General features: G+C 37.8%; 15 protein-coding genes, 1 long non-coding RNA gene and 2 pseudogenes across 24 annotated transcripts in view; 9 read left to right on the plus strand and 9 right to left on the minus strand.

The window, feature by feature from the left end:
* Window positions 1-2,025: 2,025 nt before the first annotated feature.
* LOC148725355 (uncharacterized) lies at window positions 2,026-3,796 on the minus strand. Its single transcript, XM_088729332.1, has 4 exons — window positions 3,544-3,796; window positions 3,119-3,297; window positions 2,775-2,951; window positions 2,026-2,488 (listed from the first exon to the last, which is right to left on the minus strand). The coding sequence occupies exons 2-4, from the start codon at window positions 3,217-3,219 to the stop codon at window positions 2,473-2,475; spliced, it is 294 nt and encodes a 97-aa protein (XP_088585458.1). The 5' UTR covers window positions 3,220-3,297; window positions 3,544-3,796; the 3' UTR covers window positions 2,026-2,472.
* Window positions 3,797-6,343: 2,547 nt separating this feature from the next.
* LOC148725356 (uncharacterized) lies at window positions 6,344-9,068 on the plus strand. Its single transcript, XR_015990891.1, has 2 exons — window positions 6,344-7,337; window positions 7,664-9,068. It is a non-coding gene; the product is annotated as an uncharacterized LOC148725356 (long non-coding RNA).
* A 4,477-nt stretch (window positions 9,069-13,545) lies between these two features.
* LOC148725357 (pancreatic secretory granule membrane major glycoprotein GP2-like) lies at window positions 13,546-18,194 on the minus strand. 2 transcript variants are annotated; one of them, XM_088731907.1, is made up of 5 exons: window positions 18,084-18,194; window positions 16,177-16,344; window positions 15,766-15,870; window positions 14,689-14,909; window positions 13,546-13,879 (listed from the first exon to the last, which is right to left on the minus strand). In XM_088731907.1, the coding sequence occupies exons 2-5, from the start codon at window positions 16,340-16,342 to the stop codon at window positions 13,736-13,738; spliced, it is 636 nt and encodes a 211-aa protein (XP_088588033.1). In that variant the 5' UTR covers window positions 16,343-16,344; window positions 18,084-18,194; the 3' UTR covers window positions 13,546-13,735. The 2 variants fall into 2 exon arrangements, with proteins under 2 accessions (XP_088588033.1, XP_088588034.1); XM_088731908.1 differs by having other exon boundaries at window positions 16,177-16,347.
* Window positions 18,195-36,049: 17,855 nt separating this feature from the next.
* LOC148725358 (pancreatic secretory granule membrane major glycoprotein GP2-like) lies at window positions 36,050-40,799 on the minus strand. 2 transcript variants are annotated; one of them, XM_088731645.1, is made up of 6 exons: window positions 40,718-40,799; window positions 40,563-40,604; window positions 38,662-38,829; window positions 38,251-38,355; window positions 37,175-37,395; window positions 36,050-36,385 (listed from the first exon to the last, which is right to left on the minus strand). In XM_088731645.1, exons 3-6 carry the CDS (start codon window positions 38,825-38,827, stop codon window positions 36,242-36,244), a joined length of 636 nt encoding a protein of 211 aa, XP_088587771.1. In that variant the 5' UTR covers window positions 38,828-38,829; window positions 40,563-40,604; window positions 40,718-40,799; the 3' UTR covers window positions 36,050-36,241. The 2 variants fall into 2 exon arrangements, with proteins under 2 accessions (XP_088587771.1, XP_088587772.1); XM_088731646.1 differs by having other exon boundaries at window positions 38,662-38,832; window positions 40,718-40,795.
* A 1,212-nt stretch (window positions 40,800-42,011) lies between these two features.
* LOC148725359 (uncharacterized) lies at window positions 42,012-44,713 on the plus strand. The gene is made up of 3 exons (XM_088731483.1): window positions 42,012-42,051; window positions 43,744-43,810; window positions 43,963-44,713. Exons 1-3 carry the CDS (start codon window positions 42,012-42,014, stop codon window positions 44,711-44,713), a joined length of 858 nt encoding a protein of 285 aa, XP_088587609.1.
* A 3,577-nt stretch (window positions 44,714-48,290) lies between these two features.
* On the minus strand, window positions 48,291-54,136 carry LOC148725360 (uncharacterized; annotated as a pseudogene).
* A 672-nt stretch (window positions 54,137-54,808) lies between these two features.
* On the plus strand, window positions 54,809-58,883 carry LOC148725361 (uncharacterized; annotated as a pseudogene). The gene is made up of 2 exons (XR_015990615.1): window positions 54,809-57,025; window positions 57,572-58,883. The product of XR_015990615.1 is annotated as an uncharacterized LOC148725361 (transcript).
* Window positions 58,884-59,322: 439 nt separating this feature from the next.
* On the plus strand, window positions 59,323-65,596 carry LOC111338734 (F-actin-capping protein subunit beta isoforms 1 and 2). Its single transcript, XM_022945251.2, has 11 exons — window positions 59,323-59,475; window positions 59,796-59,885; window positions 60,732-60,853; window positions 61,355-61,468; window positions 61,955-62,034; window positions 62,329-62,387; window positions 62,478-62,540; window positions 62,696-62,749; window positions 63,111-63,176; window positions 63,599-63,675; window positions 64,303-65,596. The coding sequence occupies exons 1-11, from the start codon at window positions 59,473-59,475 to the stop codon at window positions 64,385-64,387; spliced, it is 813 nt and encodes a 270-aa protein (XP_022800986.1). The 5' UTR covers window positions 59,323-59,472; the 3' UTR covers window positions 64,388-65,596.
* A 499-nt stretch (window positions 65,597-66,095) lies between these two features.
* Window positions 66,096-68,583, minus strand: LOC111338738 (phosphatidylinositol N-acetylglucosaminyltransferase subunit P). The gene is made up of 4 exons (XM_022945256.2): window positions 68,445-68,583; window positions 68,178-68,250; window positions 67,342-67,460; window positions 66,096-66,343 (listed from the first exon to the last, which is right to left on the minus strand). Exons 1-4 carry the CDS (start codon window positions 68,524-68,526, stop codon window positions 66,231-66,233), a joined length of 387 nt encoding a protein of 128 aa, XP_022800991.2. The 5' UTR covers window positions 68,527-68,583; the 3' UTR covers window positions 66,096-66,230.
* On the plus strand, window positions 68,565-76,825 carry LOC111338737 (uncharacterized). 2 transcript variants are annotated; one of them, XM_022945254.2, is made up of 10 exons: window positions 68,565-68,676; window positions 68,749-68,792; window positions 69,226-69,291; window positions 69,783-69,913; window positions 70,968-71,130; window positions 72,573-72,647; window positions 72,904-72,945; window positions 73,774-73,878; window positions 75,271-75,357; window positions 76,194-76,825. In XM_022945254.2, the coding sequence occupies exons 1-10, from the start codon at window positions 68,649-68,651 to the stop codon at window positions 76,365-76,367; spliced, it is 915 nt and encodes a 304-aa protein (XP_022800989.2). In that variant the 5' UTR covers window positions 68,565-68,648; the 3' UTR covers window positions 76,368-76,825. The 2 variants fall into 2 exon arrangements, with proteins under 2 accessions (XP_022800989.2, XP_088586411.1); XM_088730285.1 differs by lacking the exon at window positions 69,226-69,291 and having other exon boundaries at window positions 68,629-68,676.
* A 2,537-nt stretch (window positions 76,826-79,362) lies between these two features.
* Window positions 79,363-85,465, plus strand: LOC111338735 (sperm-associated antigen 7 homolog). Its single transcript, XM_022945252.2, has 8 exons — window positions 79,363-79,722; window positions 80,326-80,393; window positions 80,516-80,604; window positions 81,268-81,352; window positions 81,647-81,694; window positions 82,466-82,510; window positions 83,406-83,568; window positions 84,930-85,465. Exons 1-8 carry the CDS (start codon window positions 79,653-79,655, stop codon window positions 85,058-85,060), a joined length of 699 nt encoding a protein of 232 aa, XP_022800987.1. The 5' UTR covers window positions 79,363-79,652; the 3' UTR covers window positions 85,061-85,465.
* Window positions 85,466-87,019: 1,554 nt separating this feature from the next.
* On the minus strand, window positions 87,020-89,053 carry LOC111338746 (uncharacterized). Its single transcript, XM_022945268.2, has one exon. The coding sequence runs from the start codon at window positions 88,684-88,686 to the stop codon at window positions 87,616-87,618; it is 1,071 nt and encodes a 356-aa protein (XP_022801003.2). The 5' UTR covers window positions 88,687-89,053; the 3' UTR covers window positions 87,020-87,615.
* Window positions 89,054-98,518: 9,465 nt separating this feature from the next.
* On the minus strand, window positions 98,519-101,770 carry LOC111338742 (claudin domain-containing protein 2). 2 transcript variants are annotated; one of them, XM_022945263.2, is made up of 3 exons: window positions 101,441-101,770; window positions 98,992-99,132; window positions 98,519-98,874 (listed from the first exon to the last, which is right to left on the minus strand). In XM_022945263.2, the coding sequence occupies exons 1-3, from the start codon at window positions 101,679-101,681 to the stop codon at window positions 98,732-98,734; spliced, it is 525 nt and encodes a 174-aa protein (XP_022800998.2). In that variant the 5' UTR covers window positions 101,682-101,770; the 3' UTR covers window positions 98,519-98,731. The 2 variants fall into 2 exon arrangements, with proteins under 2 accessions (XP_022800998.2, XP_022800999.2); XM_022945264.2 differs by lacking the exon at window positions 101,441-101,770 and adding an exon at window positions 100,810-101,136.
* A 197-nt stretch (window positions 101,771-101,967) lies between these two features.
* LOC111338741 (uncharacterized) lies at window positions 101,968-105,952 on the plus strand. 2 transcript variants are annotated; one of them, XM_022945262.2, is made up of 4 exons: window positions 101,968-102,108; window positions 102,620-102,711; window positions 103,611-103,746; window positions 104,335-105,952. In XM_022945262.2, the coding sequence occupies exons 2-4, from the start codon at window positions 102,640-102,642 to the stop codon at window positions 105,564-105,566; spliced, it is 1,440 nt and encodes a 479-aa protein (XP_022800997.2). In that variant the 5' UTR covers window positions 101,968-102,108; window positions 102,620-102,639; the 3' UTR covers window positions 105,567-105,952. The 2 variants fall into 2 exon arrangements, with proteins under 2 accessions (XP_022800997.2, XP_088586412.1); XM_088730286.1 differs by lacking the exon at window positions 101,968-102,108 and having other exon boundaries at window positions 102,491-102,711.
* Window positions 105,953-107,594: 1,642 nt separating this feature from the next.
* LOC111338740 (77 kDa echinoderm microtubule-associated protein) lies at window positions 107,595-124,277 on the minus strand. The gene is made up of 20 exons (XM_022945261.2): window positions 123,242-124,277; window positions 121,913-122,090; window positions 119,812-119,944; window positions 118,552-118,701; window positions 117,826-117,901; window positions 116,814-116,915; window positions 115,476-115,574; window positions 114,887-115,021; window positions 114,159-114,258; window positions 113,997-114,037; window positions 113,179-113,298; window positions 112,598-112,738; window positions 111,597-111,728; window positions 111,100-111,167; window positions 110,928-111,016; window positions 110,476-110,573; window positions 109,828-109,915; window positions 109,371-109,466; window positions 108,807-108,940; window positions 107,595-108,454 (listed from the first exon to the last, which is right to left on the minus strand). The coding sequence occupies exons 1-20, from the start codon at window positions 124,136-124,138 to the stop codon at window positions 107,747-107,749; spliced, it is 3,585 nt and encodes a 1,194-aa protein (XP_022800996.2). The 5' UTR covers window positions 124,139-124,277; the 3' UTR covers window positions 107,595-107,746.
* A 2,321-nt stretch (window positions 124,278-126,598) lies between these two features.
* LOC111338713 (uncharacterized) lies at window positions 126,599-130,166 on the plus strand. 2 transcript variants are annotated; one of them, XM_022945229.2, is made up of 2 exons: window positions 126,599-126,785; window positions 128,087-130,166. In XM_022945229.2, the coding sequence occupies exon 2, from the start codon at window positions 128,099-128,101 to the stop codon at window positions 129,485-129,487; it is 1,389 nt and encodes a 462-aa protein (XP_022800964.2). In that variant the 5' UTR covers window positions 126,599-126,785; window positions 128,087-128,098; the 3' UTR covers window positions 129,488-130,166. The 2 variants fall into 2 exon arrangements, with proteins under 2 accessions (XP_022800964.2, XP_022800963.2); XM_022945228.2 differs by having other exon boundaries at window positions 128,090-130,166.
* A 2,644-nt stretch (window positions 130,167-132,810) lies between these two features.
* On the minus strand, window positions 132,811-137,284 carry LOC111338733 (cytochrome c oxidase assembly factor SCO1). The gene is made up of 6 exons (XM_022945249.2): window positions 137,074-137,284; window positions 136,447-136,669; window positions 135,472-135,669; window positions 133,801-133,899; window positions 133,572-133,687; window positions 132,811-133,230 (listed from the first exon to the last, which is right to left on the minus strand). Exons 1-6 carry the CDS (start codon window positions 137,170-137,172, stop codon window positions 133,090-133,092), a joined length of 876 nt encoding a protein of 291 aa, XP_022800984.1. The 5' UTR covers window positions 137,173-137,284; the 3' UTR covers window positions 132,811-133,089.
* Window positions 137,285-137,319: 35 nt separating this feature from the next.
* The window catches only part of LOC111338728 (cilia- and flagella-associated protein 74), a 38,259-nt gene continuing 36,471 nt past the window's right edge, over window positions 137,320-139,107 (plus strand). For both annotated transcript variants that reach the window (XM_088730287.1, XM_088730288.1), the window contains exon 1: window positions 137,320-138,030. In XM_088730287.1, coding sequence (XP_088586413.1) covers window positions 137,868-138,030 — 163 coding nt within the window. In that variant the 5' untranslated portion in view covers window positions 137,320-137,867. The remainder of the gene's footprint in view (window positions 138,031-139,107) is intronic.

The raw sequence follows: 139,107 nt of genomic DNA on the forward strand, positions 1-139,107 counted from the left end.
GGTTTCTTCAGCTCTTCAATCTCTCCCTCCATAGTAGTAAGCCGCTCTGTCAATTGTTTGTTCAGCGATCAAGCTGAAAGTAAATTACGACAATGGTCCATGAATCGCTCTAGTGAAGTTACGCTTTAAATGAATGATCAAATAAACGGAAAACTTGTTCTCAATTTTCAAAAACCGCAGAGAAGTGAATTTAAACAACCAATTTGGGCTCAATTTTTCCCCATGTCAACTTTTTCTCTAAATGTGCGCTGTGGTGAAGAATAAAGAAATCTATCCTAAACGCTATTTCCAGTCTTTAAAAAAGATCTTTTCTTCAACTAGAGAAGGTTTTAAGTTTATTAGGTATTCAATAATGAATTTTACCTTTGCATTCTTCTAGTTCTTTCATGCTTTCCTCCTGCTCCGTAACCCTGTGCGATAGCTTCTTGAATCTTCCTCGTCTTTTTCCTCCGACTACAGGTTTTACCTCTTCCATCAGAATAACCAACAACAGGCAAGCCAGACATGCAGTAATTCGTCGGATAGACATTTTTTGCTGTGTAAATAAAGGTGAAAATGTGAAACTTACACGATATTGTCTTCCGCATTCACAACGAAATTGGTTGGGCAGTGGACGGCTGTGTTACGATGTATTCGATTTCCCCGTGTTTTGGGGAGCCCGTACCCAGACCACAATATTTTTTCGGTTTTTCCTCCAGGACAGAGACTGGGGCTAGTAACGTGGCATCCTCTTTAGACTAGTCGGGAAAAAAGAAAAAACAGTAATTGCTTGCAGACGTCAGAAAGTTGTCATCCAAAGTTAATTCTTGCACTTGCGATTGTGGTTGGTGAACAACAGTGTTAATTTTCTCTGAAACATTGCATAAAATACTCTGTATAAGGACCCTTCCTTGGGGCGTATACAGTCAGTATACGCAATTGTATACGGTAAATATAAGGATGTGTAAGGTCCGTATGATGATCAGTATACGTCGGGGTATGCTAAGAAAATACCAGGACAGTATATAAGGGTGGTATAATTCCTTATATCTCCGTATTCATGCCCTTATACATCATGAATACAGTGTGTGGCATGCGATATACTGGTATGTGTACTCGACAGATATACGGGTTCTTATACTTCATGTTGAATTCCTTATATTCATGCCCTTATACATCATGAATATTGTATGTGGCATGCGATATACTGGTATGTATACTCGGCAGATATACGGGTTCTTATACTTCATGTTGAATTCCTTATAGCTAAGGATACAAAGTAGCGTATACATATATCGGAGACGGAGACGACTTAAGGTCGGCACACACGAGGGGACTAGTCCCTGCGACTAGACCGTGCGACTAGTCCCCGCGACAAGTCTTTAAAGGGTTTACACGAGGGGACCGGTAGCAGGGACTAGTCCCTTAAGGTGTTCACACGAGGGCACTCAATTGCACAAGAACATAGGAAAATTAAGAGGCAAAAGATGTTTCTTAGTCTGGGGCGTTACACGTAAACAATGAAAATTTGACAACTTTTCATTGTAGCACTATTAAACATCAACGCAAATGAACTACACTTATTCAGTCGAATTATTCATGTTTTTACGTTCCTTTTTTTTATTTATTTATTTTTAACAGACACAGAGTCAAATAGGGTAAAAATTCCATCAAAACGGCTCCAAGACATCTGTATATGTTTACAAAACTAGAAATAGTTTTTTATTCTTCAGTTGTAGAAATCTAGAATTCAGGGAAAATTCATAGGGACTGCAATGTTTACAAATACCGGAAGTCACGCATCATACTGATCCGTGATTGGCTTATTTACCGTTTAGTCGCAGGGACTGGTCGCACAAACAGTTCACACGAGGGGACAAACATTTGTTTCATGCGACAAGTCCCTGCGACTGGTCGCAGGGACCAAAGTTTGGTCCCTGCGACCACAGAAATGTGTAGTTCACACGAAGGGACTAGTCGCATGAAACTGGTCGCTGGGACTAGTCGCAGGGACTAGTCCCCTCGTGTGTGCCGACCTCTAAAGACGAATGAATTCTGGGAATGTTTACGGAGTACAAGAATTGATATATTTGTGTTTGGATTCATTGCATCCCGGCCGAGCAGGGCATCGACGAAAGGATATCTAAATATTAAAAAAAAAAAACATAAAAATTCATTGAACCTTGGAACCAAGAAAGGAGTATAGAGTGTTGAATTGAGATAAGTGCATTTTATAAATGACACAAATTAAAGAAGCAAGTTTTTATGAGTGAAATTATTTTATTTAAATTTAGCGGCACCATGCGCGTGCATGGTTCTCATCAGGAACTCCAGCAAATTAAAGATTAACAAAAGAAAAAGAAACGAAACTTGAAGGCAATTTTCGAAAAACTTGCGGTGAGCTACACAATCTGTATCTCTTCTTCTGAGCTGCCTTCCTCGTGTCTGTCTTCTTGCTCGTCCCCCGAGTCGTCCGCTTCATCTTGTCCTGAATCATTGTCTCTGTAGACTATACAGAAAAATGTGGTTAGTTCGTTGAAACATGAACAGTTTAATCGAAAGCGTTATTAGTTAGAATGTATAGTAAATCCTCCTCTAGGTTTTGGTCATTTCATGCATCAGTCATATGAATAACTTCCCATTCAACTCCAAAATTTAATTCTAGAATGGAGGCCATGATAACTAAATAACCATTTTTTGCTTTTGATGAAAGATACACATGAATAGGTTCCTTTTCAATATTTTTTATATTAACACCTTTTTCAATAGTTAAATGCATTGAATATTTAATATACATCTGTGCCGCCTCATCCTGTTCTACTTGCTTTAGATGGGCCCTCCACTCGTCATTGAGAGCCCACTTGGGCGTACCAACTGGTGGCTCTTTATCGGCCTCCTCCCCTTCTTTTGAATTCGTTCGCTGCCACCTCTTGTTAACAGAGCTTCCTGCCCTTTGGCTTCTTTCGTCAAGCCTGTAGAAAAAAAATATATAAAATTTCATATAAATTTTTTTTTTACTAGACGGAATTTTTTTTAGCTGCGTGTTCAAAAACCACCCGTACTTATTTTGATCGTTAGCTTTCACGGTCCAGGTGTTTCAACTTCGTATCTTAACTTAAAGAGTGCATGTGAGCATTACTTTCTAGAGAAGTTATTCAGCACGTGACTTCGGTATTTAGGGGGCCTTGAAATCCAGTCCCCTTCCTCTTCACTGTTGTTGACATAATCGTCCGTTGACATGTGCTCCTTGGTAAGTTTAGAATAAGCGAGGGTCTCCTTATTTTCACCCCTGAGGTGACTCTTTCTTCTTTCGTATTTCTATGGGAAAAAAATTGGCCTTTGTACAATTTTATCAGGATAACTTAGTTTAATTTCAGACGGAGCTAGAAGTTATGGAAATTTGATTAAATACACCAGTGAGGTATGCCGTGAAAGATGACCACATTATATCCTACTGTCGATAGGAGGGCTTTTTCAAACAAAAATCTCGTAACAGTCACGCCTGACTCGTTAACGTCGCTCGATTTCCTTGGTCGAACGGATAGCAAAACGGAAAAAACTTACCCTCTCTTTTCTGAGGTTTTTTTCTTCTTCATTTTGACTTCCTCCGTGATCTTTCCTAGAGTGCACATCTGTGGATGTGCTCGTAATAATAATAATAATAATAATAATAATAATAATAATAATAATAAAGTCTTAAATTCTTTATTCCATTATAAGATAAAACTACATATCTTATGTTACAATGAATTCGGAAAAACTACAACAGATATATTTTGGCTGTTTCTGCAGAGAAACAATGAGTTTATTAGTTTTATGGAGACCCTATTTTTAAAAGTGCAGAATATTATTGATCTCTCAAACTTGTTACGGTTTTGCTGGAGATGCATAGGTCAGATGCAATAGGGTGGATGCACGCATTGTAAATCATATGTGCAAGAGAGTTGTGACGCTGGAAATGAGCTGCCCGTGCGTTAACAATCGGACAAGAAAGGATGAAGAGAAGACACTGAAGTACGGACCCCTTCGCTGGGAACTAAGGCAGCAGTTCCCAGGCTACGAGGTGAAGCAATATAACATCATTATGGATGCCCTCGGGGGGTGGTCACGGGAGCTGGATGTCATGATGGGCGAGTTGGTGGGAGGCAGAAGCACAGACGTACTGCGAAAGATGCAGAGGGCAGTGCTCTCGGGCACGCTGAATATTTCCCGGGCTTTCAAGGTGGCAGTTTGAATTCCTGTTAGAAGGAGGACCGTAGACACAATGGAAAAGCTTTTTAGGATTAGTTAATGTACATTTATTTTTTACTCCATGGCTCACAGGTTACGGTTTTCGCCCTGTGCTGCCTGATTAGAATGTAGCATTTAGTTGATTTCTCTGCGACATAATAGTCTTAAATTCTTTATTCCATCATAAGATAAAACTACATATCTTATGTTACAAAGAATTCGGAAAAACTACAACAGATATTTTTTGGCTGTTTCTGCGGAGAAACAATGAGTTTATTAGTTTTATGGAGACCCTATTTTTAAAAGTGCAGAATATTATTGATCTCCCAAACTTGTTACGGTTTTGCTGGAGATACATAGGTCATGATCACTTACTTTCGACCACAGCTCTGGGGAATCCACCATGGCGACAGAGTTCTTGTACAATTAACTGTGTCACCTTCTTGTTGTGAGGATTACTGACCCTGAAGTGACAGGGATAATATTACATTTTGTGAGGTGTAGTTAACCTGGGTTGCAAGTAATCTTGGTCAAATAAGAATGTGAATAGCATTCCCCTTGGGGAGACGATTTAAGGAATCTAGTCTTCCAACCTCTCCCCCTTTTACTTTTGTCCAATTTCTAGAGGCGCTTGCAATTGCTGAAGCCGTATACGGGTTACAAGTAAATTACTGAATGATCTTGAAACTACCTTGAGATAAAATTCTTTTGTACGTGGACACTGTAAACGATGTAATGATCAGACTGATATCATGTTTCCAGTTTATCAGCAAATACTTAATTCTGATCGGGCAATCTAGTTTAGATGCCGTAAGGATGGTTAGAAAGCAACAATATTGGAATTCCTCTTTGCTGGTTATCTAATAACAATTGCAAGTTAATAACCAATGGCTGATTTTGCATTAGAAAAGCTGAGCCAAATAGCGTTAAATTGACCGAGGACGCCAATGCGAGAGTCGAAGGCAATCTCGTTGCCATGTTCCTACCAATAACGTGGCTCCATTTTCTGCCTTTAAAAGCACACACAATCCACAATTCCTCTATTCGCTCCGACTAAGGGCTAATTCTCGAAACGTCAGCTTTTGTAATCGTTACGGTGGCCAATTTACCATTTCAACTTTGTTGATATTTTCAATAGTAGGTTTCACGGTAGCCGACGCCAGCCTGAAAGTGGGGCTAGAATTCTCGGAGGGATTGGCACTAGTAGGGCAAAGCAATCGTATTGTAATAAAATATGCCAACTTTGGCCGCGATTTTCTTTGACAGAAAGTTTTCTCTTTTACAATCAATTGCAATGGAAGATGAAAAATATTGGTTTGAGGATTTTCTCACAATGACATTAAGCTCTCTTCAAGATTATTTAGGGCTTCGAGGGCTTTCAAAGTCAGGTCGTAAAGCTGAACTCGTTGCTCGAGCCTTTCGTGCTTACGAGTTGAATGTACCGATCAAATTCACACAAGAAAAAATATCCGAAGACCTAAAGAAAGAATACCAACGTCGGCTTCTAAAATTTGATGCTCAGGACCCAAACACTATCTCAGCTTATAAATGGGAGGAAAATGTTCAGACGTGGCCCGATTTGGATGAAGGAAAAGTTTTCTCATTCATCCAAAAAAAAAAAAAAACAGTCGAGACCGAACATATCGGCAGGTACAAAGATGAGAAACCATATAGCTACTATGAAAGTGGATTTGTTGGATGTTTGTATTCTTATTGCTTCCCTGACCAGCGGAACAAGATTTTCAATAAAGGCGACGTGACTCCATCCACTAAAATACGTGATCAACCCCACAAATGTTGGATTTTGTTTGATAACAACTCCATTTTGACTACTTGGTGTACATGTGTAGCTGGGACAAGCCTTTGCTGCAACCACATTCTTGCTGTTTTGAATAAAATCAATTCTGCATACAAGAAAGGATATTCAAACCCTGCATGTACTTCTTTACCTGAAGGCTGAGCCGGAAAAGCATGGAAAATTAAATGTTGTACATCGCTTTTCTTGCACAGTTTCTTAGGATTACGCTTATCATTATCGCAAACAGCAACGCAGCAACGATCGTGTCCGCCCATAGAGAAAAGCAACAAGAAAGGTGACGATTGACGACGATCGGTAATTTTATCCTACTAGTGCCAGTCCCTCCGAGAATTCTAGCCCTATTTTCAAGATGGCGTCGGCTACCGTGAAACCTACTATGTGTTTATGACTAAGTAGACTATTATCTGAGATGACTGTAGTTGGACTGGCAGGCCAGGGAAACTAAACAACATTATAATTTGGAAAGTATATTTTTGAAATTTTAAGCTTCTTAATTTTCACAGCAGGCATACCTTTATTAAAATATTTAAAATAAAAGAGAAAAAGAAATTAACAGTAATTAGATAGAATGATATGGAAACTTAGAATCAGTCATACATATGTTGCATTTTTAAACATTTGGTTGTGGTAACTTACTTAATATAGCTCAAATGGATATGCTTCTTCGTAATTTTCCTCATTTCCTTGAATTTCAAAAATAAGTCAGGTGATCCACTAGTCTTCACTCGCTTCCATAATTTTTTCTTTTTTCTAATCAGTTTCATTAGTGTTTTGTGGTAAATTACATGTGCTATAGCAATGCAATGAAAATACTTTGACCACATATGTTCATTATTTGCACTGGTTCAAATTTTTCCCATAAATTTTGATTTCCTTAATTTAAAACTATGAAAAATGATTCAGAACATAGGAAATTAATGGTCAGGGAAACTGTGTGGGAAAATCTGAAACTCAGTACTATTGAGTCTTTGTAATCTTTAGGCTAGGAATGCAGGTTCTTTTTACCCAGAAATAATTTTTCAGATTGGGAAATGTTATATTTGCTACTTTTTTTTCTTACTCATCTATTGGCAAGAGTACCATATAACCCCATACATTAATTATGCATTCAGACTAGAAGATTTTTTTTTAAAGTTTTGTCGTGAAAGACAAAGAAGTGGAATGCATAATTAATGTTTGGGGTTATATGGTACTCTTTCCCATCTATTTATTTGTTTCTTATCAATGTGATTAATTATTTACAGTAGACATGCCACCAGATGACTGCAATTCATCTGAAGAGTCATTGGACACCCTGGAAGACTCATTTGTAAGTCAATCTTTTAATTATTGATAGTTCATTATCAATTTCTTCACACACAGCTACTAAAGTGGGATTTGATACATTTAAAGCCAGATTTTCTTCTGTTATAATGTAATATAAATGGATGAGGGGGTTAGTTTCTGGGGAAACTGTGGTGCTGCATGGTTGGGAATATATGAAAATAATTTGGTTTTATTAAACAAGTTCATAAAGTGTAGTGGTATAAAAAGCTGACATTTTGAATGTTAGCCTTGTGTCGCATAATGTAGGACACTTAATTGGAATTGTTGATGATATGTCCAAACCACACCAATTGCTCCCTTTTTTTGTAGGGAAAAATAGTTGTGATTATGCTAAATTGCATTTTGAACAAATGGTAACGTCAACAGACGATGAGGACATGACAACTGAGAATGAGTCTTTACTTGGAGGGTCTTCACCCATAAGCAGTGCAATTGTGAAGTTGGTAATCATGTTCTTCATCTCTTGGAAAACACTTCGAAATGTATCTGACTCAGCTATCAGCATTTTGTTTGATTTCTTCAAGAAGTTGATCAACCTCTTGGCAACAGTCTCCCAATCAATAATAATTAAGGAAACTGCAATCCTGTTTCCTCATTCTTTGTTCAGGATAAGGAACTGTCTTGGAATAAATAGGGGTGACTTTGAAAAGTTCATTGTGTGTCATAAATGCTCATCAATCTACAAACCTGAGGAATGTGTACGTACACTTACCAATGGGAGGAAGAAAGGAGAACATTGTAAATTTGTAGAATTCCCAAATCACAGGAGCAGAACTCAAAGGAAAGCCTGTGGGGCTTCTCTCTTTAAGAGTGTACCATCAAAAAAGGGGGATGTTATCTTAAAAGCGAAGAGAGTTTTCTGCTATCATTCTGTAAAGAAGACACTTCCAGAGTTTTTGAAGCGACCTGGGTTTGCAGAGAAGTGTGAAGAATACAAAAAGTCACCCCGCAATCCTGATCTCTTAGGGGATGTTTATGATGGATAGATCTGGAAAAACTTCAAGAATGCAGGACACCCTTTTTTCAATGCCCTTAATACTTTTGGAAGTATGCTGAACCTTGACTGGTTTCAGCCATACAAAGATTCCGTTTACAGTGTAGGGGTACTTTATCTCAGTTTTCTAAACTTGCCTCCTGATGAGAGAAACAAAGAAGAAAACATAGCTGTTGTAGGTATCATTCCTGGCCAGCAGGAGCCGGCGCGAGATGTACTATGATCTCAAAACTCAAAATGGAAAAGAGAAAGTCATTGTAGCTGTTTCACTTGATGTTAAATTGCGTCTTTAAAGATATTCTTTTCTACTTTTGGGAACTTTTCACTTCATACCCTGGTCTTAACAAAATTTGCACATGCATGTAGGGCAAGACCTTACTCCTTGGTGACTGACTGTTCAGTATAAATTTTGCAACATCTAAAAAACTTAACCTTTGAGCCCAATAAGTGTTCAGCTTCAACCTTCCCTTCAAAATATCAGTAGCAGTGGCAGTAGACTGTTGGGCTTAAAGGGTTGAAATGTTAAGTTTTTACTTTGTAGGTCTGATAAGTCAATGAGGGAAGGGAACCCTTGTCAAATCATTATAGTGTACAGTTGTACATGCATCTCTCTATGCTTCCATCACCCTATGTCTAATTGCACATTTTCCTTATTGATGGTTGTTTATTGCTAGATGTGCAAGTATTGGGGAAAATAATAAATATTTTTGGTTATCACAAGGCATTTACTCACTTTTGTCTTGTGGTACATGTTTCTCAGGCGAAAGGGGCAACCATATAGAATTCCCAACCTGCCAACTTTCAATAGCCATGCAATTATGGATATTCTCAAATAACTTAACTATAGCCACTCCAAAAATGTCTCAAACTCTCTATATGATACTTCTGCTTACGAGATAAACCGGTACAAATGACCCAAACAACATATAGGAGCCATTTGGCACATAATTAAACAGGCACAAAGGAGTCAAGTAATACAAATGCGTGTCTAGTAATCTAAAGGTAACAAATAACTTATCTGGCTCAAATGATCCAACCAGCATGGATAGCACAAATAACCCAGCCAATGCAAAGTACCTGAATGGTTTAAATAAACCAATAACCCTACCAACAAATATAACCCCAATGGCTGAAATGAATGAAATAACTTGAACAAGAAACCTTGCATTGTGTACGGTCAAGTAAAATTTTCATTACACACAGGGATAAGGACTATTAGTATATACTAAAACAGGGGATAGTGTTGAAGGCGCGCTCTGATTGGCTAGTCAAACTCCGAATATCCTTTGCTATTTACCTCCGAGCAACTCGAGAAAAAGTGGCGTGCCGGTTTGCATCCGTGACAAGCGAATAAATCACTCAAATAACAACGAAGTAGTCCCTGAAAACACAGAGAAAGCGACTAAATTTGGTTTGGCTGTGTTTAAAGGTAATGGTAACCGGGAGTTTATCGATAAAAACCAGTGAAAAAGGATTTGTTTAAAAATGCAAATTAATCTTGCGTAACCTCACTTGTTTACTTGAAAATCAAAGTTCAATGGTATTTTTTACAGAATGGTTTCAAATACAGAAAGAGTTTGCAACGCCATTTGAAGAAATGTCGCCACCAGAGCTAAACAAAATGTCTTCAGAAATTTTATCTGTCAGCGAAAAAACGAGACGGCAGTTTTTACAACAAAAAATCGCTTACCGCGATCCGAGCCGCGTTGAATCGTTACGCGCGGGAAAATGTTGAAATGTTGGAATCGTATGAATTAAAATCAATTTTTGGTGGTGTATATTATCTCACTGTTTTAGTATATACTAATACAACTATTCACCTCAGTGTCGGTGGTTAGCGGTGGATATTTACCGAGCCGCTTCGCGGCTCGGTAAATATCCACCACTAACCACCTCCACTTCGGTGAATAGTTGTTAATTATTTCAAGTATATCCTCAACTATCTAAACTGTTTTATATCAGTAAATTGTTTCGTTTGTCGACAAAAATTGGTAATTAATTGGTTTTTTGGTGATGTCTGTTCGATTCGGGGTGGTGGCTTGGCAGTGTGGGATATCTATTGAGGTTTTATTTAAAAGAAGTTGTTTATATTTTTTATTTATATTTTTGGTTGATAACACGACCCTACAAGCCTCTGGCTTTAAATATTTATCACGTTTAAATAAAGTGTTATTATTATTATTATTATTATTATTATTATTATTATTAACTGAGTGTATACTGCTTCATTATACCACCTTATATTCGACATTTCAAACAACCCAATTTGCAAAATATATTGCCATAGGTAACTTTTGTGGGCTAGAAGATATCATATCATACCAAATATATCCAGTTAAGAGCTTTTTCTAAGTACGTTTAATTAATGTATAATTAACCTTACACTTTGTGTAAGGAAAGTGTAATTTTCAGTACACACATGGATAAGAAAGAGAAATATACTGAACAGTATACAAGCCTTATTCAACAAAATCATTATACATCGGTATATCGTTCCGTATACACAGCGTATAATGCTTCATCACACCTCCTTATATTCGGCATTTAGTATAATTTCAGAGCTGAGCAAAGAGTTTCCAACAATCTGTTTGGTCGAGCGGTTCCTTATATGGCGCTATATAAACCGCTCCACGCGGTTTATATAAAATGTTAAAATAAAATGTTAATAAATGTTACTAAAATGTTATGATTTTAGAAATTTCTCTGTTGTTCAGCTCTGAAATTATACTAAAACAATTATCCGCCTCAGGTTCGGTGAATGTTGTCGAATAATCCCCTCGACCTCGTCTCGGGGATTATTCGACGATATTCACCTCGCCTTTGGCGAATAATTGTTAAATATAATTTATATCACTACAAGTAACTTATGTGGGCTAGAAGATATTATATCATACCAAAAACAGCCAGCTAAGGGCTTTTTTCTAAGTATGTTTAGTTACTTGTATAATTAACTTTACACTTTGTGTAAGGAAATTATAATTTTCAGTACACACATGGATAATGAAGAGAAATATCCTGAACCGTATACAGTCCTTATTCAACAAAATCATTAGACATCAGTATATCGTTCCGTATACACAATGTATAATGCTTCATGGCACCTCCTTATATTCGACATTTCATGCAGTGAAATGTCTATGAAAGAGCGATCAGTCAGCATTCGATAGTGAGCCATTCACTACTAGTGAGCCCTTCAGTTTGGTGAGCCATGCAATGTCGACAGGGCATTCAATTTGGTGAGCAATTTACCAGTGAGCCATTCAATTGCAACGAGGCATTCAATTTGGTGAGCCGTTCAATAGTCGGCCATCCAATTATGACACAATCCATCTGCCATTTGCTTGTGAGACGTGAAAACTATACCCAACTAACTTTTTAGGTTAGTCCGCGTATTTCTTTGAAATGATAAGCAAAAACAAGGAGAGACTTTTCTGATTTTTCAACATAAAGCATCTTAAGAAGTTAGAGTATCAAGGTTGTGTTTTTTTGTAGAAATTCAGAGAGTATCCTCGCTTTTTTTTTAATTCATTGACCTTTAAGGTGCAAAAATTTGGAATTATTCACATTTTTCTTGGTATGGTATGAGTAGATAAGCGCAACAGGTAAATATCAGCCAAACCCTCTTAGATGAAAACCTTGGCCGTCGGGCACTATTGAAACAATAATTCTTCTTTAAAAGGAGCATAACTTTAAACTACAAAGCAATTCCTTAGGAACGATAGAGTAGACAGTTGAGTCAAACCTAATGGTTATTTAAGAATAAAAAACGTATTTGTCAATTTGAAAGGTCTATACCGAATGATCTCTTGAGGCAGAACATTTCTTATCTGTATCGCTATACATTGAGAAATCGCGCGAGTTGTCCGAAATAGGAATGTTTAAAATTCATTTGGCCATCTCACTATCTTATTTTTTCAGTTTTAGAGGAACCGATTATGTCCGAATCAGATCGAAAACACCTTATGGAATGTAGGCTAAAACAGCCAAACCGCACTGCCAACCAACATTACCTAAACTAATCGTTAAATGCTTTGCATTCCAACTGACAAATATGACAGAGCTTTTACTTACTAAGTAGTTGCTGTGCATGGAGATATAGAAGGTATATAAAAAGTCCTGAGTCCCTTTTGCCTCTCTGGACCAAGAAATGCGAACGATTTACGACCGAAAAATATAGTGCGTGCGTATACATATTGGTTACAAAAGTAAAATGCTAGACGTTAGTTTCATACCTGCAGCTGAAATAATCTTATTCAATGTGTAGTATTCAATACTCAAAGGTATTAGACGAGAGATGTTAGAATTAAATGGAATCTGTAGTTTTGCACATCGATTATGGATTACAAGTCAGTTAATAAGAAAAACAGATCGTGAATGACCACACCTCTGGTCCTTGGATAATCGAAGGAATCTTCCAAAGACAAATATTTCCCAGTCTCGATTTAAGCGGAAAACAGTTTTATTTTTTAAGCGGGCGTCAGCCTTATCAAACGTATCACTGTCTTATTGGTTGCTTACAATGTCAAGACTGCAGTAATAGGTTAAAATAAAATAGCATATTTTGCACTTACAATCAAACAATCAGAAATTCGAAATATTTCTCTCGTTTCGCTACGGAGCTTAACAACAACCGAAATAATTACCATTGTCCGACTTCCAACTAGATTTTATAAGAAACTAACTCAAATATCGTCAAAGCCTCACATGCCTTTGTTAGCCTATCAGTTATCTGCTCAGTGATACAGTCCAGTTTGTTTGGAGGTCCATGGTAACGCGTAAGCTGGTAATTCAGTAAAGCAGACACCGTTAGTTCTCACGCGCCTATCAAAAACAAAAAATGTGCCGAAAAAATTACGTTGATAACCTGCACTCATCGCAAAAAGGTATGCATTGGCAAAACGGGAAGACGACTAGGTGCCGAACAGATTCCGAGAACACCTTCGCGACGTAAAAAGGGAATGACAAAGACGCATTAAAACCAGTCAGGGTAGACTCTTTGCGGTGACCAATTTACATTATCGAAATTATAATTACCTATCTACAAGGATAACCATCATCTGTAAAGATGACTGTGAACCCCTTAAAGCCCCAATTCTGAAAAGGCACTTCATTATCCTGTACTGAAACTTGATTTAGTATAGTCGTAATTGCCGAAAACCGTTCTTACGCACTTAGTCCAGACATATACCACCAGTGATGAGTTCTTTAGTTCCCTTTTTATTCATTCAAGTCCACATTACACAAAGAAACTTTGCTACCAGCTAATATTAAGCGTGAAGGCTGATGTCAGTCTACGTTCCCTTTCCCCTGTAAATATTTGGTTTATCTGATGATAAAGTTTAGCCGTAAGCGTGTAATATGCTTCAGTTTTAGCGGCCCATCATCCTCTAATCACTGCCACAATATCGGAGTTGGCAAGCGGGTGGCTTAACCAGTTTGTAGACAAAGAACGAGTCACAGTTTCGTACTTCAATATCAGCCGACCAGTTACAATTGTTGTTCGACCAGTTGAAACAGACTTTTCTGTTTACCTAAACCGAAAAACAATGACCAAAAATTAGAGTTATAAATAGATAAGGAAAAGTATATTCATCACAAATACAGTCATATTAGAATTAAGATTCATGTTATGCTGTGAATAGAGAATGTGTACAAAGGCATAAAGCCTGTGTTCTCACTGGTACGCAACTGTATAAAAGGAATGATTTTGTTTGGCAGCCATTTCGAAAAAGTTCTTATTTGCCTTTGAAGAAGTTGTTTTGTGAATTTTCTTCGGTAGTGCACGACTGATTAAAATGTGTCGCGTGATCGAATGTGCCCAACTAAACCTGGAGATTATCTGATGATATTCCCCACAGTGATGTTTTCCATTTTTCAAACATTGCTTGTAATGAAAGTCTTCCTTTAACAATTTATTTTAGCGGGAAAGCGTTTCGCCGTTGGTTCGATGGAAGTGATAAATTTATTTTTTAATAAAGTGGCTGTGGAAGTCAACAGTCATTTTCGATATGTGATGGTTTTGTTCCGCGCACAGCAAAGAAGAATAAAGAGAAAGAAAGAAGAATAAAGAGAAAGAAAGAAGAATAAAGAGAAAGAAAGAATAAATGCGATCTTTTGGATTAGAAATGTGCAGGTATATTTTTCCTTCGGCATCGTCCGTTATCCGAAGCTGACAGCTTTCCGAAAGCTTCGCCGTCTCCAAAAATACTCGTTTCTCGGGACAAATAATGTCCGCGGACATACATCCGAGAATATGATTTCGCGCCGAACGGAGGCTAATGTTTATTTCCCTAAAAATTTCAGAAAAAAATTGTTCTTGTTAGAAGTGTGAGCAGTGCACCTTTCCTTCGGCAACAGATGGATGTGCTCCATTGAGCCATCCTGGCGCATGTGTGCCACACATGTTTTTATTCGGTGACGACTCTGGCATCTTTGAGCCTGCGGCTCCGGTGAAGCGGTACCACGCACCTTCCACGGGCATGTCGTTGTCACATGCTGCATTGCCTACACCGTAAGTATTCTTTCTGTCAGCGCTGTCCAGGACTTTGTAGCCTTTACACTCTAATTTTGCAAAATGGCAAAAACAAACAAAGATAAAAAATATACACTTTTTAGTTAAAACAGTTAAGAACACTCAGCACGCACTTCAACATAACTGAGGCTTAACATATCCAGGATGAATTTATTTTGTGATTGAAAACATTTTTTGTTTCCTTGTTAAAGGACGGTCGTTTGTAAAATGAAAAGCTTAACTTTTTCCACTTCAATTTAAACCTGGCGAGAAATTTTCTCAAAATTTGCCATTTTATTATAATGTCGTTATGGTTTTACACTTAAGTCCGCGAAATCTGTGACAGGCGAAGACGTTTTTTCAGTTCTGTCGAAAAGACAATTATGTTCGTTAGATGTTTAGACGCATATCAATCATGCTTGGGTGGAGAAAAAGGATACGGAATCCTTAGTAACCGTGAAGTATTAACTAGCATTTTGTTTGTAAGAGATGGAGATACCTTTGCAGGAGTCTGCGATGACTAAATGAAGTGATGGCTCAAAATTGATGAAAATTAAGAGACAATCAGCGAAACCTGTTTTAGGCCAGTGGTTGTTTTGCATAATTTAAGATAGACAAGGAATCCACAACTTCGCGACTTATAAATTTAACATGATAAACCTGACGGTTTGAGGTAGTGACTTAAAATTAAATGTGCTGAAGGGGAACGAAAATTGTTTGGAGTTAACGGGAAGCTTTAGTTATCAAAGGTTCCGCACGAATTACAGGGAGTGACAACAAAATTGTGCTATGAATGACAAAACTCCTGGAGTTCGATTTTAGTTGAAGTTCGCGCGGCATTTGAGTTAGTGAGGGTGCGAGTCACCTTGGACCTTCGTAAGCGTTCGGAAACTACTAGCAATATACCTGCAGCCAGTGGAGGGGGGGTTGTCGGTGGTGGTTTCTTCAGCTCTTCAATCTCTCCCTCCACAGCAGTGAGCCGCTGTTTCAGTTGTTCGATCAGCGAGCAAGCTAAAATTGAATAACGAAAATGGTCTGATAATCGCTTTAGTGAATAAAAGGGCAACTGAAATAACCGCGTACTTTTTCTCAACTTTTAATAGACTGCATAGAGGTCTAACTAAACATCAATTCGAGGCCAACTTTTCCCTAATTAGATTGAAAAGTTTTTTCTTAATTATTCAATTTTATTTCTAAATCCGCGTTGTCGAAAAGAATTGAAGAAATCCATCCCAGTCGCTATTTCTTTAAGAAGATTCTTTCTTCAGCTACAGTAGGAGTTTATATAATTAGGAGTTATTCACTGATGAATTTTACCTTTGCACTCCTTTAGTTCTTCCATGCTTTCCTCCAGCTCCTTCACTCTGTCCGATAGTTTCTTGAATTTTCCTCCTCCTTTCCCTCCAAAGACAGGTTTTGCCTCCTCCATCAGAGTAACCAACAACAGGCAGGCCAGAAATGCAGGAATTCGTCGGTTGGACATTTCTGCTGGGTAAACTATGAGAAAAAGTGCAACATTTACGGTATTATCTTCCGCCCTCACTACAAAATTGGTTGGACGTCTCGGATTATTTTAACGTATATTTACCAATTATATTTTTCATTTCTTGCCCACCTGGGGGTAAAGAATGGGAATATAATTTTAACCCTTGTGAGCTTTTATCCCCTCAACAACCGCAAAGTACATTTTCAGATCGTGCACTTTTCTCTCTGTATTTTTTAGCCCTTTTTTCAAAAAAGGAAGATCCTCACTTTTTTCGTTTTTACTATTGTACCGAAATTGATACTCGTGTACGTGGAGTTAAAATGGAATTATAACAGGTTATTGGGGATTATGTGGGTAAATAAGCCTCTTACAAATAGGAAAATCTTTTTTCCTCGATGATCATCAAGTCAATTTTTTGATGCCATATTGGTACGCGAAGGATTAAATCATTCTGTGGAATGTGTGTGCATGTTGGTATTTTTAAACTGGCACAATTCAAAGCAATGCTGCTGATAGTTCTCCCCGCTTGTTCATCCTCGCAGAGATGAGCAAAACAGTAAATTTTGCATGGTGATTTCATTTTTTAGAATTTATCTCCTTGGTCCAGTTTTGATATTTGGCTTGTCGGAGTTGCATAAAGCGAAGAGTTCACGGTAGGAATTAATAAATAATTGTCCTTTTCTTCATGCTTTATTGTTTATAAGTAGCGTGCTTGTGAGACGTGAAAACCGTTCTTTAGTAATCTTTTAAATAAGAAGTTGTGCTTTGTTGTAATGATGCACAAAAAAAAAGGGAGTGAGGACTATTCTGATGTTTGAGCGTTTGAGCTTAAGGCATTTCAAGGAGAGTATCAAAGTTGTTTTGTGGAAATTCATAGAGCATCCTCGCTTATTTTAATTCATTGGCCTTTCCCTGTCCAAAAAATTGGAATAATATGCATGGCACGGGAGAAAATAATGGGATCAGTTATTTTTTCTCGGAAGGGTATGATTATATTTGCGCAACGGGTGAACATCGATGATAAAAACCTCGAGACTATTAAACAAATTTTTCTTCTTTGATAAGAGAGTAGTTCTGAGCTATATGGGTACTCCCAAGGAACAGTAAAGAGTAAACAGTTGAGTCAAAGCTAATGGTCCCTTATGAACAATAGACTTGTTGATTTAACAGCTCTATTTTATGTTCTTATGAGGCAGAACATTTCTCACCTGTTTCGCTAGACATTGAGAAATCGCTCGAGTTGTCCGAAAAAGAAATATTTAAAACTCATTTGGCCATTTCATTATCTTATTTTTCCAGTTTGAGAGGAACCAATTGCGTGCGAATCAAATCAAAAAACACGTTATGGAATGTACAAGAAAAACGAAAGAGACGAAAAAGACGAAAATTTAAGAATTCGTTGCTTTAATTTCTTTTTTTCAATTGTATACTCTCGAAGTTACTGTGGACTGAAAAAGCCAAAGTGCACTGCAAACTAACAGGACTTAAACTGATCGTTAAGTGCTTTTCAATCGAACTGAAAATAGAAATCCTCCCAAATATTGCAGAGCTCTTAATAACTTACTTCGTAGTTGCTTTACCTGGAGATATAAACGGTGGATAAAATGACCAGATTATTTTGCCTCTATAGAGCAAGAAATGCGAATGATTGACGACTGAAAACATAGTACGTGCGTGCGTACGTGCGTGCGTATAAATACTGGTTACAAAAGTAAAATGCTAGACGTTGATTACCTACCTGAAATGATCTTGGTCAATCTGTAGTGTTCAATACCCAAATCTATCACAAAACGACAGATGAGATGTTAAAATTAAGTAAAATCTATAGTTTTACTCACTGATTATGGATTAAAAGTCTGAGATACAATGAAATATATGAACTTCATATATTTTGTACTGCGGTATTAGATACATATGATGCACGATCCTCGCAGTAGATAGCGCTATTTAAGCAATAGCGAAAATCAGACCTGAAAAAAATCAGGCCTGTACGGGATTCGAACCACTGACCTCTGCGATACTAGTGCAGCACTCTACCAATTCAGCTAACAAGCCAACTGGGAGCAGGCCGTTAAGTTGATTTGTAATAAACCCGTCAAAGCGATAAATGAGATACAATGAAAAATATGAAGTTCATATATATTGTACTGCGGTATTAGATACATATGATGCACGATCCTCGCAGTAGATAGCGCTATTTAAGCAATAGCGAAAATCAGACCTGAAAAAAAAAAATAAAAAATCAGGCCTGTACGGGATTCGAACCACTGACCTCTGCGATACTAGTGCAGCGCTCTACCAACTGAGCAAACAAGCCAACTGGGAGCAGACCGTTAAGTTGATTCGTAATAAACCCGTCAAAGTGATAAATGAGATACAATGAAATATATGAAGTTCATATATTTTGTACTGCGGTATTAGATACATATAATGCACGATCCTCGCAGTAGGTAGCGCTATTTAAGCAATAGCGAAAATCAGACCTGAAAAAAATCAGGCCTGTACGGGATTCGAACCACTGACCTCTGCGATACTGGTGCAGCGCTCTACCAATTGAGCTAACAAGCCAACTGGGAGCAGGCCGTTAAGTTGATTCGTAATAAACCCGTCAAAGTGATAAATGAGATACAATAAAATATATGGAGTTCATATATATTGTACTGCGGTATTAGATACATATGATGCACGATCCTCGCAGTAGATAGCGCTATTTAAGCAATAGCGAAAATCAGCACTAGTATCGCAGAGGTCAGTGGTTCGAATCCCGTACAGGCCTGCTTTTTTTTTTTTTTTTTTTTCTTTTTAGGTCTGATTTTACGAATCAACTTAACGGCCTGCTCCCAGTTGGCTTGTTAGCTCAATTGGTAGAGCGCTGCACCAGTATCGCAGAGGTCAGTGGTTCGAATCCCGTACAGGCCAGATTTTTTTCAGGTCTGATTTTCGCTATTGCTTAAATAGCGCTATCTACCGCGAGGATCGTGCATCATATGATTAAAAGTCTGTTAATTAGAAAAAAAAAAAGATTGTAAATGACAACCTCTGGTCCTTGGCTGATCAAAAAAATCTTTCAAAGACTAATAGCCAGTCTCGAGTAAAGAAAACAGTTTTATTTTGCAAGCAGGCCGGCCGTGAAACGTATCATCGTCTTATTGGTTGCGTATGATGTTAAGATTGCTGTGATAGGATAAAATAAAATAACAAATTTTGTATTTACAACGAAATACATGAAATAAAAACTCAGGAGTGGGTGTCTACAAGAGATTATCAACTTACAAAAAATAACAAACAAAAGAAACTTCCATGTCCTGGAACTCCAACGGCGTATTTTATTAGCAAAACCCTTTATTTTCATACCTACCGTAAATTTCATAACAAATTATGAATATAGTGCTTCGACTGACACAACTGCTCTGGCTATCAAAGCAAGAACATATAAAAACCAACTTGAGTACATTGTCAATAGAAAAAAATCCTTTTCTGAATACGCTGGTTCAACAACAATAATCACAACCAATACGAAAGCAAACCAAAGTCTCAATCATACTTGAAACCCTTTGCAGAGTAATCTTTTTTGTGGTCACATTTGTTAGTACTAAAGGGTCAACATTGTTGTGATTCTGAAGCCTTTGAAACCGACTTCTAACGTACTTCTAAACAAGAGATCAAAATTGAAATGAATATTAAGTAACCCGCGCTTGATCGCAAACTCACAGTCAAATCTATGGGTTAGGAGACTCGCCGTTGCCTCACTTGGAAGGGTTTAAATCCTTAAGCTTGAGAGCTTAGTCGTACTTTGGTACTATACACTTTCCACCTTTGTTTTAACAAAATAGTACCTACCTAGTGATCTGCTGTTCTTATACCAAAAAATTAACTTCTTGCACATCTTTGGGGCAAATTGATTTACCACAGGATGTTAAAACTAACAGACCTAAAGCAATATAGAGCTATTGATATTCAGTGATTGAAGCGTATTGCTACATTAATACAATTTTTAGAAAGAAGGCTAAGACTTTATTCCAGCGAAACAAATTGTGTATAAATCTGACATGGCGGATTAAGAGTCTTATAGAATGGCTGAATAGATAAAAAGGAAAGTGGAATAAACTTAACTCATGAAAAGTTCAATCGCTGCATTTTGTCGAGGTGTAAAAACGCGAGGTGACAACGAACGAAACAAACACGATCTTAAACCACAGTCGCCCTTTGGCGACTTATGAAAGACATGGCAAGCTAAAAGGTGTTTTCCATATTGTAAAAATGGCATCCAAGGCAATTATTTTTCGTACCCAATCTACGTAGACACTCCTTTCAAAAATATCTATGTATATGAGAACGATCCTTCGCAGTAAAATATCTATGGTAAAATGATCAGAATATATGAAAAAAAGACTCTGAGGATGGAGGTTTGTGCAATGTGAGTGTATGAATGTTGTCCATGTGCTATTTCGTAACTATATCGTTTGGCTTGTGTAGCGATGTTTCGGCAGTCGGATTAAGAAATAGGTGCGCAGTCCTGCACCAAACAACTCTAGGGTGGTATTTCCGGCCTTAAGACGTCCACTTCTTGGCTACGAAGCTAGTGCGAGAATTTTGATGGTAATTTGACGTCACAGACTTAAGCGCGGCCATTTCATGGATTGAATAATAGCGAACGTTGAATCGAGGAAAACATGTCTCTAAAATTTTGATTCATGTAGGTTACCTCGACTTAAACAAATTAGTAGCGTAGGTAAATTTGTTGGATCTTCATGAATATTAGCCAGAATGTTCGTCAGATATTAACGCAACAAAGTGAGTGTGACTTTTACGAAATTTGACATATTTCTCTCGTGACGTCACGGAGCTTGACAACTAACGAAAGATTTACCATTGTCGAACTTCCAACGAGATTTTCTCAGAAACTGATACAAATATTGAAAAAGCCTCACACATACACTTTGCTAGCCTATTATCAGCTGCGGGATACAGTCCAGTTTGTTTGGAGGCCGTGGTGACGCGTAAACTGATAGTTCAGTAAAGCGAACACCGTTAGTTTGTATTTATAGTCTCTCACGCGCCTATCAAAACACAAACTGTGAAAATATTTGTTTTTTTCATAATCTATGCTTTATAACCATATAACCCCATACATTAATTATGCATTCAGACTAGAAGATTTTTTTTTAAAGTTTTGTCGTGAAAGACAAAGAAGTGGAAGGCATAATTAATGTTTCGGGTTATATGGTACTCTTTCCCATCTATTTATTTGTTTCTTATCAATGTGATTAATTATTTACAGTAGACATGCCACCAGATGACTGCAATTCATCTGAAGAGTCATTGGACACCGTGGAAGACTCATTTGTAAGTCAGTCTTTTAATCATTGATAGTTCATTATAAATTTCTTCACACACAGCTACTAAAGTGGGATTTGATACATTTAAAGCCAGATTTTCTTCTGTTATGATGTAATATAAATGGATGAGGGGGTTAGTTTCTGAGGAAACTGTGGTGCTGCATGGTTGGGAATATATGAAAATAATTTGGTTTTATTAAAAAAGTTCATAAAGTGTAATGGTATAAAAAGCTGACATTTTGAATGTTAGCCCGGTGTCGCATAATGTAGGACACTTAATTGGAATTGTTAATGACATGTCCAAACCACACCAGTTGCTCCCTTTTTTTGTAGGGAAAAATAGTTGTGATTATGCTAAATTGCATTTTGAACAAATGGTAATGTCAACAGATGATGAGGACATGACAACTGAGAATGAGTCTTTACTCGGAGGATCTTCACCCATAAGCAGTGCAATTGTGAAGTTGGTAATCATGTTCTTCATCTCTTGGAAAACACTTCGAAATGTATCTGACTCAGCTATCAGCATTTTGTTTGATTTCTTCAAAAAGTTGATTAACCTCTTGGCAACAGTCTCCCAATCAATAATAATTAAGGAAACTGCAATCTTGTTTCCGTATTCTTTGTTCAGGATAAGGAACTGTCTTGGGATAAATAGGGATGACTTTAAAAAGTTCATTGTGTGTCATAAATGCTCATCAATCTACAAACCTGAGGAATGTGTACGTACACTTACCAATGGGAGGAAGAAAGGAGAACGTTGTAAATTTGTAGAATTCCCAAATCACAGGAGCAGAACTCAAAGGAAAGCCTGTGGGGCTTCTCTCTTTAAGAGCGTACCATCAAAAAATGGGGATGTTATCTTAAAAGCGAAGAGAGTTTTCTGCTATCATTCTGTAAAGAAGACACTTCCAGAGTTTTTGAAGCGACCTGGGTTTGCAGAGAAGTGTGAAGAATGCAAAAAGTCACCCCGCAATCCTGATCTCTTAGGGGATGTTTATGATGGATGGATCTGGAAAAACTTCAGGAATGCAGAAGGACACCCTTTTTTCAATGCCCTTAATACTTTTGGAAGTATGCTGAACCTTGACTGGTTTCAGCCATACAAAGATTCCGTTTACAGTGTAGGGGTACTTTATCTCAGTTTTCTAAACTTGCCTCCTGATGAGAGAAACAAAGAAGAAAACATAGCTGTTGTAGGTATCATTCCTGGCCCGCAGGAGCCTGCGCGAGATGTACTATGATCTCAAAACTCCAAATGGAAAAGAGAAAGTCATTGTAGCTGTTTCACTTGATGTTAAATTGCGTCTTTAAAGATATTCTTTTCTACTTTTGGGAACTTTTCACTTGATACCCTGGTCTTAACAAAATTTGCACATGCATGTAGGGCAAGACCTTGCTCCTTGGTGACTGACTGTTCAGTATAAATTTTGCAACATCTAAAAAACTTAACCTTTGAGCCCAATAAGTGTTCAGCTTCAACCTTCCCTTCAAAATATCAGTAGCAGTGGCAGTAGACTGTTGGGCTTAAAGGGTTGAAATGTTAAGTTTTTACTTTGTAGGTCTGATAAGTCAATGAGGGAAGGGAACCCTTTTCAAATCATGATAGTGTACAGTTGTACTTGCATCTCTCTATGCTTCCATCACCCTATGTCTAATTGCACATTTTCCTTAATGTTGGTTGTTTATTGTTGGATGTACAAGTATTAGGGAAAATAATAAATATTTTTGGTTATCACAAGGCATTTACTCACTTTTGTCTTGTGCTACATGTTTCTCAGGCGAAAGGGGCAACCATATAGAATTCCCAACCTGCCAACTTTCAATAGCCATGCAATTATGGATATTCTCAAATAACTTAATTATAGCCACTCCAAAAATGTCTCAAACTCTCTATATGATACTTCTGCTTATGAGATAAACCGGTACAAATGACCCAAACAACATATAGGAGCCATTTGGCACAAATAATCAAACAGGCACAAAGGAGTCAAGTAATACAAATGCGTGTCTAGTAATCTAAAGGTAACAAATAACTTATCTGGCTCAAATGATCCAACCAGCATGGATAGCACAAATAACCCAGCCAATGCAAAGTACCTGAATGGTTTAAATAAACCAATAACCCTACCAACAAATATAACCCCAATGGCTGAAATGAATGAAATAACTTGAACAAGAAACCTTGCATTGTGTACGGTCAAGTAAAATTTTCATTACACACAGGGATAAGGACTATTAGTATATACTAAAACAGCGGATAGTGTTGAAGGCGCGCTCTGATTGGCTAGTCAAACTCCGAATATCCTTTGCTATTTACCTCCGAGAAACTCGAGAAAAAGTGGCGTGCCGGTTTGCATTCATGACAAGCGAATAAATCACTCAAATAACAACGAAGTAGTCCCTGAAAACACAGAGAAAGCGACTAAATTTGGTTTGGCTGTGTTTAAAGGTAATGATAACCGGGAGTTTATCGATAAAAACCAGTGAAAAAGGATTTGTTAAAAAATGCAAATTAATCTTGCGTAACCTCACTTGTTTACTTGAAAATCAAAGTTCAATGGTATTTTTTACAGAATGGTTTCAAATACAGAAAGAGTTTGCAACACCATTTGAAGAAATGTGGCCACCAGAGCTAAACAAAATGTCTTCAGAAATTTTATCTGTCAGCGAAAAAACGAGACGGCAGTTTTTACAACAAAAAATCGCTTACCGCGATCCGAGCCGCGTTGGATCGTTACGCGCGGGAAAATGTTGAAATGTTGGAATCGTATGAATTAAAATCAATTTTTGGTGGTGTATATTATCTCACTGTTTTAGTATATACTAATACAACTATTCACCTCAGTGTCGGTGGTTAGCGGTGGATATTTACCGAGCCGCTTCGCGGCTCGGTAAATATCCACCACTAACCACCTCCACTTCGGTGAATAGTTGTTAATTATTTCAAGTATATCCTCAACTATCTAAACTGTTTTATATCAGTAAATTGTTTCGTTTGTCGACAAAAATTGGTAATTAATTGGTTTTTTGTTGATGTGTGTTGGATTTGGGGTGGTGGCTTGGCAGTGTGGGATATCTATTGAGGTTTTATTTAAAAGAAGTTGTTTATATTTTTTATTTATATTTTTGGTTGATAACACGACCCCACAAGCCTCTGGCTTTAAATATTTATCACGTTTAAATAAAGTGTTATTATTATTATTATTATTATTATTATTATTATTATTTACTGAGTGTATACTGCTTCATCATACTACCTTATATTCGACATTTCAAACAACCCAATTTGCAAAATATATTGCCATAGGTAACTTTTGTGGGCTAGAAGATATCATATCATACCAAATATATCCAGTTAAGAGCTTTTTCTAAGTACGTTTAATTAATGTATAATTAACCTTACACTTTGTGTAAGGAAAGTGTAATTTTCAGTACACACATAGATAAGAAAGAGAAATATACTGAACAGTATACAAGCCTTATTCAACGAAATCATTATATATCGTTCGTACACACAGCGTATAATGCTTCATCACACCTCCTTATATTCGGCATTTAGTATAATTTCAGAGCTGAGCAAAGAGTTTCCAACAATCTGTTTGGTCGAGCGGTTCCTTATATGGCGCTATATAAACCGCTCCACGCGGTTTATAAATGTTACTAAAATGTTATGATTTTAGAAATTTCTCTGTTGTTCAGCTCTGAAATTATACTAAAACAATTATTCGCCTCAGGTTCGGTGAATATTGTCGAATAATCCCCTCGACCTCGTCTCGGGGATTACTCGACGATATTCACCTCGCCTTTGGCGAATAATTGTTAAATATGATTTATATCACTACAAGTAACTTATGTGGGCTAGAAGATATTATATGTATATGTGAACGATCCTTCGCAGTAAAGCACTATTTGAGCAATAGTGAAAATCCGACATAGTGCTTTACTGCGAAGGATCGTTCACATATACGTCTCATAACCGCAGTTCATACATATGTTTCATATGTTTGTTGTTGTTTGATTTATCATCTACGGATTTATGTCGAATTAATTTGATGGCCTGCTCCCAGTTGGCTTGTTAGCTCAATTGGTAGAGCGCTGCACTAGTATCGCAGAGGTCAGTGGTTCGAATCCCGTACAGGCCTGAAATTTTTTTTCAGGTCTGATTTTCACTATTGCTCAAATAGTGCTTTACTGCGAAGGATCGTTCACATATACGTCTCATAACCGCAGTTCATACATATGTTTCATATGTTTGTTGTTGTAAGATATTATATCATACCAAAAACAGCCAGCTAAGGGCTTTTTTCTAAGTATGTTTCGTTATTTGTATAATTAACTTTACACTTTGTGTAAGGAAATTATAATTTTCAGTACACACATGGATAATGAAGAGAAATATCCTGAACCGTATACAGTCCTTATTCAACAAAATCATTAGACATCAGTATATCGTTCCGTATACACAATGTATAATGCTTCATGGCACCTCCTTATATTCGACATTTCATGCAGTGAAATGTCCATGAAAGAGCGATCAGTCAGCATTCGATAGTGAGCCATTCACTACTAGTGAGCCCTTCAATTTGGTGAGCCATGCAATGTCGACAGGGCATTCAATTTGGCGAGCAATTCACCAGTGAGACATTCAATTGCAACGAGGCATTCAATTTGGTGAGCCGTTCAATAGTCGGCCATCCAATTATGACACAATCCATCTGCCATTTGCTTGTGAGACGTGAAAACTATACCCAACTAACTTTTTAGGTTAGTCCGCGTATTTCTTTGAAATGATAAGCAAAAACAAGGGAAGACTTTTCTGATTTTTCAACATAGAGCATCTTAAGAAGTTAGAGTATCAAGGTTGTGTTTTTTTGTAGAAATTCAGAGAGTATCCTCGCTTTTTTTTTAATTCATTGACCTTTAAGGTGCAAAAATTTGGAATTATTCACATTTTCCTTGGTATGGTATGAGTAGATAAGCGCAACAGGTAAATATCAGCCAAACCCTCTTAGATGAAAACCTTGGCCGTCGGGCACTATTGAAACAATATTTCTTCTTTAAAAGGAGCATAACTTTAAACTACAAAGCAATTCCTTAGGAACGATAGAGTAGACAGTTGAGTCAAACCTAATGGTTATTTAAGAATAAAAAACGTATTTGTCAATTTGAAAGGTCTATACCGAATGATCTCTTGAGGCAGAACATTTCTTATCTGTATCGCTATACATTGAGAAATCGCTCGAGTTGTCCGAAATAGGAATGTTTAAAATTCATTTGGCCATCTCACTATCTTATTTTTTCAGTTTTAGAGGAACCGATTATGTCCGAATCAGATCGAAAACACGTTATGGAATGTAGGCTAAAACAGCCAAACCGCACTGCCAACCAACATTACCTAAACTAATCGTTAAGTGCTTTGCATTCCAACTGACAAATATGACAGAGCTTTTACTTACTAAGTAGTTGCTGTGCATGGAGATATAGAAGGTGTATAAAAAGTCCTGAGTCCCTCTTGCCTCTCTGGACCAAGAAATGCGAACGATTTACGACCGAAATACATATTGCGTATACGTGCGTATACATATTGGTTACAAAAGTAAAATGCTAGACGTTAATTTCATACCTGCAGCTGAAATAATCTTGTTCAATGTGTTCAACTGGGAGCAGGCCATCAAATTAATTCGACATAAACCCGTAGATGATAAATCAAACAACAACAAACATATGAAACATATGTATGAACTGCGGTTATGAGACGTATATGTGAACGATCCTTCGCAGTAAAGCATTTTGATTTTCACTATTGCTCAAATAGTGCTTTACTGCGAAGGATCGTTCACATATACGTCTCATAACCGCAGTTCATACATATGTTTCATATGTTTGTTGTTGTTTGCTTTATCATCTACGGGTTTATGTCGAATTAATTTGATGGCCTGCTCCCAGTTGGCTTGTTAGCTCAATTGGTAGAGCGCTGCACTAGTATCGCAGAGGTCAGTGGTTCGAATCCCGTACAGGCCTGAAATTTTTTTCAGGTCGGATTTTCACTATTGCTCAAATAGTGCTTTACTGCGAAGGATCGTTCACATATACATATAATATCTTCTAGCCCACATAAGTTACTTGTAGTGATATAAATCATATTTAACAATTATTCGCCAAAGGCGAGGTGAATATCGTCGAGTAATCCCCGAGACGAGGTCGAGGGGATTATTCGACAATATTCACCGAACCTGAGGCGAATAATTGTTTTAGTATAATTTCAGAGCTGAACAACAGAGAAATTTCTAAAATCATAACATTTTAGTAACATTTATAAACCGCGTGGAGCGGTTTATATAGCGCCATATAAGGAACCGCTCGACCAAACAGATTGTTGGAAACTCTTTGCTCAGCTCTGAAATTATACTAAATGCCGAATATAAGGAGGTGTGATGAAGCATTATACGCTGTGTGTACGAACGATATATAATGATTTCGTTGAATAAGGCTTGTATACTGTTCAGTATATTTCTCTTTCTTATCCATGTGTGTACTGAAAATTACACTTTCCTTACACAAAGTGTAAGGTTAATTATACATTAATTAAACGTACTTAGAAAAAGCTCTTAACTGGATATATTTGGTATGATATGATATCTTCTAGCCCACAAAAGTTACCTATGGCAATATATTTTGCAAATTGGGTTGTTTGAAATGTCGAATATAAGGTGGTATGATGAAGCAGTATACACTCAGTAAATAATAATAATAATAATAATAATAATAATAATAATAATAACACTTTATTTAAACGTGATAAATATTTAAAGCCAGAGGCTTGTGGGGTCGTGTTATCAACCAAAAATATAAATAAAAAATATAAACAACTTCTTTTAAATAAAACCTCAATAGATATCCCACACTGCCAAGCCACCACCCCAAATCCAACACACATCAACAAAAAACCAATTAATTACCAATTTTTGTCGACAAACGAAACAATTTACTGATATAAAACAGTTTAGATAGTTGAGGATATACTTGAAATAATTAACAACTATTCACCGAAGTGGAGGTGGTTAGTGGTGGATATTTACCGAGCCGCGAAGCGGCTCGGTAAATATCCACCGCTAACCACCGACACTGAGGTGAATAGTTGTATTAGTATATACTAAAACAGTGAGATAATATACACCACCAAAAATTGATTTTAATTCATACGATTCCAACATTTCAACATTTTCCCGCGCTTAACGATCCAACGCGGCTCGGATCGCGGTAAGCGATTTTTTGTTGTAAAAACTGCCGTCTCGTTTTTTCGCTGACAGATAAAATTTCTGAAGACATTTTGTTTAGCTCTGGTGGCCACATTTCTTCAAATGGTGTTGCAAACTCTTTCTGTATTTGAAACCATTCTGTAAAAAATACCATTGAACTTTGATTTTCAAGTAAACAAGTGAGGTTACGCAAGATTAATTTGCATTTTTTAACAAATCCTTTTTCACTGGTTTTTATCGATAAACTCCCGGTTACCATTACCTTTAAACACAGCCAAACCAAATTTAGTCGCTTTCTCTGTGTTTTCAGGGACTACTTCGTTGTTATTTGAGTGATTTATTCGCTTGTCATGAATGCAAACCGGCACGCCACTTTTTCTCGAGTTGCTCGGAGGTAAATAGCAAAGGATATTCGGAGTTTGACTAGCCAATCAGAGCGCGCCTTCAACACTATCCGCTGTTTTAGTATATACTAATAGTCCTTATCCCTGTGTGTAATGAAAATTTTACTTGACCGTACACAATGCAAGGTTTCTTGTTCAAGTTATTTCATTCATTTCAGCCATTGGGGTTATATTTGTTGGTAGGGTTATTGGTTTATTTAAACCATTCAGGTACTTTGCATTGGCTGGGTTATTTGTGCTATCCATGCTGGTTGGATCATTTGAGCCAGATAAGTTATTTGTTACCTTTAGATTACTAGACACGCATTTGTATTACTTGACTCCTTTGTGCCTGTTTGATTATTTGTGCCAAATGGCTCCTATATGTTGTTTGGGTCATTTGTACCGGTTTATCTCATAAGCAGAAGTATCATATAGAGAGTTTGAGACATTTTTGGAGTGGCTATAATTAAGTTATTTGAGAATATCCATAATTGCCTGGCTATTGAAAGTTGGCAGGTTGGGAATTCTATATGGTTGCCCCTTTCGCCTGAGAAACATGTAGCACAAGACAAAAGTGAGTAAATGCCTTGTGATAACCAAAAATATTTATTATTTTCCCTAATACTTGTACATCCAACAATAAACAACCAACATTAAGGAAAATGTGCAATTAGACATAGGGTGATGGAAGCATAGAGAGATGCAAGTACAACTGTACACTATCATGATTTGAAAAGGGTTCCCTTCCCTCATTGACTTATCAGACCTACAAAGTAAAAACTTAACATTTCAACCCTTTAAGCCCAACAGTCTACTGCCACTGCTACTGATATTTTGAAGGGAAGGTTGAAGCTGAACACTTATTGGGCTCAAAGGTTAAGTTTTTTAGATGTTGCAAAATTTATACTGAACAGTCAGTCACCAAGGAGTAAGGTCTTGCCCTACATGCATGTGCAAATTTTGTTAAGACCAGGGTATCAAGTGAAAAGTTCCCAAAAGTAGAAAAGAATATCTTTAAAGACGCAATTTAACATCAAGTGAAACAGCTACAATGACTTTCTCTTTTCCATTTGGAGTTTTGAGATCATAGTACATCTCGCGCAGGCTCCTGCGGGCCAGGAATGATACCTACAACAGCTATGTTTTCTTCTTTGTTTCTCTCATCAGGAGGCAAGTTTAGAAAACTGAGATAAAGTACCCCTACACTGTAAACGGAATCTTTGTATGGCTGAAACCAGTCAAGGTTCAGCATACTTCCAAAAGTATTAAGGGCATTGAAAAAAGGGTGTCCTTCTGCATTCCTGAAGTTTTTCCAGATCCATCCATCATAAACATCCCCTAAGAGATCAGGATTGCGGGGTGACTTTTTGCATTCTTCACACTTCTCTGCAAACCCAGGTCGCTTCAAAAACTCTGGAAGTGTCTTCTTTACAGAATGATAGCAGAAAACTCTCTTCGCTTTTAAGATAACATCCCCATTTTTTGATGGTACGCTCTTAAAGAGAGAAGCCCCACAGGCTTTCCTTTGAGTTCTGCTCCTGTGATTTGGGAATTCTACAAATTTACAACGTTCTCCTTTCTTCCTCCCATTGGTAAGTGTACGTACACATTCCTCAGGTTTGTAGATTGATGAGCATTTATGACACACAATGAACTTTTTAAAGTCATCCCTATTTATCCCAAGACAGTTCCTTATCCTGAACAAAGAATACGGAAACAAGATTGCAGTTTCCTTAATTATTATTGATTGGGAGACTGTTGCCAAGAGGTTAATCAACTTTTTGAAGAAATCAAACAAAATGCTGATAGCTGAGTCAGATACATTTCGAAGTGTTTTCCAAGAGATGAAGAACATGATTACCAACTTCACAATTGCACTGCTTATGGGTGAAGATCCTCCGAGTAAAGACTCATTCTCAGTTGTCATGTCCTCATCATCTGTTGACATTACCATTTGTTCAAAATGCAATTTAGCATAATCACAACTATTTTTCCCTACAAAAAAAGGGAGCAACTGGTGTGGTTTGGACATGTCATTAACAATTCCAATTAAGTGTCCTACATTATGCGACACCGGGCTAACATTCAAAATGTCAGCTTTTTATACCATTACACTTTATGAACTTTTTTAATAAAACCAAATTATTTTCATATATTCCCAACCATGCAGCACCACAGTTTCCTCAGAAACTAACCCCCTCATCCATTTATATTACATCATAACAGAAGAAAATCTGGCTTTAAATGTATCAAATCCCACTTTAGTAGCTGTGTGTGAAGAAATTTATAATGAACTATCAATGATTAAAAGACTGACTTACAAATGAGTCTTCCACGGTGTCCAATGACTCTTCAGATGAATTGCAGTCATCTGGTGGCATGTCTACTGTAAATAATTAATCACATTGATAAGAAACAAATAAATAGATGGGAAAGAGTACCATATAACCCGAAACATTAATTATGCCTTCCACTTCTTTGTCTTTCACGACAAAACTTTAAAAAAAAATCTTCTAGTCTGAATGCATAATTAATGTATGGGGTTATATGGTTATAAAGCATAGATTATGAAAAAAACAAATATTTTCACAGTTTGTGTTTTGATAGGCGCGTGAGAGACTATAAATACAAACTAATGGTGTTCGCTTTACTGAACTATCAGTTTACGCGTCACCACGGCCTCCAAACAAACTGGACTGTATCCCGCAGCTGATAATAGGCTAGCAAAGTGTATGTGTGAGGCTTTTTCAATATTTGTATCAGTTTCTGAGAAAATCTCGTTGGAAGTTCGACAATGGTAAATCTTTCGTTAGTTGTCAAGCTCCGTGACGTCACGAGAGAAATATGTCAAATTTCGTAAAAGTCACACTCACTTTGTTGCGTTAATATCTGACGAACATTCTGGCTAATATTCATGAAGATCCAACAAATTTACCTACGCTACTAATTTGTTTAAGTCGAGGTAACCTACATGAATCAAAATTTTAGAGACATGTTTTCCTCGATTCAACGTTCGCTATTATTCAATCCATGAAATGGCCGCGCTTAAGTCTGTGACGTCAAATTACCATCAAAATTCTCGCACTAGCTTCGTAGCCAAGAAGTGGACGTCTTAAGGCCGGAAATACCACCCTAGAGTTGTTTGGTGCAGGACTGCGCACCTATTTCTTAATCCGACTGCCGAAACATCGCTACACAAGCCAAACGATATAGTTACGAAATAGCACATGGACAACATTCATACACTCACATTGCACAAACCTCCATCCTCAGAGTCTTTTTTTCATATATTCTGATCATTTTACCATAGATATTTTACTGCGAAGGATCGTTCTCATATACATAGATATTTTTGAAAGGAGTGTCTACGTAGATTGGGTACGAAAAATAATTGCCTTGGATGCCATTTTTACAATATGGAAAACACCTTTTAGCTTGCCATGTCTTTCATAAGTCGCCAAAGGGCGACTGTGGTTTAAGATCGTGTTTGTTTCGTTCGTTGTCACCTCGCGTTTTTACACCTCGACAAAATGCAGCGATTGAACTTTTCATGAGTTAAGTTTATTCCACTTTCCTTTTTATCTATTCAGCCATTCTATAAGACTCTTAATCCGCCATGTCAGATTTATACACAATTTGTTTCGCTGGAATAAAGTCTTAGCCTTCTTTCTAAAAATTGTATTAATGTAGCAATACGCTTCAATCACTGAATATCAATAGCTCTATATTGCTTTAGGTCTGTTAGTTTTAACATCCTGTGGTAAATCAATTTGCCCCAAAGATGTGCAAGAAGTTAATTTTTTGGTATAAGAACAGCAGATCACTAGGTAGGTACTATTTTGTTAAAACAAAGGTGGAAAGTGTATAGTACCAAAGTACGACTAAGCTCTCAAGCTTAAGGATTTAAACCCTTCCAAGTGAGGCAACGGCGAGTCTCCTAACCCATAGATTTGACTGTGAGTTTGCGATCAAGCGCGGGTTACTTAATATTCATTTCAATTTTGATCTCTTGTTTAGAAGTACGTTAGAAGTCGGTTTCAAAGGCTTCAGAATCACAACAATGTTGAACCTTTATTACTAACAAATGTGACCACAAAAAAGATTTTCCTGCGAAGGGTTTTAAGTATGATTGAGACTTTGGTTTGCTTTCGTATTGGTTGTGATTATTGTTGTTGAACCAGCGTATCCAGAAAAGGATTTTTTTCTATTGACAATGTACTCAAGTTGGTTTTTATATGTTCTTGCTTTGATAGCCAGAGCAGTTGTGTCAGTCGAAGCACTATATTCATAATTTGTTATGAAATTTACAGTAGGTATGAAAATAAAGGGTTTTGCTAATAAAATACGCCGTTGGAGTTCCAGGACATGGAAGTTTCTTTTGTTTGTTATTTTTTCTAAGTTGATAATCTCTTGTAGACACCCACTACTGAGTTTTTATTACATGTATTTCGTTGTAAATACAAAATTTGTTATTTTATTTTATCCTATCACAGCAATCTTAACATCATACGCAACCAATAAGACGATGATACGTTTCACGGCCGGCCTGCTTGCAAAATAAAACTGTTATCTTTACTCGAGACTGGCTATTAGTCTTTGAAAGATTTTTTTGATCAGCCAAGGACCAGAGGTTGTTATTTACAATCTTTTTTTTTTCTAATTAACAGACTTTTAATCCATAATCAGTGAGTAAAACTATAGATTTTACTTAATTTTAACATTTCATCTGTCATTTTGTGATAGATTTGAGTATTGAACACTACAGATTGACCAAGATCATTTCAGGTAAGTAATCAACGTCTAGCATTTTACTTTTGTAACCAGTATTTATACGCACGCACGCACGGACTATGTTTTCAGTCGTCAATCATTCGCATTTCTTGCTCTATAGAGGCAAAATAATCTGGTCATTTTATCCACCGTTTATATCTCCAGGTAAAGCAACTACGAAGTAAGTAATTAAGAGCTCTGCAATATTTGGGAGGATTTCTATTTTCAGTTGGATTGCAAAGCACTTAACGATCAGTTTAAGTCCTGTTAGTTTGCAGTGCACTTTGGCTTTTTCAGTCCACAGTAACTTCGAGAGTATACAATTGAAAAAAAGAAATTAAAGCAACGAATTCTTAAATTTTCGTCTTTTTCATCTCTTTCGTTTTTCTTGTACATTCCATAACGTGTTTTTCGATTTGATTCGGACGCAATTGGTTCCTCTCAAACTGGAAAAATAAGATAATCAAATAGCCAAATGAGTTTTAGATATTTCTTTTTCGGACAACTCGAGCGATTTCTCAATGTCTAGCGAAACAGATGAGAAATGTTCTGCTTCATGAGAACATAAAATAGAGCTCTTAAATCAACAAGTATATTCTTCATAAGGGACCATTAGCTTTGACACAACTGTTTACTCTTTACTGTTCCTTGGGAGTACCCATATAGCTCAGAAGTACTCTCTTATCAAAGAAGAAAAATTTGTTCAATAGTCTCGAGGTTTTTATCATCGATGTTCACCCGTTGCGCTAATATAATCATACCCTTCCGAGAAAAAATAACTGATCCCATTATTTTCTCCCGTGCCATGCATATTATTCCAATTTTTTGGACAGGGAAAGGCTAATGAATTAAAATAAGCGAGGATGCTCTATGAATTTCCACAAAAACAACTTTGATACTCTCCTTAAAATACCTTAAGCTCAAACGCTCAAACATCAGAATAGTCCTCACTCCCTTTTTTTTTTTGTGCATCATTACAACAAAGCACAACTTCTTATTTAAAGGTTACTAAGGAACGGTTTTCACGTCTCACAAGCACGCTACTTATAAACAATAAAGCATGAAGAAAGGACAATTATTTATTAATTCCTACCGTGAACTCTTCGCTTTATGCAACTCCGACAAGCCAAATATCAAAACTGGACCAAGGAGATAAATTCTAAAAAATAAAATCACCATGCAAAATTTACTGTTTTGCTCATCTCTGCGAGGTTGAACAAGCGGGGAGAACTCTCAGCAGCATTGCTTTGAATTGTGCCAGTTTAAAAATACCAACATGCACACACATTCCACAGAATGATTTAATCCTTCGCGTACCAATATGGCATCAAAAAATTGACTTGATGATCATCGAGAAAAAAAGATTTTCCTATTTGTAAGAGGCTTATTTACCCACATAATCCCCAATAACCTGTTATAATTCCATTTTAACTCCACGTGCCTTAACTCCTCACATGCCTTTGTTAGCCTATCAGTTATCTGCTCAGTGATACAGTTCAGTTTGTTTGGAGGTCCATGGTAACGCGTAAGCTGGTAATTCAGTAAAGTAAACACCGTTAGTTCTCACGTGCCTATCAAAGACAAAAAATGTGCCGAAAAAATTACGTTGATAACTTGCACTCATTGCAAAAAAGTATACATTGGCAAAACGGAAAGACGACTAGGTGCCGAACAGATTCCGAGAACACCTTCGCGACGTAAAAAGGGAATGACAAAGACGCATTAAAACCAGTCAGGGTAGACTCTTTACGGTGACCAATATACATTATCGAAATTATAATTACCTATCTACAAGGATAACCATCTTCTTTAAAGATGACTGTGAACCCCTTAAAGCCCCAATTCTGAAAAGGCACTTCATTATCCTGTACTGAAACTTGATTTAGTATAGTCGTAATTGCCGAAAACCGTTCTTACGCACTTAGTCCAGACATATACCACCAGTGATGAGTTCTTTAGTTCCCTTTTTATTCATTCAAGTCCACATTACACAAAGAAACTTTGCTACCAGCTGATGTTAAGCATGAAGGCTGTGATATCAGTCTACGTTCCCTTTTCCCTGTAAATATTTGGTTTATCTGATGATAAAGTTTAGCCGTAAGCGTGTAATATGCTTCAGTTTTAGCTGCCCATCATCCTCTAATCACTGCCACAATATCGGAGTTGGCAAGCGGGTGGCTTAACCAGTTTGTAGACAAAGAACGAGTCACAGTTTCGTACTTCAATATCAGCCGACCAGTTACAATTGTTGTTCGACCAGTTGAAACAGACTTTTCTGTTTACCTAAACCGAAAAACAATGACCAAAAATTAGAGTTATAAATAGATAAGGAAAAGTATATTCATCACAAATACAGTCATATTAGAATTAAGATAAATGTTATGCTGTGAATAGAGAATGTGTACAAAGGCATAAAGCCTGTGTTCTCACTGGTACGCAACTGTATAAAAGGAATGATTTTGTTTGGCAGCCATTTCGAAAAAGTTCTTATTTGCCTTTGAAGAAGTTGTTTTGTGAATTTTCTTCGGTAGTGCACGACTGATTAAAATGTGTCGCGTGATCGAATGTGCCCAACTAAACCTGGAGATTATCTGATGATATTCCCCACAGTGATGTTTTCCATTTTTCAAACATTGCTTGTAATGAAAGTCTTCCTTTAACAATTTATTTTAGCGGGAAAGCGTTTCGCCGTTGGTTCGATGGAAGTGATAAATTTATTTTTTAATAAAGTGGCTGTGGAAGTCAACAGTCATTTTCGATATGTGATGGTTTTGTTCCGCGCACAGCAAAGAAGAATAAAGAGAAAGAAAGAAGAATAAAGAGAAAGAAAGAATAAATGCGATCTTTTGGATTAGAAATGTGCAGGTATATTTTTCCTTCGGCATCGTCCGTTATCCGAAGCTGACAGCTTTCCGAAAGCTTCGCCGTCTCCAAAAATACTCGTTTCTCGGGACAAATAATGTCCGCGGACATACATCCGAGAATATGATTTCGCGCCGAACGGAGGCTAATGTTTATTTCCCTAAAAATTTCAGAAAAAAATTGTTCTTGTTAGAAGTGTGAGCAGTGCACCTTTCCTTCGGCAACAGATGGATGTGCTCCATTGAGCCATCCTGGCGCATGTGTGCCACACATGTTTTTATTCGGTGATGACTCTGGCATCTTTGAGCCTGCGGCTCCGGTGAAGCGGTACCACGCACCTTCCTCGGGCATGTCGTTGTCACATGCTGCATTGCCTACACCGTAAGTATTCTTTCTGTCAGCGCTGTCCAGGACTTTGTAGCCTTTACACTCTAATTTTGCAAAATGGCAAAAACAAACAAAGATAAAAAATATACACTTTTTAGTTAAAACAGTTAAGAACACTCAGCACGCACTTCAACATAACTGAGGCTTAACATATCCAGGATGAATTTATTTTGTGATTGAAAACATTTTTTGTTTCCTTGTTAAAGGACGGTCGTTTGTAAAATGAAAAGCTTAACTTTTTCCACTTCAATTTAAACCTGGCGAGAAATTTTCTCAAAATTTGCCATTTTATTATAATGTCGTTATGGTTTTACACTTAAGTCCGCGAAATCTGTGACAGGCGAAGACGTTTTTTCAGTTCTGTCGAAAAGACAATTATGTTCGTTAGATGTTTAGACGCATATCAATCATGCTTGGGTGGAGAAAAAGGATATGGAATCCTTAGTAACCGTGAAGTATTAACTAGCATTTTGTTTGTAAGAGATGGAGATACCTTTGCGGGAGTCTGCGATGACCAATGTAGTGATGGCTCAAAATTGATGAAAGTTAAGAGACAATCAGCGAAACCTGTTTTAGGCCAGTAGTTGTTTTGCATAATTTAAGATAGACAAGGAATCCACAACTTCGCGACTTATAAATTTAACATGACAAACCTGACGGTTTGAGGTAGTGACTTAAAATTAAATGTGCTGAAGGGGAACGAAAATTGTTTGGAGTTAACGGGAAGCTTTAGTTATCAAAGGTTCCGCACGAACTACAGGGAGTGACGACAAAATTGTGCTATGAATAACAAAACTCCTAGAGTTCGATTTTAGTTGAAGTTCACGCGGCATTTGAGTTAGTGAGGGTGCGAGTCACCTTGGACCTTCGTAAGCGTTCGGAAACTACTAGCAATATACCTGCAGCCAGTGGAGGGGGGGTTGTCGGTGGTGGTTTCTTCAGCTCTTCAATCTCTCCCTCCACAGCAGTGAGCCGCTGTTTCAGTTGTTCGATCAGCGAGCAAGCTAAAAATGAATAACGAAAATGGTCTGATAATCGCTTTAGTGAATAAAAGGGCAACTGAAATAACCGCGTACTTTTTCTCAACTTTTAATAGACTGCATAGAGGTCTAACTAAACATCAATTTGAGGGCAACTTTTCCCTAATTAGAGTGAAAAGTTTTTTCTTAATTATTCAATTTTATTTCTAAATCCGCGTTGTCGAAAAGAATTGAAGAAATCCATCCCAGTCACTATTTCTTTAAGAAGATTCTTTCTTCAGCTACAGTAGGAGTTTATATAATTAGGAGTTATTCACTGATGAATTTTACCTTTGCACTCCTTTAGTTCTTCCATGCTTTCCTCCAGCTCCTTCACTCTGTCCGATAGTTTCTTGAATTTTCCTCCTCCTTTCCCTCCAAATACAGGTTTTGCCTCCTCCATCAGAGTAACCAACAACAGGCAGGCCAGAAATGCAGGAATTCGTCGGTTTGACATTCCTGCTGGGTAAATTATGAGAAAAAGTGCAACATGTACGGTATTATCTTCCGCCCTCGCTACAAAATTGGTTGGACGTCTCGGATTATTTTAACGTATATTTACCAATTATATTTTTCATTTCTTGCCCACCTGGGGGTAAAGAATGGGAATATAATTTTAACCCTTGTGAGCTTTTATCCCCTCAACAGCCGCAAAGTACATTTTCAGATCGTGCACCTTTCTCTCTGTATTTTTTAGCCCTTTTTTCAAAAAAAAGAAGATCCTCACTTTTTTCGTTTTTACTATTGTTCCGAAATTGATACTCGTGTACGTGGAGTTAAAATGGAATTATAACAGGTTATTGGGGATTATGTGGGTAAATAAGCCTCTTACAAATAGGAAAATCTTTTTTTCTCGATGATCATCAAGTCAATTTTTTGATGCCATATTGGTACGCGAAGGATTAAATCATTCTGTGGAATGTGTGTGCATGTTGGTATTTTTAAACTGGCACAATTCAAAGCAATGCTGCTGAGAGTTCTCCCCGCTTGTTCAACCTCGCAGAGATGAGCAAAACAGTAAATTTTGCATGGTGATTTTATTTTTTAGAATTTATCTCCTTGGTCCAGTTTTGATATTTGGCTTGTCGGAGTTGCATAAAGCGAAGAGTTCACGGTAGGAATTAATAAATAATTGTCCTTTCTTCATGCTTTATTGTTTATAAGTAGCGTGCTTGTGAGACGTGAAAACCGTTCCTTAGTAACCTTTAAATAAGAAGTTGTGCTTTGTTGTAATGATGCACAAAAAAAAAAAGGGAGTGAGGACTATTCTGATGTTTGAGCGTTTGAGCTTAAGGTATTTTAAGGAGAGTATCAAAGTTGTTTTTGTGGAAATTCATAGAGCATCCTCGCTTATTTTAATTCATTAGCCTTTCCCTGTCCAAAAAATTGGAATAATATGCATGGCACGGGAGAAAATAATGGGATCAGTTATTTTTTCTCGGAAGGGTATGATTATATTAGCGCAACGGGTGAACATCGATGATAAAAACCTCGAGACTATTGAACAAATTTTTCTTCTTTGATAAGAGAGTACTTCTGAGCTATATGGGTACTCCCAAGGAACAGTAAAGAGTAAACAGTTGTGTCAAAGCTAATGGTCCCTTATGAAGAATATACTTGTTGATTTAAGAGCTCTATTTTATGTTCTCATGAAGCAGAACATTTCTCATCTGTTTCGCTAGACATTGAGAAATCGCTCGAGTTGTCCGAAAAAGAAATATCTAAAACTCATTTGGCTATTTGATTATCTTATTTTTCCAGTTTGAGAGGAACCAATTGCGTCCGAATCAAATCGAAAAACACGTTATGGAATGTACAAGAAAAACGAAAGAGATGAAAAAGACGAAAATTTAAGAATTCGTTGCTTTAATTTCTTTTTTTCAATTGTATACTCTCGAAGTTACTGTGGACTGAAAAAGCCAAAGTGCACTGCAAACTAACAGGACTTAAACTGATCGTTAAGTGCTTTGCAATCCAACTGAAAATAGAAATCCTCCCAAATATTGCAGAGCTCTTAATTACTTACTTCGTAGTTGCTTTACCTGGAGATATAAACGGTGGATAAAATGACCAGATTATTTTGCCTCTATAGAGCAAGAAATGCGAATGATTGACGACTGAAAACATAGTCCGTGCGTGCGTGCGTATAAATACTGGTTACAAAAGTAAAATGCTAGACGTTGATTACCTACCTGAAATGATCTTGGTCAATCTGTAGTGTTCAATACTCAAATCTATCACAAAATGACAGATGAAATGTTAAAATTAAGTAAAATCTATAGTTTTACTCACTGATTATGGATTAAAAGTCTGTTAATTAGAAAAAAAAAAGATTGTAAATAACAACCTCTGGTCCTTGGCTGATCAAAAAAATCTTTCAAAGACTAATAGCCAGTCTCGAGTAAAGATAACAGTTTTATTTTGCAAGCAGGCCGGCCGTGAAACGTATCATCGTCTTATTGGTTGCGTATGATGTTAAGATTGCTGTGATAGGATAAAATAAAATAACAAATTTTGTATTTACAACGAAATACATGTAATAAAAACTCAGTAGTGGGTGTCTACAAGAGATTATCAACTTAGAAAAAATAACAAACAAAAGAAACTTCCATGTCCTGGAACTCCAACGGCGTATTTTATTAGCAAAACCCTTTATTTTCATACCTACTGTAAATTTCATAACAAATTATGAATATAGTGCTTCGACTGACACAACTGCTCTGGCTATCAAAGCAAGAACATATAAAAACCAACTTGAGTACATTGTCAATAGAAAAAAATCCTTTTCTGGATACGCTGGTTCAACAACAATAATCACAACCAATACGAAAGCAAACCAAAGTCTCAATCATACTTAAAACCCTTCGCAGGAAAATCTTTTTTGTGGTCACATTTGTTAGTAATAAAGGTTCAACATTGTTGTGATTCTGAAGCCTTTGAAACCGACTTCTAACGTACTTCTAAACAAGAGATCAAAACTGAAATGAAAATTAAGTAACCCGCGCTTGATCGCTAACTCACAGTCAAATCTATGGGTCAGGAGACTCACCATTGCCTCACTTGGAAGGGTTTAAATCCTTTAGCTTGAGAGCTTAGTCGTACTTTGGTACTATACACTTTCCACCTTTGTTTTAACAAAATAGTACCTACCTAGTGATCTGCTGTTCTTATACCGAAAAATTAACTTCTTGCACATCTTTGGGGCAAATTGATTTACCACAGGATGTTAAAACTAACAGACCTAAAGCAATATAGAGCTATTGATATTCATTGATTGAAGCGTATTGCTACATTAATACAATTTTTAGAAAGAAATCTAAGACTTTATTCCAGCGAAACAAATTGTGTATAAGTCTTACATGGCGGATAAAGAGTCTTATAGAATGGCTGAATAGATAAAAAGGAAAGTGGAATAAACTTAACTTATGAAAAGTTCAACCGCTGCATTTTCTCGAGGTGTAAAAGCGCGAGGTGACAACGAACGAAACAAACACGATCTTAAACAACAGTCGCCCTTTGGCGACTTCTGGAAGACATGGCAAGCTAAAAGGTGTTTTCCATATTGTAAAAATGGCATCCAAGGCAATTATTTTTCGTACCCAATCTACGTAGACACTCCTTTCAAAATTATCTATGGTAAAATGATCAGAATATATGAAAAAAAAGACTCTGTGGGTGGAGGTTTGTGCGATGTGAGTGTATGAATGTTGTCCCTGTGCTATTTCGTTACTATATCGTTTGGCTTGTGTAGCGATGTTTCGGCAGTCGGATTAAGAAATAGGTGCGCAGTCCTGTACCAAACAACTCTAGGGTGGTATTTCCGGCCTTAAGACGTCCACTTCTTGGCTACGAAGCTAGTGCGAGAATTTTGATGGTAATTTGACGTCACAGACTTAAGCGCGGCCATTTCATGGATTGAATAATAGCGAACGTTGAATCGAGGAAAACATGTCTTAAAATTTTGATTCATTTAGGTTACCTCGACTTAAACAAATTAGTAGCGTATGTAAATTTGTTGGATCTTCATGAATATTAGCCAGAATGTTCGTCAGATATTAATGCAACAAAGTGAGTGTGACTTTTACGAAATTTGACATATTTCTCTCGTGACGTCACGGAGCTTGACAACTAACGAAATATTTACCATTGTCGAACTTCCAACGAGATTTTCTCAGAACCTGATACAAATATTGAAAAAGCCTCACACATACACTTTGCTACCCTATTATCAGCTGCGGGATACAGTCTAGTTTGTTTGGAGGTCGTGGTGACGCGTAAACTGATAGTTCAGTAAAGCGAACACCGTTAGTTTGTGTTAATAGTCTCTCACGCGCCTATCAAAACACAAACTGTGAAAATATTTTTTTCTTTCATAATCTATGCTTTATAACATTTACAGTGATGTATAGTTTTCTATCGTTTCTTTAAAAGTAACGCGTGTAGAACGAATTTTCCGGAAGGCTCCTTATTTCGTTCACAGTGACCTTAAGTCGTTTTTTATAGAGCCGAGCACTTTTATTTCATACTTGCTCCAGATAAAAGGTCGAAGAGACAACCTATCTATAAGGATAACGTCATCTACAAAAACGAATGTGAACTTCTGAACCCGTTATTCTGAAAAGACACCTCATTATCCTGAACTGTAACTTGATTATGTATGGTCGTAATCGCCGAAAACCGTTCTTACACACTTTGTCCAGCCATATACCACCACTAACGACTTCTTTATTTCCCTTTTTGTTCATCCAGTTCCACATTACAGAAAGAAACTCTGCTGGCTGCTGATATCAAGCACAAAGGTCGATATCAGTCTGCGTCCCCTTTCCCCTGTGAATTTCTAGTATATCTGATTGTAAGGTTTAGCCGTACGCGTGTAACATGATGCTTCGGTGTTAGCTGCCCATCATTCTCCAGTCACTACCACAAAATCCGGCGGAGTTGGCAAGCGGGCGGTTTAACCAGTTTGTAGACAAAGAAAGAGCCGCAGTTTCGTACTTCAATATCAGCTGTCCAGTGACAACTTCCTTCATTAAAGTTGAGGCAAACTTGCCTTTTTACCTAAACCGAAAAAAAAAAAAAATAAATAAAATGAGAGTTGAATTATAAATGTAGTCTTGTGTTAGAATCAAGATATATGTTATGCTAAGAATAGAGATGATGTTGTAATCGTAAATAAAATTTTCTGCAAAAGCCGATTGAAAACGCTCAATTTTTTTTTTCTGGCTTAAAGCCTGTGTTCTCACTGTTGCTTAATTGTACAAAAAAGAGCTCTTTTTGGCAGCCCTTTTGAAAACTTCTAGTTCTGCCTTTGAAGAAGTTGTGTGTTGTGAACTTTCTTCGGTAAATATCTATGCTTACAAATATTTTCGCCAGCGCGTGATTGTTTAAATTGTGCCGTTCACGTGATCGAATATGCCCAGCTAGATCTGGAGATTATCAGGTGATATTCTCCAGTTTTCAAATGTATTTTCCTTCAGAAGTTAGTGAGAGCATGCGTGCCTTCATGCTAACACGTTTTGTGTTAGCACGTGGAGTCTCCTGAGACTCAAGTTGAGTATATTAAGGATTATCTTCCTTGATATATTCATCAAGTGTGACACTACTCGGCGGTGCTTCAGTTCATATTTTCGGCTTATTTTATTGCAACGATGTGCCCTCGAGCCCAAAATCTCCACAAAGCCATAAGTCTTTGGAGACGGAGGAAGTTTTCGAGCGGTTTAAATCCTACCTAGATCAAAAGGTCGAAAGCTTTGCATCAGGTTTAGTCTCCCAAACAAGCAGCGGAACTCAGAAGTTAGAAAAAGCGGATGAAGCGGGAAAGTTGAAATTCCAAGGTAACAAGGACCAGTTCCTTTTTAATTCTGAACTGCAAGGGACTCTGGACGATACCGCCAATTTCTCGGCTGCGCGGGACGTCGAGAAAGCCGGCGAGAAGGTGGAAGAACTGAAGAAAAGTTTACGCCATCGTCAAAAGATTATCAAACTTGCTGATAAGAGCGAGGCCGGTTGGCTGGCTGTTAAAGAATACCAAACCGAGGAGCTCGCAAACGACTCAGAGGACGAGAAGAGGATCAAAAAATCGCAAGAAAGAGCTCTAAAGCAGAAAAAACAAAATGCCTTTAAAAGAACCGAGAAAGCCAAGAATTCGTCTAACGCTCCTAATTCTCGCTCTGGCGACGAAAGGAGACTTTTTCGAGATATGCTTATTGCCCTTTCTTTGATTTTCAGCGTGGCAGGCAAGTGCTCTCACTCTGCCTGCCTTATAGTTTGTGTCTATTTGACTGCGTCAGCGTCCTGGAGAAGGAAAATATTTTTCCAGCGGACGAACGTAGTGAGGGAGTAGGAAAACATTGTTTCCAATAGCATGAAAGTCTTCTTTCAAAAGTTTATTTTAGGGGGAGAACGTTTCGCTGTTGTTTCAGTAGAAGGGATAGATTCGTTTGTTAATAAAGTCGAGGTGGAAGTCAACATCCATTTTTTATATGTGATGGTTTTTTTCCACGCACAGAACTAAAGAACAAAGAGAAAGAGAGAATAAATGCATTCATTTGGATTAGAAATGTGCAGGTATATTTTTCCTTCGGCATCATCCGTTATCCAAAGTTCACAGCTTTCCTAAAGCCCCGCTCTCCGAAAATCAAGTCCGCGGACAAACATCCGAGGATCATAGTTTCGTGCCAAACGGAGGCTTATGTTTATTCCTATATATAATTCAGAAAAAAAATTTTCTGCAAGAATTGTGACTAGTGCACCTTTCCATCAGCAACAAATGAATGTGCCCCATTCAGCCACCCTGTCGCATGCGTGTTACACATTTCCATTTTTAGTGGTGACTCATTCTAACATCTTTGATCCTGCGGCTCCGGTGAAGCGGTACCACGCACCTTCCTCGGGCATGTCGCTGTCCCATACTGGGTCGCCCACTGGACTGAGTTTCTTTCTCTCATAGGTAATCTTTCTGTCAGCGCTGTTCAGAACTTAGTGGACTTCACACTCTAGTTTTGCGAAGAAACAAAGCTAGCGATAGTGTACATCTAATAAAATGGCGGAAATCCTTTTTAAAAAGAAATAACAATAACCTCAACTTTTTACTTCAAACTCTGAAGACCTCTCGGCACGCATTTCAACATGTTTGAAGTTCAAAGTACCCTAGATTAATTCATTTGTCTTTGAAAACATTTTTGTGCCCCTGTCAAAGGATGGTCGATAGCAAAATGAAAGCTTAACCCTTCTTCTAACCTGTGCAAAAAACGGCGTCGCTTATCAAATTTTACCATTTTATCACAATGTCGTTATGATTTTACACTTGAGTTCGAGAAAATTTGTCACATGCGGAGAATTTTTTCAGTTCTGTAGCAAGGAAAATTATGTTCGAAAGACTTTTAGACACATGAATCATGTATGGTGAAGAAAGGGATTTGGAATGCTTGGTAAACGTCGAGTACTGACCAGCATTTCGTTGGTTGGGGGTGGAGATGCCTCTGTGAAGGTCTGCGATGACCAACTTATGAAAATTGGGAGAGAAGATCAGTCAATAATTGTTTTGCGTAATTTAAAATGGATAAGGAATCCACTTCTTTGCCGTGATTTTAAAATGTCAAACATGGTTTGACGTATTGACGTGAAGAAAATGTCCTGACGGTGAACGAAAATTGTTTGGATTCAGCTGGAAGCCTTAGTCATCAAGGGTTCACGAGTTACAGGGGGTGAAAATTAAAAAAAAAAATAATGAAATGAATGACAACAACCTGGAATTTGTTTTGGTTCATGTTTAAGCAGCATTTGAGTTAGGGACGGCTCGAGTCATCTTTTGGTCTGGTCGCAACGAGTCCGGATAATCGAGGTTCGACTGTAATATCGTCTGAGGATTTTCGCGTTGTTTCCTAGTTTTTGCATTTTTTGAAAACGTTATTTTGCTTCCCATTATGATGGAAACCAATTCAAGATCATTCAAGTTACGGCATCAGTTTAGCCTAAAATAAGGTTTGGTTTTAAAGTATACTTTCAACTCGCAAAAAGAAGTCTCTTAGCTTGGATGTCCCCAAGCCCAAACGGCGTATTTTGGCATGGTGGCAAAACCTTTCATTTTCATACTTATTGTCGAGTTTCATAACAGATTATTCATTGAAACTTGATATTTTTACATATTTCAACACGATAAAAACTGAGGGGGCTCTTAATACCCCATATTTTGTCCCCACCCTCCCCCCATACTTATTACTTTAATTGTGCTTCCAATTGTGTCGGTTGTATCTTCAGATGAAGCCCTTTTCGAAATTGAACAGACATGGGGTATTAGAGTTACACTACTTTCTGCAAATATGAAATATCTTCTTAGGTTATATTTAATTACCAACCCGGGTGGTGAAAAGCGCGAAGGCGAAGGCACAAATCAAGACTCTCTTTTCCCTTCCTTCTAATGTACAAGCTAGAGCAGGCTAGGACAAAACACTGACCCCTTCTCACCCCCCACTGACCCCTCTTACTGACCCCGTCTTAAATTCACTGGCAATCATGAATTGAAGCTAACGATAACAACCTAACGATACAAAATTACGATCTGATAATACACTCACATCGTAAATTCCAAAATGGCGGAAGATGGTGGATCTGTTTAATGCCTATTGTCTGCCATCGTCCAAACTCGTTTTACCACAATTGTTGGTCCTCCTACACTCATAAACGAGTGGCAAATGTGTCGAAACATTGTGTACTGCGTTGTAGACGTTTCCACCGAAAAGGATTGCTTTTCTTCAACCAAAGCGTGAGAAACCGGAAGCTTGAAGTCTTCAACCTCGTCCCCACGGTATTTTCGTTTTCCAATTTGGCGATGGCTTTTCCTTCGTTTGTTAAAAATTGAGTAAATGGTCGTGAATAATGGACTTACAGGGTAACCTTCTTCAAGTATGCCGTGAATTGGTGAAGGCTCTACTCGCAGATGAGTCCCTGTCTTTATAGACTGCAGAACAGACGTTATTTGTTTCCCAAGCGACGGGGTTTGGCTGACCTAGTCGAAAAGTAGCTCTAATGGTAGTTATACATTTAAATTCCTTTCCAGTGAATTTAAGAGGGGGTCAGTAGGGGGTAAGTTGACCCGGGGTCAGTGTTTTGTCCTAGCCCAGCTAGAGCAGCGATACAGGCCATCTCGCACGCAGTGAGCAAATACTAGAGAGATTTAGCACTGCCTTTACGTGAAACGTGAACAGCAAGAGTGACCACGTGACCTTGTTTTTCCCACAATTTTTTTTACGTTTGCCGGTTACACTTTGCCTTTTGCCCTCTACGTAAAAGCAACCTGTCTCGCTTTTACCGTGACGTAAGATTTTCTTCAGTTTTTCTCTCATAGATTAGAAGTTAACTGTCGGGTAAAAGGGCACCAAAACTATACCTTGTAAGTCGTACAAGGAAGCCTTTAAATCCACCATGACGTGAGCTGACGCGAAGCTAAAGCAGCAAGTTTCACGCTCTTTTACGTGAAACGTAAGCTGGCGTTTGCCATTTCACGTAAACGCGGTACTAAATCTCTATTAATGAGCGGTAGTCCTGTAACTTCCACTCTGGAAGACCATATAGCCAAGCCCCTGATAAGTATAACTGCTCTGGCTATCAAAGTAAAAACGTGTGAAACCAAGTACATTGTCAATACAAAACGAAAATCATTTTATGGCTACGCTGGTTCAACAGCAGCAATCACAATCAGTACGAAAGCAAAACGAAGTGGAAGTCTCAGTCATACTTAAAACCCTTCACGATGAAATCTCTATTGTGGTCACATTTGTCTGAATTAATGAAGCCTTTGAAACTTACTTCTAAACAAGAGATCAAAATTGCAATGAAAGAAAGAAACTGCCTGACGGCTAAATCACAGACAAACCCATGGGTCGTTAGACTCGTCGTTACTTCAAATAGAAGAGTTACCCTTAGTCGTACTTTGATACAATACACTTTCCATGAGCATCATGGGCAAAGATTGGGCTTTTGGTATTTGGAGGTAGGGGCCACGGTCCAGATGTCTTTTCAGCCTCCTTGGAGATCTCAAGCACCCTTTTCATCAACTTTTGGAATTCTGTACGACCTAACCGCCTCCCAGCTAGTTCAATAGATAGAGCGCTGGACTTTTGTGCGGGAGGTCGAGGGTTCGAGCACCCGGACGGACCAACACTCAAGGTCTTACAACAAGTGAAAAGATTATGCTACCTTTCTACAACGTCAAGAAATGGTTAGATATTCTAGTCTTTTCGGATAGGGACGAATAAATGGAGGTCACGTCTCCTGCAGGGTTAGGGGTAGGAGACGTTAATTTCCCGCGTACGAGATCACTGTGTGATGGATGTCCTCCCCTGGGGTGGTTGCTGGGTAGGAATTGGCCCTGAAAAGCCCCCGTGGGGAGTGGTCAATTTATATAGGTATGTATGTAGGTATGTATGTATGTATGTATGTATGTATGTATGTATGTATGTATGTACCTTTGCAACTGCATTTGTCTTGCACTTGGGCCAGTTTTATTGTCCACGTACTCACCCATGGTCTTCAGGTTTTTTGAACGGGCATCTATCTTTGAAAGCGGGGCAATTTACAGTGATGCCTTTGAGCTCATCAATCAAGCCTTTATATGGGCATACAGCTGTACCAAATACTGGTCAATTTATGGTGATGTCATCGAGCGTCAAAGAAAGAGGATGACCGCGAAATAAAACGAAGTTATGAAGTTCAGCATATTGGCCAAGCTCTGATAAATAGCCTGTTACAAGCGATCATCAGGGAAACGAGGCTTGGAATAGGCCAGTCACTCGTAAGCCTATCGCTTTCTTCTGACTTAAAATACATCGCTCTGCAGGATGGTTCTTATTTCATGATTTAAAGTGAAAAGGTCAAAATAGCGGTATTTCATTAGCAGTTGCCTATAATTGAGAAATTCAAAAAGCTATCCTCTTGGTTTGAAAGGTCTTAAGATACGAACTTTGTGTTTCGAAATAATATCTTGCCGAGAAGTTTTTCTGTTTGATGTCTCTCTGATAGTAGACTTGGACATCAAACAATGGAAAAAACCGTGGACAAGATCGATCGAGCCTGAGAGAGACACTTCACGAAAATCTCAAGAAAGAGGAGGGGAAACTTAGAGTGGTCTGAGAGGAAAACAGAGCGCGAGGCGAGGCAAATCAGGAACAACTGAGGAACACTGAGATCAGGTGGAGGCTGCGGAAAGGACTGTCACTCTCCATTGATCTACGCAGTCATCTTCGACGCTGTTCCAGCGCTACCTGAACTAGTAGCGCAGATCCATGGCTACTTGTGACCAACGGATGCCATACTATTATTATTTCGTATAATTTACCCACCATAGTGTACGCAGGCGTTAAAATTGGCTCTTCTTTAGTGTCTATGGCAAACAGGCAGCCACCTGGAGTCAGTACCGTGCTCTAGTGCTTTTCCTTACTGAGGAAGACGACAGCCTTTATAAACTCGATCCATTGAGCTTCACTTTTGCACTGGTCACGCATTTGACCCATCTTGTCTACAATCTCACCAACGGTCTGACATTGTTTGAAAGGGCAGCCATTTGCAAAAGGGGGACATTTGACACAAATGCCTTTGTTTTCTTCGGTAAGTATAGCGTATGCTGCCACCAGCAAATGCAGGACAATGCTTCGAAATGTAATCTACGGTGACGTCAGACTTCTGAAAATAAATAATTTACCCACCATAGTGTACGCAGGCGTTAAAATTGGCTCTTCTTTAGTGTCCATGGCAAACGGGCAGCCACCTGGAGTCAGTTCCGTGCTCTAGTGCTTTTCCTTACTGAGGAAGACGACAGCCTGCCTCAGGAAGCAACTTATAGAATTTTTCGACCGCAACGAGACATCCAACCTTCACACATCAATAACGAACTTTGAAGGTTGAAATGTCGGCAACAAAACTTATTTTAAATAAAGTTATGATTCTCGCCGGTACGGCTGCAATTTTAGCTGTGAAATGTTCACCAGGCAACCGTGGACGATACTCCTACTCTTGTACGTTGGATCAGCGATGATCTGATCGGCCCAAAATAACGAATATGAAATATAAATATAGAGGCAAGACCGATACAACGTAGATAAGTAAATTTTAAGACGGAGCACTATATTTCGGCTGGCCAAACCAGCCTTCTTCAGGTGCAGTGGGAATTAACAGAGAATTGGGGTGACGCTTCATAGATAGCTGTATGATGTAACAGCGGAAATATGTAAAACTAATTCGATTGACAATGAGATAACAATAAAAATAGAAATAGTGAGCAAAAATAGAAATGAAATAAGGTAAATTGGAAACTATAACTAGAAACTAATACATTTCTTCGCGAGCGTTAAGGCCATCTGGATAAATAGTGTTGCCTCTTGAAATTAAAAAAGCTTCCCTGGCCTTGCGTATCGAGTCTCTCTTGGAAAACACTTTTTCGATGGCGATTAGCTCCATGTCGGGAGCAGAGTGGTTAGGAGAGGAAATGAAGTGTTCTGCCGCTGTAGTAGGTTTAGATTTAGAGTTAGGTTTATCAATGGTACGGCGGTGTTCATTAAAACGGTCTTTCAAACGTCGTTTAGTCTCTCCTACGTATTGTAAGTTACAGCGGTTGCACTGAATTAAGTAGATAAGGTTTTTAGTGTCACAGGTCAAGTGAGATTTAATGGGACGTGTTTCGCCGGTAGAAAAAAAGGTATAGTTAGTAAGACCGTTAGAGATGTAGGGGCAAGTAACGCAGTTTCTACCACAACGGAAAGAGCCGGGGTAAAATGCCCCATTAAAATGCCCCATATAAACCCCACACTTGGTTTAGATACATCGACGATATCTTTATGGTCTGGACCGAAGGTTTAGATAACCTAAAAATTTTCGTCGATTATCTTAACAATATCCACCCGCCATCAAATTCACCAGCTCACACTCTTCCACTAATGTGGCTTTCCTTTCAACTGTAGAAAGGAAGCCTGAAAAAATTCGACTGCACTCCTACCCGTTCTTCTCTATAATTAGTAAAATTGCATGCAACTCACCTGTGAGGAAGATCACTGCATGGCCTTGCTTAATTTTCAATCCGCAGGTCAAGTGAAATTTAGATCATCGCAAACTGTAAAGGTTATTTTATGGAAACCAAAAGTAGACTACAAGCAGCCTCTCCTTTTCGACCATTGCGCGAGTCCGCAACGAAAAAATCAGTAAAAAAAATGTGAGACGCGCGCAAATTAGGCGAAGAAAATTGGCAGATGTAGCACAGAATCTATTCATTAATTTACTAGATTATTCAGAGCAGTTATGATAAGAGTGGGTATACTTGTGGTTTTTGAGCCACCTCCCGGTTGGCTCAATTGGTTAGAGCGCCGGATTGTGTTGTGGTCGAGGGTTCGAGCCCTGGCCGGACCAATACTCATGGTCTTAAAATAAGTGAGGAGAAATTTCCACCTTTCTATAATCAAGAAATGGATAGATATTCTAGCCTTCTCGGATAAGGACGAATAAACCGTAGGCCCCGTCTCCTGCAGGGTTAGGGGTAGAAGACGTCAATTTCCCACGCACGAGATTACTTTGTCGTGGATGTCCTCCCCTGGGGTGGAATGAGTGGGAATTGGCCCTGACGTGAGCTGACGCGACAGCGGCACATACCTATATAGCCCATATATCGCATTACCCCCCCCCCCCCATACATACATACAGAGGTTAGTTGGCCACTCCCCCATAGCCCATTGCAGAAACGTGAGAGGACTGGGAAGAGTGTGGTTGTTTTCCGTTTGTTTGAAAAACTATGATATTCAAATGAAAGATCAACTAAATTTGAGTCTTAAGCTAAAATAGAAGTATTAAGAGGAGAAAAATGGCAAAATGACAGCTCTTCAAATAGCACCTAAAATAGAGAGTTTGTATGGATTGGGTAGAAAATTTTTAGGGTTTGTATGGAATTTTTGCAACTTTTGCAAGGCTCCGATTTGGACACTTTTCCGCTGAAAACTCTCAAACTTGACTGGGTAGCTTTCCATACAGTAACATTTCAGTTGAAATGTTTAGATTTTCAATGTAATCAATATAAAAAACTCGTCCCAGTCCTCTCACGTTTCTGCAATGGGCTATGAGGAGTGGCCAACTTAACCTCTGTATGTATGTATCCGGGGGGGGGGTACTGCGAGATATGGGCTATATAGGTATGTGCCGCTGTGAAGGGTATGGTTTTCAAGTAGTTTACTCTAGGATAGGGTATATAAATCAGAGCATTTGGGCTAGAATAGGGTATCATTTTTCAGGAAACTGATCAGTTGGTTGAAGATTTTTATCTAGACTAGGGAAACCGGGAATTGCCACTCAAACAAAAAAAAAAAAATCAAATCGACAAGTTGAAATTTACGCAGCTCAGTCCCGGGAGTAAAAGCAAAGAAAGTGTCAATAGATGGCTATCATAAAACAGTACTGGATATTATTAACTGTCAAAAATCGGGATTCAGACGGAAGTCGGTTGTTTTAATACTGGTTAAAATTAAACCATTTATTGTCCCTTATAATGGCGTACGTGCGTGCTTGGCATAGCTCAGCCCCGGAGCTCAGCATGTAACTTGCAACGCGACCAAGTTGAATACGAGTTAAAAATCGAAAAGCCGTGTCCAAAACCCGTCCAAAATTAGGACTCATTTAGGACTAATCTTCGAGACTCTACAAGAAGGAAGGTGGACTAGCTTTTTTGTAACTTAGAGAAAGAAGGTAAGTGCTTCCTTTTTTTTTTAGCTGGAAAACAGCTACTCTAGGATGGGGGGGGGGGTTTGGGGAGTTTACTCTAGTATAGGGTGGCAAAATTCAGCTGAACTAGCTCTAGTATAGCTTAAAGTGCACCTAAACCCCAAAATTTTTTTTTCGCTTAACGAAATAAGCTTATATTTTGGAGTATTTCTGTGCAAAAATTTTTTAATTTGCTCAAATCTTTAATTTTCTATGCCCAGTCAAAATACGGAAAATCGGCTGCCATCTTGCCCCACGACCGAGTTTAAAGAAGAATGGCTCTAGCGGGTAATGTGACGTCAAATCGAGAACACGAAAGTCTGCATCTCACACATTTTCACTTGTTTGGGAAGATTGTAGTCGATATTGTCCGAAATATGCCGACTAGGTGTGTTGTATGAAGAATGTATGAAGCGCGATACCCTCTTGCAAATTTCGCACGTTGCTGCATCCTTCTACAACACACTTAGTCGGCATATTTTCGGACAATTATCGACTACAACCTTCCCAAACAAGTGAAAATGTGTGAAATGCAGACTTTCGTGTTCTCGATTTGACGTCACATTACCCACTAGAGCCATTCCTCTTTAAACTCGGTCGTGGGGCAAGATGGCGGCCGATTTTCTGTATTTTGACTGGGCATAGAAAATTGAAGATTTGAGCAAATAAAAAAATTTTTGCGCAGAAATACTCAAAATAATAAGCTTACTTCGTTAAGCGAAAAACAGTTTTTGGGTGTAGGTGCACTTTAAGGGTTCCAGAGTCCCAGCGGCACATCCCCACCCAGAAAATCCTAAAGTACCCCCCCCCCCCCGTATGTATGTAGTTGATGTAGTGCAATTTCAGCAAACCTTCTTTTAATAATTACTCTTGTGTTACAACCGCCAAAGGAGACATTTTCTTCCAGATCGCAAAATAAAGTGGACTATTTGTACAACCTTTCGCTGCATGCTCTATGTATATTTACGTGTGTTAAAGCGGTTCCCGAAGCGATTTTTGCTTGACCCATAAATCCTCGCACTCCACCATACATTTTCTTGAAAACAGCCAAAGGTAGCATAAATTGTCGAAAATCGCCACACTTCGCAGATACGCGGGAACATTCTTCCAGATCAAACTGTTTTTTTTTACATGCTTAACTTCATTTATAGTGCAAAATCATCTGATGCCCGATATATTCTGTACGATTTCGTTCTTTAAGCGTGTGACGCCGTCACAGCCGTCACAACCGTTACAACAGAGGGTAAACTGGACTTGACTCATTGAGACTGTTAAGGATACTCAAACGATTCACTTAGCCTAAGTCGAATTTGATGGAATTTGACTTTTTTGTTACGAATTATTTTAGTTACGGATGTGGTTACGTTGTTGTCTATTTTCTATTGGTTTGTAATCAGATATTTTTGCGTTCCCACACGCGTGAGGTAACGCGTAACTTTTTTTAGGCTGGGTTACACGAAAAATACATCTGGCATGGTATATGCAAAATCAGGAGCCATTAAAGCCACTAAATCGGTTCCAAACTTGGTGGAAAACCAGCCAAAATACTGCTGAGGAATCCTTAATGTGACGCCATTTTTAAATCCCGAGAAAAATTACAAGAAAACGCCGTGTTTTTAGTCGGCCGTAAACGGTGGTTTCTAGCCCATTCATCCTCCATTTTGAATCACAAAATGTTTTTCTTGAACTTTGTAACCTCGCCTTTGATAAGTTATGCAATTGCGTTACACAATCGCTGAAGTAAAATGAGTGACGAATTTAGTCAATGTTGCTCGCGTTTTAAAGACGCAATCAGATTCACTAAACTGGAAGTAAGATATGAGGCGATGGAAAAAAGAGAAAAGAGTGCTTTTCACCTTGGAAATTCCCTATCCTCTTTTAAAAGAATGGCACGAAATTGTACAAGAAAAAAACGTGCTGTTGCGTGACATGTCCAGTCAAGATTTCTCAAAACCTACAGCAAAAAGGTTTTGTTACGTAGACCTAGCTAAGTATAAAAATGCACATTTTGGCAATGCTTTGCCTTTAGCGATCACGAAAATATATGAAGAGGAATTGATGTAGCTTTGTTAAATATTGCCTACAAGATTTCATTTGATTACAAGAAAACTAAAGGCCGAGCAAGACAAGAGTTGAATAATCGAGTACGAAAGTTTCATGTCATGGAAGGTCAAACACAATCTGTAAATGAACTCTACGGAGAAGTTGAAAACATACAAAATGAATTACAAGATTGGAAAAAGGCCAATGAGAATTTAGAGTTAGAGAAGGAAAGAATCTATGAGGAAATGGTGCTGGCAGTGAATCAAAGGGAAAATGAAACCCAAGTTTTGCAGAAAACAAACAAAGAGCTCGAAGATTATGTTGCATCGTTGGAAAATTCAGTGGGAATTAGTTCATACCAGGGAAAACCTCTTTCAACTGTGAAAAATAAGTTCAGAACCTTGAGAATTTTTATTTCACAAGCCGAAGCTACTCTCTTGTTCTGCTCTTCCTTTGGTGTTGCACTTGTAGGTTTAACTGTCAAAGAATCCGACACTAATGTGGTTCACAACATCACAAGTAAAACCCACCAGTCAAGATTCAGCCACTCAAGGAGAAGGAGAAAAAAAATACAGCACTCTGTCTGAAGAAGGAAAAGGAAATGTCGAGAAAATCCTCTTCCTATTAGAAAAATTTGTGTGGGAGATGCATGCTATCATGAAATTTCTATGGTCACTGATGGTCTACCGAGGTCCTTACTTAGTCAAACAACGCCGTGAAGAACTTAATAAGATGTGCCAAATTGAACCACTAAATACCAAGTTTGAAGGGGCCAAAGTAAATTCAGTTGAAAATGTGTTCAAAGTACATATCTCTGACTTTCTTAAGGAAAACAGTGACTTTGACCTTATCACACTGACAAAATCAAAATCAAAGTCAATGGTGACGGTGCAAGAATAACAAGAAATTCAAATTTTATTTTGCTTTTGTTTTCAATTTTGCAAACAGACTCAGTTATGTCTGCTAAAGGATATAGAACTTTTGGTATAGTCAGTGCAGCTGAGAGTCACCACACAATAAAAGAGTCATTTCAGAGTTTATTCAATGAGGTAAATGACTTGATTGCCACAAGTAAAATGACTGTGGATGGCCATGAGGTCAAAACTGAATTCTATCTTGGTGGCGATTACAAATTTATTTTACTGATGCTTGGACTCAAGGGGGCAACATCTCACTAAGCTTGTGCCTGGTGTAAGGTACATAAAACTGATTGCTGCAGAATCAATGATGACTACAATAGTACTAGTTGCAACACTCCACCCTTGGCAAGAACACTGAAAGAAATTTGTGAAATGTCAAAAAAATCTAAAGAAAATTACTGTTGTGATAAACAACCTTTGTTGAATATTCCACTTGATCATATAGTGGTAGATGAGCTTCACTTAATGCTAAGAGTCATGGATATTTTGATCGGAAATCTAGTGCATGAGTGCCTTGACATAAGGATGATGACTTGGACTATAAAAAGGGGACATGCACAGCAACAGGGTTACACCTAAAAAGCCTAACTAGATCGAGTAATCAAATTTTGTGGTGTTGCTTTTGATGTGTGGGAACAACGAAATGCTGATGGGAAAGCTGGTGGCAAACATGACTGGACAAGTCTCTTCCATTCAGAGCTTTATTCTATGAAGTGAACATCAAAGATATATATTACTTCAGCTCTCTTTACTTAAACTCGGGATACACTTACTTGCTTGGAAAAAGCCATATTGATTTTGGATCACTTGAGGCTCAAAGGTATGAGTTAAAATTGATTGCAAAGCCCAGGTGTGTGGCAGTAGTTCATGCTGTCACTGACTCGCCCAGCAGATTGCAAAGGACAGAAGAATCAGTTCAAAAGGTGAGCAGACCAAGGATGACTGACTTATCAAAACAGGTTAGTCTGGTTTAAACAGGTTTCCATACATTCTCAGAGGATGTGATGGATGTAAGTGTTTTGCCATGAACAGGTGAATTACCGTAAAAACATTTGAACTGTTGTTGTTCTCCTTACTGAAATTAACTCTAGATCTGCTCTTGTTAGGCACGAAATCTGACAGATTTTCAATTTAGGCATGAGTCACACTTGCAAAAAGTTTTTAATTTTTTTTTAGAAAAAAATACCACAAAAAAAAATACTAAATCGCAACCGAAAAGGAAAACGAGAGTTAGTCAAATGAGAAGGGTCGCAGGTGTTTTGACATATAGAGAATTGAAGTAGGCAAGAAACTAGAGAGCATGTTTTCTACTCAAAAGAAAGCCCGGGAAGGGGTAACTTGGATCAATTTTTGTTTGGTATGTGCCACTGGCCTCTCAGAACCCCTACCTCATTAGAGTCAATTCTGGTATCAATTATAGACTGCCATGTGGGTCACTTTTGGGAAAAAGTAATTTTCGCGATCATAGCTTAGTCACTTTCTGTTCATGCATCTGCTTTTTAAAGCCTTTTGGTATATGTCACATGGGTGACTGGTACTTTCACGCATGCTGATTGGCTAGTTTGGAAGTGAAGAGCATACACTAAGTGCTGTTCAGCTCTGAGCCGCTGATGAGACAGATTTGGCGCGTCGAAGTGGACATTAGAATATTACAAAGCCTTGTGGGAGGATCCGGTAAATTTTATTGTGGCATAGACACAGGCAATAAATAACGAGCAATCCCTAGGTAGACGTAAGAAAGACTAGAAATGCGCAAGTGATGGTGATCATTAATATTATTTTTTTACATAGAGCCATCGCTTGTCTTTGGAAATTCGCTGCTCTAATGATGTTAGTGCAAACTGTAATTCTAAATCCAAAAAGTTCAAAAGGTCAAAAGTTTTTCAGTGAAATTTTTCATAAGAGTGATAGAGGATTAGTTTTTTTTTTTTTCATAATAATGTGAATTCTGTTTTATAAAGTTTTTGCTTAGCCACATCTTCATTCTTTTCTATCCAGCCGTGGTGATCTATTCAGTGAATAGGGCCAGGGATTCTGAAACGGAAATGCCTGTATCTTCTTCTTCTTCTTCTGCTTCCTCTTTTGATTTGACAGAAAATTGATGTTGATATTGATAATGATAATACTAAAAGAAAGGTTGATAAAGATAATGATAATAGAGATAACAATAATTATGATAACGATTATAAATGTAATCAGTCGGGCTCTCACTAGTGTCAGTACATGCATGATATATTAACACAGAGGGAGTGTGTCTTTTCATTTCTGGTTTTAAACATTATACAACGGTAGTAAATCACGTACCTAAATAGAACAGATTGAGTAAAGTGGGCTCCTGGTACGTAAACTTGAAATATTTCCGACCCAACAGTTTATTGGAGGCAGGATAACTCTTAATTATCGCAATAAACTTTTAAAACTAAAATTTGTGTCGTTAAACTGTAGTCGCATCAAATTGAAAGTCAATATTTTTAACTGAAGTTGACTTCCGCCGACAAGGCCGAAGTTTTTTCTTTTTCAATTTTGGTACTACGTCTTGGTTTCAAGTGCCATTATGACTAATATCTGACGTAGTTTTCTATTTCGACATTTCAGAAGTATAGACGCCAAGTTTCAAGTCGTAATTTCCTCAGGAAGATAACTCAGGTTCATTTCACGATAAACATGGTAAAAATGATTGGGACTCGGCCATTTTTTCACGCAATTGAGTGTCCGCTGATTACAAGGTGTTATGTATAATTTTTGTGGCGATTGAAGTGCACTGGAAGCTCTTGATTTTTCATTTAACATTGCACACCTAAAAGAAAATTATATAGACCACTTTCATAAATCGCTGCCGGATTAATATTCTTTTGTTTAAATTTAAATTAGCCCTTCTGGCCTCGCTTGAGATAATGTATTCTTTTGAATTTTGTACTGGGTAACAAGGCCAGAAGGGCTTATTTAAATTTAAAGAAAAGAATATTAATCCGGCAGCCACTAATGAAAGTGGTCTATGAAATGAGTACAGATGACCGAAACGGAGAAATTTGAAAAATTATTCAAAAATGATTTTAATAATACAGATCTGCGGGGCAAAACGGAGAATTTTAAAACAAGCAATTCCTTTGTTGGTAATCTTAAGATTTCTTCGAGATTTTGTATTTTTTTATCATAATTTCTTGGTCAATTCACTTCCCCTTTCGAATATTCTTTAACTTTCCTTGAAAATTGACTTGTTAGTTTAAGCCATATTTGGAAGTGACGTGTGATTGGTTGTTTTGCTGGTGTGGTAGGAGCGGCGGCCATCTTGTGGAGAAAGTGGTGTTTCCGGCTGGTTGTAGGGGTTTATTAGCCGCTTCTAAAAATTGTTTTTCATTTATATTATAGTGAGTGTTTAGGCATTTGAATACACGTTACATTCACAATGGTAAGTATTGTTTTTCCTGTACTTGTCATCGACAGAAAAGAGCAGTTCTGCTGTACTCACAGTGCAATCAGTGTTCTGTTTGTTTCTGTGGTTGTATACCCGCCTGAACTCGTTAATTTTGTTCTTTATTCTAAATGGCTTGAATCGGGTGTCATTCTTCCTTGGAATGGTACAGTAAATAAACTGGAGTGTCTGACGAGCGACCAAAAATTTGAGTTGTACGTGGACTATTTCGGTCTTACGGAGAAAATTATGTCCTTCATTGTGTTGACTTTAGATTTACACTACTAACTTCGTACTGCGATTTGTTGATGCTACAGACGGAGAGACAGCTAGACTGTGCGTTAGATTTAATGCGAAGGCTGCCACCCCAGCAAATTGAGAAGAATCTTAGCGATGTTATCGATTTGGTGAGTGACCTTACTTTATCTTATGGAGGAAGTGGATCGGTAATTACCCTACAAATTGCTGAAGTGATGTATGCTCGTGTCTTGATTTTTGGAATTTGTTAGAGCGAACTAACTTCAAGCTAACTTGCGTATTTCTTATCTGTAATTACTGACTTGACTGGTTATGATTATCATCTAATATTATCACACTTGTAGTCACTGCAATGAGCAATATTTTAAGGTACATGCGAAAGTAGGTGAAATTTTCGTCTACAACTGTTTTGAGAAACAGCTATTTTGCTCTACTTGGTGGATCATGAACCCTCTTTTAACATCGTTTGCTTAACAGAATTAAAGGCTAGGGATAGTTATACACTTTAAGTGCACAAGGCATTGTGTATTGGTGTCTTGACATAAGTGAATCATTGCTAGATACAAAAGAGCATTCTAGGCACACTTTTTTTTAAAGAATGGCCTTATTAGCACACTAGTCAGACTACATGGCAATTTGTTAAAGTAGTATCTGGAATCCAATTTAGCCATGAGAAGTGGATTAAAATGTGGCATTTTAGAGCTCTGCTTGGTGGACAATGGAATAAAAGACAAGTTGCTTGTTGATAAGGAAATCTTTTTAGCTCTTACCACACTGTTCACCATTTATAAGATGTGACAGTCACTTCTTAATTAGTGAGTCCTTGGTTTTAGCAGTGCAGCATTTTTTGTTAAACCTTTAACTACCAGAAGTGAATTACATTTACTTCACATTTGATTAATCACTAACTGAACTTTTGAAAACCAGCACTTTAACATATCTCTAACAGTATTCAAGATCTACTTCCCATTATTTACATCCTCTGATGCTATTAGGTTCCTGCACTCTGTGAAGACTTGCTATCATCTGTTGATCAGCCACTCAAGATTGCTAAGGATAAATCAACTGGCAAAGACTATCTTCTCTGTGATTATAATAGAGATGGAGATTCCTACAGGTATAGATGTACAATAGACTACATCTAGACTGGCTGGTATTTTTTAGCATGTGATACGCCTTGCACGATTAAGCCACACACTGTTAGCACTTGGGGTTGTAATCTTTGTTAAGGCTTACATGTGTACACCATTAACATCATCAGAGTTCCTTTTATTTAGTTTTGTGTGTGTGTGTGTGTGTGTGTCTTTTTCTTATTCTGAGCGTTATTCATGCCTAAGTGTTCTAATTTTTTCTCCAATAGGGGGTGGGGGAAGACATAAAATGATTAAAAAAACCCTACTGGTAGGAAGTAAACAAGCTGGCTATTTGTGAGCATTGTTGAACATAGTTATCGCTGGACCAGACTGCCTCCTCAAACCATGTTATAACTAATAATTTAAATTAGCAAAGTTTAACTTGTGAGACAAACATCCCTTTTGGTTGCTTGGTTTAGCAGGTGTTAAATATCTGTTTTCATTTTAAATATGGCTGCAATCTTTGTTCTCTTGTTTTTCCTCAGATCACCATGGAGTAATTCTTATGATCCACCTCTGGATGATGGTGCACTGCCATCTGATAGGCTAAGGAAACTTGAGATAGATGCTAACACTGCCTTTGATCAGTACCGAGAAATGTAAGCTACCTGCAGGGCTTAGCACTAACGGTAGCCCGCTAGCCACAGACTAGTAGAAATTCAGTTTTTGCTAGTGGTTTTTGCTTTCCATCAGCCAGTTTGGCTAGTAAATAAAGTGAAATTGTTGAAAAGTTGGCGTCGAGCCCTGTACCTAGCAAATTTCTTTTGGATAATTGTTTATCAAATTACTTTTTTTGCTGAGTACTCTTGTAGTTAGGTAATTAAAGTATTACAAGGAAAACAACAGAAAAGGAATTTTAACTTTGGTCACTTATCCTTTAATCCTTATCTAAACAGGGATGGTATAAATTTTTTTAAAGAAATGAATGCTTGCTGCAAATTCAAGAGTTTGACATTGTGTTCAGATGACTGAAAGCAAGGGACGAGAAAGTGGCCTTTATTGTTATGCTTGCCACACTCGTACTAAGCTGGGTCACAAGTTCCCTGGGAAACCTTTCACTGATGTGATATTTCTTTTCTTTGCAGGTACTTTGAGTCAGGGGTGTCTTCTGTATACTTATGGGATTTAGATCATGGATTTGCTGGTGTCATCTTGATTAAGAAAGGTTCAAAGTCTTTTATAAATTCGTTTACATGTATTTAGGTAGTCTTAGGAGTTGGTTTGTACCATTTTTGCCGACAACCGTTTCACTTAACATTTGATGATCAGCTTGCACTATAACTTAAATGTAAATACATGTATTTTCGCCTAAATTAAACTGACAACAAATGTTCTCTGTCTCCAGCTTGAAAACAGCGGAATTATTCTGATCATGTTTGAAATGGGCCATAACCAGAGAAAATGTTATGCTGTCAAGTTGTGGCTTATTCATCAGCTTGTTATGTTACCTTTATTTCAGCGGGAGATAATGATAAGATCAAAGGTTGCTGGGATTCCATCCATGTTGTGGAGGTTCAGGTATGTTGCCAGTCAGAAACAAACACATTGACAAAAGCACAAAACTTGTGAAATGTTAAAGCTAGACTGTGAGTGTTTCATATTCCTCAGGAGAAAAGCAGCGGACGACAAGCCCACTACAAGCTCACATCAACAGTCATGCTTTGGCTTCAGGTATGAACAAATTCTACTGGCAGTCCTCTGATTAGATATTTTTTGATGTTGACATTGTTTTGGTGGTTCCATGCCGAGGATGTGCAGTTGTCCCAGGTCTAATGCTCTTGCTTTGTACCTAAGTTGATAACTGATTCTTTTTCTTTTGACCTCAGACAATTAAGAGTGGATCGGGAATCATGAATTTAGGAGGAAGTTTGACTAGACAGGTATTAATCCATTCATAAAGATACTTTTACATCACCCCTTTGTTGTTTTTTTGTGCCATGATTATGGCTTTGTGCAGTTGACATAAATGTGTATTTTGTACTTATTCATAGATCGCAGCAGGGAGTTGAATTGAATGATTCCAAATGTAAATCGAAGAAGGTTTAAACCAAGTAAATGGGTCTGTTTCACCAAATTGTTTTTAGGGGTTCCAGGGAGATTAATATGGCTCTGCTACATGCTTTTGGCTCAACACATCCCATTAGCTCACTAGCACGCTTTGTTTCCCTCTATCTCTTTTGTTATTTCATCTTTCTTCCTTGACTGACAGTCTATTTTGTTCCCAAATATACAAAACTTTAGGCTGAACAAGACAGTCCTGTCAATGATGCCAATCCACATATTGCCAACATTGGAAAAATGGTTGAGGTACTGTTTACATTTTTTCTTATAAAGGGTCATGCAGGTTAAAACCATAAAATATTACAAGAACAATCAAATTTAAGGTTGGTCAAGTCTTTATCTATTAGGATGCCTCAGCTAATGAGTGACAAGTCGAGTTGAAATATATTCCTTTAAAATTAAAATATAGTTCTTAGAAGTAGATGTTAAGTTTCATGTAAGAGGCATTTGCTAGGTGTTAAGTTCCTCCATTCCTATATTCAAACTGTTTGTTAGAGAATGTATGGTTTTTTTTCAAGAGAGTTCCAATTTCAACCCAGGATGTGCAATCACAAACAATTTCTTGACATTTCTAAATAAAGGGAATATATAACAGCTTGCATGGTTATGCAGGTTGCAATTCTGTATTTATCTGCTCTGAGACATTCATATTATTTTCTTCTTTAAAGGACATGGAAAACAAGATGCGAAACACTCTGAATGAAATTTACTTTGGTAAAACAAGGGATATTGTTAATTCCCTTAGGTGAGAATTGTAGTTTCCTGTGCACTACCCTTACTGTTTGAACCCTTGGTCATGCAAGTTCTTGGACATGGGTGCTTTTTTTGTCTCTTGCCTTTTGTCTGTTTGCTTTTTGTGATACACGTGACAGTCTTCAGCAGTCATGGTAAGCTTAAACTTAATGGTTCTCTTTAGTGCTGCATTACACATCCTTGTGGTTAGTGCATGAACATCACAAAGTTGCAGCTTTTTGATGTGGCTGAAGGTTACCATTGAGGGAAATCTTCATTTCTTCTTAATTAATGTTGTGACTCGTCATTTCATTTCTTCTTCTTGATTGTTTTTGTTTTTTTATATTCATTTTAAAAAGGGCACCAATTCTTTTTTGATTTATTATATGCTGATTCCCTGTGCAGAATAAGAAATGATGATTATGTGAAAGCATGAGTTGAGCAGTGCTCATGAAAACTGTTATATTTGTGTTCTGAGTAATTTGGTAAATATTATGCAGAAGTAAGATACTGCTGCTTCTCTAAGCCTGAGACCTTGTTCAAGATCTCAAGGCAGGATTTCTTTAAATTCGTTGTGTTGTTACTCTTGCAAAAGAGAAAAGGTGGAAGAAGCTTACATTTTACCAATGCTTAATTTCAGGAGTATCCATAGTCTAGCTGATCAAGGGAAACAAAAACAAGTGCAGCAGGAGCTCTTCAGTGTTCTCAAAAACCGCCAAAAGTAGTTTTATAATCTTAGTGACTTTACTCTAGAAACTTGTTGGAAAAAACCTTCGATTTGTGATGCGAAATTAGTTGCTGGAGATTTTTTTAACAAAAAACAAAATCACCAAAGCTTTTGTATAATTTTGCTGGAACCAAATGTTTTTCACAGATTGAGAAGAAGGTACTTAGTGAAAACTACCATTCAGAAAAGCATTTTGTGTACTTGGAGGGTGACTTTCCATTTTATTAATTCATATTTTATGGAAGCTGCTATCTTGTATGTTATTGGTCTTTGTATGAATGCAAGGTCATAGCTTCTGTTATAAATGAGCTCTATTTGATTACCTGAGTGAGCCTAAGGTGAACTGTGATGTTGTGTTTCTTATAAACCCAAGTGAAGTGCAATTTTCAATTGAGCCATAGCATGAAATGTTTTCTGGGATTGCAGTCATTTCTCTTCCCATTGCTAATTGATTGCTCAGAAAAGCTTCATGCCACCTTCACATGTAATTTGTGCTCTTCTGAACTCAAGGTTGGTGTCACGAATTGTTTTGATTGTTAACTCGTTTTGCTGTTTACTTTTGTTCTTACTGGTCATGGTGTTCACTCTGGTTCTGACTTGACTACATGTAATTGAAAGCACTCTATTGGTAGTTAAATAATAAACACACCTTTTGGTTTGTGGTAAAGTTAACTGATTGGACTTTTGGGCCAAATGTAGGCACTGATTTCTTCTTATCAACTAGATGGTACATGTAATTCAATCATTGTTATTTGAGAATTTTGATCGTAAAAGTTGTTTCTTTTGTCAATACCTAATTTTTAGCAATTGATAATTGATGTTGATCAATTGTTAACTTTGTTAACTGTAAGACAACAAACATTTCATCGTATGTCACATGTGGGATTCTTCAAGTAAATTCTAGCATTCTAGACATGTTTACTTTTTATGACAAGGGCTTTTTTGGGGAATGCAAAACAAAATTAGTAAGAACAAAAACAATGCAAAAGCCAGGGATTAGAAAGAAACCCCCCCCCCCCCCAGCTTAACAACTTGTTGAAGTGTTACATGATGCACAATCTGTACAAGTATCAAAAATTATAAATAGAATTCATGATTAAAAGGCCAATTACTTAAGGATTTGTTACACACTCATTACTTTTATTTTCCCTTAGATTTCAAGAGATTCTTAAAACTGTTCTTAATAAAACAATATTTGTTATATACAGTTACTTTGCAAGTTTATTGTAGAGTTTAAAATCATTGCTTCTTCAGATCCTGTTGTTTTTGGTTTTTGTTTGTCTAAGCTCAAGGGTTAATCATTATTAAAGAGTTCAAAACAAAGCCAGTGTTTCGGTGTATCACAAGCTCTGTTAAAGGGAATCAGACTTTTTGAAAGTCTTAATTTCAGTGTATTGTGAACTTATTTAGCAGCAACAGTCTGAGAACTGCAGCTATTGATTTCATTGGTGCAGCCAGGGTTTTGAGTTGCATTTGAAATCATGGTATGTGAAGCTGCATTTTAAACTCATTTGAAGACAATTCTCTTAGGGCTTGGTCACTCTTTGTAATCTCAAAGGTGGCAAAATGTAAATGGTTTCACATACTTCTGATGCCAATTGTTACTTCCATAACTAATTTTGGTGCCTGAGAGATTAGTTACAAAAATAACTCGGCCTTATGGTTAGGGTTTAATATACCATTCCTTATTTCTTGAAATCAATAGCTGATTTAAATACAAGTTTAATTATGCTGTACAACCTCAATAAATTGCATGTACAACCTTGTCAATTAAAAAAGAAAAAAAATACTTAAATTTAGCCAACATGTCCAGAGTTAAGAAATCTGAAGAGTAGTACATGTTAGTCTTCGTAGAGGGCCCTGTTTACTTGGCTGAGTGGAATGTCATACAAAGGTGGAACTGATCCAAGAGGAACTGAAATTTTTTCTTCATTAATGTATTGAGCATGTTGATCTGCAAGTTCAAAAAGAAAAACATTTGTGAAACCACTTGATTTCTTCCCTCTGATGAGAATTTTAGAGAAATAAGTGTTGTGTTGGGGAAAGCAGTAGGGAGGGTAACTACAGAAATCTCCAAACTCTGATACAGGATGTAACTTCTCAAATTCTGGACATCTGTCACAAGAAGAAAATATGTACCCTTTGCCGGCTAGTGAGTCTCCAATTACCGCAACCCCTCCCCTCTTCTTTCTTTTGACCATCACACCCCGTTTTACAATTTCTTTTTCTCCCCAGCCTTCCACTGCTCTAAAAATCAGAGATGGCAGCTATAGTTTTCACCAAGAAAATAATGAGCACTTGATCACCATAAAATTTTTCTTGCCTTACAGGCGACCAAAATATCTGATCAACAATTTATAAACTGAGATAAAATGAAACATGTCTGTGTGAGTCATATTTAGTGATGATTCCTCCTATTGATCATGTTCATGGTCTGTATATAAGTCTTATTAACCAAGCGCGAGGGCCGTACTGGGAGAATATTGGCCCGAGGTCTTGACAGTACGGACCGAGCGCTGCGCTCGGTCCATACAAAAAAGACCAAGGGCCGATATTCTTCCAGTACGGTCCCAAGCAAGCTTGGTTAATAAGAGATTTATTATACGACTGAAGTTCAAGGGGACACAAGTGCGGTATCATTTGTGACCATTCGGGACAGTGCCCGGTCCAATACTGAGAGAATATTGACCGGCAATAGAGCATTTTGATTGGTTGATTTTAGTTATTGGCCCTCTGACTGCCCGAGTCATGTAATAAGGCTAGTTAAAGACCTAATGACTTCCAAACCACATCTCATTCCACCAGTTCATTTCTCTTCTTTCCTATGAAGTGGATGGATTGAAAAGCAATTCTCAACACCCTAAATAATCTTCAGCTTAGAAACTTAAGATAAATAGTGTTTATTTGTTATCCATTACAAATTAATCCAGATTACCGATTATGTATACTAACCTGTAATTGTGTTGATGGAGTCTGGTGGGAGAGTGATGGTGAAATTATATGCTATATAGAACAAAACTGCAAACACAAATGCAACACAGAGATAAATTGGTCCAGCTAACACCCAGTACCTGGAAAATGAAAATAATAGTCAAATGAAAAAAGTATTACTGGTAAGTTATCTTCAAATTTCATTGTCAAGTAAAAATGGAAGCTGTTTCCACTCAAATAATTTAAATTGCAGAAATTACAACTCCCCTGTCATCATATCACACCCACTCCCACTTCTACTCAGAAGCCACTAATTTGCAGGGGGGAGTAGCAAGAGAAAAAAAAAGTGTTAGGGTGGGAAACATACTATGTCAGAGTAGTTACCCGCAGTTAGTTCATGGTGGAGTGTTGCCCACAAAAAAGTATGACATTTCTACAGGAATCACTCCTAAAATTTCCTTTTACTATTCAAAATCATATAAAAGGCTCCTTCCCCCTTCTCTCCCCTATGTCAGCAGTTACCCACAGTCAGTTCATGGTGGAGTGTTGTCTACAAAAAGGTATGACATTTTTACAGGAACCACTCTCATCAGATTTCCTTTCACTTTTCAAAATCATATGAAACGCTCCTCCCCCCATCTCCCCGTTATCTATCAGCATTAATTTATTCTCGAGTGTCCCCAACACCACTCTTCAATAAGGTTCAATAAAGCTCTTATTTTCACTTTCACATTTTCCCTCCCTACAAAAGTCATTCATTTTTTGCCTATCGGCGCAATATATTTCGAATATGGGACATTATGGTGGAAAAAATCTACCCAACCTGCTCGTGAGCTTAACTGTGACCACAAGGTTACCTTTGAGGAAGATAAGTTATTCCAATACTATGCAGCCATTCTTCTGGGACGCAAGCCCAAATAAAATACAGGCCTAATGATTGAAATAAATTAAGCAAATTAATTCACGATCAGATACAGTTTATAGCTGCCTTGTCGTGAATATTGTCCTTTTTTAAAAGTTAATACAGTTTTATTGAGGCGCCTTTGAGCTTATTTGATTTTCGAGAATCTGGAGAGGACTCGTGTACGACATCAGATCTAAACAATCTCCACTTTAATACTTACCAAGTCCAAAATAGGTTCCTAAGTACAGTACAAATCCATAGACCGCTCTCTCTGGAGTGGGCGAAGGAGAATGTTCTGGCATATTTTGATTCAAATTTCAACTACAATCAGCCGCCATTATTTTCAGTAGTCTCTCATGACGATATTTTGATACCGCTGACAAGCACGAGCTTCGGACGATTTTTTGCAATTTCTAAAATCAATATGGAGGGAAGCGCTGCTAATGAAGAAGGTAAAATTTTTCTTTCTTAGTGGTAATTATGTATTATACATCACATACTCAGTCTAGTTTTCCTTGTCGTAGAGTCTGGTCAGGTGCGAATTCTGAACGTGGAACATGATGCAGAGGTAAGATCAAAGGAAATGTTTTAAAATTATCGTGCTCTTGCCTTCGTAGTTTCGTGTAGCTACATTTGCTGAGGTTTAGTATTAGTTTAAGGGATTTTTGAGGGGATCCTGGATAGCGTAAGTGTTTTCAAATAGGGTGCGAGAGTCGGCACCTTTAAAAAAAAGTCTAAAAGTTTTGAAGAATTCAAGAAAAATCTATATTTTCTTTTGGAGAGTTTAGTGTCATGACAGTGATGATTTCTCAAGGGGACTTCGGAAGGTCAGTGACTTCAGTAACGGGAGGTGAAAAATTTATTAAATGGATTGCCCTTAAACTCCAAGACAGAAATATCTATCAGCCACCCCCCCCCCGAAAAAACCTGTAGACTTAAATACTAAAGCACTGTCATAAAAGAGCACCTGCTATAGCTGAATATTTTGTTAAATCCTGCAGGATGTTGACCTGACTCATGCAAAAATTGAAAAACTAGAAAACCTTGAGAGACTGACTTGTGTTAAGGTATGGTTTAGACTGAGATAGATATTCTTCTGCACTTGCAGTCTCTCTTCGGCTTGACCCTTTTACCCCCATGATCTAATTAGAACTTCTCCTAAGTGTCTGTCATACAATTCTATGGATGGTAGTTTGGAGAATTTGAAATTGGATCAACTAATAATCCCATAACTGATATGTTTCTTTATTCTCTTTACTTGTCTGCTTGATATTGCATTGATATTGTAAGGAGAAGTTCTGTCTTGGTCACTCATGGGAGTTAAGGGGTTAAATGATTGCCATTGGTCAGTTTGCAATCACTTGACCTGCCACTGATACATATTCCTGAAATATTTCCAGCACAGGATAAAAGCCCAGATTAAAGGCACAACTTTGCACATGTGTAGTGTAAATGAAATACCTTCTGTCTTGATACTTACACTGTAAGTGCCTGTGAATCCATCTGTTAGCTGGGCAAATACAGGTACAATGACCACACTGCCTATATTTGTTTTTAGTCTCTTTGTTTAAGAAGAAATAAAATCACAAAGATTGAAGGACTAAGCACATTGGCAACCCTGGAGGAGCTGGACTTGTATGATAATCAGATTACACAGATAGAGGGACTGGACAACCTCACCAACCTCACGTGAGAAAGAACTCTATATAACAATTGCAACAGAACATTTTACTTCAAGCTTGACAAGGGCTACTGTAATGCTCTGATGAAGGACTAAGGCTCTATACATCAGCTTTAAAAACTCTTGATGGTGGCCAATTTACATCTATTTATGAACTCATCTGATAAACCAAATTATCTTGTAATGGCCCCTACAGATGCTGCACCACAGTTTCCTATGAAACTTACCCCTTTATTATTTGTTTGTGTGATGAGACTGTCATTCCAATTCAGGTTATATCTGAGGGCCAATTGAAATGGTGGTTTTTCTCCTCTCATGTGATGAAGAATTTGCACTCATAGGAACTATCTCTGATAGTCTTTTAAAAGCATGGCATATGTAATGTCATATGTAATGCCTTAAGTAATGCTAAGTGACAGAAATTTCCTATGATTCTTTGCTTGGCAGGTAATGCAGGCAGGAAAATATTCTTGCAATGATTAACATGAAAAATCACTCTACATGAAGTTTAAACCCTCTAAGCATCCAAATTTAGAGAGACTTTTCTATCCTGTACCTTCATCTTCACCTTTCATGGTAACAACTGCTGTAATATGAAACATTATTACACGGCTCAGGCATTCAGAGGGCCAATAACTAAATTCAACCAATCAAAATGCTCTATTGCTGGTCAATATTCTCTAACTATTGGACCGAGCACTGTCCCGAATGATACCGCACTTGTGTCCCTTTGAACTTCAGTCGTATAATAAATCTCTTATTAACCAAGCTTGTTGGGACCGTACCGGAAGAATATCGGCCCTCCGTCTTTTTTGTACAGACCTCACTGCGCTCGGTCCATACTGTCAAGACCTTGGGCCGATATTCTCCCAGTACGGCCCTCGTGCTTGGTTAATAAGATATATATATGTCATAATGTAAGAGATGCAAACAACTAACAATGTTCTATCTTTTTGACCATGATGAAACAACTTATCGAATGTCCATCTTAATTGCACTTTTGAGAACTGAAGATTGAAAATATTTTTTGACGTGATTCTTTTGTTCTGACTAAATCTTCAGGAGTTTGGATTTGTCCTTCAACTTGATCAAAACAATTGAAAACCTGGGATCTTTAGTGAAAGTCATTAAGTTGTTTCTGGTTTCAAACAAGATCTCTAAGATTGAAGAACTACAGAATCTGCCGCAGCTAGAAATGCTTGAACTTGGTGCAAATAAAATAAGGGTAAGTGTTACATGTAGGTATAGTACGTGGAAGTTCTTGTCAGTGGATGTCTTCTGAAATAGGAAAAAGTGTCTATAACTTGAGCTGGCTGCTAACAAGAATGTCAGATATTGTGAGTAGCTTCTAAGGGTGAGAGTAAGATATGTACAGTTTCACCTGGTTGAAATTTATAATAATAATACTGCCGCCCAGTTAGCTCAATGGATAGTGCGTTGGACTGTTGTGTGGGAGGTCGAGGGTTCGACCCTCAGCCGGACCAACACTCAAGGTCTTAAAATAATGGAGAAGAATTTGCTACCTTTCTATGACATCAAAGAAATGGTTAGCTATTCTAGTCTTCTCGGATAGGGACGAATAAATGGAGGTCCCGTCTCCTGCAGGGTTGGGGTAGGAGACGTTAATTTCCCACACACGAGATTACTGTGTGATGGATGTCCTCCCCTGGGGTGGGATGGGTGGGAAGGTGAGATTGATATGGACTGAAGCAGCTGCCAGAGGTGCCTGAGAAAATGCCGACGTCTGTTCTCGACCTTAACAACATCTCATTGTAACAAACCTGTAATTCAGCTCTCTGCAAAAGGTTTGAATAAGCATCATCATCCTCATCATCATCAAATTTAAATTATTGGTGTACAAGTAGTGTTTCAAAATTTGCCTGAACTGAATGAGAACATGTGAGACATTTCAGGGCTCGACACTAACAGTAGCCAACTAGCCACAGACTAGTAGCAATTCAGTTTTGGCAAGGGATTTTTGATTTCCACAAGCCAGTTCAGCTAATAAATGAACTGAAATTGTTGTAACATCTAAGATGTCACTAGCCACTTGGTTAGTTAGTTGAAAAGTTAGTGTTGAGTCCTGCAACTATGCTAAGACTAAGATGTAGCACTGTTCTGTGTAATCAGTGCCCTGTTATGTCATTGTGATCACAAATAGCAAAGATGAATTGGCTGATATCTGTAAGATTTAATGAAGGCCCATGGGTTTTTCCTTAAAGGGAGCGTAAATGCAAAGAAAAATTTCAAATTATCATAACCCCCAAAAGTGTCTATGGCCACTTACCAGAATATCTGCCAACAGTAATGTAAAATTACAATCCAATGCCATTGCTAACAAGGTTTTGTGAAGGTGGTTGTTAGTAAAGCTGCCTGCAGGGCTCAACAATAACTTTTCAACTTACTAGCCGCCAAGTGGCTAGTGTCAACTTAGATGTTATAACAATTTTCAGTTTGTTTACTAGCCAAACTGGCTAGTAGAAATCGAAAACCACTAGCCAAATCCTAATTTTTACTAGTCTGTGGCTAGTTGGCTACTGTTAGTGTCAAGCCCTGTGCCTGCTTGTGAAAGTTCTTGTTTAGAGATCTTCCACTGTCTTCCAACTTTTTCACTTGTAAGTGTTCAAGCAAGGACAAATGTAGGTCTGAATTTGCTTTCGATTTAAGGTTCTAGAGGGGCTTGAAAGTTTCACACAGTTGCAGAGTTTATTTGTGGGAAAGAACAAGATCACAAAGCTTGAGGTGGGTGCTGTGTTTTCTTTTTGTGTAGATTTTTTTCTGGTGTATTGTAGTTTTGTTATCACAAAAAAACTCAAAGATGGAGTTTTTCCTAGTTGTCATTGGTTTTTCTTAGGAGGACCAACTGACTTGGTCATTGATGTTTTCCTGATCTTCAGGCAGTTTGCGCACAAGTTTTCAGTTAAAGCTGCCAGTGGCTTATTGTCAGTGGTAATTTTTTTGTTTTACCTACACTCATTGAACTTTTATTGGTTTTCAGAATCTTAGTTGTCTCACAAACCTGAAGCTTCTTAGTATACAGGTAAGTGGTAAGAGTAAAAGACAATTCAGGGTATTTTGACTATCCAGCTACTGGAGGAGTTGTGCAATTATGAAAACAATTTTGTAGTAGGTGGAACACTGTTAAAATGATTACATTTTAAATTGACTGTCTTCACATGTACTGCCAAATCTTACAATACTTTGAATGAATAGGCACTTTTTTTTACTGTTTAAAGGAATTTTAGTTAGAAATGTAATCCATGATATGTCTATGATCTTTCAATTTGGGTCTGAGATGGAACTTGGTTGGTCATCATGTTGTGTTTTTGGGAAAGACACTCCATTCTCACAGTTTCCCTTCGTCTTGGAATCTAAAACTGAGGAAATGCTGGAGAGTCATTGGCAATGAACCAGCATCCTCTCCAAAGGAAGTAGCACTGCTTCTAGTCGCTTAATGCCCTCTGATCTGTTCATCAGAACCTGGTCACATTTCTGTATTTCTTGACAGTTTTATCATAAATGGTAAAATTTACTCGAATGACATTGGATTTTGTTAGACATTTAAGAATAAATATTAGCGTGAAAAACACACAACGTTTTGATGACTCCATGTCATCATTCTCAAGTGAGAAGAGAATAAAAATGAATAGTTAATTTATACCATACGAAGGTGACAAACGTAAAAAGTTAGGAATTTTTTTAAAAATTTAAATAAATAATTGCGCGTGTTGAGTTCATAAATGTAAACTATTAAATACATAGTTTCACGCGTATGGAATCCGATTGTTCGTTCAAAGTGGGCTTCATCTTCTTTGTGTGTTTTTCTTGCTAGATAAAATTTATGTTTTTTTTTTATTTTTTATCATAGAGTAATCGCATTGTTAAGCTGGAAGGTTTGGATAGTTTGGTGAACCTAGAAGAACTCTACATCAGTCATAATGGCATAGAGGAAATAGAAGGACTTGACAATCTGGTAAGTGGAAAAGGGAAAGTTTTATGTTTACTGGGCTCTTTTAATCACATGCAAACCCTAAGGGGCAGATTCAAACTTGAACAAAATGGATCTTAATCCTCCAATTACTACTCAGGAACTTAGTATAATAAACGAAGTGAAACATTTCACATGTTTCCTGAAAGGTCTGCAACATGATCAATGAAAGTGTGTAATGCATTTTCAATGACGTATCTCCAACCCAGTAGTGTATATGATCTTGAAAGATGCAGTAATTAGATTTTCCTCAAGGTAGACTGGCTTCCTCCTATCAGGAAAAAAGGTATTACTGTAATTTATAACTTGAAAATTTTATTTTGTGATAATCATTACGATGAAGATTTACAAACTAACATTATGTAATAATGGAAATCAGACCTGAAAAAAATTTCAGGCCTGTACGGGATTCGAACCACTGACCTCTGCGATACTAGTGCAGCGCTCTACCAATTGAGCTAACAAGCCAACTGGGAGCAGGCCATCAAATTAATTCGATATAAACCCGTAGATGATAAATCGAACAACAACAAACATATGAAACATATGAGTGAACTGCGGTTATGAGACGTATATAAGAACGATCCTTCGCAGTAAAGCACTATTTGAGCAATAGTGGAAATCAGACCTGAAAAAAATTTCAGGCCTGTACGGGATTCGAACCACTGACATTTGATGGCCTGCTCCCAGTTGGCTTGTTAGCTCAATTGGTAGAGCGCTGCACTAGTATCGCAGAGGTCAGTGGTTCGAATCCCGTACAGGCCTGAAATTTTTTTCAGGTCTGATTTCCACTATTGCTCAAATAGTGCTTTACTGCGAAGGATCGTTCTTATATACGTCTCATAACCGCAGTTCACTCATATGTTTCATATGTTTGTTGTTGTTCGATTTATCATCTACGGGTTTATATCGAATTAATTTGATGGCCTGCTCCCAGTTGGCTTGTTAGCTCAATTGGTAGAGCGCTGCACTAGTATCGCAGAGGTCAGTGGTTCGAATCCCGTACAGGCCTGAAATTTTTTTCAGGTCTGATTTCCACTATTGCTCAAATAGTGCTTTACTGCGAAGGATCGTTCTTATATACGTCTCATAACCGCAGTTCACTCATATGTTTCATATGTTTGTTGTTGTTCGATTATGTAATAAATTGGACGGATTTTCTGTGCTCAGTTTTAAACAACATCTTTACTTGTGGATAAGTCAAACTATTCTCTTGGAAGGGGCCAACCATGACTTGTTTGGTTGAACTAAGCAAGGAAAAGTCATGTTTCGTATACAGTGTATGTTGACTGTCGGTATGTACTCTGAACAGTAAGGTGGTCAGTGGTGGTTGCTGTATGATAACAAGCTCTCTCAATCACAATTTTGTTTGCACAGACAAATCTTAAAACACTGGACTTAGCATCAAACAGGATAAAAAGAATCAAGAATATCTCCCATCTTATCAACTTGGAAGAATTTTGGGTATGTTTATCAACGCTTGATTCTGTGATAATTACAGGCACTAGATATTTCAAGATGTATATGTTAACATTGTTAACAACCCCTACTGGTAAAAGGCGTAGCAGGTGACAGTCCTACTTCGAGAAGTTGAAGTTGAAGTACTGTAGGTACTACAGAGAAAGAAATTCAATTTAGTGGCAGGGGAAATACTTGGCCTGGTATGAACAAGTTTCAATTCAGCTCCCTCCTCATTCAAGCACTTCACAGTGCTGCCTCTCCTCCTTCACTTTTTGGTAAAAGCATCACCATTCTAATAAGTGACCCTACCCCCTCGCCTTACCGTTAAGTAAGCATCCTTGCAGGTCTTCGGAATGACTTCTACCATCAAGGTACTTTGAAAGTGACCGTGGTATCTTCTCCATAAGTTGCTTTTTTTCTTATAAATCAGTCACGGAGCGTTTGTTACTTGATAAGGAAAGCTCAGAGAGTGAGGGCTAATTAAGACGTAGGAATAAGGTACAGGAACCGTTTTAACAAAATTCGTTCACACACCGAATATAATTTTTGGATAATTGTCCATAATGCGAGGTAAATTATAGCAGCTAGGGATTTAGCGAACGTAAGAGGGTGGGATGGCAGTAAGGGTGGGCTCCGCGCTCGTTTCGGCCGCTCGCCCCTTGCCTCCTTGCTTAGCTATGAAAACAACTCGATATCAAACAAAAACGGAAACTTAAGCAAAACGGCTGTGGACCGAGTATTTTCGACAAACCGCCCACTGCAATTTATTTCTCAAATATGAATCATCGCAGTGTAAGCCTGTCAGGATTTCAAATTTCTTCGTTGTTTTCCACATGCAGTTCAATGACAACCAGTTAGACTCGTGGGAAGATCTGGACCAGTTCAAGAACTGCACCAAGCTTGAAACAGTTTACCTAGAGAGAAATCCCATCTGGCGAGACACGGCGTACAGGCGAAAAGTCAAACTTGCTCTTCCAACAGTCACGCAGATTGATGCTACGTTATGTGGTTAACAGCTAATTTGGAGCACGGTTCAGTTGAGGCGCGAAAGTCGAATCCGAGAATTGCATTAGGTTTACCTCAATACGCTGTGTGATTGGTCTTGAAACTTGCGCAAGTCTCCCAGGTTTATGGTTTCTCCATTCTAACAGAAATTCTTATTATGAACTGTCGAGGCTAAGACGTATACTCTTATTTAAGGGTGATAAGAGGACATTGGATGGTATAAAAGAGATTTTTTTTCCTTAAAACATCAGTTGGTATATTTTTGTTCTGAGAATCATTGGCTCCGTCGCTACTGGTACAGATTTTATTCTTTTGCGGAGCAAGAAGTGACTTTTATAAGCGATGTTAAGAGACAATTTTGACGTAGTTTGCAAGGGATTTATTATAGCTTTTCTATTTTGAAGGTTGTTATGTTTAAACATTGTACATATACCGCAACTATCGAGTCTTGAAAGTCTTTAGATGATGCGGCCTATCTGATTTACGCATGATTTCCCTTTAGTTTAAATATCTCGAGGTGGTATCTTCAACGCGCTTTTCGTCTGACTCTCCCCCACTCCCCCATCATCGGTCTCTACCTATGAGAGAGAGAGATGGTTGGGAAAGAGTCAGCAGCAAGCAACGAAGGAAACGACGGGGTGGGACTTATCTGAAGGACGACCTTACAGTTGTGTGATTATATTTCAGTTTTCTTTGGCTAGCGTTTAACGAATAATTTTGGCAATGCGCAGAGGACTTGTAACCAGTGAGCAGGCCCTCATTATCAACGCCACAGAACGTGAGTATCTTCATCCATTGGAAGATTTGAGACGAGTGGGGGATAGGGTTGCCGAGGGTCTGGCACTAGTGTCAGTACCAGACCCCTTACCAACTGGTGTTGCTTTAAAGGCCTCACTTTCGCGCAGGCGAAGAAACCCTCTTGCTGAAGCGCCACTAATAGGTTAGACAAAGATTTATCAGTAGTATGTCTCATGTACACTGCTCTGGCAAACTACACTTAAAGACATCTTGCTGGTAAAAGTCACGCGTGACTCGCGGCTCGCGTGACTTGCGACTCGCAAGGACTCGCATGAAACACTTTTCTCGCCTCTTCCAAAAAATACTGCCCAGAATGTGTTTCCACTAGAACATTACACAGACTATGTCTCTATATTCATTTAATGCCACCTCATTGTTATGGAAACAAAAAAGTAATTTAATTTCACCTCTCACTGCGCTCTTTATCAATTTCAATAATTTTCATTTAGCCGCTTTCAAAGACCGAAGAACACCAATTATTCGGTTACAAAAGATACAAGGAAGGTCACAAATCCTTTCTTCTCTACTAACTATGCTAAAACACACTGAGAAACTGTTTCTTCTTGTTGACTAATTCTCTTTTAGGTGAGTTAAGTCGCAATCATTATTCTTTTGTTTGTGACGTTCAATTAAAAAAAAGCACAAAATATTTGGTGGATAAGATATCAAGAGAAGCACTGAGAAACTGAAAGGCGACAAGAACATTTAAGGATTGAAAAGATGAGCTCGAATTGCAAATGAGGAACTTCTTAAGCTAAATTTTGCTAAGGTACACAAACCATGCTCCCTTCATTTTCGTTTGCTCACACATGATACACATAATAATAATCTAAAGTAATTTCACGGTTTCGTTCTTTCGTTATCTGCAGGTAATTACACGTACGCCGACCATATATGCAGTGTGTCATTTCTAGTATGAACTATTTTGTGCTGTATTTCGTTTCTCGATGCGTGTCTCTTCATCTCAACGCAATTTTTGTTTGGAAAATGCAAGCTATTTTCGGCATTTTTCTCACCCTCCATACCCTCCGTGCGGAAAGAGTTAACAGTTGGATTCACCATCGCGCATCTGCTGAATACCGTTTCTAAATCTTGCGCAACCTTTTCGTACAGCGAGGGATCTGACTGAAACGTTTGAGATTCACCCTCCCAAGGACCGGTGTCTTTAGCACTTTGGGCTTTAGGGCTAAGCGGCTTGGTGTTCACCCCATCTGACATAATGTCCGATTCCCATCTGTTAGCACCCTGTACAGGCCACTTGTCTCTTCGTAACTCAATGTCTTCTTCATACCTTTTCTCGTAAGATGTAGCTTGCGATAAAATGTCCTCCTTTTTGTCTTTTCTCGGGTTATTTTCTCTGTCTCCCAGCTTTCTAGCCCTGATATACGCAATATTGTGGAAAATCTTGCCGTACTCCTCTCGAAGTTCTTCCTCGAAATCATCCGCGTAAAGCATAATCTTCAAAGTCGTTTTAACAGTCAGCGGAATTTTGATCATCAATACTGACTCAGTTTAAACACTTAAACGTTTTTGCACCAAAAGACTTCAAATTTATTCAGAAATAAAAAACTCAGACATGCGTCAATTAAACTGGTGTTGTTATGCAATGAGAACTCAGTTATGTGCCAAGAGTCATGTCATCTTAAAGATACAGGAGGTAATTAAGTTTACAGTAAGGGGAAAAAGTTAACAATTCGATAGACCGTGAAAATAGTTCAGAGAATTACTGCAAAAACAAAGACATGCCACACTAATCCGATTGTCTACAACAATGCGAGATCGAAAACACCCGACTGATTGGTATGATGCCCCCAAGATATAAAACGTAGTGATAAACAAACTGCTCAGTTGCCATAGTTATCAGTGCGTAATTCTGGATCACCCAGAGTCCAATTCCAGAGTATTTTGAGTAATTTTTTTTGTTGTTTTGGGTTTTTTTAAAACACTTGTTGGAGATCTTTATATTTTCCACTGAGATTATTTATTTTTGGAGTGGAGAAGAGTAAGAATCTAATACCGACGTAGCCATGTTAACACCAGCCTTGAAAAAAGAAAAAAAAAAAGACGTTTTGCAGAGGTGTGCAGAGTGCCTTCCTTTTAAGGAGCCTCCTGCGCTAGGCTTTGTTGGGCCAATGTTGACGGTACTGGTCTTTACAGTTTGTAGCTCATTTTTAAGCTTTGTCTTTTCCCCTTTCACTGGCTTGTTCTTATAATTTCGTGTATTTCGTTCCTTTTTCGTTTCCGAACTGTGGACGCGAGATTACGCACGCGCGTGAACGTGCGTGTGTTCGTGTGTAGTTCGTGTGGTTCCAAATCCTTAGGATCCACGCCTTGTTTTCTGCCCATCTTTGGTCCTGGCACTAGCCAGGTTAAAGATGGCGGCTAAGCTCTGTCAGAAGGCGGTGCTCATTGTTTTGGAAGAGCTCACGAATTATTAACCAAGATACAAAACATCAATTCATTTTGATTACATTGGCGAGGAGTGAGAGATAAAAATGGATCTCCTAGGATCAATTCTAAACAGCATGGATGCTCCACCATCGACAGAAAACAAAAAGGCCAAAGGTATCCTGACCCTTTGTTGATTTCCGCCACTTCATGATAATCATATGCTTGAATATGTTTTGAAGTACAAAATTTAACACAGCTGTTTTCTGCGAAGCGTATTTGGATCATTTTTTTGTCATTGATATATTTTTCCATATATTGTTTGAGCGAGAGCTTGAATCTGAGCTCACTGAGTTTGGAAAAGGACTGATATATTGTTAGCGCAAAAAAATCCTCGGAATGAGGTGGAAATCCTGGATTCAGTCACATATCTGCAGAAACAAAACAAGTAATTTTTGTAATCCTCTTCCATAAATTGTGGGCTCAATTGCCATTGTTCCTTATTTATGTAGTTAAGCTTGTCCAGTCTAAACAGCTTGTTTATTAAGTGAATTTTAACTCAAAAGCACGGCCAAGGAGACTTATTTGCATGAGAATGTAAGATGAACAATCGTGGATTGCATTATACAAGAGGTCCGTAAATGTTCTGAAACCCTTACCCCCTGGTAGATCGTCAGTGCTCCATGTCCAATCACACTTTTTTCAAATGATATAGAGATTGAAGCATTATTTTTCATTAGGATTTCCCTACTGTTAATAAACATGTTTGTTGAAATGCAGAGGAGAAAGCCAAACTGAAGAAGCTCCAAATCGAACAAAAGAAAAAGAATGCAGAATTCCGTTCAAAGGTAGGAACTCTTGTAATGTTATTACTGAGTTATCTTTAACTGCTTTTCTCCCAAGATCTTATTAGTTATTCAAATTAGCTATTGATTTTAGAATGTCCTCCATAACTTTGATTTGAACTCAGACTGAGAAGCAAGTCACTGAATTTATAAAAGATACCAAAGAAACAAGACTCAAGTTTCCACCAATGACCAGAGTGGAGAGGAGTATTGTGTAAGTTTAAAGGCATTTATTATTTTGACCTGTTGTGGAGAAGTTCATCTGTATTTGATAGAAATTAATCAACAGAATGAAGTGATCATGCCTTAAGCAAAATGTAAGAACACTGGTTAAGAACATCTAATAATGCTCTTTGAAATTTGTGACTCATTTAATTATCAGTGTTCCTTGGGTGTTCATTAGTTGTTGAAGATCAGAGAATTCTCTGGTTACTACACAAACTTATGCAGCTCAATTTCCTTACCCCACTCAAGTTTTCCAGTGGGAGGCGCGGAGGCCTCATAGTTAGTGTGCTAGATTCCGGATTGAGTGATTCCGGTTTGAGCCCTGGCCATGGACATTGTGTAGTGTTCTTGGGCATGACACTACTCTCACAGTGCCTCTCTTCATCAGGAGAATAAAATGGACATTGATCAGCAAATTTAAGGCTGGAGGTAACCCTGCGATGGACTAGCATTCCACCCAGGGGGAGTAGAAATACTCCTAGTCACTTCTTGTTATGGAAACCGCAGTTAGGCGCTGGCCCAATGGGCCACCTGGCTTGTAAGCAGGCTTTACCTACTCAATTTTTTCACTCAGGTGTGGAGACTATTCTACTCTGCACTATCCTCTAGCTATTCCATTTCTTGATAAAAACCCTGTTTTCCAATTCATTAGTCATGATGTTGCAGAGATTGCTGGTCTTACTACATTTTCTTTTGGAGAAGATGAAGTAGACAGATATGTTATGCTTTTCAAAAAGGTAAGTATTGTCACATGCATGTTAAACAATGAACACTTTTTGAAGCTTTGGGCTGTCATTTTGTCATTGGAGTTTTAAGGGCTAAATTAGTGTGTGTTGCCAAGACTCACATTTTTTTTCAGCATTGTAAACGAAAGGTTTAAGATTTATGTATATTGTTTTTTTTTTTTCTTTATTTCTTTGTACTCCTCTGATTGCATAAGTTGTATTGCTAGGTTAGACACCAATTAAGCTGTATTTTTGTTATAATTTAGCACATTTTAATATAACTTTATTTTATTTATTTATTTCCAGGAATTTGCACCCTCTGATGAAGAACTTGAGGCATACAGGAATGGACAGGTAGATATCATTGCATAAGATTTGTTTACAGTTTACAAGCAGGAGTTATTCATAGGAGGCTAAATGAACATGTTAAATAATGTTTTAGAAGATGATGTTGACAGATTTTCACTGAGAATATTCACAAAGCCTAATTGTTTCAGTTCAGTAACTGAAGTAGGTATCAGAGTCATTAAGAAACCTTTAAAGACCAGGGGTCCATCTCTTGAAAGTCCTGCTAACTTAACAGGCCTGAAGCCATGTTTAAAATTAAAATTTAAAGGATAGAAAAGCAGGTTCTGGCACCCAAGTCAGTCGATTTTGTTTTTTTAGCTGACAGTTTTATTGTATTATTTTCAAAACTTTTGAAATCCCCATCTTGAATGAAAACAGAATAACTTTATGGACCTGTTAAGTGACCACGACTTTCAAGAAATGCGCCCCAGGCCCCAGTTGTTTATAGGGTGGATAGCACTTTCCAATGGATAAATCACTAACCAGTGGATAATTGTTAGCAAAAATTATTGCGTTATCCACCAGAAGGCGATTTATGCAGTGGATAGCCTTATCCACCCTTCAAACAAATAGGCCCATGTGAAAGCTAGCGGCATGATTCTAGGCCAATCAGAGAGTAGGCATTTTAATCATCACCTGAGCTATATGAAGTAAATCAGATATTGTTACATTTCTCAGCAATGAAGCTCGCTATTTTGATTATTAGTTATCTTTAAATTCCATGCTTCTAATATCTTTGACTTTATTGAGCTGTGGTTTTATCTTTCATTTTACTAGGAATTTGATCCAGAAAGTACAGTAAAGCTCAAGGAAGCATCTGAGGTATTGGCCATATGGAATGCTTTTATTTAATCCTTTAACTCCAAGATCCCAATGTTATTTCTCCCTTCTAGTTGCTAAATGTTCCCTGTAAAATAGTTCTGAGAATGTAGGCATTAGATCAAGATAACAACTTTACTTGTGATCAATTTCAGTATTCTCATCACCTTAAAGGTGTGTGCAGTTGACCCCTGGGGGGTGTTGACCCCTGGGGGTGTCTTCCCCTGGACACTTTACTTTCGCAGAGCCTCTCTCCACCCACATTCAATGTGATTGGGTGTGAATCTGAAGAGCTTGGTCTAATATTTAATTTTGAGTCTCATGGGAAAATTTTCTCATTAAGTAAGACACCAAATAGACGCATTTTCTTTCACTGTTTAATTTGCCAAGTTTGGCTTCTCTCCTCTTTGATAAGTTTCTATTGGAGAATTTCTCTTGGTATGTGATAGGACTTCATGAAGACAGGATTTTGAGCAGTTTTGGCTAGGTGTCCTAAAACCAAGAATGTAGAAATCACTACGGCCAATAAGAACCAAGTTTAGCATCATCATAAGCCAATGAGAAGGCAAAATAAAAAACAGGCAAATTGGTTGAGGCGCGAGTGATAAATTCGTGAGTGGTTTTGGTTTTGCATTTGATTGGTTTGGAGGATAGTGCGAATTTTCTAGACCAATAACACAACGAAGTTAAGCAAAACTAAAGCAACGGTGGACTACTATCGACACTCAGTTAAAAACTTTTCTGACACGAGTCTGTTATCTTGCGATATTTCTTCCTGGAACTTCACATCAAACCTTCGATTTTATGTACAAGACCCAGTTTCCTTACTCGCGTCCAGACATACTGCAGATACATGTAGATCATCCTCAAATATCCTGCCATCCTTCTCATTATACAGAGTAATGTTGATGAAACCAGCAAGGACACACAGCGCAAGTCGTCAAAACTTTCCAAACAAGAACCGTCCACATTTTACAAAGACAAGTACAGACACTTACTGGGTACCGACAGTGGAAAAGATGCCGCCAAGGCTACAAAAAGTAACTCAGCGTACGGTTATGGTAAGTTTCTGGTGAGGAGATGTTACGCAACTTTTCTGGCTACAGCAGACTGATACAAAAAGTTGAGCTTCATACCGTGTTTCCTCGAATAAGCGCCCATGCTCTAAAAAGCGCCCTCCCCGGAATAAACGCCCACCACTAAAGCCATAATGTCAAACATGCGCCGCCCCCTCCCCCCTCGATTAAGCGCTTCCTCCTCTCCTTCTCCGCCCTCCCTCCCTCTATTTCTTAAATAGTAAGGATACAAGGAAAACCTGTTACTATTGCTACTATATTTATTACTTTATTTTAAGCTTCAATTGCAGTGGATTCAGTACAGGAAAATAATTAGCGTCCCTTTCTTTGACCAAAATTTTAGATGAGCACCAGGCGCTTATTCGAGGAATACAGTATGGGTAACACGTGCTAAAATTAGTCAGCTCCGTCATTGTCTCTGCCTCGGGAGTGCTGTAAAGAAACCTCCTACTTTAGACGGATGAAAACTCCTGCTTTAGACGGATGAAACCTCCCATTACGCACATGATTCTTGTCTGTCAGTGTCGTGTACTATATACTTGCAGCGTTGAGCGCATTTGAAACAGAATAGCAGACTGTAGATAGTCGAAATCGGTTCAAAGACAGATTTGTTCACTGCATATCAGATGTTCACAACTGATTTTGGATAGATAGTTTTCATGCTAAGAAGAGACTCCAACTAACAGATATCAACAACTACCGGCATCCTAAAAATGAAATATTAACGACGTTCACATAAACAAGTAAGGCAATTATCCAAGCAACGCACCGAAAAGAACGAACTACCCTAATGCAGGGATCGAAACTGACCACTCAAAACTACCATACTCAAAACTAACATACTCAAAACTAACATACTCAAAACTAACATACTCAAAACTAACATACTCAAAACTAACATAGGCTGCTTGGGTTTTAAGACCAATAACCTGATAGCAAAACTGACAAATGTGTTTTCCAGGACCTGACATATAACACTCGACTAACAAACGACATCTCAGTAGTGTCCAATGATGACTCCAGTGTAGGTTGTCGAGGTTTCGCTCTGTTGCAAGTTCGTCCTTTGATCTGGAGGAGAAATCGTCGTGGAGGGGGCGCACTCAGAGGTGACGAACCTGTAATTGGGCGAAACATCCAGATGTTGTTGAAGCGTTTGTCACTGTTTCCGCCCTATTCAAGGATACACTCATCAGGAAGATTAGAATGCATGATCAAATGTGCTTCTTACGTAAACTTCATGCTACATTACGTCATGTTACGTCACGTCCCGTCCCGCCACGTCACTTCTCACTGCACTGTGCTGTGACAATCTAAACTGAATCTTGATTTTGCTGGTATTTTTGCAGTTCCCAGTGAAAACAAGCGGGATCTGCGTTCAATTGAGGAGACACTAAACGATATTCGTAAGAGGAAGAAGTTTCGACCGGGTGAGGTTGATGATGAGGAAGATGATGTCGAAGCTGAAGACAATGGCTAACCTTCCCATACAGTCCTCGAGGAAATTTTTGGATTCTCTTGAAGAGGATAACACCTTCTCTATCGTTCTGTCATCCAGAGAGCGGAATTCGTTATTTTATTATCGCTGCGAGGGTCGTTAGGGGCCAATTTTAGCCTCTACAGAATACAACAATATTCAGCGAAAATGTGTCAAATCTTGTAGCAAACTTGAGGTAGTAACCTTGTGGCTAGTTGTAAATTCGATTTTAAGAATATTTTTTCGTGATTTGCCCATAGAACAAGAACATGTATGATGTAGTTGAAATGTTGATAGTGGTTTCCCCTGTTTGTAAAATTTGAAACGATTCAATTCATCGACAGGTTTTGTGAGGCGTAGCAGGTATTCAATTAGTTTAGATGAACACGTTCCTTTTTTCTGAATTCATTTATTGAGTATGGTTTGAGCTTCGCTTTGGTCATAAAGAAGTTTTGCCAGCTTCTTACATACATACATACACACATACACATACATACGTTACTTGACCACTCCCCATAGGGGCTTTTCAGGGCCAATTCCCACCCATCCCACCCCAGGGGAGGACATCCCACCACACAGTAATCCCGTGTGTGGGAAATTAACGTCTCCAACCCCTAACCCTGCAGGAGACGGGGCCTACGGTTTGTTCGTCCTTATCCGAGAAGACTAGAATATCTATCCATTTTTTGATTATAGAAAGGTAGCAAATTCTCCTCACTTATTTTAAGACCATGAGTATCGGTCCGGCCGGGGCTCGAACCCTCGACCTCCTGCACAACACAATCCGGCGCTCTAACCAATTGAGCTAACCGGGAGGCGATCAAAGAGAGAGAGGCTCCGTCCTGCCTTCGGCGCTGGTTGCAACTCGACCTTTGAGTTCCGATTGGTTCTTGATTTCATTTGCATTTTGCTGTGATTGGCTAGATGCAATAATCTTGTGACGGAACGCTTCTCTCTTAGATTTAGAGGCATTAATGTTTGCTAAATTTCTGTGAAATACGGCAACAATTTTTCTGTAGTTATTATGCTTTCCTCATTTTTTCGAGTGACATAGAGTGTTTCAAAAGTGTCTGTGATTGCTTTTTAAACATCGAAGATTGTCCGACGTATTTGTCAGTTTTGATTGAATTACATTTTATGAACTAAAAATGTGTATCTTATGATATCGGTAGAAGAGAATAAGAAATCAGTTCTCGGCAATCTTCAACAAACGGTTGTCTAGAATACAAAATTAACGTAATTTGAATAAGTTTACTTGCCATTAATAAACAAATTGAGGCATTGTGTTCTTTACTCTTCCTTTGTTTAAAGATTGCAGGAACAAATTTCACTTTTTCTAATTTTTTAAGCCTGTGTTATTACAGACTTTTCCGTCTGTAAGTAAAACATGTCGTAATTTAGACTTGCCAAAGATATCTGCAAAGTTGAGCCAAGTTTAGTACGGCAACGCATGATTGCCGAAGAATATTCTAGTAAACGCTTTTTTTTAGGTTCGTAACCCTTTGTTTTTCTGAAAAAGAGCGAGTAAATTTGTACTTCTGTATGTTGTATCGTTCTAAGAAGTTAGAAATTAGGTATTTTTTTTCATAATCTTTTCTTTAGCAGGCAACAAAGCGGCTTCAAACATCACGTATGCTTTGTCAAGAGGGCGTTATTGAAACCTTTCAAAGTCAGAAACCTTATGACGAAAACAACAGATCACTTTGCACAGTTTTGACACATTTCAGGAAACATTTCGATTTTTATGACTTTACTGTGTTGTGCGGCAACTAAAAGTAACTTCAAATTAATTCTACTGCGTATCGCTGCGAAAGTTCTAATTCGTATAAAGAGACCGAAAAAGAGAAAATTAAATATTCTATTGTTGCGAGTTTTTAATATTGTCTTTGGTTGTAAAATTTTATGCAAAATCTCTTTACAGATGAAAATGATTCACCTGCAGATAAATTAATTCGATTCAAATGTTTGTTCAAAATGTTTATTTGTTAAGTGAAAGATCACCAGAAATATGACTTTGAAAAGAAATTTCGTTTCGTCTTGACCGTTTTAAGAAATATTGCCAATTTTTTCATACATTCTGGCAAGAAACAGTGAGAAAGAACCAGTCTAATAGATTTATAGCGTTTCAAACTGAAATTCACATACATACATTAGTCTGGAAACCAGCTGCTAACAAAAGAGAAACAAAACTGTGTTTGCCATACGTGTCTGCGTGAAGCGTTTGAGTTTTCCTGTAGGTTTAATGCTCACTTTAATGCTTATATTTACTCTTTGTGAAATGGAAATTGTCCTTTCTTGTATTTTTTTTTCGAAACAGAACTGCGACTTGCGTTTCCTGGCTTGGATTCAATTTATGACGTTAAGAAATTAAATGTAATTTTTTGTGCAAAACTTCGGGATTTTCGAGAGGAGATAAGTATTTCTTCATAATAATAATTTTTTTTCGGAAGAAATTCGTCGATTTAACGTAAGCCGCTTCAAGTTCTGAACTTTGTTTAGTAAGATGTTCGTTCCTGGAGAAAACTAGATACTTTTATCAAATTTGACATCGTTGGTGTTCAATGTTGAGGTAAACCGTAGCGATTTTCGAGCCATGCAAGACATTTGTCTTCAATTTCTTGTGTAAGGTTCTCCACACTTTTCCACCGCCTGGTTTTCAAAAGTTCGTCATTGTTTTTTTCTTCGATTTCCGTTGATACAATATGGCTTGCCCATTCTTTTCCTGTAAATGTGTACCTCCTTGAGATTTTAGGGAAGTGATTTGTACGCGTCCACATACGAGTTGTGTCGTGTCCTTGTGTTGGCCATGTTCGAAGTTGAGTAGTTCTAGATTGGGTGGCGGGAAACGGTCCAGTGTCGCTGAATCTTGTTAAATAAGATGGTCGCTTGTTACATGAGGAACAACGTTGATTTTTAGCGGATTTTACGGTATAGAATGTACGTGTTTGCATTCTTGGAATAATATTGCTGTTTGTTTTCATTCTGTTCAATTTAGCATCACTTTCATTAGCAGAATTGCTGCCGTTTGTGGCATCTTCCGATGTAGTTTTAGTCGTATTGTTTTTCGTCGACATTTCTTCATTTTCAGTCTCTTCGCTCTCTTCGAGTATTAGTTTTGAGTTGTAAACAGATGATTGAACGTTCCGGATAAACCTCTGGGGATAAATAATCCTTTGTCTTGTTTTTTCGCGAAATTTTCCGTTTGCTCGTGATTTTCTAACTTGCACGTCCTCAGCGAAAGAACTCCCTCGCGCCTTCCTTTCTTCGGGTAAAAGATCTAGCCTACCAAGTGAAATCATGGTTTGTTTCATTTCTTCAGACATCGGGAACAGCTCTGGAGTTCCTTTTCGATGCAATGACGGCTTTTCCATAGCAGAATTGTTGTGTTTTCGTTCCCGCTTTGGCTTATGTCCCTGATGTTCGACAGCTGTGCTTTTGTAAGTCGAAATTTTCTTCACATGTGGTTGCTGCAGCGGCCTTCTCGTAAACATGTTCGCTAGCATAACCTGTCTAGCCACTTTTCGAAAATTCAGCGTTTCGCTTGTTATTTTACCGTTTCTGGCAGGTATTTTTCTTGTCCTCGATGATGTTCTCTTCGTCTCCATTTCGGAAATTTTAAAACTGGTCATCAAGCACTGTTGCGAAAATTAAGCAGCAAGGTTTCCCTCTGCCGCCCCGAGCAGCAACAACTTTACAGCTAATTTGCCCAGTAATATCTTGCACGTCACTAAAAGTTACTGTTGCGTACGGCATTTCTTGCTGTTTACTGAATTAAAACATTTCCTCCAACAAAGAGATGTCGGTTTTTTCGTGTGAATTAAAGTGTATGTGACCAGAAACTGGAGTAAGCCCGCAATATCAAATTCTGACGATTAAATCCATTACTACTGATCAAGCTCTTTAAATTCTCGAAATGCAAATAAAGGTCTATTTAACGCCAATCATGCTAAAAATAAATAAAGGTCGCCGAAAGTGGCGTCATTGATATTACTTTTTCCCGAGGGTTGTTTTATATAGGATGTAAATAAAACATCGACCTACTTAGAAATCTTTTGTCCCTCAAGTCGGTTGGTGATAATAAATTATTCGCGAGGTGCTAAATGTCGGTTTTCCTCAAATGTTTTCAGCATCTTATTTTAAAAAAAATTCTAACTACTAACACCCCTGTAGATTTTTCTTAACATTATGGTGCTAAACAAAAAATTTATACGTCGAAACGTATCCCTCACACAAATACCTCTATTCCAGTGTTGACTTTTTAAAAGTGATTTTAACGGGCGCTCTAGCGGTGTGACTATTTTGAGAACTACATTCTAGTTGTTTATGTTTATGGTATCGAGATGAAGTTTCAAGTGTGATGTTTGATGGTTTGTGGTTTACGCAACTATATTAGAGGACTACGCCTCATTAGTCATTTTGATGGAGTGAACCTTAACCGTCAATAAAAGGGAGCCGTGAGAGTGGTACCTCTGTGCTTAAAACTAGAGAGCTAAGTTTGTTTTCCTTGAGGGTTTAAGTGGACGAAATTCTTTTGCAATCATTTCAGGCAAATTGTCTCTCGGTTCATCGTTTAAGTAGCAATAGCGATTTCAAATGCAACGTTATTAATTTTGCAAAATACAACAAGCGAACCCGCACGACCTCGCCTCGTGCTGATGATTTTTAAGTTCGGACACCCGAGTACCGTTTATTGCCGACCACTAAGTTCGATCAGCTTCATGGCTTATTATTCATGGTGGAGAATTGGTAAAGGATGTTTGTTTGAATGAATGAATGAATGAATGAATTCCTTATGTGCCCTTTCTATACAATATTCAAAGGCGCAGTATCCCCCATCAATTCGATAGACACAACACAAAGATAGACCACAACACCGGGCACTACGTGCCCTACTCTTTTCGAACAGTGTGTGGGTTCTTTAACGTCCCACACATTTTTTTATCACATACAAGGGCTTGTGAGACGGGACCTCCATTTATCGTCCCTATCCGAGAAGACTAGAAAGTCTAACCATTTACAGATGATATTAGTACAAAGGCAGCACTTGCTTCTCAGTTATTTAAAGACCCTTAATGTTGGTCTGGCCGGATTTGAATTCACGACCTCCCGCACAACAGTCCAGCGCTCTACCAATTGAGCTAACTGGGAGGCGGTTGTTTGCGTGTGTCGCTGTGGTTTGAAAGAAAATAAAAACATCTTTACAAACTGAAGGATTGTCAGAGAGTTCTGAGCTTATGTTAGGCGCGACTTCTTATTGATTCATTCGTCTGAGCGCCGACAAATTTAGAGAGCTTGGTATCTAAATGAAGAGTCAAACGGGAAAAAAATTTTATGTTGGAGGACGGAGTAAATGTTAATTAGGTTATAACATCCATTAATGTTAACCCTTATCGTGCGGCTCCCGGAATATTCCGGGCGCACGTGTTCGTCCATGTGGACGGGTCCCGGAATATTCCGGGTTTCCGAACATCATCGTTTTATTGGCGGAGAAGTTCGGAATATGTTGGGCTTACATTGGTTTATGATCATGGGCCAACCCAAGGGACATAAATTAAGCATCCGACAGAGTTCCGAAGACCCGAGTAGAATAAAAGAGTTAATTAGCATGAAATATATTTTGTTGCGCGGTAACACTGATAAACAAAGATGGCGGCCAATATTGTATTTGTTGATGAAGGAACTATTGATGAAGTTGTCGGCGGAGAGGATAGCGATTTAGATGAAAATACGGATAATTCTGAAAGCAGTGAAGAAGAAGATGACAGAAGAGAAGAAGACAGTGATGGCGAGGCGGACAGCGAAGAAGAAACCGAAGAAGACAACTGGGTCCTTGGCGATCGCATCCCGCGAAGGCTTGACTTCACAGCTGATCGAGGGTTGAATGTGGAGCTTCCTAACAATCCATCATTCTCTGACTACTTTCGTCTCCTCTTCCCCGAAAACCTATTCAACGAGATTGCATCCCAAACAAATAAATATGCTACGGAAACAATCGCATCTTTACAGCGAAGAGGTCGTTTACCTCAGCACTCGAGATTTAGAAATTGGCCTGAGGATGGTGTGACAGCTGGTGAGATAAAAGCTTTTCTTGCCATGATCATTGCAATGGGCCTGGTGAATCAAGAGAATATCCAGGATTACTGGTCCATCGACGAGGTTTTATCAACTCCCTTTTTCCCTCAAATTATGTCAAGAGACAAATTTATGAACATTTTAACATTTTTTCACTTGTGTGATAATGATGATTATGTTCCTCGAGGACAGGAAGGGTATGACCCAATAAAAAAGCTTGGCACTATATACAGCGTTGTCACTGGGAAATTTTCAGATGTCTGGAAGCCAGGCAAAAATATTTGCATTGATGAGGGAATGATTCCATTCAGAGGAAAGGTGCATTTCAAAGTGTATAATCCTGACAAGCCAGATAAGTATGGTGTTAAGTCATACCAGTTGTGTGACTCAAGTAATGGATATTGTTGTAGGTTTGAAATTTACACTGGTGTAAACCCAGAACCACCCAGTGCTAAAGGAAAGACATATGACTTAGTCATGAGGCTCATGCAACCTTATTTGAATGAGGGTAGGTGTTTGTATGTTGACAACTACTACACATCACCTACTTTATTTGCTGAGCTCTATAGGCAGAACACTGGGGCCTGTGGAACAGCCAGATACAGGAAGGGTATCCCCCAGCAATTTAAAAGGGCACAAGTGAAAAAAAAAAGGTGACAAGTATGTTATGAACAATGGAACTTTGCTGGCAGTTAAATTTAAGGACCGCAGAGTTTTCCAGATGCTGTCATCAGTTCATTCTGTTGTGGATGTAGGAGTTGGCCGAAATCACCCTGGAACTGGCCAACCAATAACTAAACCTGAGATTATCCATGACTACAACAAGTTCATGGGAGCAGTTGACAGATGTGATCAGATGGTGGCCTATTCTTGCTTCAGGCAACACACCATGAAATGGTGGAAGAAAGTGTTCTTCCACCTGTTTTCCTTAAGCATCCTGAATGCTTACATCCTGTACAAGCAAAGAACCCGGTCACCTGTGCTGCAAAGGACTTTTAGAAGGGAGCTTGTGAAGGAGCTTGTTAGGAATTCTGGCATCTCCCATTCTCTCACTCCGAGAGGCCGCCCAAGGAGGTCAGCCGAAGGCTTAACCCGTCTTCAAGTTGGAGGTCACTTCCCAGAGAAAATATTGGGCACTGGGAAGAAGTCCAACATCACCCGGGCATGTGCGGTTTGCTTTCCTGCCCAAAAGAAGATCCTAAAAAGGGCAGGAGAGAAAAGGAAGAGGCCAGGAAAAGAGTCTAGCTTTCAGTGCAGTGTCTGTAAAGTAGCCCTCTGTATACAGGACTGCTTCCAGTTGTTCCACACTGTTCAGGACTATGTTGCTGCCTACATTCGAAGACACGATGCCAATAATGACAATGAGGATGCTGAAACTAACTGATCATAACCATTATTCATCTTTTGTTTGGTTTTGTTAGGTTTTGAAGTCAATTCAAACACAGAAATACATAAATTTACAACATAGACCCCAACAACTGAGCTGACTGTTTTGAACTAATTCAAAACCAAACAATGTACATAAATTCCTAATTTTGATTATGTGTTGACTTGACAAGTATGCAGTCTTGCTACTGTATTAAGAAAAACAAATGTTGTCACAGACACAGGAATTGTTTTATTAAGCTGGTGGACTAGGGCTTAACTCTGATTGCCATTTTAGGCTTATACAGATAATTTTTGGAAGAAATTAATATGATTTGTTTTTTGTTAATGTATAATTTTTGTCAAGTTTTTCCAAAAGCATGATTTCATAGCTAAAATTTTAAAAGCAAAACAGGTTAAAAGTTTATTGTAATAGAATAATCAGAAAGGCAATTTCTTAAGCTTTAATTTGATATATAGGTTGTTGGGATTTGATGAAATGCAAAGCTTGCACTGCTGATGAAAGGATCAACTGTCGTGTATAAGTGTGTTACTAAAAATAAAGTCAGTTTAGGGGATTGTAACCTGAACTCGAACTCAGCATGATAAGGGTTAAGCAGTAGTAGCGATTCCCAGTCAACTCAACTACGAAAACCTCGAGTACAAAAAAAAAAAAAAAAACAACAACAACAACAAGAAACGATTCGATCTTGATGAGAAACAATGATTTCTCACTTTGAAAATTTTCACACTGATATTTACTGGCCTCTATTATCTATTAGCTATGTAGCCCTTAACTTTTATATTTTGTTGGTGCATTTGAGAAGATGAGTTTGTTTAGATGAGCCCTTCCCGTTTGCGAGAAATTGAAATTTTGAGAATCAAAGGAAACAAGTTTTAACCAGGGAATATAAACAGTTTATATTCTCTTGTTTTTGACTAAAATAAAAATTCAACGCCCGAAAATGCAACGAAAGAACGACGGTCAAACGATAAAATGCTCACCGACTCAGCTCATCTCGCGCCTTTTTACTTTTTAATTTTCTCTTTGATTATTACGTTACAATCACGCACATTTTTTAGTTTTCTCTCTTTGATTGTTACGTTAGAATATCGCACATCTTTTAGTTCTCTCTCTTTGATTATAACGTCAGAATGTGGTGAGAGAGAGAGAGAGAGAGAGAGAGAGAGAGAGAGAGAGAAAGAGAGAGAAAGCTTTATTTAGAGAGGGTAGCACGTAATAGCTAGAAGCTAATGAACTTGTGGCCCTCAGAACACCCACCCATCCCACCCCAGGGGAGGACATCCATCACACAGTAATCTCGTGCGTGGGAAATTAACGTCTCCTACCCCTAACCCTGCACGAGACGGGGCCTACGGTTTATTCGTCCTTATCCGAGAAGACTAGAATATCTAACCATTTCTTGATATTATAGAAAGGTAGAAAATTCTCCTCAGTTATTTTAAGACCCTGAGTGTTGGTCCGGCCGGGACTTGAACCCTCGACCTCCCGCACAACAGTCCGGTGCTCTACCAACTGAGCTAACTAGGAGGCGTATATTTAGTTTCTTCTTTGATTGTTGCGTCAGAATTTCCCGTCTTTTTAGCTTTCTCTCTTCGATTGTGACGTAATTCTCGAGTATTTCTACTTTTCTCTTATTGATTGTAACGTCAGAATCTTGCGCATTTTTAGTTTTCTCTCTTTCATTGTTACGTTATCATCTCGCGCACTTTTATTTTTTTATCTTTGATTGTTACGTTAGAATCTCGCGCACTTTTAGTTTTCTCTCTTCGGCTGTTCCGTTAGCATCTCGCGCACTTTTAGTTTTCTCTCTTTGGTTGTTACGTTAGCATCTCGCGCACTTTTTGTTTTCTCTCTTTCATTGTTACGTTAGCATCTCGCGCACTTTTAGTTTTCTCTCTTTGATTGTTACGTCAGAATCTCGTGCACTTTTAGTTTTATCTCTTTGATTGTTACGTCAGAATCTCGCGCAATTTTAGTTTTCTCTTTCATTGTTACATGAGAATCTTGCGCATTTTTAGTTTTCTCTTTTTCATTGTTACGTCAGAATCTCGCGCATTTTTAGCTTTCTCTCTTTCATTGTTACATCAGAATCTTGCGCATTTTTAGTTTTCTCTCTTTGATTGTTACGTCAGAATGTGGCGCATTTTAGCTTTCTCTCTTTGATTGTTACATCAGAATCTTGCGCATTTTTAGTTTTCTCTCTTTAATTGTTGCGGTAGAATCTTTCGCATTTTAGCTTTCTCTGTTTGATTGTTACATCAGAATCTTGCGCATTTTTAGTTTTCTCTCTTTGATTGTTACGTTAGAATCTTGCGCATTTTAGCTTTCTCTCTGTGATTGTTACATCAGAATCGTGCGCATTTTTAGTTTTCTCTCTTTGATTGTTACGTTACAATCTTACCCAATCTCCTTTGATTGTTTTGTTGGTATCTCGCGTATTTTCAGCTTTCTTTCTTTGATTGTGAGATTAGATTCTTGCGCAATTTCAATTTTCTCTCTTTTATTGTTATGTGAGAATCTCGCCCTTTTTTACTTTACTCTCTTAGATTGTTACGTTAGTATCTCGCGCATTTTCTTTCACACTTACGTTCGCAATTTTAACTCTTGTGTCCCTCTCGTCTTTTTGAATTTTTGAAAAGACCTCAGAACATTTTGTGGGAGGAATACAACTACTTCTAAAGTGGTCTTTGTAATTTTCTCCCTCTCCGTCTGTCCCATCTATCTTTGCGAGTATAAAGTTTGGTCCCCTGGTATGCCTCGGGATGCCATGTTTCACGATGATGTACGTACAGGGAACAAGGAATGAACCTGTTTTGCGAAGGTTTGTCCTAGTAATTGATGCGTTTTTACAGGTGTTCATACTCCATTAAAAAACTCGACGTGCTTTATTTGCAGGATAGATCGCAGGTCATTTGGAATATCCGATGTTTCGTGGGAAGACTCGAATTTGTTTCCATCAAATTTGGCAAGAATCACTCATTTGGGCTCATCCTCGGTGTAAAAACCTGTGAAGCTCACGAGTGACGTAAAACAAAGACAACAAAACATTACAAACAATAGGGTCATCATCATCATCAATCCTTTTCATGCCTCGTGGCACATTGGGCCTTCACAGAGCTTTTCCACTGCTCTCGACTGGTTGCTGCTGTCCGCACCTCCTCCCACGACCTCCAACCTGTCTCTTGCCTTTCTTTCTCTACTGTACGTCTCCAAGTGGTTTTTGGTCTTCCCCTTCTCCTTTTACCTTCTGTCGCCCAGCTTTTAGAAACATTGCAATCATTCAAATGATGCACGATCCTCGCAGTAGAGAGCGCTATTTATGCAATAGCGAAAATCAGGCCTGTACGGGATTCGAACCACTGACCTCTGCGATACTAGTGCAGCGCTCTACCAATTGAGCTAACAAGCCAACTGGGAGCAGGCCGTTAAGTTGATTCGTAATAAACCCGTGATGATAAATCAGATATGATGAATATATGAAGTTGATATATTTTGAACTGCGGTTAAAGATACGCATGATGCACGATCCTCGCAGTAGAGGCCTGATCCTCGCAGTACAGGCCTTATTTTTTTCAGGTCTGTTTTGTCTTTTCTTTGTTGATTTTGAGTCTCACCCATCTGGCCTCTTCATCCAGCCTTGTTGTTTTATCCTGAATCTGCTGCTTGGTAGATGAGAGCAGGACTACATCGTCCGCAAAGTCCAGGTCATCCAGTTTTGAAGTAAACTTCCATCTAATACCATTTTCACCACTGCCAACTGCTCTTCGCATTACCCAATCCATAACAATCAAGAACAAAAATCCCCACATCTTACATCCTTGTCTTACACCAGTTTTAATGTCAAGCCACTCACAAACAATAGGGTACAGCAAAACAATACCTCATGAAACAAAGAAAACCTCGTCAGGTTTTTACACCGAGGATGACCCCTCATTTGGGACTCACCCAAGTCGTCTTTAAGTTTAAAGTGCACCTAAACCCAAAAATTTTTTTTCGCTTAACGAAATAAGCTTATTTTTTGGAGTATTTCTGTGCAAAAATTTTTTAATTTGGTTAAATCTTAAATTTTCTGTGCCTAGTCAAAATACGGAAAATCGGCCGCCATCTTGCCCCACGAACGAGTTTAAAGAGGAATGGCTCTAGCGGATAAGGTGACGTCAAATCGAGAACACGAAAGTCTGCTTTTCACACATTTTCACTTGTTTGGGAAGGTTGTGGTCGATATTGTCCGAAATATGCCGACCAGGTGTGTTGTATGAGGAATGTATGAAGCGTGATACCCTCTTGCAAATTTCGCACGTTGCTACATCCTCCTACAACACACTTAGTCGGCATATTTTCGGACAAAATCGACTACAACTTTCCCAAACAAGCGAAAATGTGTGAAATGCAGACTTTCGTGTTCTCGATTTGACGTCACATTACCTGCTAGAGCCATTCCTCTTTAAACTCGGCCGTGGGGCAAGATGGCGGCCGATTTTCCGTATTTTGACTGGGCACAGGCAATTGAAGATTTGAGCAAATAAAAAAATGTTTGCACAGAAATACTCCAAAAAATACGCTTATTTCGTTAAGCGAAAAAAAATTTTGGGTCTAGGTGCACTTTAAAGTACATTCAGCTGACTTTTCAAGAGGATGTGGTGTTGCTATGGTAATTCCTCAAGTTAAGGAATGACCCTTGAGTCCAGGTTGTGCATGACATCATGAATTATCAAGATAAGGTCTGAGTTAAATGCTAAGGATATATTCACCGAATACAAATATGGCGACCAATTTGAGTTGCCATTGTTCTGGACTCACTAGCCTCTCACACATGTAAAAATCCTTTTGTGTTTCCATGTGAAGACAAGGCTAGTAAGTCCAGAATAATGGCAATTCAAACTGGACACCAAATTTGCATTCCGCGTATGAATCTGCTAAAGCCGAAGGCTGAGGCAGATAACATAAACACAAGAATTTAATAACTGTTTCATAATGTGCTGCCATGAGAACACTTCGTGGATAAGAGGCTTGGAAGCTAGGCAGACTTTGAACTCAACATGATAAATGCTGATACTGCTTCTATCATCTCAGCTACACACATTATTGTGTAGTGATTGAATGCTCTTGAACAAGTCTAATGTATAACAATAGTGATGGTATTGATCTATCAAACAACCTTTAAAGAATAAAGAAATGTTTTTTAGGGTCCTTAACTGGGAAATTCAACTCAGTGCCACACTATGAAATATTCTACTCAGTCAAAACACAAGGAAACACACTTTGCTTTGTCGAATATATTTAAATTTTCCTAGCATTCCTAAGGTGGAGGAAACATATTTCTAAAAATACCCAAAATAACCAATAAACATGTTCTTGAAACACAAGGTTGTCAAGGTTAATTAGGGTATTTTTTCAAAGGGAAGCAATCAATAAATTTGCATTTGCAATGAAAAACAAGGCAAAACAGAACAAAACAATCCTAATTATGTACAAAATTGTGTCTCAGTATAAATACTTAGCATGCATTGCTATGCATACTGGGTAACAAAAAATGTCTCAAAAGGTGAAAAAACTTTTTACATCCACAATTTAGTAAAAGTTACATCAGATGCCAGGCTATGCAATGATATTTATCTCACTTGAAATGTTATGGACTCATTCCATAATTTTAACCTTATACATTTTTAAATTCTACTTTCTAATCTAATAAAAAATACATTAACTAAAGCCAATAAATAGAAACAAAAAAACTGTAACCATCAGTGTTGTGACTTTGTAAACTTTGCTTGGTTTAAATTTTATTCCATTTGGAGAAGAAAATTGTGTCGCTGTCATAGAAAAACTAAACTACAGGGAAAAAAAGCAAAAAGCACTTTTAACAAGAGAAATCCTGGTAATTTGTTGAACATATTTAACCCTTGATGATAACGTTTTCAAGCATAATAATTTTTGATTTTGTTGTCAACATCATTATTTCATTCAGATGAGGATCCTTTAGAAATCAAGTTTTTTTGAGATGTTGATTGTTATGACATACAAGGATTAAAGGTGCACTGTAGAATACTTTGAGCCCAGCAACAAATCCACATAAAATTTTTACACACTTAAGTTACAAAATGTTCAAATGCCATTCTTGACTTTGAGGCCATAATGCTAGTTATGTCCAACTGGAACAATCTGGTGTTGAAGTCTACTTTCTGTTTGATTTGTCAGTTGGGCTCTGCAATTCCTCAGCGATCTGCCATAATTAACACAAATGCTATAATGGACAATGCCACTGTAGACCATCCTCCGCCATATGACCAGCTGAAGAACACATCATCCTTCCAGTTAAAAAATGTGAAGACCAGCAAAGCGATAACCACAAGAATAGCTACATAGAAAAACAGAGAGGAGATTGTTTAAAACAAAAATCAAATCCAAGTTTTTCAGGTGCCTTTTCCTCATGAAGGTTAATAACAAGACTCAACAGCTATTATGTTGTACATACCTGCTGCACAGAAGAATCCGCCTACAGTAAAGGATGGAAAAGGATGTCCCTTTCGTATTGCTGCCACAATGGCTATGATAAAGGCAATTAAATGGCAGACGAGGGCCAGAAACATCAAGGCAATCACTGCTCCATTCCAGTCTGAAAAAAAAAAAAAAAAACAATATCTATAAGTACTCAAAACATTTTCATTCAATTAGAGAGAGAGAGACCAGCATTTATTTTTGTCCCATCCTGTAGATAACCATGAACATCAAAGCTTAAATAAGGAGGGACATGGCAGTGGTGTGGAGTAAATAAATGTGCTGATTTTGAACTCTGCTCTGCCTACAATCATACTCAGGACAAATTTATTATACATAACCACAAAATTGATAAAATGATTGTTAATAAAAAAAGATAAAAACTTGTCTGAAGAGAGAGCCCTAAAAGTCAACACCACTGGCAGTGAATATTTTAGACAGGAAAACATTGGTAAATATTCTGTTCAATGAGGCAGGACAATGTTTCCAGAACGATGTACACATCAGCTAGTCTGATGAGCTTCAAAAAGAAGGAAAATTTAAGCTTGAATTTTTTCCCTTGCATATCATCAATTATCTGCATGAATATTTGTCAGTAGTCAGTTGTCCTCAAGCTTCAGTCTCCTTAATCTGTTTGTTTCTTGGAATAGCTAAGGTTTCTGAACAAACATCAGCGCATTTCTTATTGTAAACCACGGCACTTGTTTAAAATGGGTCATGTAATGCTGGAAACTATCATTGTTTATGTTCATGCCTGGATATTCTTTGTTGGGACATCATTAATTGAGGTAATTTTTTCTTAGTTTTAGGCTGTGGCAGTGTTCTGCTAACACAGTCATGTTTCTGTTTGTTACCGTATAGGCACTGCCACCAGTAATTATTTGAGGCAAAAAATCAACCTGAAAATTACACACTGTTACATACTGCATTAATTCTGTTGTAAACAGCAAATCAAAGTAAGAGTATTTGCTTCTGTAGGAGAACAACAAAGTACAGTGTACAATTGTACAATCAAATAAAAATTGTGGACTAGTTACTAAATGACAAGCATGTTACGCATAAACCACATAAAATTGGTCTCATATTGGATTATGCTGTTATTCAAGATTTCTTTAAATCACACCAGGAACCTGTAAATATATAACCACGCAGTTACAAGCTGTTCTGTCTTTACACAGAGGCTTCACCCTTCCAATAGTGTTAGTGGTCAATTGAAACTTGATTGATTTAGTAACATTGACTCAGAGGTCCTAACACACTGCACAGTGAAAAAGCAACAGTTGCAAATCATATCTAATGCACTTTTTGATTGTTTATTATTGATGAGAATCACTGCTATTTCGTAGAAAATTCCAGAACATGCTTGTATTCTAAGAGAAGAGAATATTCAGTATGTTGTTTTCAAACTTTTCACAATAATTTACTGGTAGTTCATGAAATAAGACTAAAATCTGAAACACAAAAGTTTCTATGAACAACAAATATTCTCATAAAGATTCACAACCTTTAAAATATGTATAAGAACTGTTCATAATTAGAATAATTATTCGAAACTATCAAGTTTCTTGCTGACATCGATCTATTTAACTCCGAGTTAACAGAATTAGTTACTGACAGAAGTTACACTGTAAAGTTACTTTGATGTTATAGAAAGATTTATCATGTAGGGAGACTATGAGCAAACTTACTGCCCTATCAGTCAGCCAGATACTAGTAAGGAACACAAATGTACACAAGACACGCAAATATTTTATCTTCGATATACTATTTAGAAACAAATCCGAAAATGATCTACCTGGTCTTCCCAAATCATGTAATGTTGTGCAGCTATCGGCAGCAACTACAGTGCTATTGATCGAGGTTTCAGAACAAGTTTGAAACAAGCCTTCATGATGATATTGTACACCTCCGATTTCCTTTGCTTCTTTCCACCACACTAGCCAAAAGTCGGTGGCTAGTGCCAAAATTCCTAACAGAATTGCCGCTAAACAGCTCACAAAGCTTGTTATGACTTTGATCATTGTTTAGTATTAACGTGTGTTCCCTCAGAGCTGCGCTTTCCCGAGAACGAAATCACAGGGTGTGCCGATTAAAATTTGAAAGGAATCTGTACGTAGCGTTCTGCTTGATTAACATGCATGCTTTCATTTATGCTCGCTTCACTTCACGCATAAAAATATTTTACGTATGATTTTAAAAATTACAACGCAATGGTTCACTAGTTACAATGATTAAAAACTTTTCGCAGTCTATCTCGCACAAGTCAAAAGAAAGAAATCGTCACTGACAGGTAGTTACGTCGAGCGCTGCTCCTTTCAAATCTTAGATTCGGTTATGGAGTAAAAAAAAAGTGACTAGAAAGTTCCTGTACTACGCCTACTTCCCTCTACTAACCATTTTCAAAGGTTACCAAATTAACTGCTCACCTGATTCCAGTACATCCTTGAGCGTGTGCTTGTCACTGGAACAATCAGACTCCGCGCTGATGAGTTCGTCTGTAACGTTGTCCCTGGATTCCCAGCAATGCCTGAACAAACCTCGGTAATGAGTGATGTTTCTGTTGTGAGAAACTATCACCCACTGCAGCCAGTAGGTCGTGGCTAAGCTCAAAATTATCATCAAGATCGCTGCAAAGGCGCAGACGACCGATGTTATGACTTTGATCATGATATCACGTTTGTCGTAGCGACAGATCGGTACAAATTTTGTTAGGATCGTTCGAATCTGTAACCGAAATGCCGTGTAAACTAAATACCGCTAGGGTTTGTGGGTATGGCCCTAGTATGCGCGAATGGCGCGCGGGTATAATGCGAGTTTACGCGCGGACGCGTGGAGGTAAACGATCATGAACTCGTTTGAATATCGCGCCCAGGTGAGAATGTACGTCATAATTTTATATCTTCAGGTGTTAGTTTTGATTCTGTTATCGTTCCTTATCCGGCCTCCTTTGGAACCTAACTTTCACATGACGGTGTCCGTGACGGTGTAAAAAAAAAGCGATGACATATCTTTGAACTCTGACCTAAGCAGACATGCGATGTGAGCTTCAAACATGGATTTCTCCGGCTGACATAGAAAATTGAGTGAAGATCTGGTAAGTTATCCTGGGAAAATGTGAATTTATTTTTGCTGCTTATGAACATTTTATTTCATGGGATGGGATGTGGAAAGAAAGTTGGACAGATCTCTTTGTTTAAGTGGAAATCAGCGAACGTGCCCTAAACGATCTTTGATGGGTTTTTGAACGGTTCTAGAATTTGTCATGACGCGAATCAAAGCTTCAAAGCAGCAACTTTGACTGTGTTGCAATGACTTGCAAGCCCTCAAGCTTCATAGGTCAATTTTTCTCCATTTCAAAACTTTTGCAGTGAAAAGAGAAAACTGAAGCTCTTTTTATTCTCGTCAATTAAGTTTTTAAGAAATCGACGATCTACTCGGGCGCAATCAGTAAATTCACATCATTTGTCATTCTGATCGACTACTGTTTTCTCATGGGAAAACGAATATCTATTTGTTGTTGTTATGTTATGTAACGAGACTAGAACCAAGGGAACTGTCCATCTTTTGTCTTGCCTTTCCGAGTGATCTGCCTCTCTGCTTTGCAGTAAACCCCTCTGGTCGCAATATGCGAAATAAAACGACCTTCTACACGTCTTCCTCGGCGGAATGGAGTGGAGCAGCGAATTCCGATAAAAAGGTTAGTTGTTATTTTTCAAATTTACAGGTCTCGACGAAACATTTAACCCTTACGACTTGAGGTCTCCTAAGCTGAATGCAGTGATTGAGGATCGTTATAGGAAACGACACTCATTTATTATTAAATGCCTGTTATCTTCAGCCTTGTTGGTGCTGGCAATCTTTCGTATTTCATATTTCTACAAATGTCACGAGAAATAAACATTACGCCATGTCACGTAATATTCAGGTTGCTTCGTTGCGTAATGGAGTGCACAAAAAAAAACTGAATAATTTTGCTCAGAGTGTTGCGCGAAAAATTGGAAACGAGGCATAAGATCTAATTTCATTACATTTCAATACAGCAAAATTTAAAGGCCTTTGCGATTTTTGATCTCATGAAATCACGGTTTTCGTGTGCATATGCGAAGTATGGGGGCGGTTTCGAACTTCTAGAACAATGTCAAAGGGATTCTTCGGCGCGAAGTTGAATCCAGTATTTTGTCTCTTCAAAGCAACAATTTTTTTACAAACCATAAAACTAGTCAATTTGAGCCAAGTGCATCTACTTGAGTGGACGACTGTTAATTTGAGATTGTTAATTTGGGACAGGAAATGCTCATGATCACTGCTCTAAATATGTACCGGAAATTGGGAGACAATGTTCTGAAAATAGGGAAATGATTGGATTTTAAATTTGTTCAAAAAAAGGAAAGGGTTCTAATAATAGTAAGTTGGTTGGATGGTTTCTTGAGCAAAATAGAGGGAATCTGGAATCTGGTTGAAATTTTTTTTTTTAACCCAACGACAATTTTCACATCTCATTTTCAGTGGTATAGGGTATTTCAAAACTTTTCTTAAGTCCTGAAGTGCGTTTGTTTTATTTGTTGATCTTTTTCCAACTTATTTTCTATCGTTTAGATGTCCAGCGCACTGAACATTCACCGTGGTAGCAGTGAGTCTGTGAATGTTCCCATTTTAAGAGCAGCTGAAGTGGGTGAAAGATGGCCGATCCTCTTGTGGTTCTACTTCAAGACATTAGGGCTTTATCATTCTGGTAAAAGCATAACTGTAGTACAGTTTCCTGTTTTTAATGCCGATATTTAAACATATTCCTCAAAATTTTTTTTTGTTAAGTTCCTCTGTTCTCAGATATTTGGTGTAAAATACCCAAGGCATTTCCTGATAAGTGTCATAGGATCAAAGTACACTTCAAGAAAAGTAATTCCTTCAAACTAAACTTTCATGTGTCCTGTTTCTTAAAAAACAGCTGTTATTCTGTTTCCTGTACCTGTTTGGTGTCATCTGACTAGCAGTTCTCCTACTACCTCCAATAATATGCTGGAAAGTAGTTGAGAGAATGTAATGTTACATCAAGATAGTGTCCTTCAAACATTAAATATTTCTATTGTTATCACTTTGTTTTCAGAATAATGTAGAGATAAGTGGAGATGTTACTAGTAATCATTGATCATATTTGGGAGTTTAAAGGGTTAATATATCAACATGGGTGTACACTTTAGTAAACACATAAATTAACCATTCCTGGGTGCTCTGAATACAACAGAGAGCCTTGTCAGTCATGTCATGGGCTCCATGTTCATTTTGATACTGTGTTACATCTGATTTATTTTTCTTTCTTTAGGTTTTCTGGTTTGCTCCAAACTATGCAACAGATGCATAAAGTCAAAGAAGCACACTGCATTCTACTACACAGATAATCAGTGTAAAGTATGTGACAGCTTGACATGGGATTACAAAGGTGTGCCAACTGTTATCACTGATCATGAAATTGGCTCATCCTTTCTGAACCACTGTGGAAGTGGCTTTCTGTCATTGGTGTGGCTCCTGCTCATAACTGGTATAACATTAGCTAACATTGTGCTATTGATAACAAGCTATGCAAATTCTGGCTGTGATATTGTTCATGTGCTTGCCTGGATTGGAATGAAGCTGTTGCTCTATGTTGGTCCATTCACTTGTCTCATTTCTGTTGTGCACACCACATGGCCAACTATGTTCATGGGAAGCTGGTCAAATGCATTGGCTGTAGAATTCCTTGTCCATCGTATGCGATTTGTGAACATGAAGGATAAGCAGTTTGCTGGTTACGCCCTCTTCCTTGGGAGCTTGGCTGTGATGTGCACCCAGTGTCTGAAGATAGCAGCGCCATATTTTGACCCAGAGCTGGTCTCACCCATGGTTGCTAATGAAACACTTTCTAGTCTAACGACTTTGGTTCCTCTTCACTTTTTTGTCATTGTAGAAGGCTACATTAACTTTGGTGGATTTTGCTACTTAGTGTACCTTCTACGTTGCAGCTATGAGTCAGAAATCAAATTGGTAACAAAGTTTCTGCGTGAAAACATCAACAACATTGATTTGTGTCGAGCTCGTTTGGCTGAAGCATTTGATGCCTTCCACAAATTCCGTGAATTTTCCTCAGGTTGGATTGCACTGAACCTAATTCTATGCACAGTCTGTCTTTTTCTTGAGTTACATGTGTGGATTGTAAAGACCAATCCATTGCCTTTTTTTCAATATTTGCATTCACTTCTGTTACTCTTCTTCTTAATGCTGCCAATCATCTCTCTTGGAAATGTTGATGTTGATTATTTGTGGAATCGCTTGGTTCGCCAAGTTAGTCGTCAGAGGAGGTCAGAGCAGGAAGATTGCTGGGATAAAGTTATGCAGTTTCTTCTGGAACAGCGTGCTGGTGCACGTCCATGGAGAGCTGTTTTGGCATTCTTCTTGTCAGCTATTGCGGTATTCTCTGCCATTCAGTTTAGACTGTGGTCGAACAATCAGAAGATTGTCAATGTGTATACAATGACAAATGGAAGTTTATCTTTAATGCAGCAATTTCATTACTCATGAAATATAATTATCAAATGATGTTCATTGCAGTGTTTGACTCAAATAGAATGGTTTTTTATACCAATCATATTCTTGGTGAAGATTTTTTGACAGTCCAATTTTTAATTATTTATTGATCAGAGGGGATATTAAATTTTGAAAAGCAATGATTGGGGCTGGAATGACATGTTAACTTGAGAAATTGGATGTTTTGAAAATGTTGTGACTCTTAAACTAATAGCAATGAAGATTCGCTTGGATGGACATAGAATTATTTATTAGGATGTATTATTAATGATTATTTTGAGGAACTTGTTGTTTTCACATCCTGTTATTCAGTTTTTAAAAGGAAATGAAAAGTAAAACTTGTAAGAATTGTATAATAAAAGCTACCAGTCAAATTTTCATTTCATGTTCATTGAACTGTGTGGTCTGTTGAAATTAAAATGTCCTTGCAGTATGCTCAGTATGAACATCTGAAAATTTCTTTGGCTTTGTGCATTATTATGGTACACAATCATAAACCTTTCTTATGTTTTTTACTTTATTGTGCAATCTGTTAATTTTGATGAAATATTAAATAGAAGTTTATTTGCAATTGATACTGCTTACACTGACCTATGGGAATTCTCTGTTTGTCTGGTGTTATTACTTATTATTGCATTTTTTAACTAATAATTCTATTAACCCTTTCCATCAAACTATTTCCATTCCTATCAGGGATGAATCTACAATGAATATCTATATATATATAAAAAAAAAAACTAACCAGACCAATTGCTAACGACTATTTAACTCATTAATTCTCAAAATCAATTTGTAATTAATAAATTTTTAATATATTTTGTGCCTTGTAAAGCTCTTGAAGAAGCTGTGTGTATTCCATAACCTCCAGTAATGACACATTTGTCAGATATCAAGAGAGTCCTTACCATGCAGGGTTCGTACAGGTCATGGAAAACCTGGAAAGTCATGGAATTTCAAAATTTCATTTTCCAGGCCTGGAAAGTCATGCAATTTACGTGTGGGTGATGGAAAGTCATGGAAAATCAATAATTATGCTCTCTATGAGTGAAAGGCAATAAGACCCAAAGTTGAAAAGTTAACTGACGAGTCCAAAAATCAGATTTAATTTCATTAGAAATAAACAGAAGCACGCATTGTGAGAATGTTTGCAAACATTCTTTCACACTGCATTCTAGTCATGGAATCTTTCAAAAGGTCATGGAAAAAGTCATGGAAAGTCATGGAATTTTAACAGGTCAAAAGTGTACGAACCCTGCCATGCAAAGAGAACAAATTCTGCAGCACGTGATCAATTCAAATGAGCATGCTACAAAAAGTTGGATAAATACCTTGCAAGACTAAACACAATCATAGCATAAAATTAAATATACCTAAGTTACATTGATAAATAAATATGGGTAACTTATCTTTTATGTTTCAGAGTCATCCTAAATAAATATAGCTTACCTCACAATAGTTTTTCCTTTAAAGAGGCTTAGTAAAAAACTCTACTCAACAGTAAGTTTCTGTACATTCCCCCCCCCCTCTCTAAATCTGGCATGTAGCAAGCAATTCAATAGAAAAACAGTGCTCAGCAATTTGCTCTTTGCTTTTTTTGGTCTGGTTTTTTGTTTGTTTTTCTTTTGGAGAAAAACATGCTAAAAGTTAAGTCAGGTTTAGAGAAAACAGTTTCCCCTTGGTTCTTTCAATTAGTACTCACACTACCTAATCTCTGACTCTATTCCCAATTTCAGTAATACAAAAAAGTTTTAGTCTTAGTCTTATTACACTTGCCCCGCTGCTACCTTTGCTGCCTCCTATCCCAATCTGTATCCTGTCCTCTTGCCATTGGATGGCGGCTTCTACCCCTATGCCTACCGCCATGTCCTTGATGCTGTCTTGGGGATTCCTCATCAGAATACTGATCCATGTCTGCAGACACAAACTGTGTTCATGGGGAGCTGGTCAAATGCATTGGCTGTAGAATTCCTTGTCAATCATATGTGATTTGTGAACATGAAGGATAAGCAGTTTGGTGGTTACGCCCTCTTCCTTGGGAGCTTGGCTGTGATGTGCACCCAGTGTCTGAAGATAGCAGTGCCATATTTTGACCCAGAGCTAGTCTCACCCATGGTTGAGAAAAAAAACAAAAAACTTTTAGTTTTAGTCTTAGTCTTATTACTCTTGCCCCGCTGCTACCTTCGCTGCCTCCTATCCCAATCTGTATCCTGTCCTCTTGCCATTGGATGGCGGCTTCTACCCCCACGCCTACCACCATGTCCTTGATGCTGTCTTGGGCTTTCCTCATCAGAATACTGATCCATGTCTGCAGACTCTTCCCCAGGATAATCAGAAGATTGATGGTTCCACTTTGCGTTACTACCACCTTTATTTTTTGTCATCTTCTCTGCATATGATCCTTGCTGTGATCTGGTGTTCTGGGTTGGGAAATTGCGTCGAGGACTTCTTCCCCCAGGTTTAGGGTCATCCATTGGATGATTGAGATGCATCTTCCTTGTTGGATGTCTTTGATTGGGAGGTTCTTCATTGGCATATCTGTCTTCAGAGGGCTGTTGTCGCCTAGTCACTTGTTTGCCTCTTGCTGCATTTTTAGAAAATTCATTATAGTCATTGTTTTCTTGCTCCTCAGCACTATAATCAGAATGGTAACTCTCATTTTCTGAAAGTCTCTGCTTTCCCTTTGGATGCCCACTAGTCTGGACCATGTCATTTTTCATGTGATACTCCTCCTCCTCCTCCTGAAAAGCAGGAAGCTTTCCCTCTACTGACCACTGAAGAATGCAGAAATCACGACTGCCAGTTGTTATCAGGTAGGTGTCTGATGATAGGAAAAGCATTTGTGTGACAGGACAGCTATGGCCTCGCCACTGGTGATAGTGAGCCTACAGAAAGAATTTAGAATTAAAAATGACACATTGGCTTGATTGAAGCATTGGTCAATGCCCGTAAAACAGTCCTTTTTTCTGAACTACCTGAGGGCAGACAATCACATGAAATCATTGAATATTACTCCTAGGTTCCACCCCTTAACTCCATAGAAGCCACTTCAAGAAACAAAAAAGTAACTTTTGTCAATAGTAAATATAGCAGATGTAATACAATACATATAGAAACACACTGGGTCTTATTTTGACCTAGACTTTGATTTTATCCTTAACATGAAGGAGTCTTCAACATCTTAGTTAAACATTAAGGTTACAAAACAAAAACATAAATATATGACTTATCACCTACCCCTGGTTGACTGCATGGGAATCTAAACAGACGGATATATCCCAACTCATCTCCTACAGCAAAAATGTCACGTGACCATGACAGGTCAGAACTGTTGACTAAATTTCCATCGTCTGGTTGAGGAGGCCACACTCCTGCATATTAAGTAAGTGATGCAAGATACAATTATCAAGAACAAAATGTTTAAAGTATTAAAAAATGTTCTTTACAATTGCCAAAGAAATCTGTCGAGCATTTGTGCAGAGTTTCATAAAATTTTAACTTGAAAGAGGTGTCGGTCCTTGGCTCTTGGTATATTACAATTCCCTTACTGGTTTATACTAGCATTTTGTCATATTTGTAGGGCAGTGAGCTGGACAATATTATTGATAAATATCATTATCAAAGTGTCTTTCCAAATTTATGCACTGTATTTGACACATTTTATTTGCTTTAACTAATGACCTCCTATTCTGACTATCTGTCTCGTCTAACTCAAAGGTTTAGAAAATGATTTAAATTCTTCTAGTCCTTAAGCAAGACAATTTCACATTTTCCATCCAGTACCCACTTCCCCTTTCATACCTGCTACATCATATCCTAACATGACGCTTCTTGTGGACCAGTCAATGTCACGGATGACATCTTGTGATTCTTCTCTCTGAAATCCACCAATCTCCCCTGAAAAAGTAGATGCAGGTTTACTTAAGATCTGAAAATGAATTCACCAATTTGGAGAAAGGTAAGTTTCTTTGTTAGCTATCCTGAATAATATTATATTCAATTGAGATGATATTCCTTTAGTGATATTATTTTCACTCTCATTTACCATTTTCTTAAAGGGAAATTGGACTGTCAAGGCAAGAAGAACTAACAGTGAGATGGATGATCTATCACTGCAAAATTCACTGTCGCATTGGTAAGAAGAGGAACAAAAAAAGTTTTTATTTGCCATGGCAATAGTTTGAAAACACCACGGTGATAGTTGCCACTGTCATGTTTAAGGTGTATATTTATTTATGGATAAACTTGATTCACTTACAAACAATGTGTTCATAATCAACAGACAAACTCTGAAGAAAGCAGCCATCAAGTGACCAATCCAGAAACATAATTGGTACACTATGCCCCTGTTGGGAGAGAGAGGAGAGATGACAGGGTTATATATCCTTAATAGAAGTCATATTGCTTTGCTTTCAGAAAATAATACTTATTACAGCTAACTACAAATTTAAATTCTTAACATCTTTTTAGTCAACTTGCCCACTTCTCGAACTGCTCTCATATCTTTCTCAGTTTCTTTTTTTTTTGTTTTGTTAGAGAAACTTCACCTCTTTAATGCAAACACAGTGGTTTAAAATTTGGTGGTCTATTTGGTGTTCTAAGTATTGGCCCCAAAATCCATATCTGAGTCTCATAGTTGGCCTGTAAGTTAAACTGTAAAACTATAACTAAAGATAACTCAAACATTAACTTTTCTCTGCTCAGACATCCATGTGTCTGTAAACCAGTTGGTCTGTCTGCTAATCTCTTTTTTTAGTCTGTCCATTTGTTGATCTGATAATTTGGTTTAATCAACTGAGTTGATTATGTACAGAGGCAACTGTAAAGAGCTTCTAAAGCTGACATTTCAAGCATCAAGCCCTTTGTCAGTTGTTGATCTGTTTGACTTCTGTGTATCATGACTTACTGAACATGTGCCAACTCTCCTGTAAGTTGTTCCCTCATCATAGACTGCATGAACAGAAATAGTGCCATCCTGAGAGGCAATAGCAATGTGCTCTCCATCTGGTAATAAATTAAGCAAAAAAATTAACTTTTATCAGAATACTTGATCATTCCTGATCATTACCAAGGTTCCATGACTTCATATTTCTAACAATCATTTCATATCCAAAAGGTGTGAGTGAAATAATAATTATGTTGTTTCACTGAAAAAATAGTGTATTCAATTTTACCTGGTACATGTATCTTTATCTTAGATAAAATATGTACCAAACGAAGGTAATCTTATTCCTAGGTAAAAAGCTAAAAAATGAAACCACCTCTACTATAACACAAACAAACAAAGAATTAAAACCTTTGAGAACATCAGGTTCTTAAAGCTGTAAAATTGTTTAGCCAAGTGAAAACTAACCCTACCTTTAGCATATTCCAGATCAGACAGAGGGTCTGTTCCATCTTGAAATGAAGCAATGTGCATACCTGATTCACATGACAATACAATCCACCTGAAAAAAATAGAAAATTTGGTGATGCAGCAGTTTCTAAATGACAACTTACCAAAACAATCTAATTTTACCCTGGATCATACCTGCCCACAGTTGTTCCTAAAGCTAACACATCACCCGTGGAATAGAAAGCTGCTGACTTGACAGGAAACTGCAAGAAAGAAGATACAGATCAACATCTATTAAAAAAGTGGTTGGAATTAAGGATAAAAGGTTAAATCTGAACATTGTAAGTAAGTTTGGTTAATCACCCTTGACGAGATAATAGGCCCTCACAGGTTTCCTATCCCCTTCCCATCATTCCCCTCTCCCCTGAACTCACACATATACAAAGCATTTTGTCTAAAAACTACCAATACCCATTTTAAGTCCCAGAAGGAGAGCAGCAATAAGAGTGAGGTACCCTACCCAGGAACACAAATGTCACAATGACCTAACCAGGGCAACCTCTCTATAATATGAAGTCCAGCCCACAAATCAATAGCCAACCATGTGTTTTATACTCCTTATGACTACAACTAACTACAAAAAATCACCAACTCTTAAACTTGGCTCAGTGACTGTGATTCAAAGCAATTACCTCCACATTGATTGACCAAATAATCTGATGGGTTTCAGCATCCCACAAAGAGACTGTGTGATCAAGAGATGCGCTGATAAACTGAGTTTCATTAGGGTGAACTGCAAGGGCATGAACTTCATCCTTATGACTCTATATCACGATATAAAAAGTGTTGTTTATTAATTAATAAGCCCTTTTCCATGAGGATAAGTTGTTGAAAATAAGAAATCCTCAACCATAATTTTCATCCTTATGACTCTATATCACTATATAAAAAGTGTTGTTTATGAATTAATAAGCCGTTTTCCATATGGATAAGTTGTTGAAAATAAGAAATCTTTAACCATAATTTTTTTTAATCTTTTGCAATTATAGTCTATCAAATATATTTGCTGGGTGTGATTGGTCAGACAGACAGATAGACAGATACCTTATTAAGGTAACAAAGGTATTAAGGCTCAGGGTGGTCCTTTCAGGTGCTTGAAAGCAACCTGCTATTAACTCTTTAACTCCCAGAAAGAATTAACACGTAACTTCTCCCCATAATATCCGTACATAACCCAGCAAACAGGTGATGAGAATATTCAAAGTTGTAACTTAAAGGCAGAAGTTGTTATCTTGATCTAACACCAAATTTTTGTAATTAATTTACAAGGGAATGTATAGCAGCTATTAAAAGGGGAGAATTACGTAACAATCAGATCTTGGAGGTTGAAGAGTTTATTGGAACCTGAGAACAGTTACATTAAAATTAATGCCCTATAAAATTTGCAAAAAAAGTGAATGTTATATAGAAGTTGAATATATTGATTGTTATTTAAAAGTTACATGAAATTCTATAAGTCTGAAGAATAGCTTGAAAAGTGACTCAGGCTCCTTCATAAAACAAAAAGAGTGCATAAGGAAAGAAATTTTGATGGACCATGCATTCTGCATATTGATACCAATGTTTCCTTTTTCCAGGATTAACCAATCAGTTATCATTACTACCTAAAAGAGCATCTCAGTTTGATTCATACCTCAACAATTGGTTGAAATGAAGAATTTAGAGAGCCCTCTACAATATCATTGCTTGTCACTCCAAGAAGAACACTGATGTCATCTCCATGGCCTGAATGCAATGGTTCAATAGCACAGATTCCCCCAAAATTACTGTCCAGCTAAGAAATAATCACATTTTTTTTTCAAAATTGAATCAATAAAAATTAATATATATTGTTTCCCCAAAAGGGCCCATGCTCTAATAAGTGCCCACCCCCTAAGCCATAGTATCAAACAAGCACCCTCCTCCCCCCCTCATTTTCTTTAAATTCTAAGGATACTAGGAAAACCAGTTTCTATTACCACTTAAGTTATACCTTTTTAAGCTTCAACTATTATGGTATCAGTACAGGTAAACAATTTCCTGACAAGCGCCCTCCTTGAATGAGCACCTTAATTCCTTCCAGCGAGGATCCTTCCTTTCATCCAAAATTTGAGGGAAAAAAAAATGGGGGCGCCCATTGGAAGAATTAGGGTAAGCAACAAATGCTCTTCTGATAATGGTGGGCTTCCTGTGAAAAAAACAACTAACATGTTGGAATGGAAATTTCTTAATCACCTGAATTTCTTGCAGTGGTGTGTTAAAATATTTGTTTGCATCCCAAGCTTCAAGTCTGCCATCCAAGCCACCACTTAACAAAGTCCCATTTTCAAGTAACCTTAGACTTAAAATACTTTTCTGCGAATAGAAATAAGAAATGCCATTTCAAGTTACTGTACTGACAGTAATTTTGCTTTCTGCTTTATCTGTTACAAATGGATAAATGAAGGAAAAGATGCCTTAAAAAGAAACAGGGAGAAAAAGAAGCCACATAAGTGGGAAGAAAAGGGTGAAGGATCAGAAAAAGAGGATCAATGATGAAAGGAAAAGGGAGAAAGGATGGCAGGGAAGTTAAGGTGGAAGATGGAGGGGGTGGACAGGAAAGGGAGGGGAGGGTGGATGAGGAGAAGGGAAGGATGACAAAAGAAGGAGGAAAGGAGGGTAGGGAAGAGAAGATGGAAGATGGAGGGAGTGGATAAGAAAGGGAGGGAAGGGTGAATGAGGAGAAGGGAACCATGACAAAAGAAGGAGGAAAGGAGGGTAGGGAAGAGAAGATGGAAGATGGAGGGAGTGGATAAGAAAGGGAGGGGAGGGTGGATGAGGAGAAGGGAAGGATGACAAAAGAAGGAGGAAAGGAGGGTAGGGAAAGAATGATGGAGAGTGGCAGAAGTTAGGAGGATGGGAAAGTGGAAAAAGAGATAAGGGGAGATCTGAAAGAAAGTAAAGTACTAGTCACATAACAACTGAAATGAACATGAGGCAGGATTGAATTTCTTTTCAAATCAAACAATCAAAGTTAAAAATTAATTTCTCTAGTCTAAGGAAACACATCTTACCTCATGGGCATTCCTAACAACAAACTTGATCTTCTTTGATACTAAAATCAAATGAAATGAAAACATCAAAGTTTATGTAATCCTGTTTTATAATTACACATGTGGACTAGCAACAATAAAGAAAAACTGCAAGTCGAATTATTTTAAATAATTAGAAGTTACCTTTTCCCCAAACTGTGATAGAACCATTAGAGTCACCAGTAATGACATCTCCATTGGGTGAAAACTCTAAGCATGTAAAAAACTGGGGAATTTCATACTTCTGCAATGGTAAACATGATAAACAATTTGACATATTCTCATGAGTAACATAAGATCATAATCATCTGATCTGTAATCCTTTCCACCCTAACATCAGTATGTATAGTCTCTATACTGTTTTCGATATGTTTCTTAAGGTGCCAACACGGGGAATTTGCTAAAAAATCCAGAACTTCTTAATTTTGATCATTTTGTTAATTCTCGTGACCAAGTGTGAATCAGGGTGATATTGTGAAGAGAAATAAGATGCTGGTCACTCTTAGGATTCAAAGGGGTTAAGAGGAGGGATAGCATCAGGACTCTGGCGTCAGTGGGTCTTAACATTGTCTACTTAGGCAAGAAATTTTTGTCAATGAATGTACTGGCTATATGGAAACCAGACAGATAGGACTAACAGCTTTCCATCTCTGGGAATATAGCAGCTACTTGTATTTGAAGCCTCTTCAAAGTAAAGAGTTTCAGGAATTTTAAGCAGCTGGTGCATACCAATCCTGGCCAAATTACACACCTATTAAAAATCAATCTTAGAATTTAAGACTACAAGTTGCAAGCTAGAAGAAACCTTGCATTCACTATACAAAAAAAGTAAAAATTTAAATTTCATTTTGGCCGAGTACCAATAAATTTACCTCAAAATAACCACTTTTCCTCTCTAGTCTTGTGTTGTGAAGTCTCCAGAAATAGACATGCTCCTTTCCACAAGTGACAAGAGTCTTACTGTCATCAGGATCAAAGACAACTGCCACAATAGCACTAGACTGACCCTAATTACAAGAAAGGTAATTTTAGGAATGCTGCAGCAGATACTAAGTTACACCCTTACATCAGTATGCACATTTTCCATACTGTTCTCTAAACATTTCTTAGGGTCCTGACAAGGATTAATTGATTGACACTATTAACAGCTTAATATTTAGATGGAGATCATTTCCTTTATCCTTGCAACCTTCATGTTTGATTCAGGGCTGATATTGTCGAGATTGAGAAATTAGATGCTAGTCACTCTTTGGGCTCAAAGGGTTAGGTCATCAGCTTGTTTTACACAACTCTGCCTTAACATGCGGGGGTTTTGTAACATATGAACAAAATAAATGGCCTAACTTGGTCTCAAGTTTTCTGTAGTTTAGTTTATAGAATGATCTGACAGATACTCTGATTTTTCTTCAGTGCCCCAGAATATTCAAGATTTACAAGCAACGATTAATTTTCTATTCACACCTTGCTCTGTTGTGTTATTACCCTTTCTTCCCATTCCCATACAGTGAGATGATGTTCATCATCTAGTGAGTCCACACAGGCCAGTTGTTTCCCATTATCCTGTTAACAATTTGAAAACCACTAGTAAGCAACAGACTGAGTTCCATAATGTCATTCACCACGCCAACTGGTGAAATATTCTTATCCCTGGCCAGTATTTTACACATTATATAATTGGATATTAGGAAATCAAACAGAACAGAACAGCAAGTGGCCAAAGGACTTTTTTCTATAGAGCAGTTACTTTATGGAATTCCTTATCTAACGATCTGAAACTCTGTGAATCAGTTAACCCTTTGAATGCCAACCCAGGTGCATGCCTCGCAACCAGCGGCCATATTGGATTTTTCATAAAATAATTTTACTCAACAATTTGAGCCCTTTGGCATTGTATAACTCTTTTTAGTAATCAATCTTGCACTACAATAGTCAATACATCAAATATGTATTTTTATTGGCTAGGTTATTACAACCTCTATGCCAGTGTGGTTGCATTTATAATAAAAAAACAATTTGATAAAAATGATTTTCAAAAACATCTTATATAACAGATTTCATTTCTTCTTTGTACTCCCAGGTCCTTTGAAACAACCACGGATAAAAACCTTGAACGACCGAGAAAAGAAACAAAATGCTTGTCAGAGGACGTATATATACGTCCTCGGTATCTGAGGGTCCTATTTTAGGACGTATATATACGTCCTTGGCATTCAAAGGGTTAATGTGTTTCAGTTAGGTCTCGCCTCTTAAGTAACCTCAGCACCTCCGCTATTTAAGTCATTGCTCTATTTTAAGTCTGATATATAATTTTTAGCTTAATTGTATAATTAATGTTTACCTTAATTGTATTGCATCTGAAAATCACATTTGGGGAAGTGGTAATAAAGTATGCATGTATGTATATATCAAAAGAGATGATGAGTATTAACAAGAACTCATTTGTGGGGATCAGGAAAATGAATTCCCTTCAACAACTGATGGGACAACTACACTTCAAAAGATTTGAAAAGTGTTTCCATAACTATTATGCTGTGAGAATGTTCAAATTCAATTACTTCAAAAGTTCCACTGATAGTCTGCAGTTCTTGTTAGTTGATTGCACAGTCTGATGCAAAAAGGACTGTTATTGTTGTTCAGACACAGAGTGGATTTTGAGCTGCAGTAGTCATAATCAAAGATGTGGGGAGTTTTTAATTTGTCAGTACTTTGCAAAAAGGATTTAGAAAACAAGTTAACTGCCGGCTGTAGGGCAATGATTGCATTTTCACAGAATAACAGTCTGAGTGCAAATTAAATTACCTGTTGAGAAAATGCTAGGCAGGAAACACTTAAACTGTACTCCTGAAGGGCCAGAACAGCCAATGTGATGAGTGTCTCAGCATCCCAGATCCTGATATGACTCTGCAAATTAAATATTAATATTTATATTTAATTCTTGCCAATTTCACTTTTTACAAAACTATTACTAACTTTATCTTATTTCGATCTCTCTTTTACAACAATCATTTGTTGGGGAAAAGCCCACAAATAACAAATCAAGCTAGTTGTTTAAAATATCCATAATACCTCTCAGTGACAGGGAAACCCATCTTAACATTTAATTTCTGACCAACTGCTGGAGATCAGAGTGTCACGTTTACGGATGCGAACTCTAATCTTTTTTACTTATATAACTCTTCCGTTTTTAGCACAAAGACACTGAGAAACTTTCGATGACTTTCTATTAAATTTGTTAGCATGCTTTGTTTGATTTCTATTCCGTGACTAGCAAATATCCGCTTGAAGCTAGCTACATAACGCACTGTTCATTTCTATTTCCCCTATGTCAAAGTGTAAGAACTAAATTCGCCTTCTATTAGCAAGTAGTTCAGTTGCGAGGAGTCACTGTAGCGAAAGCATTTCAGAGCTGAACGGAGTTTAGGAGTTCTCTATCCAGAGTCAAGATGTAAGTTACGCTTGTAATATTCCTCATTTTTATCATTTCTAGTTTCGTAGTCTTTCGGTTTTCCTTATATCGAACCTTCATGTAGCCGTTCTATAGTTTTTACCGCCTGTGCTGTACAAAGACTGCCAGCTTAAGTGAATAAAGAGTTTGATGCTGCTACTTGTCTAAAGTTCAACACTGTGGTTATACTGGCGAACTCCGGTGCACAACACCACATGTCTGTGGCATCGGGAACACGACACAGAGCATTAGTGACTGATAAATAATTAATAAGGTACAGTAGGTACAGTACATGTAATACCATTTTGTCAACAATTACTGAAACAGATTATGTTTAGCACTTAATTAAAAAGTGCCACAACTCACAAGTTCATTTTGGTCCACTGACAGCCCAGATGCCTGTCCTGTTGCAAGATACCACTGATTGGGATGAACTGCCATGCTACATAGAAGAAATTTACAGTTATATCAACCAGTTGTTCTTGAGAGCACCAATGCTTATAATCAGTGATGGTTTCAGAAGGTCATATGAACCTAGCAACTCACCAATAGAGTGTTTTTGAGTGATTCTTGTAAAGCCAAACCAATTCAATATGAAAGTAATCACAACAGCCAATCAGAAGAAAGGAATACACATTTAAGAGCCAATGAGAACTCAAAGTAAAACTAACCTGCCCCAAAATGCAAGTGACCAAGTTGTGAGTGGTTTCAGTTTTGCATTTGATTGATTGAAAAATGGGCCCAGTTTTCTAAACCAAACACACAACAAGAAAAGTAAACCCAAAGCAATCCCTGATTTCATTTGACACTAAATTGAAAATTGTTCTGACTTATTAAAGATCAATCATGCTAACAAATAAACCACCATCTCCCTGTACCAAACTGTGATGACTGTGTTACCTCAATTTTCCTTTAATCTGTGTTTTTTAGACAAACTTTTCTTCATTATTGGAGGTTGATAACCACACAGGATTCATAAGTGTTAAGTTTTCTAGAGATATAATATCTATCAATTGCAGCCACATGTAGCTGTTTTACACTGCCCTATTACAGATTGAATGATTTCTGGATAACCTGCACCACATTCCATACCATTTAATATCATCAGCATGTCCAGTATAATGGCGCTGAGTGTTTGTTGACTTGTTGTATATGACCACCATTGTGGCAGCAAAGTAAAGTATTTCTCCAGATGGTAAGATGTGTAAATTATTGTAACTGTCTTTGCCATGGTATCCATATCTAAATCAAAAGTCAAGGATAATAGAGGTAAATTGTCAATCTATTTTTCAGGAGTATCATTAACACTGGAAAGGAGAATTCTCCTACTTAAATTCAATGGTCTCAAATTATTTTTTTTTAATTCCCTCCTGACCCCGGTTGTTCAAAGGGTGGAAAACCATATGCCCCAAATAAATCTGTATCCAGTGGATGGCATATAGTACATTTTATTCACACTTCTCTCCTGGACAGTGATTTATCTGTTGGATGAATTAAAACGCCCTTTGAACAACTTGACCCTGGAGGAAATATTATTCTCTTGTTTCTTTACAATAGTCTCCACTTTCCAGTCACTGCATTTCTTAATAATATAAACCTGAGTATAGTTGCTACAATTATACTATCTAAGTATAAGGAGTTAGGTTGGTTACCACTAACTAAGAGATGGACCTTCCACAAATGTCTTCAAGTTTTCCACTGCATAAATGGTTTCTGTCCATCCTACTTATTGAATTTGTTTTCTTGTAATTTGGATATACATAATTATAATACTAGGGGACTTAGTAATATTCACTTGAATACGATTTCATCTAAATCAGGAAGTAGATCATTTTCTTATGCAGCCGCTGAGCTTTTTAATGACTTACAACAACATCAATTTAACATTTATATAGCGCAAACTACTATATAGATAATCAGTCGCGCTTTAAAATCAGTTAAGGTGAGATCGGACGTCAGAATTCATCAGGCGCACTATGCAGCCACTTCAGTCCATGTATTGATCTCACCTTCCATCCCCAATTCACCCTAGATTAGACACTACACAAAGATAGACCACAACACCGGGCACTATGTGCCCTACTCTTTTTGAAGAGTGTGTGGGTTCTTTAACTTACCAAATCATGTAAAGAATTCTGAATGGATAGGGAGTTTTACTTGAAACTATTGGTTTGAGAAATGATTGTATGTAATTTTAGTTGTATATATATTTAGCTTTTAAACTTATTTATTTATTTATTTAATTTAATTTATCTATATGTATATTATAATCTATTCTGTACACAGCTTCAATGTAAATAAGTGACAACTTTTTGAATTATGTGTGTAATAAAGTTAGTGTTGAAAAGATACACCCATGAGAGTTGCAGCTTGGAGTCTGGTGGTGATACTGGAGACTCGTCAATTGTGTAGTTATCTAAATCTGATGTGTGATGGTAGGTATGCACACGTCCTTTCACTTTTATGGTCACAACTTGGCTTTTTACTGGAAAGACAAAATCACATTATTTGAATTTTTTTTTATAATTACGACATTGATGGACAAGTGTTTTTAGGAATGGTAAAAAAAAATAGAGCTTTATCTGCATATACTCAGATGGTAAATTCTAGGCACAGTCTTAATTCATATGGTTTTAACTCTTATTTCACACGAAAATTTCTTCTACATATGAAATTCGCAAGGTAAAGAGCAAGTGAAAAGCATCTGCAAAGGAAGTGATAAATGTCATCCCTTCTTAACCCTTTAACTGACCCAAAATGATTGAAATTTAAATTCTCTCTAATAATCTTTATACATAATCCAGCAAACAGGTAATGAGAATACTCATCCATCGATGGACAAGTGTTTTTAGGAATGGTAAAAAAAAAAAAATAGAGCTTTATCTGCATATACTCAGATGGTAAATTCTAGGCACAGTCTTAATTCATATGGTTTTAACTCTTATTTCACACGAAAATTTCTTCTACATATGAAATTCGCAAGGTAAAGAGCAAGTGAAAAGCATTTGCAAAGGAAGTGATAAATGTCATCCCTTCTTAACCCTTTAACTGACCCAAAAATGATTGAAATTTAACTTTTCTTTATAATCTTTATACATAATCCAGCAAACAGGTAATGAGAATACTCAAACTTATCAGGTAGATGTTATAATCTTAATCTATGTGAAAGTGTAGTGTGATTGTCCGGGTGAGTGTAATCCTGAGAAGGACTGTTGTCGGTGGTAGTGACTGATGTTTCGACAACCTGTGCGGAAGTCATCAGAGTCAAGTGAATGGTTGTTGTCAGTGGAACGTTCTTATTTCAGTTCATGTAAGATGTTTGGTCAGTTTTGCCATGATGTTATTGGCTGTAAGACTCAAGTGGCGTAAGTTGGTCGTGATTGGTCTGTTTCAATCCGTCGATAAAGTTGGGTCATTCTGTTCCATTCGTTTGTAATGTTTATGTTGTGAATGAGTCGTTTGTATGGAGCCGGTAGTAGTTGACACCTGTTTAAGGGAGTCTATTCTAAGTTTAACTTAGTAAACCAGCTTTCCAGAGTCAGTCATTGAAAGTAGTCAGTGCTGTAGGTTAGGCATTGCGCAGAGTCCCAGTCAATATTGTGGTTCGTAAGTCGATGATGTTCAGCAATGTCATTGTTGACATCACCTTTCCATTGCTGAACATCATCGACTTACGAACCACAATATTGACTGGGACTCTGCACAATGCCTAACCTACAGCACTGACTACTTTCAATGACTGACTCTGGAAAGTTGGTTTACTAACTTAGAACAGACTCCCCTAAACAGGTGTCAACTACTACTGGCTTCATACAAATGACTCATTCATGACATAAACAATGCAAACGAACCGAACAGAATGACCAAACTTTACGATGGATCAAAACAGACCAATCGTGACCGACTTACACTACTTCGGTCTTACAGCCGATAACATCATGGCAAAACTGACCAATCATTTTAAATGAACTGAAATAAGAACATTCTACTGACAACAACTATGCACTTGACTCTGATGATGACTTCTGCACAGGTTGTCGAAACGTCAGTCACTACCACGGACAACAGTCCTTCTCAGGACTACACTCACCCGGACGATCACACTACACTTTCACATGTTACCCCCAGGTTCAAGCCATTTACTGCAATCTTAATCTAGTTAACACCTAATTCTTGTGACTATACTTTACAGGGAAATGTGTGACAGCTCCAAGGAAGAATTAGCTACAAGATCTTAGAAGAAAAAGGGTTGAGAGTGTCTCACATGCATTTCAACCAGCTCTTAAAGACTAAATACCAAAAACCAATCACACCAGTGTATGCATGCTCTTAGAACCTAGACTGCAGTTTGTGATCAAAACTGAACACCATCGAATTCAGTAAACTCAACCCTCTTTGAGCGTCTCTGTGTGAAAATGTAAGAGGCTCAAAATTAAGGTGCAAAGCCACATACCAGATGATTCTTCCCTTGGTTTCTTCCTAGTCTTCTGCAAACGATTTCTTTGAGGCGGAGATCCTGAATGGTTACTGCTGTTAGATGATGGGTTGGATAGGTTTCTCTTAGAACCTTGTTCTGTGCCACTAGCAATGAAAGTATCAGCATCCCGATACAACTGTGAGAGACTTTTCACCTGAAAAACAGAATAATCTATTTCACAAACAGAGTCCATGTTGCCATGAATCTGCTTAGTAATGCACCATAGGTGAAGCCAAAATCTGTTTAGAACAAAGAAGGCACAGGCACAGCCCAGTGTGTCACTGCTGTTCTAAAAGAGATTTGCATGGAGAAACAGTTTTCTAAAACTTGCTATGTTTGAGCTTACAGATAGTGTTTCTCAGCCCATCACATGGCTGGATTTTAATCAAAATAGTTGAAGAGAGTTTCACTCACACTTAATATTTGGCTCTGTCTGCAGTGAAGTAAGAAAATACAAAATTACAAATTAAGTAAGTCACTTAGTTAAATTCTTTCCCCACTGAGGTTTATTCATTTTCACACATCTACATTTCACAGATTACAATTTTTTTTTATATGCACATATATATCACCTCTTCCTAAGGGTTATTATGCAAATATCTTTCTAGTTAGTTACACTCTCTTGAGAATTATCCCCTCTCATAAAAATTATGTTTTGAAACAAAATATTAAAAATTTCCAGGGTAAGAAGTTAATATTTTGCAAAATTCACTTCATATGCTGAACTTCAATAAAGGCTTGTTCTCAAAAACATGTATAAAAACTATTGCAACCAAATGCTATTAATAATTAAAAACTAAGTAGTTTCATTATAGGCAGCCATCTATATTTCATAATGTCAAAAAGCCTTCCTGCCTTAATTCTTGATCCACCAACTGCTTTCATCAAATAATATTTGTTTTAATAATTTGGAAAACTATGGCAAGATAAGAGAGAGCTTGATTTGATTTACCCAATTTAAGTCCGTTTACCAATTTCTTCTAGGACAGAGTTTGATGAATTTAATAAAAGCGGACAGGTGGCTATTTTATTCTTTTAACAATATTTGTCTACAAAATAAGACCGATCTTGTTACAATGTTTTGGGGCAATTATTACACGTAGCTCTTCTCGGTAATTTCGTAAAAATCTTGAAAAGGTACTACACCCTTTATCTGAAAAATATAGGAAAATTAAAATCATTCAAGGGTTCAGTTCATTCCGAACGAAAAGAATAATTTGAAACGAAAAATCTGTCCTAGCACTGATGATTTTGTTTCGATGGAAATCAGTTAAACTTGCGCTTTAACGAAAGTTAAAGCCTTACCTTTGTTCCCTCCATAGTGCGCAATTCCTTGACTGAGTACTTCAACATGTCAGAAATGTCCTTCACAATATCATCAAAACTTTTAACCGTTTTCGTGTTCAACAAAATTTTGCATTTCTTGTTTCTGTCGTGCTCACTCACGATAGTTATCACGCGCGGTTTCGGATTTCTGTCGGAATTCCCGCCAAACTTTGAATCCCTACTCGAGGAAGAATGCGAAGATCCTCCAGAAAAGCTCTCCACATCGAGGGACCGAGACTTGTCCTTCATTTTTTCGCCGTAGTTCACATTTTTAATAAGTTGGTCTCCTGAGGAACAGATATAATGTCTTCCATCCTCTAGCTGGTTGATAGCTGTAATAACACTTCCACCAGGCGAGAACACATTTCTTACTCCGTACGGAAGTGGAATTGCCTTCGAAAGGTCATCTACAATCGTCTCGAAAGATCTGTAGCGTTGCCTAGTCACAACCATTTCAACGCCTTTGAAATGTTTGTCCCCATTTCGATAGAAAGTAATTTTCTTGACAGCATTTACTCGACTTTTTCGCTGATCTCTAGTTACTGGATCTGGGGCAGAATTATTAGGAAACTCAGGATTTGATGAATTATAATTTCGTGTTCTGAAGTTTCTGGGATCACCTGCGGTGAGCTCGTTCGCTGCACCTTCGTTGCTCCTTGCTGGCAATGGAATGCGACTATTGTAGCTAGGTTTACCATCTCTCTTTTGCGGTTTTCTATCCCTGATATCTCTATCAATTTCTGGCAGTCTGACATGATCATCGTCTTCCAGATCGCTGTTACTATCGGCTGGAAAAGGCCGCGCTTGTCTCACGCCATTAGCCAATGCTCGACGCTGTTGATGTTGGTTACTGTATCCTCGTCCACGATAAGACATGTTAAGTCCACGAAATCACCATGTTTAAACACTTTTCAAGCCGAAGACAAAGATCTTTCTCAGTGTAGAGTATTGAAATTTCCAGAAGCTCACCAGAAAAGTCGCGTGAATTCATTGAAAATACACCAATAACAGATTACCCAAATAAACTTATGTCAATGTTCAGGAATAGCCTTTCACAGCTCTTTCCAATACAACATTTATCCCATTGAACCATGCGATGTTCATCAATTTTTTCAATGAAGGCGTTTATCTCTATAAGCTGAGGCTTCTTTTCACTGGACTGACAGTTAAAACAACTTGTCAACCTTGGTTGTGCCTTTGCATTGTCACACAGACATCCTCGAACGATGCTAAGAACCCTTTTGTTTACTTGCCTACGAAATTGACTGTTACTTTCTAAAAGTGTCTCTTCCATTGTTAAGGTAATCAGCAGTGTCGTCAAGCTATCGTAACCAAGCAGGTGTTCGAGACCACACGAGACAAATGATTCAAATGCAAATTCCGTTTCATCAAAGCAAGGCATGACCGCCATTTTGACTTTGTAGCTAAGAGGGAGGTCTGGGACAGACAGACAGGGAAAGGAATCCCAATGGAGAGGGAGGAGGGTAGGAGGGCAGCTTTAGGGCCTATGAGGGAGGTCTGGGACAGACAGGGAAGGGAATCCCAATGGAGAGGGAGGAGGGTAGGAAGGCAGCTTTAGGGCCTTGGAATACCTTCCTCTATGATTTTTTTAGATCAATATTAAGTTTTTTTATAATTATTAGTTTCAAACAATCATTTAAGTTCTGATATTTTAGGTGCAAACGGGAAACATCGCTCAGAGGAAATTGGTACAGAAACAGTCTCAAAACATACTTGAGATCAAGCCAGCTCACCAGTGCAAGCAATTAGACTATTGTGAGAGCTGATGGGGTAACTTTCTGTTGATAACGTAGACAGATCACTGTAAAAAGTTTCTAAAGGTGATATTTTTAGCGATATCCCTTCGTCAGAGGGAAAGGTGGAACAGAGAAGTCCTTACAGAAGTCATCGATATTTCAGATGCAAACAAAATTAATATAACTTTACAGGCCATGATCAAATTAGCTATTACATCATGATTTTACAGCTCAGAGTTGGAGCTTTGATTCTATAGGTCGTAGTAGTAGCAAGTAGGATAAATATTGTAAGAAATATACAACTTTTTTTAGAGACATGTTTTAGCATGCTTATGCAATCTTCAATCAATGAATAACTGAACGTGAGTAATTATATAACAGACAATTAGATGAATAAAATATTTACAATATGATGTAATGCAAAAGCGGGTACTAATTACAGCGTGACAACAAACATGGAATTAAAGATGTGAACTAAAATGTTAGAAAAGTGTTATAATGCTGTAATTGTTTGTTAAGTTCAGGTTTGATCTTATTTATATAAAAAGCTTCTTTGAGTTTTAAATCAATTGAGTTGTTGGCAGAATCCAGAATACTAAAGCAAGAAAGGGAGTATTTGTTCTTACAGGAAGGAGATGTGTTAAAATGCTTAAAAAATATACGAGTTTTTATCGCTTTCCGTGTGCAGATTATATAATTACTCACGTTCAGTTACTCATTGATTGAAGATGGCATAAGCATGCTTAAACATGTCTCTAAAAAAACTTGTACATTTCTTACAATAAATATATTATCGCAATTTTTTATGGTTACTTATCAACATTTGATTACATAACACGCTTCTCTCTGTGTCCAGAAAAAGTGGTTCGGTAGTTCCAAATCGAGTTTTTGGGGTTTCAGGTTTTCCATTCGCTAACTTTACTGAGAAACCCCTCAGAGACCCAACCCAATACAGTCACGCCAAGAGTACGTGTTACTTATTAATAGTTCGCGTTGCATCGGACTATATGACGAAGTCTAGTACAAAAAGGGATGATAAAAACCTATGCAATTTACCTTTTTTCGGCGCTTCTTCCTCTCTATTCGCACAAGTGTACCGGAAGTAAGAGGTAGCTCAGATGTTATTCTGCTGAGCTGCGATGCAAGATCACATTTCGCTTGACACCTGTTTAACTTGCTTCTCTCCGTCTCTGAAACGAAGGCTTGGTCACTCCAACTCAAGTTTATTTTTGGGTTACTGTGCGGTTACTCTCAGTTTTCCCATCCAGAAATTTGACTTTGACAGCTGATGGGTAAAACGTAAAACCCCAGGGCCGGGTTGTTCAAAGGGGGTTAAGATAACCCAGGGTTACCGGGAAATTTAATTGCAGATCTGAAAGCTTTAAAATAAAATTCACTTTAATTCCATTTGTTTACAATTTGATGACTGAATGCTCTAAGAAGAATTGGGAAAATTATCTTAAAATGGCTTTTGAACAGAGAAATATAGAAACCTGGATTAAAATTCAATCCTGGGTTAGCGCTAATCGATCTTCGAACAACTGGGCCCAGGTCTTCAGCGAGACCCTCGACGCTCAACCCACAGTCACGCCAAAGTAACGCCAAGAGTACGCGTTGCTTACTGCATCTGAACACTCGATGAAGTCAAGTACAAAACGGGACGATCAAAACCTGTGAGATTTAAATTTCTGTGCCGCTTCTCCTAGATACCTAGAATAGCTTTTTTTTTTTTGCCTGCGACACAAGTGTGCGGATCGTATATAGAGGTAGGTAATTTGTTCTTCCGCTGAAAATAAGGCTAGGTCTCACGTTATGCTAACTCCACACACGTCGTTGTCCACCATTTACATTGAATCTCCTCCTAGCCCTCGAAATCCTAGTGATAGCAAGTGTCAATCCATGAAAGAAGCCTTTTTATTTGGGTGTTATACTTACGGCTTTCATTCCGGATTGCTGTTCTTTATGTGGTATTCTCTGTTCTTGGACGTGTACCTAAAAATACAAGGTATGCCGGTTGTTCCGTTATATGGGCGAGGTGATGGAAGATAAGATTTTGTTATTCGGTGGGCGTCACCAAACTCGGCTAAGTAGCCTTATTTTATCTGTGAGTGAAGCGTTTTGATTTCCATTTTTCGTCTCTTGATGATTCAGAAAAGAATCATCCACTGTGGCGTGCAGTGCTCTTTTTCCACTTGGTGAAATTTTATCAGTTATGTAACTCTCTAAATACTCCTGAAATCATTTCGCAAATTTCAAAAAGCTTTGAGTTAAGAATTCGATAAAGAAAAAATAATAGAGATGTATTTAAGTCATTGTGATCTAGGGACTCCTGAAATTTGATTAGAAGCGCGTGACACAAAAACCAAATGTTCTACATTTGTCAAGTTTATCAGGTGATCAATTTAGCAACCGGTTCTGAACTCCAGTAAGCCAATTAATTACGCAAACGTCCTACCGGGCCCTTTATAAGGCCTCCTTCTCTAATAGGCCCTTGTCAGGAACTTAAAGTCTCCAACATTAACACCCTTAGGTTCATAAGCCCCACCTTTCCCCTGCCCCCATAACAAAACTCTTTTTTGCCAGGTAGTTGCCAGGTAGTTGCCAGGTAGTTGCCAGGTAGTTTTGCCAGGTAGTTGCCAGGTAGTTGGATCTTTATCCATTTGCGCCATTTTGCTCTTTTGTTTTAATATTGAAGGTTTTAAATTAAAGAAAACGCATACTGTAAGAAGCTTTCTAAATCTGCATAATAATTCACAAGAAATATAATTTGACCTGTTATTTTGACCTGAAGGAAGTTTTTGATGAGTGCTCCCCCTCCTTCATTCATAAACTCCTTTCTCCAATGAGCAGCCTCTCCAATAAGCCTCCCTTTTGGAACCACCTGAGATAAATGACCTCCCCCCCAGCCATTGTTGTGATTATCAGTATTACTTCCTTTTAGTTGTTATACATTGATCTCCTGTAGATAAGTTAAGAGATGTAGGGGATGAGTAAAACTGACACTCTCCTTCTGACAAGTTTGTCCGTTCACATAAGGTAATCTGACTTCCATAAATTTTTACTCAAGCAGTGATACCAAATGGAGAGTGCTAGACAAAAACCTGTGATGTATTTTGGCCAACACTGGTACAGAATGAAAGCTGCTGTCTACCTATTCATGCTTCTCTTTGCCACACCATTCTGTCTTCTGTTCACCATTGGTTGTTGGCTGCTTGGAAAGAGAACCAGACAAGATCAACAGATTGCAGAAAAACTCAGACAGACTGTGCTGGTGTCAGGTGTTGCTCACACCAAAGGTCTCCACATTGCCAAAACCTTGGGCAAAGCTGGTCACAGAGTTATTGTGGCTGACACAGAAGACTTCTGGTGCTCTGCTGTTCAATGGTCTCACTTCATTTCAAAATTCTACACAGTGCCAAATTTAAATTCCTACAATGGAAAAGAAAAATATATTAATGGAATGATAAATGTTGCAAAGGCTGAGAATATTGATTGGTATATTCCAGTTAGCCACACAAAGACGGCTGTAGCAGACACAATCATTAAACAGCGTCTGGCAGAAGTAAACCCTTTGATAAAATGTCTTGTTTTTGACGACCCAAAGTTGACCACTATTCTTGACAGTAAGGTTCTTTTTCTTAAGGAATGCCAAGAGCTTGGACTTCAAGTGCCGTACTTTAAGGAAGTGAATAGTACAAGTGAAGTCCAGGAAATGGCTAGGAAGGGTCTTTTCTCAAAAGGCCACTACTTTCTGAAACCTTTGATGCCATATTCTGAAGACCGATTAAACTTCACTTACATACCAAGCAATGCAAAAGAATTTGATAACTATATTGCTTGCTATGAGAGAAAGGTTAACAGTAATAATCCATACCTGATCCACCAGTTCATAAGGGGAAAGGAATTCGCAGCCAATGCCATCGTTGTGAATGGATATCTCCAAGCCTTTCAGGTATGTCCTTGTTCACCAATGCAGATTGATTATGATGTTGTCCAACACCCTGCAATCAAAAGGTGGGTAGTGGAGTTTTGCAGAGCCAAGCAACTCACAGGTTGCATTTGTTTTGACTTCCTGGAAGATGAGAAAACTGGTGAGGTGTACTGTATTGAGTGCAACCCACGGCTCCATTCTGCCATTGTCTCTTATGACATGCAGCCAGATCTTGAGAGAGCTATCCGTGGAGCCATGGATACTCGATTTCAGCTTGAGGTTCCAGTGGAGCCGTCTCCTTCCTCTACCCACGTCTACTGGTTATACAATGAAATTGCCAAAGTTTGGCTTTTCCAGCAAGGTTTTGGAGAGTTTCTGCAGGTTTTGCAGAATGGTAAAGATGGAGTTCTGGATGCCAGTGATCCTGTGCCATTCTTTATGTTCAATCATTTTCAGATGCCTGTGATGCTTATTCAAGCATTTATCAGTGGAAAGAAATGGTCTATAACAAATTATTGCCTTGGACAACTGAGGTAACTTCAAGTTACTTTCATTGATATATGGTCTATTGGGACATTTGACCTTCTTAACTCATTTCCGTCTCTCAGGACTGTATGAATCTGTGTTCAATTTCATCCCAGTAAACAAAGCAATGCTAATTGAAAATATGAAATATGAAGGGTTTGTGGAAGGTACTCATATCAGCCACACCTGTTTCATGTATGTCTTAATCTCTTCTCATTCACCCAATATTGACTAAAAGACAGTCTATCAAACCAGTAAAGGAGAGATCAACAGTAATTTGAATACCATTTATTGAAAGTGTGTTTTGATGTGATCTTTGTAGAATGTTGAAAGGGATCAGTTCTTGCTTTTAACCAATTAGTACTGTTTGGTAACTGCACCATTATGCACCAAGAGTAATTATTACTTTCAGCAGAGTTGTGGTGCTAACAATTTTGGTACAAAAACTTTTTTTCTATAGGGTGAGTCTGGGTGAATTAGTATTAAAATTTATCCCAACAAAGAGTGGAACACTAAAATTATGCATTAGAAGGGGTTAAGCGTGACACTTGTGTCTCGCACACCCAGTATTTAATCCCAATCTCTTCTGACATTTATTTAATATTTACTTCATTAAGGGAAAAAAAAAAGACTGCAAGGCATTCTGTCACAGTTTTAACTGAGACATCAAAATAAAGGGATATGAATAGCACCTATTTAGAGTACTTTTAATTATTTATTTCATTAAGCACCCATATTGATTAAGGTCTCCCCCCAAAATAAGAAAAGAAAGAAAAAAATTAAGTAAGAGGATTTTTTTTCTTTACCAGCTTAAAAAAAATTTCTAAATTCACTTTTTGTGGTACAATTTCAAGATGTTTTATTTATTGTTTTGTTGAAAATGAACTTACTGCTTGCTGAAAATTGTGAAATGAAATACAGCACCCACTCAAAGTCCATAAATTTAATAAGCGCCCTTTGCACATAATCAGTATTTAATTATATCTTTGTAGAATGCTTTAATTAAGGGGTCATGCACGTTTTGCTTCACTGTAATCACATTTAGCCATTACACCTCCATTCAACAAGGGCAATTAGGAGAGTGGTGTGTCAGTGCAACAACAAAGTAGTACAGTTTTATCCAAATGAGTCTAAGTCAGGGCCTGGTTGTTCAAAAGGTGGATTGTGAAGTGATAATCCAAAACTAAAAGTCTAACATGTAAAGATGAAACAATTTTAGTGTAATAGAAAAATCCGAGCCCCAGATGGGACTTGAACCCACGACCCTCTGTGATCTAGTCGGATGCTCTAACCACTGAGCTACTGGAGACTATGGTGAGCAAGGGTCAATTTGTGGGCCTCGACTGGACCTGCATCATGCGGCTACACAGCCAAGTATTCGTAAGCGCCTGTGAAACTCACTAACAGCATCACGCTGTCACATTAAAGCATATCAAGTCTAACATGTCCTTGATTTCTCTTGACATAAAGGGCTTAACAAAGGGCTTTATTATAGGGCTTCATGTGACACAAAACTGAAGTAAAAAATAGAAACGCTTTTAAAATTTCCTTTGCCAAGCTACAAATTTAAACGAAACCAAAAATTGTTAATTTCAGTAGCTTATAATTTAGCTTTGAACAACCCATCCCAGAGCAAATGTACTGATCTCAGGGAGCTGATCCATTTGCCAATTTTTTTTTTTACTATTTTAAGATAATTCTCCTGTAAGAGATTAAAATCACAGGGTGGTAAAACGCATGAAGTATTTCCTTTCACTGGACTGGAAAGGAACAAAACTTTACCTATTTGTTACCAACTAGTAATGTTGAATTACAATAATTATACACTTTAGGTATGGTCCCAAGGGAACCGGTTAGTTAAATTAATTTTGTTTTCCCAAGAGTTGCAATGTTTTCTGAGACAAAGTTGAGGGAAACATCAGGACTCGAGGGAAAACAAAACTAACTGGTTTCCCAAGGGACCATACAATGTGTGCTTTGTTATTTATTTAGACTTTTTCCCTTAAACATTCCCAAGGGAAAAACATGCTGTTGTATTTGGTGCGCAGGCAACAACTGCACAACTGTATTGCAGTCGGGATACATTTAAATTTGATCTGGGGCATGTGACCAAGAATCAACCAATCATAGTGCTCGTCTTGGCATATAACAATATTTAATATGTGGTTTGAACCTGGGGTTACATGTGACCATGTATTCTGATCATGTGTGTGTGGGTAGTCCTTCCTCACAAGCCTTTAAACTAATAGGCTGTAAAATACCTAGCAAGAGGACTTACAACTTTTGGGGGGCAATAAATGGTTTTATTACACAACTCGGGCAGTCAGAGGGCCAATAACTAAAATCAACCAATCAAAATGCTCTATTGCCGGTCCAATATTCTCTAAGTATTGGACTGGGCACTGTCCCGAATGGTCCTGAATGATACTGCACTTGTGTCCGTTTGAACTTCAATCGTATAATAAATCTCTTACTAACCAAGCTTGCTCAGGACCGTACTGGAAGAGTATTAGCCCTCGGTCTTTCTTGTATGGACCTTGCTGCGCTGGGTCTGTACTGTCAAGACCTCGGGCCAATATTCTCCCAGTACAGCCCTTGCGCTTGGTTAATGAGATATATTTAATGTCAAGTTTCAGCTCTTGGGATCATTTTATTTGCAAAGTGTTCATAACATGGTTACTTACTAAGTAGTAGATCTGGAGGAAATGGGTGTGGCATCACTTCTTCCTGGTTTAGATCTACTACCATTAAATAAATGCATAACTCACTGTAAGAAAATGTTACAATTGCGATGATTGAAGTGTTGTATTCCATATCAGAAGGATTTGCTTCTACCTAATACCTAAAACTGTCATCACCATATCTATAGCGGGTATACATTAAATTGGTTGAAGTGTAAGATCAAAACTTTACAGATGAAATTATTCAAATAAAACCTGTCAAGAACTGATCTCAATTCAGTGTTTTTTAACTTTGATTAATTAATAAACATGTTACAACAAATGTCTGATTTACTCTCTCAAGTTCAGTTAATTATAAATTTTACCATTTAAGTTGACATTCTCTCTGGGTGGATTGTTAGGCACCCACTCACCACTACATTACTATTAGAGCTTCTTCTAGTTTCAAAAGAAGCAAGTTACTAACTAAGAATGCTAACAGTCCATTACAGGCAACCCAACCCCATTTCATTAAGTTTCCTTGAACGTTTGCTTGTGTCTGTTTAAAGCAGTTGGCGATTGAGAACCATAGTGTAATTTAAATTGAATGTTGAAAGGATTTCCTTTGGTTTTATTTGTTTTCGTTTCCTGTGGATGGTCTAGAAAACTTGCAAATGACAGTTTGATTGTGAGTTTAATGTTCACATTTGACAGGATTCAACTGCAATATTGTTAAATGCAATGACCTGGCTGAAAACATGAGCAACACAGTATACAAATTAAAGTCAGAAAAGTAACAAGTAAATGAAATGATAAATGGATTAATTAAAAAAAAATGTTCTAAGACTGTTTTCTTGATAAATTTACGTTTTGCTTTTCCTAAGCCAATTCTGGCAGTGCCTGCAGATCATCCTCCACTTGATGTATTTGATGCGAACAAATGTTTCTACAGAATTATTTCTTTTGCTTGAATTTGTTTGACATCATGTGTTTCACAATCCCTGCCGCAATGTCCTCTGCTGTCTTATTTTGTCCAAAATACTCTGCAAAGTCACCCGAAGGATCCACAAGGTACTGAATAATGGTGTGGTCAACCTGGTCAGAAATCATAAATTGCAATCAACCTGTACTACACCTTAACAGTCTACTTCAGTCTGTGAACACTTTACACCTTACCATCAGTATGCCTATTCTTTATACTGTTCTCCATACATTTCCTATAGTGCTAACAAGGAGAATTTGTCAAACAATCAACAGCTTCTTTAGTCATGATGATCATTTCCTTTATTCTTGTGACATAAATGTTTGATTTAAGGGTGATATTGTAAGGAGAAATTAGATTCTAGTCACTCTTAGGGTCAAAAAGTGAAATCATCAACACATAGCAGCCAAGGACATTGCAGAATTCCTCAATTTCCATAACATGACTCACTTACAATGTAGTCATTGTCTTCATCTGCTGGTCCTGCACTGAAGTATACCCTATAAGCCTTGCAAACCTGTTGGACTTGTTCAGGCGAACCGGTCAGACCAAGGAGACGGGGATGAAACTCTACAACAGGAGAAACATGTAGTTAATAAGGGACAAAGAAGTGGGTACCTAAAACTGAATGAAGAAAAACTTTTTTATTTAAGGAATTTCCATAAATGCAAAACCAGACGCACCTTGGACATATTGCTTCACAGCCTTGACATCATCTCGCGATGGATCAACTGTTATGAAGAGGGGTTGAAGCTCTGCACCAAGTGCATCTTTGCTCTCATCTAAGAACATCAAAAGACAAAATGAAGAAATGCAGACAATGATAGTAATATAAAATGCAAAAAAAAAAAACCTTCTTCAGGGCTTGACTCTAACTTTTCAACTTACTAGCCAAGTGGCTGGTGACATCTTAGACGTTCCGACAATTTTAGTTTGATTACCAGCCAAATTGGCTAGTGGAAACCGAAAACCACCAGCCAAAACTGAATTTCTACTAGTCCGTGGCTAGTGGGCTACCGTTAGTGTCAAGCCCTGTTCTTTAATTTGTTATCTGAAACTACTCACTCTGTATCCAGTTACTTCAATTTCAGAACTTGCCAAAGAATTACTACCATTTATGTCAAACTACAAAAATACATGTACTATAATTTTAACTCTTCAACTCCCAAATGTGATCAACATTTAACTTCTCTCCTGTGATTCCAATATGTTATCTTGCATATAGGTTATGGGAACAGACAGGCTTATCAGCTAGAGAATGACATCACAATGAAACACCAAACTCTCCCCTCTAATTTACAAGAAATTACACAGTGGTTGGAGTGAAAAATTGCTAATTGGATCTTGGGATTAAGGACCTAAAGATGTCTTTCCTGCCTACTGATATAAAAGCATTTCATTGTTCCACAGGAAATTAATGCAAATTAATTCATGTGGTCTGTTATCAGGAATTTTTATTGCAAACTCATATGCTAATTAAAACACTGCTCAAGAGAGACAAAGATGAGACCATTGACCACTTTCATAAATGGCTGCCAGATTAATATTCTTTTGTTTAAATTTAAATTAGCCTTTCTGGCCTCATTCTCCAGTTCAAAATTCAAAAGAATACATTATCTCAAATACAATGAATATATGAAGTTCACATATTTTGAACTGCGGTTGTAGATACCATATGATGCACGATCCTCGCAGTAGAGAGGATCGTGCATCATAAGGTATCTACAACCGCAGTTCAAAATATATGAACTTCATATATTCATCGTATCTGATTTATCATCATGGGTTTATTACGAATCAACTTAACGGCCTGCTCCCAGTTGGCTTGTTAGCTCAATTGGTAGAGGGCTGCACTAGTATCGCAGAGGTCAGTGGTTGGAATCTCATACAGGCCTGATTTTTTTCAGGTCTGATTTTCGCTATTGCACAAATAGTGCTCTCTACTGCGAGGATCGTGCATCATACGACATTATCTCAAGCGAGGCTAGTGAGGCTAATTTGAATTTAAACAAAAGAATATCAATCCAGCAGCCATTTATGAAAGTGATGTACATTAATTTGAAAAAAATGTCTGATACAAGTACAAGCACAGTGTGAACCCTACAACTCCCAAGATCTCCTCAGCATCAGTAATTCTTCTTACTGTCTATCATACGATTATTCTTGTGATGTTAGCTTGGAGCGCTTGGTATTGGATCAACTAATAATCCCCCAACTGATATTTTTTTTTTTTTATTATTCTCATCACTTCATTGTCTTCTTGATATTGTAATGATATTGTAAGGAGAAATTCTCCCTTGATCACTCATGAGAGGTAAAAGACTAACAATTCTCAGGCATTTTGTTCAGCTTACCAACAAGGTCAATTGCTTTCCCCATTTTTTCTAACTCATCAGGGCAAATATCAGGACAATGGGTGAAGCCAAAGTATAGCAAAATCCATTTGCCATGAAAATCCTTGTCTGTAACAGCTTTTCCGTCATGATCTATTAGACTGAAGGGTCCACCAAGTGCAACTTTCCCTAGGGATCTGTTCTTCTGCTTCTTTTTCACTACATTTAGATACATTTAGGTCTCAAATTAGCATTAACTCCATCTTACATAAACATTTTCTTATTTCTTCATTGACTAGGCTCAAAAGTGCTTCATCTTTTACCCTGAAAGGATGACACTTTCACTGATTAGAATTTTCTGCTCTTGCAATTAAAAAGTAGGTTTTGCATGCAGGTTGTAGATGGATACAATTTATGAATTATATAAAAGCTCACCCTGAGTTTCCTTTTAAGTAAAATCTGCATACAATTCTGACTTGCTTGGCATCCAGAGCTTACTCCTTTCGTCTTAGTCATTAAATAACTGCAAGTATTAGAACTCTTCCCTTTTAAGCGGTTCTAATCCATCAAAGTTCACCCAGACCCTAGGGTTTCTCTAAAGGTTTACTCACTATAAATGGATGTAAACTCCTATGTTGAAAGAGATACTTTGACAAATTTTGTAAAATTTTCCATATGAAAAATTGTGTCTTTAAATTTGGATTCCAATGTACAGACCAAAGGGGCCATCTCAACACCCACATAATTTTCCACAGCAAACTTCTTACGAGTCATTAATATTCTACCCAGTGAGGCAGCTTGAGACTTCAAATAACCATAAGAACTTCATAGGTTGCAAAAAAGCTTACATTTTTGTTTTTAGTTGTATGAGGAACTTTTCAGCAGTGGGGTTTCTTATTTTTACCAAAGATGGGGGATCATTCTCGCTCCTCCCATCAGCTAAACCTCTGACAAGCATGATGGAAAATTAGCGGATGGTGTTACTGATTATTTTACCTTGTTCTTTCTCCTCTTTGAGGTGACGTACATAGAGCAGCAGTCCTCCGCCAGCAAGTGCACAAAGAGCAAGTGAAGCCCATGTTACAGGACCCCTCTTTGATGATCGCTTAAAAACATCTTCAGCTGGTTTTTGAGCTCCTTTTGGTTCAGCACGTGTCAATGCATGTCTTGAAGAGGATATCAACGTTCTTTTTTGAAAGAGGTTGCTCACTGGCTTCACCTAAATGTGAAGAAATTTAAACATCAGGCTCTGGTTGTTCAAAGGGCGGATAACACTAACCAACGGATAAATCACTATCCAGCGGATAAGTGTTACCAAAACGTACAGCGCTATCCATCGGACAGAGATTTATCCAGTGTATAGCGTTATCCATCCTTCGAACAACCGGGGCCTGAATGATAGGCACCATACAGGTACTTTATATAATAATTTATTATCCAGTATAAATTTATTTGGCACATCAAAAACTTCGCGAGAAAAAGCTTGCATGTCTGATCACTGGCCCCGCAATCAGATTAATACAATAACGACATTCACATTGCAATGAAGAGTAATTGCGTGATAAGCTGTTATAAAAAACTTGAAGTGTCACTTGGCCTTCAAGTTACATAAGACAGGTTTACCTCGTACTTCGTTGCTAATTTTAAATTAACATTTCCTGGCCAAGCTACTCTGAGGAAGGTCTTAGGACTCCTTAGCCGAAACAAGCTTTGTCTGAGCATCGCTAATTTTTGCCTTAAAGTGTGTTGATAATCAAATTTAAGTAGGAAAAAAGATCATGAGGTAAATATGCCACTTTCACTGAATCAAAAATTCCGCCATGTTTGTTCTACAGGAGTGGCCACTAAGCTATTATAGTGATACAGCCATGGTCACTAAGAAAACCGCTGTCATGGCCGCCGTTTGTTGTTTAACGGGTGATTTCGCCTTGGAGGTTCACAGCCCGTAAATAACAGTTTTTTACCTGTTACGCTGGCTATGCTCTGTTGAACAGCTTTTCTGGTTTCATGATGGAAACGTTAAGGTTTCTTTTATAGTCTTCCTGGACAAGAATTGTGCTTGAAGCCAAGTTTGAAGTCCTTCAATCTGTCCAAAAATTTGATTGTACAGAGTTCGGTTTGGAACTATCTGCAAGAAGTACTTACGATGTGGATCTCCTCATTTTGCCGTAAGATATTCTATCGAAGTGGGATTTTAGAAACTCCATGACGTCTCTTGAATCATAATTGACGAGTCGAGATACACTGCAGTTTTTATCATATGTACACATTAGCGAATGGTTGTCCTAGGAGACTGATTGGACGTCTAATATTTTGTCGAATCCAGTATTGTGCTTTACTTTGAGAGCTAGAAAAGAAACAAATCGGTACAATTGTACAAAGAAGGGTCAAAGAGTGAGCCAGGTGTCCTCAAAGACATGGAGGTGATAGATTTAGAGAAAAAGGCAATGGAAGACACCATGGAAGATCATGGTATTTACAACTCGAATGATGAAACTGTTAATGCTGATGCCAGCGACAATGTGACCAATGGTGAAGTTGATGAAATAAAACAAAACCAGTGGCAGTTTTCAGATGAAGGTAAAAGGAAAAGTCTTAAAAAAGAGACCTAGGATAACTATTTTGAAGATGGTATAATATTGCTATCCAGATGTTACATCTATTCAAATGTTTTCATCGTTTTCTCTGGTGAATATAACTCTGGGCTGGGTGGTTTGAAAAGGGGTTAACGTTACGCTAGGATTTAAAGATAACCTTGGCTTTAATTTCTTATGTAGAAGAGTGTGTATAAGAGCTGAGGTTTTGTTGGGGTTTATCTCAATATGACTCAAAACTAAGAAAAATCCCTTGGCAAAGCTATTTAAGTGAATTAAAAATTTGCACTAATCTCAGTTAGGTTAATTGTGTTTTGAACAACCTGACACTGGTCAATAGTAGAGTGGAATCTGATTTAAGAGAGACTTAGATGGTGACTATGTCCTGACATTCCTTTAATACAGTATAACCTTCTGTCTACAACCACTTCAATCTGTCAAGGAGGAATTAGAAGCTAGACATTTTTAGGGGTTCAAGAGTTCACCCTTTAACTACCAAGATCTGATTGTGAATTCTCCTCTATAGTTGCTACACATTTTCATGTAAATTAGCTAGGAGAGTTTGGTATTGGATCAAGGTAAAAAATTCTGCCTTTATTTATTTTATTCATTCTAATTTCTAATGACTAATGACTATTTTAACAAATTGGACATGCCCACAGGTAGCTAGCCAATCTAGGTGGGTCATGTCTTAACTAAGAAAAAAATTGGTTTACAAGTTTACAGAAATCAGGAAATTAATTAGAGAGAATAAGTATACAGGTTTACATAAATCAGGAAGTTAAATAAAAAGAGTAGGTATAAAAACAAAGATACTACAAAAATACAAAGATAGTACAATTAAGGCTATACTCATTATTCTAGAAATACATTAAAAACCTTAAGAAAATTTGACCTTTTGAATGAGGTTTCGTATGTCGAGATAGAAGTCTTCCAAAGACAGAATATTGAAAAGTACTCTTTTAATTTTTCTCTTAAAGTCATATTTTGAGAGATGCTTTAATGTAAGAGGCATCTCGTTCCAAATTTTTGTTCCAATTCTAGAAAACGAGTTCAATTGAAT

Source organism: Stylophora pistillata, chromosome 8 (assembly GCF_964205215.1).
Source record: "Stylophora pistillata chromosome 8, jaStyPist1.2, whole genome shotgun sequence".
NCBI lineage: Eukaryota > Metazoa > Cnidaria > Anthozoa > Scleractinia > Pocilloporidae > Stylophora > Stylophora pistillata.

What these genes read in the sequence shown, in the direction of transcription:
- LOC111338740 (XM_022945261.2), bottom strand. Translation starts at nt 124,138, where the DNA reads ATGTCTTATCGTGGACGAGGATACAGTAACCAACATCAACAGCGTCGA. An exon ending in CATTTCAACCAATTGTTGAG is followed by an intron (nt 111,729 to 112,597) that starts GTATGAATCAAA and finishes ATCGTGATATAG; the next exon opens with AGTCATAAGGATGAAGTTCA. An exon ending in TCCCATGCAGTCAACCAGGG is followed by an intron (nt 108,455 to 108,806) that starts GTAGGTGATAAG and finishes TTCTTTCTGTAG; the next exon opens with GCTCACTATCACCAGTGGCG.
- LOC111338734 (XM_022945251.2), top strand. An exon ending in CAGTCATGCTTTGGCTTCAG is followed by an intron (nt 62,541 to 62,695) that starts GTATGAACAAAT and finishes TTTTGACCTCAG; the next exon opens with ACAATTAAGAGTGGATCGGG. An exon ending in GAGGAAGTTTGACTAGACAG is followed by an intron (nt 62,750 to 63,110) that starts GTATTAATCCAT and finishes ACAAAACTTTAG; the next exon opens with GCTGAACAAGACAGTCCTGT.
- LOC111338737 (XM_022945254.2), top strand. Translation starts at nt 68,649, where the DNA reads ATGGAGGGAAGCGCTGCTAATGAAGAAG. An exon ending in GACAACCTCACCAACCTCAC is followed by an intron (nt 69,914 to 70,967) that starts GTGAGAAAGAAC and finishes CTAAATCTTCAG; the next exon opens with GAGTTTGGATTTGTCCTTCA. An exon ending in ACAAGATCACAAAGCTTGAG is followed by an intron (nt 72,648 to 72,903) that starts GTGGGTGCTGTG and finishes ATTGGTTTTCAG; the next exon opens with AATCTTAGTTGTCTCACAAA.
- LOC148725355 (XM_088729332.1), bottom strand. Translation starts at nt 3,219, where the DNA reads ATGTCAACGGACGATTATGTCAACAACAGTGAAGAGGAAGGGGACTGG. An exon ending in CTGAATAACTTCTCTAGAAA is followed by an intron (nt 2,952 to 3,118) that starts GTAATGCTCACA and finishes TTTTTTCTACAG; the next exon opens with GCTTGACGAAAGAAGCCAAA.
- LOC111338742 (XM_022945263.2), bottom strand. Translation starts at nt 101,681, where the DNA reads ATGATCAAAGTCATAACATCGGTCGTCTGCGCCTTTGCAGCGATCTTG. An exon ending in CAAGGATGTACTGGAATCAG is followed by an intron (nt 99,133 to 101,440) that starts GTGAGCAGTTAA and finishes TTTTTTTTTCAG; the next exon opens with ACTGGAATGGAGCAGTGATT. An exon ending in CGGATTCTTCTGTGCAGCAG is followed by an intron (nt 98,875 to 98,991) that starts GTATGTACAACA and finishes TTTTCTATGTAG; the next exon opens with CTATTCTTGTGGTTATCGCT.
- LOC148725357 (XM_088731907.1), bottom strand. Translation starts at nt 16,342, where the DNA reads ATGTCCAACCGACGAATTCCTGCATTTCTGGCCTGCCTGTTGTTGGTT. An exon ending in AGAACTAAAGGAGTGCAAAG is followed by an intron (nt 15,871 to 16,176) that starts GTAAAATTCATC and finishes ATTCAATTTTAG; the next exon opens with CTTGCTCGCTGATCGAACAA. An exon ending in CATCTGTTGCCGAAGGAAAG is followed by an intron (nt 13,880 to 14,688) that starts GTGCACTGCTCA and finishes TTTTCGGTTTAG; the next exon opens with GTAAACAGAAAAGTCTGTTT.
- LOC111338735 (XM_022945252.2), top strand. Translation starts at nt 79,653, where the DNA reads ATGGATCTCCTAGGATCAATTCTAAACAGCATGGATGCTCCACCATCG. An exon ending in AGAAAACAAAAAGGCCAAAG is followed by an intron (nt 79,723 to 80,325) that starts GTATCCTGACCC and finishes GTTGAAATGCAG; the next exon opens with AGGAGAAAGCCAAACTGAAG. An exon ending in TAACTCAGCGTACGGTTATG is followed by an intron (nt 83,569 to 84,929) that starts GTAAGTTTCTGG and finishes GTATTTTTGCAG; the next exon opens with TTCCCAGTGAAAACAAGCGG.
- LOC111338713 (XM_022945229.2), top strand. Translation starts at nt 128,099, where the DNA reads ATGGAGAGTGCTAGACAAAAACCTGTGATGTATTTTGGCCAACACTGG.
- LOC111338738 (XM_022945256.2), bottom strand. Translation starts at nt 68,526, where the DNA reads ATGCCAGAACATTCTCCTTCGCCCACTCCAGAGAGAGCGGTCTATGGA. An exon ending in AGGAACCTATTTTGGACTTG is followed by an intron (nt 68,251 to 68,444) that starts GTAAGTATTAAA and finishes TTCAATCATTAG; the next exon opens with GCCTGTATTTTATTTGGGCT. An exon ending in ATAACTTATCTTCCTCAAAG is followed by an intron (nt 67,461 to 68,177) that starts GTAACCTTGTGG and finishes TTCATTTTCCAG; the next exon opens with GTACTGGGTGTTAGCTGGAC.
- LOC148725358 (XM_088731645.1), bottom strand. Translation starts at nt 38,827, where the DNA reads ATGTCAAACCGACGAATTCCTGCATTTCTGGCCTGCCTGTTGTTGGTT. An exon ending in CCCCCCTCCACTGGCTGCAG is followed by an intron (nt 37,396 to 38,250) that starts GTATATTGCTAG and finishes TTGCAAAATTAG; the next exon opens with AGTGTAAAGGCTACAAAGTC. An exon ending in CATCTGTTGCCGAAGGAAAG is followed by an intron (nt 36,386 to 37,174) that starts GTGCACTGCTCA and finishes TTTTCGGTTTAG; the next exon opens with GTAAACAGAAAAGTCTGTTT.
- LOC111338733 (XM_022945249.2), bottom strand. Translation starts at nt 137,172, where the DNA reads ATGCTCAGACAAAGCTTGTTTCGGCTAAGGAGTCCTAAGACCTTCCTC. An exon ending in AATTAGCAACGAAGTACGAG is followed by an intron (nt 136,670 to 137,073) that starts GTAAACCTGTCT and finishes CTTCACATTTAG; the next exon opens with GTGAAGCCAGTGAGCAACCT. An exon ending in CAAAGAGGAGAAAGAACAAG is followed by an intron (nt 135,670 to 136,446) that starts GTAAAATAATCA and finishes ATCTAAATGTAG; the next exon opens with TGAAAAAGAAGCAGAAGAAC.
- LOC148725359 (XM_088731483.1), top strand. Translation starts at nt 42,012, where the DNA reads ATGATCAGAATATATGAAAAAAAAGACTCTGTGGGTGGAG. An exon ending in AAAAGACTCTGTGGGTGGAG is followed by an intron (nt 42,052 to 43,743) that starts GTTTGTGCGATG and finishes TATTTTCGCCAG; the next exon opens with CGCGTGATTGTTTAAATTGT. An exon ending in CTAGATCTGGAGATTATCAG is followed by an intron (nt 43,811 to 43,962) that starts GTGATATTCTCC and finishes ATATTCATCAAG; the next exon opens with TGTGACACTACTCGGCGGTG.
- LOC111338746 (XM_022945268.2), bottom strand. Translation starts at nt 88,686, where the DNA reads ATGACCAGTTTTAAAATTTCCGAAATGGAGACGAAGAGAACATCATCG.
- LOC111338741 (XM_022945262.2), top strand. Translation starts at nt 102,640, where the DNA reads ATGCGAAATAAAACGACCTTCTACACGTCTTCCTCGGCGGAATGGAGT. An exon ending in CAGCGAATTCCGATAAAAAG is followed by an intron (nt 102,712 to 103,610) that starts GTTAGTTGTTAT and finishes TCTATCGTTTAG; the next exon opens with ATGTCCAGCGCACTGAACAT. An exon ending in ATTAGGGCTTTATCATTCTG is followed by an intron (nt 103,747 to 104,334) that starts GTAAAAGCATAA and finishes TTCTTTCTTTAG; the next exon opens with GTTTTCTGGTTTGCTCCAAA.